Source organism: Bactrocera oleae, chromosome 2 (genome assembly GCF_042242935.1).
Source record: "Bactrocera oleae isolate idBacOlea1 chromosome 2, idBacOlea1, whole genome shotgun sequence".
Lineage (NCBI taxonomy): Eukaryota > Metazoa > Arthropoda > Insecta > Diptera > Tephritidae > Bactrocera > Bactrocera oleae.
Genome location: NC_091536.1, coordinates 84,370,818 through 84,494,905, shown reverse-complemented (window position 1 = coordinate 84,494,905; position 124,088 = coordinate 84,370,818). Strand labels below are relative to the sequence as shown.

Genomic DNA, 124,088 nt, shown 5'->3' with positions numbered 1-124,088 from the left:
AAAAAGGTTACTGAAATATCGAGCCATACTTGTTCATTTCTTCAAAATTAAATTTAATTTTAATAGAGTATTCCAAAATAACGCATAAATGCGATTGGAAAGGCAAATTTTAAAGTAGGGTTGCTAAATTAGTAGCACGGTCTACTCCATTCACACTTTTCGAATATATAAATCAGCTTCACTAGCATAATATGTATGATCAACATACATACATGACATAGAACAAGCAAAGAAAGGCTACTCGTTTTAGATTTCTTTGTGGATTTTGCCGCCTTGTTCTATGTTGACCGATATTTTCGGTAAAAAGTCAACTATAGGCATTGGGGTCCACATATTCAGTACCTACGGGCTTGAACAGTTTTGGTTCGATTTAGACAATTTTTGGTCACAAGATGGCATACTTTAAACTTATTATTCACGCAAAGTTTTACGCCGATATAATCAGTGTTGCTTGATTTGCATACTGGAAAGTGAAAAAATCGGACGGAATTTAAAATCATGTTATTTGAGAAATAGGCGTGGTTGTAATCCGATTTCACCCATTTTCGTACTATAAGACATACATAGAAATATGAGAAGAATATTATGTACCGAATTTGGTTGAAATCGGTAAGGCAGATCTTTATTAGGGGGCGGGACCACGCTTACTTAAAAAAAAAAATTTAACTGCACATGGCCTCCCTAATGTGATCCTGTATACCACATAAGAGTCTTGTATCTTGTTGTAGAGCTTAGTTATGGCAATTTATTTGTTTTTGAATAATGGCAATTTGTAGGCGTGGTAGTAGTCCGATTACGCCCATCTGCAATACGAACCATTTTACGGTACCAAGAAACATGTGTATCATAAAGATATCCAATTTTTACTCAAGTTACAGCTGGCACAGACGAACGGACGGACAGACAGTCACCCGGATTTTAACACGTCTCTTCATCCTAATCATTTATATATATAAATATAACCCTATATCTAACTCGATTAGTTTTAGGTGATACAAACAACCGTTAGGTGAACAAAACTATTATACTCTGTACCAACAAGTTGCGAGAGCATAAAAATGTTGCGAAACAATTCAACATTCAATATCCGACGAAATCGTGAATGGATTACAATCAAATTTGGTATTTTATTAAGTTATACTATATTTTACTTCGCGTCAGCTAAAATTTTATTAAAATCATCTTCAAATGATATACAAGGTGTAATTCAAAAGTTTCAGGACTTTTATTAAAAAACGAATATTATTTGTTTTTTTTTTTTTGAAAAATTTATTGGTCGCCTTCAAAATAGTCTCCTTCCGCCTGAATACAACGTTTTGCACGTTCAAGAAGGTTATCGAATGACTTTTTTAGGTCGTTTGTCGGTATAGCGTTGAGGATGGCGGTCGTCGCCTTTTGAATGGCATCAACGTCAGCATAGCGGTTTCCTTTCATGGCCAAATGTAGTTTTCCGAACAAATAAAAATCGCAGGGTGCCATATCAGGCGAATAGGGTGAATGGTTGATGATATGAATGCGATTTTTGGTCAAATTGAATGTTGAATTCTGAGGTCTTTTTCGTGTGGTTTCAAAATGTGCGAGACAAATCGAGCACAAACCTTTCTGAGGCCCAAATTTTCTGTCAAAATACGATAAATCGACGCCGCGGATATTGATAATTCCGATTTCGTATATTTAAGCGATGATTTAGGCTCTTTTTTAATGAATTCACGCACAATTTCCGTGTTTTTTTCGTTCACAACATCTTTTGGCCGGCCCGAACGTTCGTCGTCTTCCAAGTCCTCCCGTCTCTCTTGAAAACGTTTAAACCACTCGTGGATACGCCTACGGGATAGACAATCATCGCCATAAACTTGTTTCATCATTTGATGTGTTTCGGTAAACGTTTTACCAAGTTTAAAACAAAACTTAATGTTGGCTCTTTGTTCGATGCTCATTTTCTGACCAACACTACAAATGTAATGTCACATGTAGCGCGATATCTCAGCTGTTATACAAGTCAGCTGTTATATAAATTTTATACGACAACACTGAAGAATACACAATTTCAGACAGATGGCGCCACTAGAAGCCGCGTTGTTTAGAAAGTCCTGGAACTTTTGAACTGTACCTTATATATGGGATAAAAATTCAACTGAAGAAGATAAATTGAATATAATTATTTTTAACTTCCCGCTAAGAAAATTGAAAATTTTCTAAAAATCGGGAAGATATTGGTTTCACCCCATTTTGCAAAAATCGAGTTCTCAACAGATCTCGACGTTTTGAGGGTCGAGGAAGCTTCCCCGAACATTTCTACGATGATGTCCGTATGTCTGTATGTATGTGTGGATGTATGTGTGTGTGTGTGGATGTATGTGACCCTCTTATAACTTTTAAACGGCTCAACCGATTTGAATAAACTAAACGGCATTCCTAAGGGTTTCATTGCACTTGAATTTCATGTGAGTTTGGACCCAATCGGACCAGTAGATTTTGAGAAGTCTCAAAAATAAAAATTTTGAAAAATCGTTTTTTTTCGAATTTCTTCCAAACGACTTGACCGATCAACACCCAAAACTAATCAGTTCTAAACCTTGAAAAAACACATCGTTTGCCGCAAAACCGGGTCGAAATCGGTTGATTTACTTGCGAGATATCGAAAACGAAAAATTTCGAAGAGCCCAAAAGCAGTGAAAAAAGCGAAATTTGAAAGTTAGCGTATGAAATTAGAGGGAAGTTGCAGGGATGGCCCTTGAGGCCAACCGTTTTTTACATTTTTTTGTAGGTGATAAATTTAATATAATTTATCTTCTTCAGGTGAGTTGAGGTGAAAACGTCAACCAGAGGATCGAAATTCATTCATTTAAGGATATAAAATTTGGACCAAAGTCTAGACCTATTGCATTGATATTCACACACAATTTTTAAGAAAACTTGTTAATTTTATAAAAGTATCTCACATTTCGTTAGATGGAAAGTCGGAAGTTATTATACAGGCCATATTGATAACAGAGATAAGGATGGGCTGATTGTGTTAATTTTGACATTGCTGGCATATACTTAAGATCATATTTTCAAGCAATTTTATGAATATATAACTCACACATTGCACGACATATTCGGCAATTGTTAGAATAACGAAAATCGAAACTATTATTTGGGAGTTGGGATAATTCGTGGACTAAATTCACATATTTTCGGCATTAAACTATAGTATATCCAATATTATTCGTTCATTTAATTTTGCTCAGATATCGTACATATCACCGCTTATATATGGCATAACGCTAACAGGAGGTTAGGAGATACCACACGTACCCTCACCAACATATGAATATGGAGTAAAATCAAACGGATGTTTGAAAATTCTGTGATTAGTTAAATGAGGGCTAGGGCAAGTTTTCAACCGATTTTACTTTTTTTAGGCATAAAAATGCAGCATTATAAGAAACATATATCCTCTTAATTTTAATAAGATAACATAACTCACATATTGGCCGATATATGCAGTATGAAGTAAACCGAAATTCGAAAATATTTCGATAAGGCATAAGGGAAGTATTGACCCGATTCCATCCATTTTTGATATACAAGCGTACTATTGTATTATCAGTAAGAAACTCTCCCCAAATTGCAATAATATATCTCACAGATTTACCATTAGTTCTGATAAAAAATTAGCACCAGACACGGGGATCTCCATATTCGGTAACTGGGGCTTGATCATTTTGGTTGAAATTGTTACAGTAGTTCCGGAGATATTTGATTTCATCTAAGTGTGAGCGGTGCCACGCTTATTGCCCAATTTGATATCGGCTCTTATAAAACGCTTTTGTACTATACCGGATGTAAAATTTAATATCTTTGACGCATTTTGTTATTGATTTATCGCACTTTTAGTAGTTGTTAACAAAACCGTTATATGGAGAGTGGGCGGGGTATCATCCGATTTCATCCATTTTCAGATTGTCGAAGGAAGAGTCAAAAACATTTATTTGGTATAAATTTAGGTCATATAACTCAAAAAACTTAGGAGTTATATTATATATTGTACATTCAACTTATTAGGGGGCGGGGCCAAGGCCACTTTAAAAAAAATATTCAACCATAGATGCATCCCAATGCAATTCGCTGTACCAAATTTAAGGTTTATACCTTAATTGAGTGCTTAGTTATAGCATTTTATAGTTTTCGATTATTGGCATTTTGTAGGCGTGGCAGTAGTCCGATTACGCCGATCTACAAAACTATTATACTCTGTAGCCACATATCGCAAGATTATATAATATAAATAGTTGCCGGGTGGCTCCATAAAATAGTTTACTATACCTGATTTAAATTTTGTAAATTTTCCGTTATGAAAAAGGTAAAAACAATTAACTGCTAGAAAACCCAGTTAAACTCCGAATCTCAATTTACGCAACGTAAAAAATTACTTAACAATCTAGCATTCGTCTATATTGGTGTCTTGGTCATAACTAAATATGAATTCACCATTATTAGTCCAGCTTACTCTGACTGAACTCCCTAACAAAGAACTCGATTTTTATTTCTCTACCTTTTATATTTTCAATTTTTAGTTAGTAAAAGTCACTTTCAAACAAAATTTTAACCGCCTTCAAATAAATGATTGTAAAAATTACTCGTTCTCATTCGTATTCTTAGTCTTAACTCTTTCTAGCAAAGGGCAAAAGAGAACAAGTCACGAGATATAGGAGAGATAACTTCGTAATTTGTAAGAACTAAGAAAGTATAAAATAGTTAAATTTTAATACGCATTTATTTCTGAAGCTAAAAAACTATGAATTCCAATATTTTGGTAAACAAACACTTGTGAAATTATGACTAAGAGACAATGAGTACCACTGCTCTTTTATAAACAAATTGATTATCCTAAACTATTTTCCCAAAATATTGTCTCACTAGCAAGATTTTGAGAACTTAGTGGGTGTAAACTTGCATATACAAGTATATATAGTTTGACTGTAGTTTGAGCCGATCACCGCATTAAGTCAAGTTAAGTTGTCATGTCAAACACCCACAGATACCAACCACAAAAAATTTAATATATGACAAAGTAACAACCAGCTAATAGATTATGTACTTCTCAGTCATTTTGCACGTTTCATGTATATTTGTCGTAAGTTATTGTATACAATTTGGCTACAACTTGAATATTATTGCATTGTTCTGTTTAAGTTTTTTTATTTTGCTCAACGCAGTTAGCTTCTTCTATTCCCACAACCGAAACAGATTTTCAAACTCTCCAAAAAGTTCATCTTTCTCAATGGTGGCAACAATTCGAGGTTTTGCGAACCGCTATCGTCTGAGTCCAAATCAGATTCAATTGTCATCTCTTGTATGCTAAAAGTGTCGCTAAGTTCCGTTTTGCGCTGTCGCTGAGCATTTTTCAGTTTAGCAGGAAAGAATGAAATCTCCTCGGGTTCATCGCTATGAGGTTAAACAAATTTTTCAGTTTGGCTTTTTGCTTAAAAAACGATATTGTGTACAAACCTGCTATCGGACTTATAATCTACAAGTGGTTTCTGCTCCGAATCGCCTGGTATGGGCAATCGACTAATGGGTATGAGATTCGCTGATTGAGATTTTCGTATCTAAAAAACAGTTGAATGAAAAATCGATTTTAATTCATCACACAAAAATTTTTAATTCCACCATTATTATTGACGGCTTACACACCTGCTCTTGCTGCTGCTGATGCTGACTGAAGTTGCGTCTCGCCCGTTCCACCTTAAGCTCCAGCTTGCGCTGCAGGATGCGACAGGTGTTCGGTGCCGGTTGATTGCTTGTCGTTGTGGAATCATCTTCACTTTCGCCAGCCGTAAGCGCTGCTGACGTTACTGTTTTCGGTGCAATCGTTTTATTGGTTGTGGCTTCCGGCACACTGCTGCCACGGAAGACAACCTCCAAATCTGCCATATGGCTAACTGCGGGCACATCATAGTCTTCGGTCATTGTGTTTATTGGTGTTGTTGCTTTTTCCAATATTGGCTGTAATCAACAGCAATACAATGTAGTAATACAATGCAAATATTTCTACTGGATCGCAAGGTATACCGTTAAACTTACCACTGTAGAGTCTTCGTAGTTATTCGACTGCTTATCCTCACTGTCTATGCCGCTATCCTCCATGATAGGCATTTCTTACCGTGACCTCAGACGTATCGCTAAATTAGTTTTCTAAATTTGATATGCCTTTGTTTGATTGCAATTTTCTTCTACTTCTATGACTACATCGAGGTTAAATTTGACAAAATGCCAATGCAGTGGCACAGTGCGCATGCCGCAATGTTATCGCCAACAGCTGTACGGTTAATTGCAAAAAGCAGTTAGAGAGTGGGATTATTGATTTTTTCAAACTGCCAGCATTGCCATAACAAGAGTTTCATATAACATGATTTATTTTTATGCCTTTTTTATCAAAACGAAAAATGTAATATTTAAATTTTTTTATTTTTATTTACATTTTATTTCTGAATGTATTTCAATACATTTAAATTATAATAACTGTTATATTTTACTAAATATCACGAATGATTTATTATTATTTGATTTATGAACATGTTTTCGAGAAATGTGGTTTTGTATTCACCATTTAAACTTGTGCATACATTTTTTTAAATGCTTTCCGCAAATCATTCCTTTCTGATGTACAGAAAAGTAAAAAAAATTGAGAAAAGTAAAAAAAATTTTAATTTCATTCTCGGAAAGTATTTTCTAAGGATCAAAATCTCTCAAACAATTGAAGATATTATAACCTATAAAGCATAATATATATATATGCATATAGGTATATGTATATATGTACAACAGTACAAAAATTCGACTATGTGCATGCCCTGGCCCCCTTATGAAAAATATAATGTCTGAAAACTACTCGAGCAGTAGCAGCAGGGAAGAACATGAACATGACTTGAGATATTGAAACAAAATTAATTACACTGGGCTACAGTTTTTTTGTTGCCCTAGATATAAGATCGATTTACAAAATATGGGTGCTCACAATTCATGACACCAGAATCTTAAAGTTTGCCAGCACAATTTATTCATGATTTGATGCTTTATGGTTACATAGGAAACCTTCCACTTCGAACACGAAACCTTGCCAAACTTCACTTTCCGGAACACTCATAAATTTGATAAAATCTGTATCTCTCATGAATTGTCGTATGTGAGGACCAACAAATAGTCCACTTTTCAACTTTTCCATGCCAAACTTTGGAAAGTTTCCAAAAATTTAATTCAAAGAAGATCCTTCCACATCCAACGCTTAGGCAAATTGGTTTAAGATTACTAAACTGAATACGTATAAAATTCTTAAGTTCATTTTGGAAAAATAACTTTGGCGTTGTTGTTTCACCCACCCTTTCAATTCCACAGGTGGATCATAATGATTGACGCCCTGGACAATCAAAGCAGTGCTTACAAGATGGTCGTAATCAACGAAATATGAGTTAATCGAAATTTTCCCACAAATAGCCTTCCAGAGCGCGGAGACGGGGCCACCTGCCCGCTAAATACGGTACAAAATTGCATGTGTCACTGCGGTTGATAACACAAAATGAAACTAGAATTCATATTCAAACTAAAATTTCTCTCTTCCACTAAATCATATCTAGACTCATCATCAGATCTAAGTGTATTAAAATTAAACACAATTTTTTTATTCTCATTTACTTCATTAGTTTATTTACAAAATTTTATTAACTTCTAAAAAATCAATTCACAAATCTCTACAATAATAATAAATCGTAAGTAAGGCACTTTGCAATTACAAAAAAAAAAAAATAATCGTTTAAATTAACATTTATGGCAAATGGGTCGAACACACAGATAATATATGATTTCACCCATTTGTTCGTTTCTTTTTCTTCTCTGAGTATTAGTACATTTGTTTATGTGCGTGCGGTTGTGCATGTGAGCATGCTTGTGGCCTACGATTTTCATATAGACACACATTCACCGTTATATAGCAATGCAGGTGTGTATATTTAAAAATGATTGGCGTCACAGATGATCCTCGTTTGGCACAATAAATAGGAACAAATTAAAAACTAACTTTATACTTTATAATTACATACATACATATATGTATGTATATGTGAAAGCTATTTTTTTGTTATATGTAATTTTAATTTTTTATATGTATGCGTGTAGATATCCTGTATGTATGTAAGTGTGGAAAAAATCATTTAAGTTTAATATACTGATTGGAAAGTGTGGCAGCTGAGAACTTGCAGCTCGTCTTAGGCGAGTTGAGTTAGCTGTGTATAGAGTTACATAAGTGTGTGCGTGTGTTATGTGTTGAAAGATTGTTGCGTGTAATTTGTAGCATTAAGTTTATTTTTACATAGATCAGCAAATACTAATTATTTAAATTTATGCGTCAATTATACATTAATAGTACTGTTATTTTCATAATTTTAAAAATTTTTTTTTTTGGTTTTTGGAATTTTTTATTTTTGCTTTGAGCTTAAGCACTATATCAAAAACGGCAGCTTTCATAGCGCTACTCACAACGAGCGCGAAGTAAATCGCCTAAACAACCGAACGTGTCGTCTATATAGCATTCGGATGTGAGAACGTGTTTTGGCCAGCCAGCGTACATGATCGGCAACAGAACTTACCGTAGAACGGGTGAGAACAGTAAGAGCCGTTAACGATTAGTTTACAGTTAGCGTAAAATGGATTATCAACACAATCGGGATGGATCGGTATCGTAGCTAAAGAACAGAAAAAGAATAAATCAAGAAGTGTTCGTCTTGTGATGAATAGTAAAGCGTCTGATACTTACACTCAATGGTAACTCGTTCTTCGCTTGTGCTATGACTGGCGGAATTTCTGGCCGTACAACCGTACATGCCGGTATCTTCGGACGTGGCATTGTGTATCACCAAAGTGTGTGGCTCAGCTGTGAGTGTAGCGGAAATAAAGTCAATATTTAACGTGTGCTAATAGGTCTTGTGAAAATATTTCACTTACATGTAATTTGTATGCGCTCATTCGCCAACAGTGGTATCGAGTCCTTCGTCCAAGTTACACTCGGCACTGGAATGCCCTGTACCGCGCACTTCATAGCGATCGAGGCGCCTGGTGTGTATGTGTTTCTAGCATCCAGTGTTAGAACTGCTTGTGCCAGTACTATAGGAATCACATATAAATATTATTATAGAAAGTCTGCTTCAAAGCGATTTAAAAACAACATGCAACATAATCCCATACAATTAAACGGCATACAGTGGCAAATCTTCCTTATTCCACCCAAATATACAGGGTACGCACATGCTTTCATTGATACTTACCGAATGGTTGACGGCGCGGTGGTTCGACATAAACTGGTTGTGGCGGCTGTGGTGGACGTTGTGGTCGATATGGATATGAGGGTCGTCTTGTGACCGGCGCACGCGCTGGATCGATTATATATTGCAAATATGGCGCTTCAGCATTGGTGACGGCACGTGCCGGCCCAACTGCTTTAAGTACAACTTTCATTGAGGTTGGACGACCGAGGCCATTCCACACTTCGCATGTGTACGGTCCCAGATCGGTTAACTGTATGGAGCGGAACATCAACGAATAATCACGTATCAATTCGAAGCGATCACTTATCAGACCCAAACGTTTACGTTCACGCCACCAGCTTACGTGCGGCGCTGGATAACCACCGGCTGGACAACGCACCTGCGCCGGTCGATTTAAGCTTACAAGTTGGGTTACATTCTTTTCGCCATAGACATAGGCGGATATCTCTTGTGGCGCTACTCATTTTAAGTTAGCGTACATCAAGCAAATTTCAAATATTTTTGGTTTTTTGGCATTTGTTAGGCAAAGTAAGACAAGCATTAACATTGATCAACATGCGAAATATTAAAAGAAACATTACATGCATAATATTAGTACAACCGACACCATATTAAGCAAGCAAACTAAAGTCCATACCTGTTACTGCCAATTGCATTTCACGGCGCACTGGATCGCCCAGTCCGTTAGAAGCGACACAAACATACGATCCACTGTCCGTCTGCCGCACCTGTACAATAGTCAGATCTCCAGTAGCGGTCAACACATAACGCCCTTGGTTGGTGTCAATCTGAGCAAAGCAAAGAGATAGCAAATCGTAAAATTGGCATAAAATCTAATATGTATATTGCGATGATAAAGGGGATATAAAAACATGTAAGTTCTGAAAATCTCTTTTATTTCATTGAGAAAAGTCCCTGGATAGTCTAACCCCAAAAACTCGTCTCGGTAAATCAACAAATTCGCTGAGCTTCTCCTCTTGTTGTTGATGTGCATCTTAGAGTAGGGAAAAGGCGTAAAAATTTTTACGTCATCTCTCGAGATTCAGTCGTATTTGATATAACCGATAGAGAATGTCCTCTATTTGTTCGACTTAAGCTCGTGAGCTCTAGATCTAGTAGTGGGACTTTCTGTACTTATATAAAATAACCATCTATAAAACTTACCAACACATTACTGTGGGACCAGGTAACATTCGGTGGCGGACTGCCAGTAGCGAAGCAACGCAAAACAGCGATTCCACCAACAGCCGCTTGCACATCGACCTCCTGTGGTTTCTTGGGTTCCAAAACCACCGGCGACTCACCTGGATAGATGATAGGTGGAGCGGCTGTGACTGGCGGTCGTGGACGTAATGTAGGCTTCGTCGGACGAACACACACAAAACCACAGCCATTACTACAACACTTGTTGTCTTCGCGACAGTCGGCATCGGTGTAACATTCGCGATCACAGTTCTCTCCCTCCGGTTCGCTGAGACGTGGACACTCACCCGGCTTATTAGTCTCACGACAAACAGGTGCAAATTGTCTGGAAGCATCATTCGACACATCGACAGCGCATTGCTGACCTTCAGCACATTCATAATTCTCGCAAGGATTCTCGCAAATGCAACGCGTACAATCACTATTTTCAACTGGTACGCGACGACTGCCGAAGGGACAACGCTGTGCGCGACACTCGTTTTCATATGTATCACATTCGTTCGGTAGGACTTCAGATTCTTTAGGTACCGTTGCTGGACTTTCGGTTGCTACATAAAGAAAGTGTATAAATAATTAGTTTGACTAAAAAAGTATTGTGTGGCGAATAAAAATAAAAAGTAATAATATTCCTATTGTAATACAGGCAGTGAAAAACCCATTACCACGTGCAAATAAAGTAAATAAATGGCATGAGAGTGCATTCAAACTACAAAATACCATAAAACTAGATATGATAAGATAGGATAGCTTATACTAAACATTCCATAGAAAGACTTTTTACATAGGTATAAATAATAACAAGGTGCAAAAGTTCAAAAGTTCAAGTGAAGTGGGATAGAATATGTGGGTGGATCTTGTGTTTGGTGCGAAGAATATAATGAATCAGTGCAAAGTGCATGGGTGAGAATACAAGTGAATGGTGCAGAGTGGTTTCAAGCTGTCAAAACATTGGCGTCTTTGACATTTGGCATTCGCTTACTTGAACAGTAGTCATAGCAAGCTTCGTATGAACGGAAGTTATTTTGATTGCCAGCGCAACCTGAATAAATGAAGGGCATGCAGTTGCCACGCTCATCATCATAGAAGAAACGACGCTCTTGCGCAGTTGTATCATTGCATCTTCCAATTTGTGCTGGCAGCTTGCAAATATCTACTCAAAGTATTCAAACATGAAAACATAATGAGATAAGTAAAAGCCAAAATTTCGCATCAATGTACATCGTTGCAATCGTTGTTTACCTTTGGGAGCTAACGTCTTCGGCTCCTGACCTAAAATGCAAACCGATTCGCACTCTGACCGTTGAGTGAAACGATTGCCAGTACCCTCACAACCGCCAAAGCTGAAGGGTTCACAAGTACGCGTTGCCCTATTGTAATAGTATCGTGCCTCCCACTGATAGCATGGACCAGCATCAACTGGTTCATTGCAGACATCTAGCAGACGTCAAAATTTGCATGATTTGCGTGGTTTGCAAAAGGTTAGTAAATTATTTTAGTTTACTACTTACCCACTCCTTTAAATTCACCACACTGGCGATCACACTGCTCCTTAGACTCAAAACGATTGCCATTACCACCACAACCTGAGTACGTAAAGGCCGTACATGCCATAGAATCACTGTTGTAGAACCAAGCCACAGTGCCGTTTTCACAATCACCAGCCTCCACGGGTAAATCGCATACTGAGTACGACTCCTTAAACCAAAATAGAAAAGATGATAATAATAATATTAGAAATGCTTTTGCGATCGCATCTGCATAAAAAAATGTGATAATAACTTAAAAAAAACTTCCTAACTATTTTCTTTGAGACCCGGTCTTGTATTTTATCTTTAGCAATTACTTATAGCCGAAATCTTCAAATTAAACTAAACGAGAGAATAAGAATAAAGTAGTATTATAGGTAAGCGTATTATTTCTAAAAAACTATATTATATAAACCGGCTTCAGCTTCCTTAACATACTACTACAGTCTCAAAAATACAAAACATTTGGTTACTTACAGGCGCTGATGGCTTTGGTTGTTGCGGCTGCTCATTACCGCAAAACACTAGACAGTCACGCTCCGTAAAGAAGTTGTTCCTGTTGCCGCGGCAGCCGGTGAACTCGAATTCATAGCAACGCTTATCGCGCTCGTCATAATACCAGCGTATAAGACGCTCCGAGCATCTACCTGCCGTGGGTGGTAATGAACATGTGGGATGCTGATCGAAGCAACGATCCTGGCATTCCTCTTCGGTATTAAAGTTATTCTGATTGCCACCGCAACCACCATACAAGAACTCATCACACAGTCCATCCGCATAGTTGTAGTACCAACGCGTCTGATTGTTTTCTGCGCAACTACCATAATATGCCGGCAACGTACAAGTATTATCTTCGGTCGATTCGGGAGCTGGTGCTGGAGCTACTGCTGGCGATTCTTCATCTCCGCCAAAGCGTATGGCAATATTATTTACCGGACTCAAGCAACGATCGTTACAGGCTGCTTCGGTATCAAAACGATTCTCATTTCCACCACAACCACCATAAAGGAATTCCCTACAACGTCCCTCTACATTGTCATAAGTCCACTTAATCTCATTAGAGTCACAATATCCTTGATCGGCAATCATATCACAAATATTCGTGCTCGCAGCCGGTGCTGGCTCAATAGCAGGTGGCTGATCAGCACACAATTGATTACATTCTTCTAGCGTATTGAAGCGATTGGCATTGCCGCCACAGCTGCCATAATAGAAATTGCGGCATTGCTGTGTTTCTCTATCAAAGAACCATTGAGATATGTAAGCTCTACAATCGCCTGGATCCCTATCAAGCTGACAGTCTTCTCTCGATCTTGGCGCTGGTGCAGGCGCCGGTGCGGACTCTGGCTCTGGTTCAGGTGCGGGTGCCGGTTCTGGTTTCTTTTCGCAGCGTTGCAGACAAGCCTCTTCGGTGGGGAACTTGTTGTCATTTCCACCACAACCGCCAAAGTAAAACTGGCGACAGCGCTCCTCTTTAGTGTCGTAGTACCACATTGAAGTGTAAACGGTACACGCGCCAACCTCGGCAGGTATTTCGCAAACATCCTTGACTATTTAGTAAACAAATGAGCAGAATATTTCAAAACAAAATTAAAACGCTTAAGAAATATTCAATAACTACATGAGTTTGTTGACGAGAGTAAAAACACCTGTCTTCTTGACACAACAGCGAAAGCGACGGTTGACACAAAAATGTGTGCGTGTATGTGTTGAGGTGTATTGTGTTTGTGGCTATATTTTAAATAAATTTGAATAAATAGTCTTACCAACTTCTTTGGGACAGTGATCCTCGCAAGACTCCTGGCTTGGGAAATTATTTTTGTTGCCGCCACAACCTGTGTAGTAGAAGGGCATGCACCGCTTGTCCACATCCGAGTAATGCCAGCGCGCGTGTTGTTCACTGCAATCACCGGTTTGCTTAGGAAGCGAGCAATAGTCTAATTCAGCAAACGGGCGTGTGTGTGTGTGTTTGTGTGATTTTTAGATTGTATTGTATTGTTTTTTATGTGTGTGAATTGTAGACGTAGCAATTTTTTTAATTTGGTATGAGCAAGAGGAAAATTTAGCAAGCGACAAACGAACATGCAACATAGTAAATATAAGAAAACAAAAAGGCGAAAAAGTTTAGCATACCGTTACACCACAATTAACTTAGAATTAATAAAATTTTTAAGAAATAAATGTAATAAAATTCTCTAAAAAGTATGCAGTCCAACACCAAATAACACACAAAGGTGCAGTCAAGCCTTAAACATGCGCCTAAGCTAAAACATATTGCATAGCAGAGCTTAGCACTGCACTTCATAATATAATATTGTATTATATAATAACGAAAAGCATAAAGTGCAAAAATAACTTAAGTACGAGGTTCAAACCTTTGTGCACGCCCGGCTGACGGCAGTGGTAGCTGCACGCATGTTCAGTCGGGTAGTTGTTCTTATTGCCCTTGCAACCGCCATAGCTGAATGGACGGCACACATCGGTCTGATTATCGTAGAACCAACGTTCAAAGTTGCCCTCACAGGGTCCAGCCTCCATGGGTTGATCGCAAGGCGCTGTAAAGAAATAAGCATAAATGTATGTAAATCACATTGTTAACTCACTAAAACACAACACCATTCAACTTACGCGTCGTCTCATCAATGGCACAGAGTGCCTGACATTCGGCCAAGCTATCGAAGCGATTTGAAGTGCCGTAACAGCCACCGTAGTTAAATTCTTCACAGCGATTGCGTTCGGTGTCAAAGTACCATTTCTTATTGTAGCCAGTGCACGGTCCAGAACTCTTTGGCAAGAAGCAGGCTTCTTTGCCGACATATTCTTGACAGGTAGCCTTACAGTCCGACTCGGTTTCGAATCTGTTATCGTTGCCTTCACAACCACCATACCAGAAGCGTCCGCATGCACCATACGATGTGTCGAAGAAGTATTTAAAGCTAAAGTTTCCGCAAGGACCGGTTTCTTTTGGTAGTCCGCATGCCTTTTGTGGTGGTTCCTTAACTGATGCGCAACCTTCGAATTTGTCTCCCTCCGCCGCAGCAATGCCATCCGGACAACAACCATATTTACTCTCCAAGCAGGTACAACCTTGACCGTCTGGTCCCTTGGCTGGAGTCTTTTCATCGGGACAGCACTTGAACTCAGTTTGTGAACAGTGACAACCGTAGTGATGTGGTCCTTGTGCAATTGTGATACCATCGGGACAGCAGCCAAATTGTAGTGTGTGACATGGACAGCCCTCAAATTTAGGTCCATTAGCCAGTGTAATTTTATCTGGGCAACAACCGTATGTTGAATTTTCACAGCCACAGCCTTCTTTATTTGGTCCACGCGCCGCTGTTTTTTGGTCGTCACAACATCCATATGGAGTATATTTGCAATCGCAATCCTCAAAGTTAGGTCCGCGTGCTGCGTTAATATTATCCGGGCAACAACCGTAAACCGTATTCAAACAGCAGCCTTCACCAAGTGATCCATGAGCAGGTGTCTGGTTGTCGGGGCAGCAACCGTAAGGCTCACTTGTGCAAGGTGCACAGCCTGCATAATCAGGGCCAGTAGCAGAAGTGAGACCATCTGGACAACAGCCATATTCTGCCTCGCCACATTGTCTGGCAACTGGCGTTCGAGATTCACATCCCTCAAAGTCTTTTCCTTTAGCTTCAGTCGTACCATCGGGACAGCAGCCAAATTTACCAAAGGCACATGATTTAACCACTTTACTTTCAGTTGTGTTTTCAGGAATTTCTGTACTTTCAGGGGTTTCAGTGCTCTCTGGTGTTTCAGTGCTTTCTGGTGTTTCAGTGGTTTCTGGTGTTTCAGTGCTTTCGGTCGATATTGTGCTCTCTGGTGTATCGGTTGTTTCTCCTGATCCTTCAGTAACCAACTCGACTGTTGTTGTTGGTGGTGCCGTCGTAGTTTCAGGACATCCTTCAGCATCTTCTCCCTCTGCTGGTGTGAAATTGTCTGGACAACATCCAAATAGTGTTTCCGCACACTGTGATTGTGGACAGCCCTCGTTGTTCTCACCCTCAGCAGGAGAGACGCCATCTGAGCAGCAACCATATTTAGTCTCCGCGCAAGTTTTAACAATCACACAACCCTTATCGAATGGTCCTTTAGCAGGCGTCTTGTTATCAGGGCAGCATCCATAAGTTGCTTTTTTACAACCCTTCTTGGCTTTACATTTCTTCTGCTTGGGAGCCTTGGTTATAAGGGCTTCAAGCGTGTTAGGTGTGCTTTCTTCATCTTCTTCTGTTGTAGACCAAATGTCAACAGTAGAGCTCTCAAAGGTGGAATCAGTACCTCCACTTTCTGTTGTCTCAGTGCTTTCAGTAGGCCCACTTTCTGTGGTTTCTGTGCTTTCCGCACTAATAGTAGTACTAATGTCTGAGGTGGACTCCCCTGACACATCTTCAGTGGTTGATTCTGTTGATCCAATAGTTGTGCTCTCCTCTGTCGAACCTGATGCTGTTGATTCTGAAATATCTGTAGATCCTGAAACCTCAGTAGTTTCACTCTCTGTTGAGATACTGCTGTCAGATGTACTCTCTGATATACCAGAATCAGTAGTGGATAAGTCATCAGTGCTCGTGTCAGATATTTTTGTTGTATCAGTGGAATCTGATGAAGTGGTGGCGTCAGAGCTAATTGAAGTTTCAGAGGATTCAGTGGTGACTTCTGAAGTGGCTGCTGAGGTATCAGTTGAATATATATCACTAGTATCAGTGCTTTTTGAAGAATCGGTCGTTGAGTCCGTACTGAGGGGAGAACCTGTTGCCGATTCAGTAGACACTGAGGTCTCCGTTGAAACAGTGGATTGAGTAACTGTGGAATCGCTTGATACATCAACAGTAGTATCAGTGATAACAGAAGAGCTTTCGGCTGATTCTGTTGATAACGGCAATCCACTGGTATCAACTGAAACTGACGACTTAGTAGAATCCGTTGTTATAGTGGAAAATTTGGAAGTTGATTCAGTAGACTCTGTTGATTGCGTTGTGTAAGATCCTGTGGATATTGAGGATTCAGTGGAAAACTCGGTGGTTGATTCAGTTGAATCAGTGGACGAAGACACAGTTGATTCAGTTGTATCGGTAGATGTAGATTCAGTGGATTCTGTTGATTGTGTTGAATCAGTCGTCTCCGGAGAACTAACTGTCGACTCAGTAGAACCAGCCGTTTCGGTGGTTTCCGCTGACGCAGGAGAATCAGTTGACTCAGAAGATCCTACAGTAGTTGAAGCTGACGATTGGATAGAGCTAGTTTGCTCAGTGCCTTCCGAAACAGTTGATTGGGTTGACTCAGGTGATGCTGAGGATTCAGTAGACTCAGGTACATCTGTTGTTTCAGAACTATAAGTAGAACCACTTGATCCCAATATTTCAGTTGTCTCTGTAGATAGTGAAACATCTGTTGATACTGATTCAGAAGTTTGGGTAGTACCAGGTGCAATTGATGATTCAGTGGATACGGAAGATTCTGCTGCACTTGAGGTTTCGGAAGATGAAGTAGACGCAGTGGTTTCGACTGATGCTCCCACAGACGTATTCGTTGTCTCAGAAGATTCAGATGCACCTGTGCTCTCGGAAGATGAAGTAGACGCAGTTGTGCTGTCTGATGCTCCCTCAGTTGTATCCGTTGTCTCTGAGGATTTTGTAGAGGAGATTGATGACTCAGTGGAAATTGAGGACACGGTTTCAGATTCAGTGGAATCCGTAGATATGGGCGAGATAGAGGTGCCATCGGATTCAGTAGTATCTGAAATCCCAGCCGTGCTACTGAACTCATCTCCACTGCCTTCACTAACAAGAGAAGTATCCTCTGTAATATCTGTTTTCTCGCCGGAGCCTTCTACTGTAGTTAACGGAATGTCTGTTGAAGCAATATCGCTTGATTCTTTGGTATATGGTGAGTCACTAAACATTAGTTCATCGGTTAAAAGGGATAAGGGGGCAGCTGTTTCTTTATCAAACTCTATACCCTCTGCCAATTTGAGATCCTCTTTAGAAACTAAATCGTCCTCTTCATCTTCTTCACAATCATCTTCTTCGGTGTCTTCGGTAATAGGTGATGTAGTGCTATCAACTGGAATAAGTTCATCCTTCGTACATGCCTTGGTATTGCATTTTTCAGAAAGAGACTCAATTTTCGATTCATCACAGTTAAGCGATTTAGTACCATTAGACAAACATAAAACTTCGCGCGTACGTTCTCCACCACCACATGGCTTACTACATGGCTCCCAAGGTCCAGTAAACCATTGACCAGGACATTCTTTTTCCTCGCCTTCGCATTCTTGCTCCGATTCTGGTTTCGCAGAAGCATCACATTTAGACTCTTCAGCTGGTTTAATACTCGTACCATCGAATTCGCCACATATTACAATACGTGATTGCACACCCTTTCCACATGCCGCAGAACATTTACTCCATTCCGAGGTGAACCATTTTGGTGTACACTTAGACGATTTGCATGGACGTGAAAGTATTGGTACTTCAGGTGCACAGAATTCTTCTGGATATATCTTGCCAGATTTTGAAGCACATACGGCAGTACGTGTTTCGGTCTTTTGTCCACATTCATCACACTGGAATCAAATAGATGAGGATACATATGACTTGAATAGTTATGTTCCCGCAACAATCAGGTCTACAGCACGATAATTAGTCAACATTACCTAAGCACCGTACTAAATTGTTTACAAAAAAATCTTACCCCGCTCCATTCAGATAAAATCCAATCCACACCCTCGCAAGGGGTGAGTATACATTCTTTTTCGGTTGGGGGCTTCTCCTCTACGCAGTCTTCTTCAGGAAGTACACGCTTACGCCCATTCTCCTCAATATAACATATGACTTTCCTTTTTTGCTTGCCTTCTCCACATAATTTGTCGCACTAGAATTATTTTAGTACAAAAAAAAAATGTAGTAGAAGTAATTTCGTTTCTGCATAGACCGAATAACTTACTGGTGCCCAAGGTCCCAAGTGATACTTCGGGCAGTTTTTCACATCTCTATTGCACTCTTGCTGTGTAGCCGGCTTGTTGCCTACATTCTCCAAACATACAGAATCTTCCTCTGTGGTATGTGTTCTACAAACAAGAATAGTAATTGAAATTATCCACTTTACAATCTCTCTTTTTCTTATATAACAATTTACCCATTCGGCGAAATGCGCTCGCAGGTAACAGTTCTATTTTGTACGCCATCAGCTCCACAGCCTTTCGAACATTTGCCCCATTCACCCTCGAACCAACTTGGTGCACATAGTTGCTCATTACATGCTTGCTCTTCGGGTAGCTTGGCGTTGGCATCACACAAATTGGGATCAACTTCTTCGAGAGTCATGCGGTTGGTACAGGTTACGGTACGCGTTTGGGTACCACCCCCACATGGTGTGCTACACGGCTCAAATTCCGAATGTGTCCACGAGTACTCCACAGGTGTTGTTTTACTCAATGATTCTGGTATGCTATATTCATACGTTAGACTTAAATTCTTGTCCTGCACCAACATCATTATAGTGATGGACTCTGTTGTGGGCCCACTGCAAGTCAGTTGATCCGGTGCGGCAAAGCCAGTTGGTTTTCTTTGATAGATCCACCAACAGCCAGCATAGAACATAGGACGTGGAAAATCGATACGAAAATTACCGTTTAAATAATAGTGACCAGTTGAGTTGCGGCAGGCTAAGTAATTGCTCGAGGGCGCCGTCTCCTGTACACGTATATTTGTGGCACCACTTGGAATGAGTATGATATCATTATAACCTAAAAAAGAACGGTCGAAAAAAAAATATTAAACACACACAATTAATTAACGACTTATATGGTTACTAACCGACTGGATAGTTATTGGCAGTGAAGGTGTCCGAAATAGTGCGGCATGTGCTGCCATCTCCACCACATTTGCGGCACTTATCTTCCTTGGCATTGGAGCCGAGCATCATATCGCAACCGACCGGCTGGCACACACCATCCACACAAACATCAAGATCGCGATCATTGCAACGTGTGCCATCGATGACTTTCGCTTTCTGACGATAGTAGAAACGTTCGCCCACCGGCATACAATTCAACTCGCACGGATTGGGCGCATTTGTGTATGGCACCCAGTCATAAGTGACGCCATCGAAGGGTACTCGATTGAAACGCGCACACTGTTGCGATCTAAAGTCGGGCTCATCTTCGGCGCAATCTTGTGTATTACAAGAAAAGTACTTGCGATTGCCACCCTTGCAGATCGGTGCACCATTGCGCCTGTAATGACAAATGATGTGTCAAACATTATTTACTAGCGTGACATTTGTGAAGGCTTCAACTTACGCTATTCTCCGGCATTCGCGCGTCTGAAATGATACACCGCCTCCGCATGTGCGTGAACACTCTGATGGTGAACTCCATTCAGTCCATTCGGCGGCATCGTCACCCTCTCCGCCTGGCACTATATAACTGGCTGGTAGGTACATATTAGCGCCATATTGTCTTTTATGTCGTGTTCCATACTAAAGGAGACATATTAATGATTTTTTTTTGTCATATAATAATATTGAACATATATTGGTTTGGAGGTTCATGAAATGAATTAACTTACGAATCTGGAGTATGTGGATTGAACAGAGAAGAGTACGATGAATAATATCAAGGCCGTTGTTCTGTAACAAAGCAAAATAATAATGAATTGGAGGAAGTAACAATTTAATAAAGAAAATTGTAATATTGTTAATAATTAAATAGTACAGTCGATATTTTTTTCATTTTTATTCTTTTATATTTAATTTATTCAGTTATAATAAAAACATGATTCAATTATAGTATATTATATATACAATATGTATAAGATTGTGTCGATAGCCCAAAAACAACAATTTTTTAAAAGTAATCGAATCTATAATGTCAAAATCAGCCATTTTGCTTTGTATTGTTTTGACATAAATCATAAATGAAAAGTAGCCCTAATTTGTATCTGATTTTACAAACCTAACCCACATTACTATTATAATGGAATCGGAAGCCGAATATCGTTAAAAAAATTTTATTTTTCTTTTAGAATTTCTATATAAAATTTCTTCAAAAACTTTAGCCACATTTGAAAGCTTTTCTTCGATAAAAGCGAAAGCACAATCACTGGCTGGTTCTGCTAATACGACAGCCAATCACGCACAATTTTGGTTCCGTAGATTCCGTTTCGGTAATTTCGACGACAGAGATACACCATCTCTGGAAGACAACTCTCAGAATTATCGATAAAAAAAAGGAAATTGTCGATGCCGACCATCATGTAAGCACCAAGGAACTGAAAATTGCATAAAAAACATTTAAATACAGCTGGAAACAAAAAGAAATTCTATGTATGAGCTGCACACGAGTTAACGGAAAAATACTTTATGAAACGAATTTCCATCTGCGTATCGCTGCTAAATCGCAACAAAAGCGGTCCATTTCTGAAGCACATGGTTCCCGGTAATGAAAAGTGAGTCACTTACGACAGCGTTAAGTCGAAATGGTCAGGAAGGTTGTTCTATGTATTTGGTGGGATTGACATGAAATTACCTATTAAAAAATTTTCCTCTAACCGTCAAACATTTAATTAGGACATGTACTGTCAACAGTTGGACTCAGGAAGAAATCAATCGCCCAGAAGCTGCGAGCTTTGGACAATAGCAGAGGAATTGCGTTCCGTCAAAACAATGCCAGGATACACACATCCATAGTGACGCGCCAGAAGCTCCAGGAGCTTGGTTGGGAGGTTCTTATGCATCCACGTTATAGTCCGAACTTGACGCTAAGGGATTAATAATTCGAATCAAGAGAAGCTTATGAAAATTGACTGAAAATTCCCAGTCAGTTACCAACAGAGACGAGGGTTTGTATAAGAGTGGTATTATGAAATTATTTTCCAAATGGCATCAAGTTATTGAATAAAGCGGTGCATTTTGAGCTTAATTCGACCATTTTAATTAAACACAACTCTCACTTTAGTGCAACAATAGTGTATTTTTTTTTTTTTTTTTTTTTTTTTGCTAGACCTATTATTACTTCTGCATCAATAACTTCATTATTTTACTAGATGTAAGATGTGACATTTTTGTCAAAGCTTAGCACTGACAGGAGCTGCCCATTTATAGCTTACATTTGGTATCGAAACACATACGATAATGCAGAATGACGTTGTAAACAACCATCAGCTACGTCAGAACGGAAAAACCTCTGCTAGTCGTTCCATACCAGTCGAGGTTTTAAACAGTGTGATTTCCTCTCGTGTGCCTTCTCTAAAACACTCTGTGCCCTCTACTCTAAAAGGATAATGCTACTGGGGTCCGCAGATGACATTAATATCATAGGCCTTAGGAACAAATCCGTCAGTACAACCTTTGCCTACCTAGAAAAAAAGCGAAAGAGGTTGATCTTGTAGTGAACGAGAGCAAGTCAAAGTACGTGGAGGTCACACACCAAGGTTACTCGCGTCTTGGAAGCTACGTGACAGTTGGCAGCTTTAATTGGAAAAAAGTGAAGGACTTTGTTTATCTGGCAAACCAGCATATACCACCAACAATCGAAGTCTAGAGATTGAATGCAGAATAAGTCTTGCCAGCTGGTGCTACTTTAAGATTTGTACGCTATTTAGAAGCTGATCCTTCTCTCGACGAACAAAAATTGTGCTCTTTAAGTATTTTATCATTCCCGTCCTATTATATGACGCGGAAACATGGATTTCGAACCGAGACAAAAAAGCACTTGGAGTATTCGATAAAAATGTACTCCGCACGGCTTTTGGAGCATAGCGTAAGCTATGAGTACCAAAGAAGAAAGAACCAGAAATACCAACGGTAGTAGTGCTGAAGAAGAAGAAGAATATGTAACATATTTATTTACATTTTTAAACAAAACCAATATAATCGTAAATAAAATATTTTAAAGTAAAGAAGAAAGTGTTTGAGTTCACAAATATGACAGTCATGATTTAACCAAATCATATTGAAAAACAACATTAAAGTGTACCAAAAAGTAATGTTAAAATGAAATACTGTTTAGGCAAAGAGAGATCAATTTACTAAGCAAACAAAAATGGACATGGAAGTGAATTGTTTTTCATAATCGAGTCAATAGATTAATAGCATAAATATGTAAGTAAGAGTATATACGTTTCTATGTACTTTTACAGTCATGTGAAAAATATTGGGGCACATATATACAATTATGTCTAAGCAGTGTACCTCTTTTGAAACTTTCAAATGTTCATGTCATTAAAAGATGTGGCTATAAAAATTTTGAAACACTAAAAAATATTAATTCGACTTCTTTTATCATTTTTATTATAAGCAAACTTGCAAAATTACAAAATCTTAGGATATCTTAATATTCCTGCTTCCATAAAGCGAAATTCTAGCAAGTAGCCAGTTTTATTTTTTGAGTTACTTGATTCTTGATTCAAATAGTGTCACTATTAATTTTAACAACACTGTATATATACTGTAAGCATATGAATAAGTTTGTTGTAGCTTACAACATCGATCGCTGATAGTGACTTTTCAAAACTTTTATCTATACGGAAGTTTTTACAGCCACTAAAGCTTAGTAACTCCCACATGTGAATATTTATATGTGTATTTTACCGTTCGCCTGTATTTGTTTCTATCTGTGGCATCAGCGCTTAGCATAAGAAAACACAGCGGCTTACATCAACAGTAAACAAATGATTTAGTAAATTTATTTATGTATCTGCGCACTAGCAACAATTTCACGGTTTATTTTTTGAATGTACCGTAGATATGTACGCAATTATGAGATGCCAGTAACAGAAAAAAACTAAAAGAAATAAGCAAGCCAAAACCTAAGCTAACTAATTTAAGAGAAGACCCACATCTGTGCGTTTGTGTATAGAAGGGAGGCAGGGAAATTGTTTTGTATGTCAACAAGTTGCACTTTCATTGCATGCCACAACCGCGAATGCCGCAACAGCCACTGTCACTGACATTGCCACCAATCAACACCGGCAACGACAACGTGCGACAAGTGCACACCGAAGACTCGGGCATGCGGCATGTAGTTAATTAATTTTTATGGCTTCGCACGTTTCATAAACAGCACAAAAGACAAACAAATAAATCAAAATGAATTGCGAGGCAAAAAAATAAGAAATGCATAATATATATTTTTTTTGTGCGCTGGCAAAGATATAAACTGCCGTTGACCAGCCGCATATGAGCTTTGGTGGCGATCATACGTGTTAAGCTGGGGCTACCACATAGCTGCTGTATGTATGTAGATATGTTTATATATTTTATATCTAGATATGTGGTGTATCTCTCTTGGCTGTGAGTTCGCAAAGATCCCTTACTTACAGTTTGTTGCACATACACTCACGCATAAGCAAATATTTACTGCTAATTTCCTTATTTAAGCGCAACAATCTTAAATATCTACTAATAAACAGTTCTTCATAACTATTTTAGTAATTCTTCGAATTGTCTTGCTCCAACCCACATTATGTGATCCCTTATAATTTCTCTTTGATCTATGCGTCACCTATTTCTAATATGCTTTAAGCAAATAAAGCTTCGCAACAATCAAATATTAGCAATATAAACACATCTATGCATGTATGTGTGCATATAAAAGACTACAAGTATAATGCAAGAAAAAAAAAATTATTTGCAAAAATTTAGATCACTGCATAACTCAGGGCGCACTACTTCCTGTTTGCAATCCGATCAGCTATCGCAGACCGCCAACCGCTACAAACGCCATGTGCATGCATTTGAAATGCCAACGAACTTAGAAGACAATTTTTGTAAATTAAAATAACAAAAATTTGTTATGACACAGACAGTGTGACGCTTGGGCATGCACCTATGCAGACACACAAGCGCACAAATATGCCCGCACGCCAAACGACGCCTCAAGACATTGCAGTTGTAAGTAAGTATTTATGTGCTTATGCGTTTATGAGTGTATGCCACAAATGTACGGCTATACGCAACTTAGCTGATGCGCACGTCAAGTATGTAGTATACGATATTCAATACAAACAGCAAAGAATGGCAGCAATTTGCCAATGCGCATATTTTTATAAATTTTTTTTTTTTTTTAATTTTTTAATTTCACTTATTTTCCACTACTCCTTATATTTATTATTATCCTATTGCTGGTGCATATATTTTTATGTTGATATATGTGTAGTGGCTTTTGTTTTTCCCATTATCGTGTTTATTTTTTGCCTCTCTTGGTCTGTTGCCAATTTAATTTCGTCCACTGCATGTTCCACGCTACAAATCGTCAAAAATGTCGAATCAGTAGAATCTAAACCGAAATAATAAGTTACACTTCGTCGCCTCGACAAAGTCATACGCATGCCAACGGCAGCGGGCGGTCCACTGCAATTCCGGTTGCCAAGTGTGTGTAGAATCATATAAGATACCGCTGCGTGCTAGAATGTATGTCTTTTGAGGTTATGTCGCTGCAGTTCCTGCAGCTGTTTTGTTTTGTCGTTTTGTCATCTCGCCAGGACACTTGCAGTCCTTGCCTGGTGACTGCTTAACAGCCAAGTGTTTAGCATTTGACAAAAGCAATCTTATTTATTTTGCCACACTTGGAGTTTTGAGCAAGGGTGTAGAAACTTTTCTTCATATTTAAATATATTTTAACGCGGCTGTACTTTTCCATCCACCGACCCATTAGTAGCCGAGAGTACTTTGCTGTAAAAGTTTTATAAATCCTGCTCTAGTTGTACTGGGTTCAGTTCTTAAGAATTAGTCGACGAAATGGACACCAATTACGGGAAAAAATATGTTAAGGTGAGGAGAAGAGTTTAGATTAAAAGAAGCTAAATGACTATAGGTATATCCAAATCTCTTCTAAACGCAACCCTTTTAAAGTATCAAAGAGTCAGCCTATCAGTAATCAATAACTAAACGGATTTGATCATAAAAGCAATGACTCAAAATATTGCGGACCAAAAGCTTAAAGAAGTTATATAGTAGCTATAATAAATTAATGTATGACAATTTTTTATGGCAGTGGTGATATCTATGGTTCATTTTTTAAATATTGCTACAAATGCCAATTTTGGTGGGGCTGCTGAGCATTACAGCGACATGATCAATTAGTTTTTATGGCTGAAATTCAAATACTCATAAACTTAGGCACTAGTTCGCGTATATACAGACAGACATGGCTACATCAACTCAGCTCGTCACACTGCTCATTTATATACACACTTCATAGAGACACCGACGTTTCCTTCTGAGTGTAACAAACTTCATGGCAAACTTAATATACCCAGTTCAGGATCCAATGGACTTCAACAGATTGAAAAATTTATCGTAACTTTTATGAAGAAATTAAAAAGCGCATGTACGTAATTTATTGACTATTGTTAATCCGAAACTCAAGACCAGATAAAATACGTAACCGATGTATTAAGACCAGAAACTACAGAGGAATAACTAAATAAGAGAAAAAAGAATTCCATTAAAATAATATTTTCAATAAAATCATCATTCAATATAAATATGTACAAGTAACTCGTTCGCATAAAGCTGTTGTTTGGTTGAAAACTTTTTACACGATAAGTATAGTCGAAACTTCTCAGCAACTCTTCTACTCATCTGCTTTCATGCATGTATGTATGTATGTATGTATGTATGCATTATTATTTTTCAACGGCGAGTAACTTACGAGCACACTGTTTTGCCAAAATCAACGAAAAATTATTATCAGCAAACCACATTACCTTGTCGAACAACAACAGCAAACGGCCTGTGCAGCGCACGTCGTTCGGCGGCGCCATCCCAACTTCCCGACTTCCGCGCAACGTGATTTAGGTGTTTGCTTACAAGACAACAATCAATTTTTCGCAACATTTGCACCAGCTCGCATCTTTTATTGTTATTATCTCAACATTTACCCATTGTACTCACATATATTTTCTTAAGGAAATCCAACAATGTGCGTCGTTATTTTGTTGCCCTTCTACCCCCCTTTTCAATTTAGCAGACACAGTCGAGGCACATAAACTAATGTCCTTAGAGTTTTTTATTGGACGCTGAGTTGGCGCAAAAGCGGAGCGCCCGAGCACAATTGCTTCCATACTTACAAACATTATACGAAAGCTCGAATAATATTGAAGGCAAGTTAAACGCTTGTAGGGATGTATGTATATATATTCGTAAATAAAGTCGCGTTAAAAACACCAAAATCACCCGAGGAATATTAAATAGAAAAAAAATTAAAAGTAAAAGACAACGCATAAAAAATGTCCGTCTATATATTTATGAGCTTTCTACTGGCAGATCTACATGCATCCGTTATTACGTTACGCGCGGCAGTATGTATTAGCAAAAGCAGAAATTAAGCTAAAAGTTTTAAATGTCCCTGACATTACTGCTGTGAAAAGTTCGAAACCTGTAAATGGTTATCTTAGAAAACCTAATTACCGCTAAACAAGTAATAATCCGATATTTTTACAGTAGCATCTCTTTATAACATATTATCAGCTAAAGAGATGGTATTTCAGATAGACCAATTTATTTAAAGCAGCTACTACCCTTTCCTCTTTAAGGTAGGAGGTTGTACGGCCTCCATCGATAAATCACGGTATTATTCACGGATATTATCTTTAAGTACTTCCAAAAGCCAACGTGTTATATATTCAAATTATCAACTGCAAAAATCATCACAAAAACGAGTTTGAAATGATGAAATCAGTGATCTTGCCAATCAGTGCAAATTACTAAAACGGAAACTTCATTCAGCTTTGAATAGACGAAAACTGTCCTTAGAAGGTTTTCCATGACACTGATAATATAATAATTTATACACAAAATGCAAAAAAAAATTAACTGCAAATTGGTTGTTGTTGTTATAGCGATTACCTAAGCCCTAATTGGACGAAAGCGCAAAATCAACTGCCATCGAAGTCACTAATGTTAGATTCAGAAAACGGGCTCTTTCGACGACGTGTTAAGTGAGTAAGTTTGGCGGGATATGAAAAATGATTGTTACAGAGTGTCATGCGGGACTCTTTGCATGCAGGACATATGTTTAATTTGTCGGAGTCTATTCTCCCTAAGTAGGAGTTAAATCTACTACAATACCCAGAGCGAAGTTGAGCAAGGGTTACTCTGGTTTCACGCGGCAACTCGAGTTTTCGGTCTGCTATGGATGGGGTTTCGACTCCAAGGAACGGAAGAAGGCCATTCACTGGGAGGAAGTTGATGAAAAAGTTCATAGCTTCACTATGAATGGCATTCAGTACACCTTCAAACTTTGTCGTACTGTCCGAAATTATCTATGAATTCGATTAAGATTACGTCCCTGATAGATGAAAGTTAGAATGTTATCAAGTAACACAGTTTTTGCATAGTCCTATTCCCACTTCCTTAAAAGGACTGTGATTTGATATTTATTTTTGTGCTCGCCATTGAAGTTTCAAACTACATTGGCTATCATCCACATCTACTCCAGTTTCGTCCAGAACCAGCAACACATTGCTTAATTGTGTTTTAATTTACGCGACCATCTTTCTAAGTTGTTAACGGATGTTGGTATGATATACACCAAATTTATCAATGAATCTTTTGTCAAAAAAAGTAGCTTTTTCGCGATCTGGCGAAGAATCATTTGAGTCGAGGGTATCCCAAATGGAACTTTTAAGTACTAGTGACATGGTTGATGGTGCCGGTAGTTGGTGCCTCTGACGGTTGATAGTGCACTTAACCAACTATGATTCATACAGAAATTAAATAAAACAATAAATTACACAGACAATTTTTTGTTGCGCCTGTTTTGCCAGCACTTTTCGCAAAAACAAGAGCCAGCAAACACAGCTATATATATGCCCCAACTCAGGTGAACCCATTTGGCACCACTGGAGAGCAGCAACATAGCCTAGAGCAGCATTTAGCACATCTTAAGCGACAAACGGTCAACTGTTGCCGACACTACGAGTATTTATCAAATTTAATTTGCAATATGCTGCGAGCTGTGCGGGGGCAAGCGCTCAAGGCGAATGCCACAACAACGCTAACAGCAAAACCAGTGGCGGCGGCAGCAACAATAATATTATAACAATTTCAGTGTTTTTATTTCGAGTGAAGCAAGCAATCGCAATGCAAAGATCACCAACAACAAGCGACAGCAACAACTGCAACGGTAATACCGATAAGAATATGCATCGTTTGTTTGGAGTGTTATTACCACAGGCAACATGACCGCTGAAAAGTGGTATGCAACACAGTTCTTGTTATTTTTGTTGTTCTTTTTCTAGCCTTGTTTTGGTTTTTTTTGACACTGTTTCTTATATATATAATATCATGCCGCCGCGTAGCCAACACCTACTTAATTTTGTCAAGTGACACTTTATTGCCAACAATGGCAACAACAGTCAGCCAGCCAGTTCGCCAAACAAAAACCAGCACGCGAACCGTTCTTTAGAAGCCCCGACAACGAAAACAACAAAAAATAAATAATAAAAAAGCAACAACAACTGCAAGATTTGGTAGCGCACAGGTATAACAAAAGGACTATTGTTGTGACACAATGGCGCGTCGAAGTGTTCGCCTGTTGCATGCCACTCTGCTACGATGCTATACTACGCCTTGTAGCTGCGCAGTTTCGGGCAACATGTCTACACGGCGACTTTAATGGCAAAATTGCTGGTAAAAATGGTGTGATCCCTTGCCGCGGGCCTAACATCGCTGCAGCAGCGGCACTTTGATCGTAAAACCACCGCAAGTAGAGAGCTTGGCGAAAATATTGATGGCATACGCGTATATGTATCGGTATTTGCCCATATACGAAATATATATACAAATTTACTCACGTACGTACATATGTAATTATTTGAAGCGTAATAAATCAAAAATATTTAAAACAAAAAAATACTGCTTTTTTTTGTGATAAAATAACTGCTGTTTAAAGGATGTGAAATAATTTAAGCAATTAAGAGTTTCGTCATCCGAATTATTTCTAAGAAGTATCCATGCAGATAGGCACATATCAAAGAAAATCGAATTTACTTCCAGCATTTGGTTGTGTAAAGGGTATACTCGTACAGTCTACAAATACAACGACGCTCAAAAGAAAGTTTCTATGGTTTGTAGGACGTTTTTACATGAAAATAGTTTAGTATAAAAAAATATATGCAAAATAAAAATAGCGACTTTCATACTTTACCATTTATAAAACTATTAATCAGGAAAATTTAATTACCTCGCAACGACCGAAAGTCGGTGAAATCTTTTTCAATATTACTATGAAAGTTTGACAGTTCGTAGACGTAGAGTGCTTGTCACTACTATTTTCGTCATATAGGAAGCTATTATATATTGTATATATGATTAATTTTATTAATGTGCGCTAATTTACATTATTTATAATACTTCACCTGGTAATAAAGTTCTGTGATTTCATCTAGATAATTTTTTAAGAAAATCTAGACTTTCAAAATATATTCTATTAGATGCTTTGATTGACATTCTTCCAGTTCTGTTTGACTACTCCCTGAGTCTCTATTTTCAAACTACAGTAACCATCTTAAACTCAATATAATCCATGGAGCTTAACTTTTATGACATATGTGGTAATGATAGCATATGTTTCTATGCTTTGGTCAAAGGATCGTTGGTTTGACAATAATATCAGGTAGCTTGATTCACGTTTTCAGCCTCTTAGTTAAGCATTCAGAAAAACTTTTATGGATTTTCTTCATAGCAGTATAAATTCTTCGGTTTCTTATCTTGATTTTGATCGCTGAGTTTAAGTGGCAATTTATATGCTATTTTGGTGCGATCTCAATAATCTTGTGCAAAGATTGTAACGTTGCCTTGAAAAAATCCATTTCAAATTATAATATATTATAAGATATCATATCATATCATATTAAGTACTCAATTTGGTTCGATACCGGACAGACACGGCTAAGTCGACGCAACTCGTCACGCTGATCATTTATATACATTATAAGGTATCCGACGTTTCCTTCTGGGGGCGACAACTTTCATGGCAAACTTAATATACCCTTTTCAGGGTATAATTAAATTTTGTTACCAATGCTTATCTTCTGCACGTAAATCAAAGGTAATTGCGCCTATTTTTAAATCCTCACAATGTAAAAACTAAAATAGTTATATAAGGGAGTTTAACTCTTTACTTGCTAACGTAACTGAGAGAATAATTGTCCACTACTTCTTCGGTACCAAAATTGTAAATATAATATTTAATAATTTGCTAAACTGACCATAGTAAAACTATTTTTGAAAAAAGAATACAACAATGTATTTGACGAAAATTCTAACTTTGTTTGGAATTATAATCCCATCTTGATTGGAGCAACTTTCACAGCCTATAATCCAAATGTTTAGTGCATTTACCCAATTCTCGTTAAAATGGAGTATTCAGATAATTACGAAATTTTATGATCTCTGATTCACTTGTTTGGCTTCAACTACTTTCGCAGTAACAGAAAAATTTAGTTCCCACATACATATTTACATACGCGTCTAAGCACTTTTATGGGTAGGTGGTATTTACGAGCACACCCGACGCGATCTAAAATATTTCCAAGTTGCCGATTTGCTTTTTTTTGCAATCGCTTCCCGAGTAGTTGTAAAATGCCATAAAAATGAATTGACTAGTGTAAAGTTGGTGGCAACAATCGTCAATCACTAAAGCAATATGACGTCAAGCTAACTGCTGAATGGTTGTTATTCTTGTTGTTGTGGCTTTTACTTCTGTGGCAGCGACAGTGGTGGCGGCAAGTTAAACGTTTTTGAAAGCAGTTCAGAGGGCTAATAAGCAGAGCCATATGTACGAGTATATATGCAACAAAGGCAAACAAACAAATGCAATAAAATTCTTGAAATTACGCAGAAAACACAACAACATACAAACTATCGCGGTCACAAAGTCAAATAATACATATGTATGTTTGTAACTGCATTACATACTCACATACACATGATATTCCGTCTGAAGAACTGCTCGTATTACCAACGGCAGAGGACAGCGCGAAGATTGCAAAATTAAATGCAACAACAATGAACGCAATAAAATTAAAACTTTCGCAAGAAAACAAGAAAATCGCGCAGAACAAGATGCGATAATAAATTTTATTTTTACTGCACAAATATACGAGCATGTACATGTGTGGCATGAACGCGGCAAGAACTCCATATAATAACACACATGCAGATGTCTCTTCATCAACATAAGCCAACCGCTGGCGTACACTGTTTCAGGGAGCGCCTAGGCGCGTTCCTGAAATAGCAAAGGCATGGACGCGGCAAATAAATTGGCAAACACAGCGTTGCTGGGCGCGTTGCGAAAGTGAATGTGATTACACAGCACATATAATCTTATTTATATGTATGGGTGTGTATAGAGTTAGTAATTGCATATAAAGCAATAACAAAGATGTTTAGTGACTGCAGCGCGACGCGCAAACCCAATTTTGTGTCTGTTTTCGGATGCGATTCAATTGCGCGTATAAATAGGATAGCCTGGGATGTGTGCGCCACGCTGTAATGGAACACCATCAATGACAGCGACTGCGGGGCATAGGCGCACGGCAATGCAATGCCACAATCAAGCGAGCGCTCGCCTCAGCATAGAATGCTGTAGTTCAGAGGATGCAATGGGATGCATTGTTTTGCGGCGCACGGCAGATGGAGTATGTAGCAGGGGGTGGGGCGCAACTAGTTGGACGAGAGCACTAGTCAGGACGTTGGTTATAATTTATGAGTGGATGCACGCGTGGAGCCTATCAGCAACACAGGCAAACACATGCCGCATGACACATAAATCCTCAACGCTCATGCGCGCACACATACATATTGTACATACATATATGCTTGCATAAAGTAGTGTTTGTGCCGCGCCCGCACATTGACACATGCAAAACCATGCGTAAAAGAAGATTTCCTATACAACTTCGACACAATAAAGCAATGTGGCAGCACCAACTGCTGTATTGATAATGCAACAAATACGTTTGCTAGCACTCAATTTTTCCGCTATATGCGGCAGAGTGGATTCCTCGAAATCATAAAAACTCTGCACGTTTTATTGCTTTATTAGGGCACGCTAGTATGCTTGGGCGCGTATACATACATACGCATATGCGTAAATGTAAAGGAAATTGTGCGTGCAATTGCCACCCTGCATATGCCATACATTACAAGCTCCAGTGCTCTATGCAGCAGCAGCGTCTGTAAATATGAAACAAGTGGCATGGGAAAGGGCGCCTTGCATATGCATCTAATCTAGTATCTCTACAATGCGCCACTGTTGCTGGGGCGCATCTTTCGTTTGTTATAGTGACTAATGCGGTTGCATACAACGCGCGAGCGGTAATCGACTTGCGCGTCTTTATAGACGATATGCACTTTGCCACTCGCAGTTGATTAGTAAAGTAAATAAACAATACGAGCAACTCCAATCAACTGCTCCACTTTCTGTTCAATCAGGTGGCACTCGTATTTTGGACTTGTATCTTCGCCTCCACCAATCATTTTATTTCGATTGTTTGCTTATTTTGAGCTGGTTTGTATACTTACAAATGTATATTTGTGGCATATATGTTGTAAAGTGGTGTATTTTCTGCCCTTTTGTGAAGTGTTTGTAAATTTTAATTTTAGCTCATTTATCTGTTTCTAAAAGCATTGCTGTTGGAAATATATACGCGCCTAAATATGTTGCATGTTTTTACTATGTACTTAGGTATGTGTGCCACAGCTGCAACATGTCGATGCTTCACTTAACGTTAAGTGTGGCAAATGGACCCATTAATGCTCCAAAATAAGTACCGTCGACTAAATTTGTTTTAATTGCCGCCGGGAAGTAGGGTACTACCATTAAATAGAGCTTTGATGGCAGCGAAATTAGCGAGTGGAATATAAAGTGAGAGAGCAAGAAATCAGCGTATTGTATGTATGTACGAGTGCTTAAACGTTAGATCCATAAAATAGTTGCACCCGACATTCTTAAATTAAACCGACAAAATGAAGTTGCATCTATTTTTTTTCTTTTTTATAAATATTGAATGAAGGGAGGTATACAAATATATTCCTAAAACCCAATCGAGAAATGTTTTTCGAATTATTATTTAGAAATGATCGTGTAGATTTTGGCAGTCTAATGCTTGTAGAATTTTTTATTACTAACTAATTATGAAAAAACTGCAATATTCGACAAAACCGAAATCTTTTCTTATTTGTCAATCATATTTAGTAAAAAGTTAGTATTCCCAAATGTATTAGCGGAATAATTTTCGTTCTGGAAATTTTGACCACCGTCTTAGAGTATTTAAGACTTGCTATGATCGATTCGCCAAGAGGTTTAGGGTAATGTATTTTTTAAAATGTAACAATGGTTCATACAAACTGTCAGTCTGGCAGTGCAACCTAGCGCTAACAAGTGCTCAGATGCATATGCACGATTGTGTTGTGCTTTATATTTTTTTCTGATAAAAGAAACTCTTTTTTGAGACCAAATCATTTAAGTAACTCCTTAGATTTATTTTAAGTTTTTATGTTTTTTAAAAGCTGAATCGATTTAGTAAATTCCGTCTATCTGTATATACGCAAGCTAGTCCTCAGTCCTTTTTTAATCAAAAACGGCGGTAGGAAACGTCGATATCGGTTCACTATGTAACCATACAAACTGATCGATCAAAATCGAATCATCGTATGGAAAGTTTTTTATTTGACGAGATATCTTCAAAAAATTTGGCATGGGTTGTTGTTCAAGGCAACACCACAATCTCCAAACATATTATACAGTTCGGACCACTTTAGTTTATATGGCTGCCACACAAACTGACCAAACAAAATCTCATTAAAAATTGGACTTATAAAAATTATTACAAATGATTAGCGATAATTATGAGCACTTAGTATTTACATTAGAATTTGCGCTATAAAATAAGTCAGTTCTTACTCTAGTATTTAATGACACAAGTAAACAAAATTTTCCATGCAAACCAAAAACATTTATCTCAAGAAAAGCGTTTTGATGGGCTACTAAAAGTGTCTGCTCAGTAAGGTGTACAAACTACGATCAAAAGCAGCGCAAATTTATGGCTCATTCAATTAATTTAGGCATGGCTACCATATGGGTAGCATAAGCAGTCAACAGCAGATATGGAATGCATCTGCGCCAACAACTACTACAAAAAAGCACAGCTGCCAGAAAACTGTACAGTTTTGGCGCACTTCACTTTAAGGATTTATTTGTTTAAGTTAAATTATAATATTTAAGAAATAAATTTAACTTTGCATATGGCAACAGTCGGAAAATGGCAATAATTAAAAGGATTTGAAATAAAAATTTGAGATATTTGCGCACGTAATTGAGAAAGATAAATACGTACCAATCAACCGTTATATGTGTGTAATGCCAGGAAACTGTAGAGCATAATTAACGCTAAACCGGCGAAAGGATGCGCATACGAGACAGAGACGTTAAGTCCCTGCCACCAACGCTTTATCTTTGCATTAGCGCTTCTATTTGATTGTCACTGCAGGCTGGCCCACCAATACACCGCAATAGTAGCAAGATAGTGTAAAGGAGTAAATAGAGATGCACACATTCATACAAATACATACATACATATATATATATGTAATTAAAAGCTGCCACCTAGCCGAGCGAATTGAGCAGACAGCATTAATATAGACAAGTTAACCATAATGGTGATGGCACTAGCGCCTAATGGTGGTGCTGATGGCTGCAGCGTAGACCTTGGCTAACAAGTTGGCTTTGTTAGCTGCTAATGGCTGTTAGTGAGCGTCAACGGAAGTAAATGTTGGCATTGTTGAAAATATTAATTGCATTTACATAACGCTGCACACTTGTTAGGCGACAAATATATATACACATATTTAAACTAACATATACTTGCATGCAATTTACATATGTACATATATGCGCTTGTGCTAAACTAACTGTTGCATGCCTACTTCACGCCGCCTGCGTTGTCGCTTGATGAGCATGTGCCTAAGCAAACATCCTGTCAAAAGCGCAGTCACATTCGTAATTATCAATTTCAAAATTAATTAAACTAAATTGAAGAACTAAAATACACAGACAGCTTACAAGGCAAGCACACATACCTAAATACTTGGTGTGCATATGCATGTCAATGCATACAAAGTGAATAATCAGTAGACATGCAAATGTTTAACTAAAGGTGCACAAAGATATGCATTTGTGTGTGCGTGTGCGGCAGGTTCGTTGCAGTCATTTGTACGCCGTTGTAGTTTCATATAATAATTCCGTTATAACATAATGTGCAATTTGTTTATATAGTACATACATATAACATTTGGCAATTACATGCGACACTTTTCAAAAAGCTTTACTTAAATACGCCTCTTCATTAATTTGCAAGCACGTATTGCTAACGAATCTCTCCCAAATTGTGTGGAAGTATTTTACATTTGTTGGAATATAAAAAAATTAACACAATATCATGGTGCGCCTGAAAATATGCTTTAATAATTTTAAATAGAAATATGTGCTCTATTTAACACATATAGGTCGCTTACATATCTTTGCTTCGAAGGAGTTTTCTCCCTTTTGCTGTTTTCACACGCAACCGACACTAATGATATGGTAATATTTCAAAAGCAAAAATTAGCGCTATGTGGCAACCGCAATAATTACGGAAAAGCTGCTTCTATTTCCTATTAATTAAAAACAAAACAATTCTATTAATTTTAATTTTCTTTTAATTAGCAGCTAATGGTTGTTATCCAGTAAGTTTTTTCCCTTTTTCTGCTTTCAACCGCGACCGAAAGTAACAAGTGAGGCACTATTTTTGCGATGCGATACTTTTATTTCGTTTCATTTTATAAAAAATATATGTAAGAATTTTGAATTTAAAAAAAGTTAAAAAAACACTATAAGTTTTAATTTTGTTTTAATTGGCAATAGATACAAATACAAATTAATGATCAAAAGTATTTTACGGCCTATATGGTTACTTGTAACCCGTATAAGTAGTCCGTTGGCTAGCATTTTCTTTACTTTTTTATATTAAAATTTAAAAAATGCATTGCTTTTTTGTATTTAAATAATATTTCTTCGATTTTTTCGTTTTTTTTATTGTTTTTTTTTAAAAAAAGTTAATTTTCGCTATAATCAACTGCAGACATTTCGATAAACTTTTTAGCATGAATAAAACAAAGGTTTGATCTGAAGTCTATTTAATGCTGAACTAAATTTATGCAGAACTTTTTTAACTCTAACTTTACTTCCATTTGATTTTTCCTTTCAAAATTTAATTATCAAAAATATTAAAAATCTTTACGCGGGCCTTGTCTAATATTTTTTTTTAACCTCCTAAGAAAATATTTATTTTTAATTAAAATGCCGCTTTTCAAGGCAGCTGTGACAAATAAGAAGAAGCATAGCTTTTTCTTTGCTTATGCTTATATGGTATACCATAGCTTAAAGTTGCATGCAACTACATAACAATTTACGCTTGCAAGTTACAGGAAAAATAGTTGAACATACACCTACTCGCACAAACTTTCCACTTGCCTATACACTTAAATAAGTGACTGTAAACCCGGCGTTTAGGCCTACTGCCCCATATTTTCGAACTTGGTGCACACACATACATGTACATATGTATATGTACGCTATCGGGTTTTCCAATAGCGATGATATGATTTCTAAATGTCGTTTTAGCCATTTTTAATATGTCCTAATCTGTAATTATTTTTTTATTGTATTCAGTAAGGTTTACAATCTCATCAGGGAAAGATATACGCAAAAACAACGTTTACAAATTATTCATTTTTATTATTAAAATAATCGTTCTCTAATTGCAACTTTTCGTGAGCTTTTGCCATTTTATGGTCGTAATAATCGTCCACCTGTGCTCGCTGTTCGTCGAATTTTCTTTACATAATGTTCAAGTGCCAATAAGATAAAGAACCACTCTAAGTAATGAAAATATTGCTGCCGTTCAGGAAGTGTTGCAGAAGACCGCAATTTGTCGATTCCAAGACGTCCTCAAGAATTCGGAATGTCACAAACCACAAACTGGCGGATTTTCAGATAGGATTTGTTCCTGCAACCATATAAAATTATTCTCACTTAAGAACTGAAGTCATTCGAACACCGTAAACGTCGTGTATTTGCGGATTTTGCCTTAAGACAACTTGAAAACAATAACGATTTTTTAAGAAAGTCATCTTCTCCGATGGTGCTCACTTTTATCTGAGTGGTGCGGAAAGTAGACAAAACTGTCGATTCTGGAGCGAAGAAAATCTACAAATTATTCATGAGCAACTAATTCACCTAAAATGACAGTTTGGTGTGGTTTTTGGTCTGGTGCAATCATCGGTCCGTATTTCTTTCGAAATGAAGTTAATGACACCGCTTCTTTCAATGGGGAGTAGTATAAATCAATAATAACCAACTTTTTATTGCTGCAATTGGAAGAAGTTGATCTGATATCAACAAAACGGGGTTACGTGCCACACAGCACGTGCAACAACCGAATTATTGCGAGACAAGTTTGAAGATTCGATAATTTCAAGAAATTGTAACATTGAATGGCCTCCAAGAAGTTGTGATTTAACACCATTAGACTACTATTTGTGGCATTATTTGAAGTGATTGGTCTTTAGCAATAAATCGGACACTCTTCAAGCTTTAGAAGTCAACATTGAACGTGCTATTTATGACATACGACTTCATTTAGTGGAAAAAGTACTTGAAAACTCCTGCAAAAGAAGTCGTGGAGGCCATTTGAATGATGTTGTATCTAGAACTTAATTGTATCGATTGTACTTCACATTAAATAAAAAAAATATTTGAATTTCCTTAAAAATTAGTGTGTTTTTTTTAAACCATATCACTCCTATTGGAAACCCCTGTATATTCATAAAGATTAGCTACGCCAATTTGCTGTAATTTGCTGTTTTTGTGCTGGCTGATTTGTTACCCATGTTGCAAGGCCATGATGCTACCACACTATTAGCACCTCTAATATGTTGTTACCACAAAGCCAGCAAATACTACATACAACAACTAAATGCAACTAGCATGCATTTGGTGCTGAGTGCACCATTGTTTGGCCAACAAAGGGCCGTACAAGCGAAGGTACAACGCAATGTGCCACACCAAAATCTTCGTTGAGCGCTGAAAAGCGCAGAATTCTGCGAAAAATGCTTTGTGTACATAATTTTTTTTGTTTGTTTGTTGTTGTTATTGCTGGCTTTTTTTAATTCTATTACTGTTCGACTTGTTGTTGTTGCTAATGTTTTGCCACTTGAATTGCCACAGTAAACGCAGTGCTTTTGATACAACGCTGCTTCACCCAATTGTAGCCTTTGCAAATTTGTTTTCGTTTTTGCCTTTGCCGGCATTTCTTTTAGCCCGCATGTGTGTGCAAAATTCCAGCGTCTTTGAGATTTGTTTTATTCAAATTACTTTCTTTAAAATATTTTATGTTGAGATAAATGTTTTTCCTTTCCAAAGTTTATGTTTCAACAGTTTCATTGCTTATTTGCTCTTCATCTCATTTCGTTTTAACTATTTATTATTTTAATATGCTTGTGTGAAGATTTTTGAAAAATGTGCCTGTAAATATATTTCAAAAAAGTGCTTTTTCTGCTTTTGCTAAAAAAAATAAAAATAAAAATATATAGAAATGTGTAAACATTTTAGAAAATTCTTATGCTTTAATTTACGTAAAAAAATAGGTTGTATGATTGGATCTTAGCGATATGCTATTAAGATAATTTATGATATTATTTATGTATGGAAATTTTTATGAATAGCTTAATTTATAACAAATTTTGTAAATATATTTTCTAATTTAGATCAAATCATATGTACATATGTCAATATCTTGCTATATTTTTTAATAATTCAATAAACTTTCGCATGGGTCCACAAACTCAAGTTAAAGATTTAGTGCTTATAAACAACTGTCAAGTATTCTTATAAAGAATACAAAATATATAAAAACTCGAGTATGTGACAGCTTTTCGAGGCTGTTTTCAGCTATAGTTTGCTAAGGAATCTTTTCAATTTTGATAAAAATAAAAAACCAAAAACTTGGTTATTTTAATTTTTCACAAAAGTTGTTAGGTTATGTGCAAAAAGTGTCAATACAAAAGTTGTAGATATTTTTATTATCTAACACTTTGCCAATAAACTTTTTTCCATAGCACCTATAGTTTTTTCCGGAAATTGAAATAAACCGTTTTTAACACTTAAAACTAGGATCCTCTTCTTCTCGACCGCAAACCACCTGTAAATTATTTCTTCCTTTCATATCTATTATTTTATAACCCTTTTCCAATGGGTTCCATCCTACTATTACTTTTTTTATTTAAAATGTTATCGACCCTGGTTTATTGCCGGTGTTTAAAAAATGTATTTTTGATTCAAAATTTAATAAGAAATTAAAAGGTAAGACACCCTTCTCTCCAAGTTTTATAAAATAAGATTTTTTAGTATAGAGACTACTTTGGAATTTTAGCCTAAAATCCAACAATTTTTCGAAAATATTGTTGTAATTTTTAGAACATTTTTTATTAATCTATTGTTTAAGCGTAAGCAATATAATTTAGCACATAATTAATAGCTATCAATGTTGAAGAGATAAAAGTAGCAAACTACATAGATCATTAAACTAATTATAGGTATAACCGAAATTGTTGGATTTTTCGCCTGAAAATAACAGCAGTCAAGATTTTTTACGCAATTCGGTCACAAACAGAACTGGAAGTGCAAATGTGCTGAGTCAGCAGCATAAACTACATATGTCTAGTCTGCCAATAAACTATTTTAAAACAGACAAAAGTATTTGAGAAATTAAGAATATATACAAAGCTTCATACACACTTTGCTAAATCCTAAATTTATGGCCATTTTTTATGTTGCAAATTCCAAACTACTCGCTCGTACACACTCGCATAAAATCATATACTTTTTCCGTTATTTGCTAATAGCAAATATAGACATTTTTTATGTCCAACAGCAAATTGGTCTAAAAGAAGAAGCCTGCCCACCCACTGTTCCAGCAATCACACGCCAAATTTACGCACATACAGCAGGAAATTTTCAGAGTTATTTAATTATTTGTTGTGCTAAATTTGGCTACTAAGGTCATGCTTTCTTTTTATAAATAAGACTAACACATGTTTATATCTAACGATGTATAGTAAGTTTAGCGAGTTTTCGCAAAACTTTCCCCGGTGTTTTGTTGAAAGTAGAATGTTTATTCGCGAGTGAAAAATCACCTTAGTTTAGAGCTAGCAAAAAATACAACAAACAAAAAACTAAGTATAAATGCTATACTCGTAAAATACTAAATAAAATTGACTGTTCATTTGTTTATGCATTTTTTAAACGTTACTTTTTGAAAATTATTGCTTTCTTTGGTATTTCATTTGCGAATTTTTCTTCAGAGTTTCCTCTTTGTAGCACAGTCGGAAGAATTATTGAGAAAATTATAGGGATATGCCAATTACATTGTTGTATTCAATTTACGCATGCCACAACAAGCATAGCGACATGCTACCGAACTACTACCGTTAATAAGAAAGTAGGTTGGTCTCAGCTGTCATTTTGATTTATGACTTAATTTGCCAATAACAGTTAGTCGAAACCTCTTTTTTCTGCATGTTGCACCTGCACGTTGCAACACTACATCAATAGATCACTAACTATATTATTACTAACTGTTTTGTGCTAGTAACTGTAACAGATTCTAATTTATAGCTCGTCTGAAAGGTCAGTAAAACAAGGTTACTGGATTTCACAGATTATTTTCAAATTTACATTCTGTTTGCAGGCAAGCTAAATAGCATCAACCCTTGAGTAAGTCACCAAAAATTATTTAAATTTACTGGTAGTCTAAAACGACGTTCGGTGATGTTTCTAGAAATATAAGAGCTACCATACATATGGATATAATTTTACAATAAAGCCTTAGATTTGTAGACTCGCTTTATTAAATTATTTTTCTCCCATTTTTAGATATATTTGAAAGGTTAACATGATATATGTCCATAACAATTAAATTTACTTCAAAAATATATTTATACTCGTATTTATGGTTCGTTTTAGCTCATATTCAAAATTCGTATTTCCAAAAATAAGATATGTTATGTTCTTCCGCTAGGTGGCAGGTGGTTAAAATCAAATTGTAACAAAATTCATGTTTTTTATCCAATTTGGATCGTATCATTATTTATATTTGCAAGGATGGAGAAGTACTAAAAATATCACTTCCGAATGTAAAAGAAAATTATTGATTAAATATTCAATAATATTGGATACAAATATACACGGATTAAATGAATAACAAAGTCTTTAATTGAATAATACTGCCGAAGGATTTAGTCAACAATTTGGAAGGTAAATAAGGAGACCCGCAGACATTATTTAAAAGCATTATTTTTCAATTTAAATATAAGCCAGCCGCCAAAACAGGCTTTGCTGCAAAAGTGACAAATGTTCATATTTTCCGCGAAGAATGTCTTTAAAAACTAAATATTGGTTCGACAATAATATTGGTAGGCAGTATGACCCAACTGAGCTTATACAATATAATGCAATAAAGCTGGCTGTTATGATGTCGAATTCTGTTGATACAACATTTTTTCTTACATGAATATATTGAATTACATAACACATTCACGAAACAGATTCCTTTACATGGGTTAGGCTTGCAATCACTACCTCTACGAAACAATTAAAAATTAAAAAAATATTGCAAACCATTGTTTACCTAGAAACCATTAAAGCTTTCATATATACATGCATAAATGCATTGTGGTTTGTGCTTTCTGGCAGTTGGCCGTCCTCTTCATCATTCTTAAATTTAAAAACAAAAAACCAAAAAAGTGCAAAACATTGCAACCGTCGGTTAACCGGTTTCTTTTGCGAACTTTTTCTACAAGAATTTCGCGCTCACGTGCAACCCAAGCTACAGGTCGGCGCCAATGCCAATGACGCATGGCTTAGCAGTCTTCTTGACCGCATCAAATGCGCGCATCACCTTTTCAGGCAACCTTTAAGGTTAAAAACCTCTTCAGTTTTATTTTACGTTTTCTACAAGTATAATGGTTTTATATGATTTTTATTTTTTGTGCATTTCCATTATTTTTTGCTTGCCACTTTTTCATCACTTTGCAACGCTTAACTTTGATATGTTGTGCAACAGCAGGACAATGGTTTTGTTTGTAGTATATGCATCACTGAAGCCTATCTTGTCTCGCTGTTTGCGCTTCTTTGACTTTGCCCGCGGCGGGGATTTCGCTTTCGAAACTATAGCCTGACACTTTTGGGTTTTGTCCGCGTCCACACATGCAATTATCAAAATCGGTGCACGTCGCACTACTTATGTTGGATGGCGTGGATGAAGGTAGATTGTGTTATTGCTCTTTTTTTTTTAAGCGTTTGAAAAAAACTGTTAGCTTTAGAGAAACGTATTTATGTTTTTCAATGGTATTTTGAATTGCACATTTTAATTCATTGCATTATAATTAAGCGGGAATAAGAGAAATTCATTCCATTGTAAATGGCAAAACTCTAAGTACATTATGAGTTAAATAAGTATACCAAGATCATCATTACGTTTAAAGATTTTCTATTATAAATTAATTAAATCAAAGAAATTAAATTAATAGTAGGTTTATGTTGCACAACAATTCGTATTTATCGGCTTTGGTAATTGACTTACGTTTATCTCGCCGGAAACACATTAGCTTGGAAGAAATATCGACCAGATTTTTTGTTTTTTGAGCTCATTATCAGAGTTTCTTAAACACCCCAATGAGAACTCAAGAAAATTGCGCCTAAACACAAATTCTTAAATACGAGTTTTAGGTGAATAAGTTAGATGATATAAGATTTTGAGAAGAACGGATTACCATTTCCAGCACACATAGTTATGACACATTTCAATATAATGATATAAATCGGAACATGCTCAGCATAGTTTGAATTAATATTTGGTATAAACTCAGTGATTTGTAGACAGAAATTCACTCATACAATACGAAAGTAATGAAAACAAAGGTTTTTCGAACAGCTGATTCATATACCATCTGATCAAATTTGACTACGATTGGTCCATTTAAATGATGTGCGCAATTCAAATCGATAAAAAAAACCTTATTTTGGTACAATATTTTTTTATGAGTTTATGTGTGTTTGGCAGCTGTTTGTTTACGACGCGAAAAGTTTATCTGGTGATTTTTATTATAAAGAAAAAAAAACTAACAACAATTTTGTGTTCCCAATAGAATTTTTTGGGGAGTTTCACGAGCACAAGTCTTTGAGTGGCACAAAGCATTCAGCGAAGGTCGTGAAATCATAGAAAACTTGCCTCTTGCGAGTCGTCCATCCACCTTTGTCAATGATCGTCCTTTTAGCAGCAGAGAGAAAGCAAAGCAAAGTGTAATAAAAGACCTAAATGTTTTGCAAACACTTCAACAGGTTTCAAACGAGTTGCATGACAAGGTAACTGAGGAGTCTACATACATCAAACACGTAATTACTAGTGGTGAGATTTAGGTTCACTTCAAAAATGAGCCGAAACCAAAAAAACGAAAATTCCGTAGAGGTACTGAAGATCGTAGTACCTCTCCGCCGAGGCTTATAACAAGTGTTTGAAGATTTGGATCAAAGCAATACTAAAAATATTTATTAAAATAAGTGAAAATGTAGTTTTTTTTTGACAGTCCGGGTCGAATTTAACTTGAAAGTGCAGATTTATTTTGTGTGTGTAACAATTTTTCAAAATTTTCCAAAACAAAATATTTAATTGAACTAATTGCATACCTTTAATAAAATGTTCAATATCTCTAAATTGCTAGAAGTGTAATAATAGTAATATTTTCCATGTATTTTTTGTATACATCCGTCATCCCAACCGTAAAACCAAAGCGCTGGGCCAGGGTAGAAACGGTGTGAGAACTAATCAAAGCATAATAAATTCTAACATCACGTTATCGATTTAATTAAGCGAATAACATTTGTTTTATGTTTTGCCGATATGCGAAATTCATGTTGCATGCCGCAGACAAATTTACCATACTCGTTGTAAGCAGCATTCCTAAACCAATACACACACAAACATTAAATACTGAATAAGCTAGTGGTTACAAATTTTAACCGCATTTCGCATATATTTATGCATATGTTATATGTGTATGTGCTGAGTGGCGTGCATCACGTTAGTATTATACAAACGAGGGTGTGAGCGGAAGTGAATGCGGAAAGATGTATTTCATCAGCACATCACAGCGCTGGGCATGGGAATCGATTGTAAGCGTATGCTGTGCGTACTGTAAGGCTTCTAGATAATTTAAAGTGAAATCAGGTGGAATTCATAGCAACGACGTAATGGGAGCGCTAGAAACAGTCGCACTATGAAAGGTATAGCATATGAATGTAGTAGAAGTTGCCGCACGTCACTGGAAATCACAGAATAAATTTTAAACATCGTATATATTCAGTAGTATGTATATCTGTAAATGGAGAGCATGTGCCTAATAAATAATTTACAGCTCGCTTTTAGCGATTCCCTTAAAAGGTCCTCCCCACATGGCTATGCCTTGCTGCGCTTAAAGCAAATTGATCAATGAACCACGTTATGCCTCAAATGCTTTGCACAAAGTGTGACGACGCAACACACAAACATACATACAGTGTGTGAGTGAATAGCGATTGATGCTGCGGTGTGGCACCAAAATATCATAGCATCTCAGCGACAAGTCATCCGCACAGCAGCAGAAGTTAATTAACGAAGATTCCTGTTTGATATGGAACCAACAGTGAAATTATTCAAGCGGTGGCAGGCGATTACATACACATGCGCACAAACATAACTTACATACATCATACATCTTCATTTAATGGCTCATAAGCAAATTTGAGTAACCTTGTGGGAGTGCACGCACACACAAACGTAAATAAATAGCAAATGTGTGCGACACTGAGAAGGGCAACAAATGTACGGCGGCTAACCGTTTCTCACATTTATCGGTTCATTTGTGTGACGTCCTATTTGTCTGTTCCTGCTCTGTGTCCGTCTGTCTGTCTATCTTCCCTGATGCGGCAAAAATTCCGCTAAAACAAAACGAAAAATCTTAAGTTCAATGAACAGGCAACACTCAACTGAGAATCACTGAGCTGTGATCGAGTCTCAGCAACGGCATTGCCACACATGCGTCACATGCAGCATGCGTGAAGATGCGCCACAGCGCATACACTGTCGCTTGAAACTGTGAGCAAGGCGGTAGTGTCGTCTGGGAAGGCGAATATGGCAGTAACAATCGGTGGCAGCAAGTGGCAGCGACCGTGGTAATAGTCTGCCAGTCACAAGGCGTAACGTTTGAACTTGAAACATTGGCTCGATTGAAATTGATCCGCAGCTAAATGAACTCCACTCAACAATTTGCGACTTTGTAGCGAACGCTGCCGCTGCGGGACGACAACAAAGAGCGCGCTTGTCGACTTGTGAACTTCGTTGAACATATGTGTGTGTGTGCACGCGTTGACGCGGCTTAATTTGTTGCATCATTACCGATGTGACAAATGTTGACAGCGAAGATGAATGTTTGAAATTAGAATGTACCTAATGGATGCCACTGTATTAGCAACTGGCGCAAGATGCAGCAAAGCGAACTCTTTGATAGAAATTTTGCAGATACATATGTTTAATATGCTACATGCCACATGCATGTTCTTAATTTTAATTTACTCGCATATCGGCGAACGATAGGCAAGGAGGTGGAATTGAGTACGTAGTAGCGCTCAACCGATTGTGCGATGGATAAAATATTTATGCAGAAAACTGCGAATAATTAAAACTCATTAAATTCGGAAAGAGTGGACATTTTTCTCAGCATACTCAGTACCGAAGGGTTGGTGTTGTGTCTGTTTGTTGCATTTACTTTATTTTTTGTTATACTTTCTCAGTAACTAATCAAGCTTAAAGTATTTATTTGCAGAGTCATATGAGTATGATCGCGACAATAAGGATGAAGATTTTCAATTGTGAATATTAGATCATATGACAATGCACGGTAAGAAAAAATTTAGTGTTTAAGCACTTTGAACATTTTTGAAGGCCTCACAAGCTGACACGTTCAAATTTGAGGATTACAGCCTTTTGAGAAGTGAAAATTTTTTTAATCGGACCGTCTGAGTTTCTTATGAAAGCGAATTTCTCATACAACGTTAAATGTCACTGGACTACGACTGTGTCTATACTAGACTTTTACAAGTAATAATGATGAATAAAATATTTATTTATTTCAGTAGAAATATATTCCAATTTAACTGAATCCAGAGTGAAACACATTTTCCATAAATTGCGTAGGGATTTCAGTAGATATTAGAAATTGCTTAATCACCGAAATTCTTTATAATTATATTATTATTTTATAATTATTTCAATACAACTTTGACACGATACTGAGTAGTATCATTTACATCGTCTTTGTGTGGTTTACATAAACTCATAGACTTATTTTTCTCGTAAAAATTTTAATATTTTTCCAGTCCGAGAAATCGCACAAGCAATAATATAATTTTCGTTTTGATCTAAGAAAGAGATATTTTTTTTCAAAAACGTTTGCAGTAAAGTTTTACTTAGTATAACTCAAGCATAAATGTTGACCTCGTTCACCATTACGTCATCGATTAGGCGGTACATCCCCACGGTGTTGAAAAAATTCCCATAAAATACACAAGTGCCAACTTTTAGAATCATCCAAGGCATTAGCTCAACCACTGAATCATAAGCATTTCACATTTTAGTGGGATCTTAGCGGTCAAGTGGCATACACTCAATGATAAACAAATGATTTTAATAATGTAAACAAAGTGAGTGGGGGCAAGTTGCAGCTAAAATCGCACGTGTGCACACATATTAAGGGACTTAAAATAAATATCAAACATATGAAGCTATTGGCTTTTTGTGTTAGGTGTAAAACCAAAGAATTACAGAAATTAGTTTATAGAGCAAACAGTACAACGTTTTCCAAGTATTTGAGCATTTTTTTTACTAAAATGATTTTTATTACAATTTTTATTTTTTACTATTTTTTTTTGAAATTCGTTAACCTCATTGATATTCCTTGCATTATTCAATTAATTATTTTGGCGAGAAATTTTTGGCGCTCTCGATACAATGATACAATGGTTAATTGACTACGTATGAATGTTTATGAGATGAGAGGCATGCGCCATCACACCCAACTCCACATCACTATTACTAAGCGTACATACGCACACTTGCCCAAACAATTCCGCGCAATTGCTGAAAGCCAAGTGTTTGCTCACCATATAAGTAATGCCCTATCCATATTTGAAAACAAAGCACCAGCCAATAAACACAACAGTAAAGTTAAAAATACAAGTAAGTCAGTAAGCAGATAATCATAGTAAGTAAAGTTATGCAACAAAAACAAACACACGTAAAATTGCTAAAACCGATTTGCCTATGCAAACCACAAATACAGGGTGTGGCATTAGGATTACTTCCTTAACTATTTGGAATATTTAGAGAGTTTGATAAAGAAGGCATGAAATTTCCTCGAGAATCTATACGTTTTCGAAATATTGAGTACTTTACCTCGAGTTTCCTTAAAACATATTGAAAAAATCTGGCTCTCCAGAAGCTTGAAAACTAAATATTTTAACTATAAAAAAACAACGAAAAATATTTAATGTCACACCCTATACGCAAATACAAAGTTGGTGAATTGGTTGTGGCAGCGAAGTCGAGGCTTTATATCAAACATCAGACGTTAAAAACTAAATGAAAATGAGCCACTGTGCAGCCGACAAGAACACACCGATGACAATTAGACAAAAGCGTGAATGTTTTTTTGTTCACCCACGAAATTGTACGCATAATAAAAATGGACTTATCGCAGACAGTATGGAATGAGTATAAGCCTCACATACCATACATACTTAAGTGGATTAAAGTGCGCCAGAGCACGCCACTGCCATTTGCGAATTTGTCAACTTATTAATAGTTATCACTCAGCTGACTCATAAATTATGGGTACGCATAATAATTAAAATGATTTCATAGAGAAGTTCGCAACTTTTCGCAAACAAAAGAAGATGCAAAAAATTTAATTGTCTAGGGCATAATAAAGTTGAGAAGCGTTGGATTGTTCAGTTAAGCTTTGAATAATGGTTGGATTAGACAAAGGGGCGGTAACAAAGCTAAATTTCGAGAAGATAATTGGTTAGATAAAAAAGTTTACCATACAATCACTTCATTTTTATATATCAGTTTGTATGGCAGCTATATGTTGTGCTGTTCCAATATCGGTTTCGCCAAATAAGCAGCTCCTTTGGGGAGAAAAGGCCGTGTGCCAAATTTCAGATCGATATCTCAAAAACTGAAAGACTAGTACTCAGCTCGTCATGTTAATCATTTATATATATGTATAATATATATACTTTATAGGTTCTGCGACATTTCTTTCTTTGTGACAAACTTAATATACCACGCCCAGGTTAAAAAATATATACAAATATATACTTTCAATGAAGTCAATAATATAACTGTATGAACTTAGTGATTTGGCTGCTCTATAACTTAGTAACAATACCTTTCAGTGATTACATAGAACCTGATTACGGAACCAATTCCTAACCAACACTAGTAGAGGTCGATCTCGATATGTATTTTTGACATAATAAACCTTTTTATAATAAATCAATGGGATTTCGAAGTTCTGTTCAAAATTCTTAGGCTCCCTCATTTGTTTGATAACCTACAGACGCTCACCACAATTAAGTGGAGAAGCTCCACCACATTCAGATTTCTTTCTTTCTCATATAAATATACAGCATTTGGGGTACTAACCACAACATTACTATAATAATGAAAAAAAAATTTGTTTATACAATTTTTTTACTGTACATATTCTTTGCCTTAAACTTAGCAAAACCATAGAGAGGTTTAAAAATAATTATATACTATATATCAGAATATAAATAAGCCTCTAAATAGCCTGTTAAAGAATGAATGAAAGTAGTAAGACGAGAAATGGCAAGTAATTATAAAAAAAAACCGGCCGAGCAATAAAAGCACTCTAAAATTCAACAACACGAAGTTAATGACCGAGTTGAGCACTTATGAGCATATATCACCTCAACTAAATATACCAAATGAACTTTGACTAAATATAGCAACAAAAAGACATACGGAGTTAATGTGCCACACATGAATATTACAAAATTCGCAAAGTGTCTGGCAACGCAAATGGCCAAGAAGAAGAAATGGCTAAGCAAGCCAACACCCAAACGCAATTCGATTCAACAGTTGTTGCGGTTCTTGACGTAGAATAACTACCAACACTGCTGCAGACGTAATTCGCACGTGCATTTCATGCAAATGATGTAAACTATGACGAATGTGGCATGCATTCAAACGGCTGGCAACATGCGTACTAATATACATTTATAGATATAGGATCCAAAAGTCGGATGATCACTGTGTCAGACCGACACAAGCAACAGCAAAAATGAAAGAAAACGTATTTGGCTTGTGCGCGTGTCGCACACATTTTGCAACAGATATGTATGTACATAATCAGATTTACTCGTTGACATACATATCTACATATGTTGAGCACATTTATACACATCAAAACGCTTCCTTGTTCAAAACTGCGACAGCCGCCAACGACAACACACATTCAACATGTAAACAAATAACATTCTGACGGATTCGCCAGCTTTTGAGGAGGTCGGCGAAAAAGAAGCGAACTTGCTTGTATGTTGGTGTGTATGTACGATCAAATTCGCCAAATGTTCGCCTTCCAATGCCATTGAAGTCGTTTCACTTGTGGCGACGACGTTGCCGGCGGTAACTATGGTGGCGTTGATGATTTCAAGTGGCATAAACGCGGCCAAAAAGTCACAAACATCAGAGAAAAGCCCCACCAACACCAAGCACACACATGCATGAAGCACCAGCTAACGGCAACCAGCAGTGACTGGAGTCATGACGAATTTCCTGCTAATGCCGTAAATGTGGACGGTGTTCACGCATTTATTATGTCGCCTCATTGGCCAATGTCCGCTCGAGTCCATTGCCTCAAAGCATATGTACCGTACCCAAAAATATATACATATACAAATGTGCATTTATCGATATAGGTATATATACATATGTACAAGTATGTATATATTTTTAAGCATGCGTAGCCCATGTACCATAAGATACGCAGAAAATTAAAAACTTTATGACTTTTACCAAAATACTCTTTACGCATACATTCACGCATATTAACAGAAGCCCAACCGACGGTGGTGAATGCGGTGGTCATCCGAAAAGTACTGCTAATTAACTAGTTAAAATTGGAGTGGTGATTTTAAAACTTTCGTCGAACTGCGCTGTTTAATTAAAGTTCTAGTTCCAAGATAGAGGTTAAGAACGGAAATATGAGACAAAAGTGGCTACATTGAAACAAAGTTGGAACAAAAGAGTTCACAATTTATTTAAAAAAGTTCAAAGCTTTTTATATTAGAGAAAGCGGAAACACTAAAATTAAAAAAAAAAAAAATTGAGAATTGCCTTAAAACGCAGGGAAACTGGGGACAGGTGATCAGTAAAACTGTTTAATATGGTCCTCTATGGAAACTCTTTACCAGGCAATTAAAGCTTTTGGGATTTTAGCATTTACAAGTATATAGCTTAAGAGAATAATTGAAAAAATTGCTGAAGACTGCTAAAAAGCGGAAATAGTGAGATATTCATACTACTACAAGACAATTGATCGCAATATGACCATTCTGCGACCAGTTGTCGAGCAGTTCATTTTTTTTCAATGAACTATTTATGCGAATTAAATCAGTTGCCCATATAGTTTGAGGAAGTACTTATACTGATAACGTTTGGACTTACCTTAGACCAAACTTGAGCGAGCATACATTACTGCAAGGTTACTTAATATACTCGTGTCCTGCATTAAAATATACTATGAGAGTCTGTTGCAAATATCTGTCTTTTTTAGAGGCGTTGAACCAAAGAATTCATCTTTAGTAATAATTTGGAAATTTGCTACAAAGAAGGATAACAATTAGAGATATATTTGTATATAAAGTGTACGGAAAAACCCTTTTACTGAGAAAAATGCAAACGTAGATGGCTGAGCGCAACCACATACAGCAGAAATCTAGAGCTGAAAACAATATAACTGGAAAAATGGCTTCAACATGCGAAGCTTACATTTAAAAGAAGTAATTAGTACGAGAAATAATTAGTAAAAAATGGCTTTTGCTTCTGGAAATGTCAAAATCCACGCCAATACCAGCTGTGGGGCAATGTATCAGAAAATTATTTGTTTGTAAGTTTACACCAAACTATCATATAGTAATTAGTAGGCAGTATATTAATTATAGTCAACTTAATTAAAATATTAAAATATGAACTATATACTTGGCTATGTCGGAATTGTTAACCTCACTTTCGACTTTTCGAAAACCAGTGAAACAAAACTTAGCGAACAGATGCGCGATCAACAAGTGTAATATGACAGAGAAATAAAGAAACAACAATAGCTTTTTTCACTGTGATTGACTTTCTAAATGAGGCACATCAGCATTTGCGCTAAGATTGATTAGCAGCAGCAGGGCTTCGGAATGACCACACGCATGCATGTTTGCACACATTTTGCGCCAAGGCACTGCCAGCGCATTGCAATCTAGTATTTATCACACAGTTTATTAGCTGCGAATTTGTGGCACTTGTCGGATTGACGTTGGAATGAGGCACGCCCATGGAAGTAGCGTTTGGAGGCCGCTCGTCACTCGTGTTATGTTTCAATTCAAATGCTTCTGCCTAACTTGGAACTTTTGCCACAGCAACTGCTCAACTTGCTCAACTGCACACACACATGTACTATATAAGTTAGCTAAATGGGGCTATACCTCAGCTGTAAAGGAAATTCAGCGCGAAATGAGTGACGCACCTAAGCGTATGAGAGATTAAATAACCACAAGTGGAGCAAAATTTCCACAGTTTTTCTTTGTTCTTGCCGTTTTTGTCAAGAAATACATCAAAGCGTTTTCATTTGCTTTGTTTCCACACAGACTAAAAGCAGGATGTGGCATGCGCGCAGGATTGTGCATATCTGTTTTCTGAGTAAATTTTGTCACACGTGTGCATGTATGTATTTGTTCGATATATATTTGCAATTATTAACAGATATATACAACATACATATATCTAAGCACGAAATTCAACTACATAAAAAACGCTTCTTTTAATCTTTACCAATTTGGTTGCAGCGCGGCGCCACCTTCTACATACGAGTATGGCTGTGATTAAGCTGTGCGTTTTTCCCGTTAATATAAATATTTACTTTAATAGCTCAACTACTAGCATAGATGTTGATTGCTTGACTTTGCTGCGGTGGCCGCGCACACCGCGCACGCACCCATTTGAAACCACCTTTAGCTATTCACACATTTGTTTTTTCAGCAAGATCGAGTGCAACAACAACAATCACATCAATGGCAAAAACGCAAATAATTTTATTATTCGATCTTCACCGAACTATTTAAGTTTATTACGTTATTTCCAAATATTGTATCTAAGTGTGTTGAAGTACTAACACACATGCTAGTCCAAGACACACACCTTCCAGCATGTGTGTATGGGTGTGGATGTGTTAGAACAATTGGAAAATTTACTAAGGTGGTCTACTACAAAAATTAGCTTTTAACTACCACACTTCTGTTTTATAAACTAACAAGTAAGGAAGGGCTAAGTTCGGATGTAACCGAACATTTTATACTCTCGCAAAGTCAAATGGTATACTCGTTTGAGATTTCTTTGTGGATTGACTGATATTTTCGGTAGAAGGTCAACTATAGGCAATGGGGCCCATATATTTAGTACTTAGGGGTTTGAACAGTTTTGGTTCGATTTAGACAATTTTTGGCCGCAAGGTGGCATACATTAATTGCATTATTCACGCAAAGTTTTACCCCGATATAATCATTGTTACCTGATTTGCATAGTGGAAAGTGAAAGAATCAGATGGAATTGAAAATGGTGTTACATGGGAAGTAAGCGTGGTTGTAGTCCGATTTCGCCCATTTTCGCACTATGACATAGAAACATGAAAAGAACGTTACGCACCGAATTTGAAATCGGTTGAGCAGATCTCAAGATATGGGTTTTCACCTAAAAGTGGGCTGTGCCACGCCCACTGACTAATTTTGAACGCGGTTTCTATAAAGCCAATTTATACCATCGCAGAGATAAAATTTAATGTCTCTGGCGTGTTTAGTGCTTGATTTATCGCGCTTTTAGTAGTTTTTAACAGTACCGTTATATGGGGAGTGGGCGGAGTTGCCATCCGATTTCAACTATTTTCACACCGTCAATAGAAGTGCTAAAAACATTTGCTTCTAGTGAATTTTGTTATTATAGCATTAACGGTTTAGGAGATATGCACATTAAACCTATTAGAGGCGGGACCACGCCCACTTTTTAAAAGAAGTTTTAACTGCAGATGCCCCTCCCTAATTTGATCCTGTGTACCAAATAACAGTCTTGTATCTTATTGCGGAGCTTAGTTATGGCAAGTTATTTGTTTTTGATTAATGGCGTTTTGTGGGCGTGGCAGTGGTCCGATTACGCCCATCTGCAATACCAACCGTCTCACGGTACCAAGAAACATGTCTACCAAGTTTCATAAATATATCTCAATTTTTACTCAAGTTAGAGCTTGCACGGACGGACGGACGGACAGACAGTCACCCGGATTTCAACTCGTCTCTTCATCCTGATCATTTATATATATATAACCCTATATCTAACTCGATTAGTTTTAGGTGATACAAACAACCGTTAGGTAAACAAAACTATTATACTCTGTAGCAACAGGTTGCGAGAGTATAAAAAGGAGGAGTATTTGAAAGTAATTATTTTACAAAAACAAAATTAAACCCATATTTAAACTGATAATATATGTATAAGTATAGATTGCATATAGCCCTAGCCCTAATTAATTTCGAGTTAATTTCTTTGAGAATACTTGCTCAATAAAGGTTCTTTTTCAATAATTATCAAAGCAAGTAAATTAAGAGAAGTAGGATTTCTAAAGATCTAAAGTCAAACCTGAAGCTTACAGTGCAACGATTTGCTGAAGAAAAGAAGCGAGATTTTTAATAAACGAAGGTAAGCCCGGAAGGTAATTTCATTTTGATTTATTGAATTTTTAACTGAAAGGCTACCTAAAATGTTACCCAATTTATATACGACATAGTGTTGGATTTCGACTAAGCTTAACAACAGTTTTCATGCCTAAATTATATTGCTCCCTCTTTCTCTCTCTCATGTAGTTCTCAAAGGCTAAAAGCACTTACGAAAATATCTACAAGTTAGTTTTCAAGCAAACTTAAAACACATCGTTGAATTTTCTTTCGAAAATCTTTTGAAAGACAGCAAAGTAAGGCCAAATTTTGAAGAAAATTGTTTTGTTAAAGATAGATTAGTCACAATTAGATTCAATGAAATTGGATCTCAGTCATCTCAAAGCAGCAAAAAAAGTCTACTATCACAAATAATTCAAAAAATTAAAAAAGCTAAAAATAGATATTAAAACGAGTTTTTGTTAATTAATATATTAAAGTGCAGAAAATAAAATTTTTTTTTTCACCAATAGAAACAGATTTGAACAAGACCTTGTTAGTATTGGAAAATGTGGAAAGCCTTGCAAAAATTAAAACAAAAAAAACGATCACCCTAATACACATATTTACATATGTATGTATATTTATATGCACACTCACATTACATTGTAAGTAATTACATAAGTACTTAACACAAACACTTAGTCAGCGTGTGGTGTTTGCCCCACAGCGTGCAACCAGCTATAGATGCGTCCGCTCCACTTGTGGCTTTACACATGTGGCAAAGTGTCTACCAATTTAATTCTAAACAAATCAATTTTCCAGGCGAGCACAATGCACTTGATCGACTTTCGTTTTCCTAACCAAACATAGAACTTTGTACGTATGTATGTGTGTGTGTGTGCATGCATTTTCAGGTGCACTCTCAACAATATTTACAAGTTCACTTAACGTAGCACCCACTTAATATAATTTTATTATATTTGTGTGGCTGTAATGGCTGGCCGTGAGCGCTGCGTGAACTCTTCGCAAATTTAGCGTATCAAAATATCTTTCAATAATCATTTGTTGCTGAACAATTTGACGTCGAAAAAACGAAAACAATCGCATGCGTGAATACTATTAGCTCATCGTGCGACAAGAGAAATGTGCAACTGTTGCCAGTTCTGGTTTTTGTTTTGCATTAACGGCATTGCATTTCCCAAATTGGCGCCACGTGTGTTTGTAGTTTGATATGAGAAACCGCTAAATATTTAGTTTCATCACAAAATATTATTGGTTTATCATTGAAGCACGTACAACCGTAATGAAAAACAGAGGAAAGTTCAAAACTTATGGAATTTGAGATTTTAATTAGCACTCGTAATAAATGGAGGGCTTCTTCTGTAGACCGTTGTTGCTAAGCAAACTCTTTCTTCATTTCTAAAAAATATACATAAGTATATGGTTTACGTTATTTTGGGGAATTTTTAGATTATACGTCAGTTTTGTATCCTCCAATTATAGAATAAAGTAATCAATGTAAAGAAAATGATGAACTGATATGATGTTTATCAAGGGTAAAAATAATAAGCAATAGGAATGAAATGGGATTTTTCAATTTAAGAAAACAGCTAAGATGGCATTTGGGGGTTTTAAAGGAAGCAATCTAAAAATTAGACAACAAACGTGGCACCGACCACCTTTAGGTGAAATCCTATATATCAGAACGACTCAACAATTTCAACAAAACTTTATATATCTAAATGCAAAAATTAGTGAAATCGAACTATAACCACGCCTACTTCCTACATATCACAATTTTCTGTATATTTCACTTTACTATATATATTGTAAATCAAGCCCTAAAGAAAATATCGAAAAAAAAACTTTCCAGAAATAACTCGTTTGAGGTATGTGACCTCACAATTAAAAATGGTTCAAAACGGACTATAGCGTTTAAAGCCAGACATAACAACTATGTGAGTCTCTGTGCCGATGACTGTCTTTTTAACGGTCAATCTGTGAATTATCGTAACGAAAGTCAGAGAATATCTTTTACTGTTAATAATATATGCTTATCCAAAAATTATTAACATCGGTTCAATAGTACCCGTAAAGATCCATATGTAATTATATATTATAATTATGAGAAAATCGAAAAACTGAATACGAAATTGCCAAACTAAAACTGATTATTTACATTTAACTATATGATATTACTATACTACAATACTTAATTATCAACCTGATATAAATATATGTTTACATTGTTACTTAATGAAGTTATTGAACCTTGGCCTTGTTCTGTTGTAAACGAGCGGCAAAAAAATACTCGCACCAAAAAAAAAACACCCTTATAACGAATGAATTAGTTCTTGAAAACAATTTGTTTTTTGTAGATTCTAACAACTAAAGCCAACCTCTCTCACTAAAAACTAAAGAAATTAGTAGATTACCTTGAGAGAAGTAAAATATTCCCCCACTCTATTCGAAATTACTTTCAAGCGTTTCAATTATTGTAGTATTTCCATACATTGCAATTTAAAACGATTATTTAGATGCTGTCGGGCTTATGAGTTACAGAAAGAAGTTCGAGAAAATAAAGATGGAATCATTTGTATATTATGTATATATTGACTGTGAAATTTTTCATAATTCCTGTCGATAGACTCCTTTTAGGTAAAAAAAAAAATTAGAAATCATCTGACGTTAAATGAATCTAAAAATTTCGGAATCTTATAAGTATAAGAAAATCAAAAATCATCTGTCGTTAAATGAACTTAAAAAGTTTGGAAGTGTTGTCGAAGCATCCTAAAATGATATATAAAACTTAGACTAAAATGTATCAAACTAATTTTTAATGTTCCAAAAAACCACAACCTAAAAAAGGGAGTAACTAAAAAATTGTAATTGGTATCCAATTTCATTTCTGTGGAAACACTGGTGTTTAGTTTAAATCACGAACAAGATGTTTATAAAATGTATGAATATTAATCAAAATAATTTTTGTTGAAAATTTTTTTTAAATGCAACAAATGTTATTTCATTAATTTTTTAACTAATATTATTATTTTTTTATATCAATAGAGTTGCCTCAACTAAGTATACTATTTGCATTTCTAGCTTGTATCATCAATAATTTTAAAGCTTTTTCATTTTCATTCTTTTTTTTTCAAATAAATCAATGAAATATACTTAACATTCATGAAGCAGCAAGACCGAGCACAAATATTTACAAAATTGTCGCTTTAAAAGCACCAAATAGACAAACAAATATTTATCGGAGATTTCAAGCAAGTAAAGTGGCCGCAAATTGAAATGTGGCGAGTTAGTGAAAGTGTATTTGAAGTTGAAATAATGAATTGAGTAATGTAGATGACGAATTCAAATCTAAATGCTCTGTGCTTTATCACATTTATGCGACTGTTGTTGCCTGCATCGATAATGGATAAGCTCAGCACTTCATGTGCTTTAGAAGCGTGCAATCCAAACTGTGCCACAAGGATAACAAACGCAAATGACACTGCTATACCGTTGGCCAAGCATTGAAAATAGAGAAAGCGTAAAGAATACAATAGTAATTGGAGCTAGTAGCGGAAATGGCAGAAATTGATGTAATTCAAATATTTTAATAGCTCAATGTCAGCCATAGTTCATACACACGACTACGCAAATACGAGCTTAAGCGCTGACAGAGTTCGAAATTTCGAAATGTTGCAAATGCATGCAAATATATTTGCTCAGCTATGGTTGTGTGTGTGTGTGTGTGTTTAAGAACGCTTTAACACACATACTTGCTATTCAGCAGGCACACAGTTACACATACATACACATCAGGGCGTATATGATCTATAGCCATCAACGCAATCCCCCAAACAGCCCATCAGCTGTTGCTACACTTGCATGTATATCTTCAAGTGCGTTCACAAACATTTCGAAATTAAATTAAAATCCTTTATTGACATATTAATTTGCACAGTACACAAAGAGATTCAATCAATTGCACAACAGGCGCATTTGAGGCAGACATACATACATACAAACTTCTGTAGATATTGTCTGTACATATATCAGCACAAATCATTTTAATCACCAACTAAATAAAATTGATTTTTCATGATTGCTCGTAACAGCATCCTGCCATCAGGAGCGCCAGGCAAAAAATTTAAAATTATTTTTTTTTAAGTTTTTTACATATTTATAATTTATTTTTTTTTGTCATTTTATTTTTTGCAATTTTTTTTTATTCTTACCGCAACCGCCTCGACAAATCCATTTTGTTGACTCTTATTTAAATTGCTGGGATTCCAAAAAGTTTTTCCACCCTTGTCTTTACCGTTATTTTTAGAGTGAAAAGAAATTTATATTTAAGTTTTTTTTTTCTAATTATTGCACATGTGTAAATGTTTTTGGCTTAACACATAACTTAATTTATGTTTTTGTTTTGTTTTCATACAATTTGTGTTTTTATTCTCCAACAGATTAATCCAATATTTATCTACACTGCTCTACAAGGATATCGTTATAGCTGAGCACCACATACATATATTCTTGTACGTAACAGTAAATTAGCTTATACATATATTTATACATATATACAATATATATATATATATATATATATGTATTGGTATTTATGCACAAACAATTTCACAACACAATCCAATCCCAAATGTCCTGCTTGGCGCAAGGACACTGCTTACAACGATTCGCGAACGCGAGCGAAAAAGGAAAGCACACCCGTTGGACAGGAACGCCAACACGCAACTGATCACAATGACGGAGCATACGATCGCAGTTAGTGGGTAGACGGTGTAGCGGCGCGCACGATCAATGGCACAACGTAAGGCAAACCAACAACAACGACAACAGCAGAAACATGCCACAATCTCCGCTGAAAGCAACAATGAATTGACTTCCAGCGCAAAGTGAACGCCAACAGAATGATCTGCAGTCAGAATCCAGCAACGACGATCTACATGCACACACACATACACATCTATGTGTAGAACGCAACATTTGGAGCAAACGACGAAGCACACACGCACACATACTTGCGCGCATACATTTGAATATAGCGCATTTATTATGTGTGAGATTGCGCTTCCGCTTTGTATGTTATTCTAGTGCCGAACACAATCGGCTGTCCGGCATATGCCTCGTCCACCCAAACACCCACTGGTGCGGAGTGCTGCGCGATCGCGTAACTACACACACACACACATACAAACAAACATACAAACATACATACACACATAAGTTAGCACCGTTCTACATGCGCTAAGCGCGATTCAAACGCTTCTGAGCAGGCAGTGGGGCGTCAGCGTTGAGCGGATATTGATAAGACACAGCTCACACAGTTCGGAAATACATATAAGAAGCAAATGTGTTGTGTTATTTGTGATTGTTTTTGCTTTTCAAAGCTGATATCCGTTTTTCAAGTCGCCTTGCTGCCAGTTTTTATGCACATATGTATATGTGTTTGTCCCTTTTTGAAATTTTAGCAATTCTCGATTAATTGCTTATAAGCAGAAAAAAGTTCAATTTTTTTTTTTTTTTTACAAATTTTATCGCTACGCTCCTTTTTTACAAAGCCTTGCATTTACTAAAGTCACATTACATAAGCAACATGCAATATGCATACATATTATACGTTTATACAAAATGACTAACATAACTAACGCCGCCTGCATTTGCTCCAGTTTTAGTTTACTTGCGCCGATCCATATAGTACATTAAGTTATTTTTAAAAATATAAGTGACTATGTCAATTGAATGCAGATACTCTCACTTGTTTGAGAACATTTCGCGCGCCTGCAAATTCTGCTTGCAACTTTTACTGCTGTTACGAAAATATCACAAAATCCAACTTATACCAGCGCATACACACACAGCCACACGCAGTGTTGCGGGCAAAAATCAATATTGCTCAAGTAAACACAAACTCTAGCGGCTTACTGAAAGAGCCACATGCGCCTGCCGCACATTCGTGACGCAGCGCGCACGGTATTGTTAACGACCGACCGGCCGGTTTGTCAAACACGCAGATGGAGCAACAGCTTTTAAACGGCTAGCTTACGCCGCATGAAACATGGGTTACGTACATACACACATATAGAGACATATTCATATTTCCCTTCAGCACAGATAGTTGTTGTATAGTGATGAGCTATGCCGGTGAACGGCGATCGCACTTGTTGTTTGATTGTTTATTATGGGAGAGATACTCATTTCTCTAAAGTACACACACGTGCGCTCTCCGCTTTCGCTCTCATGATAGTGATCAACACTGTTGGCGATAAGTTTTCACTGTTTATATGAAAAGGCGGGAATTCACTTGCAAGCGATTAAGTGATGTGATCAGATGCGACTTGATCTGATCTGATGATGTGATATTTTATGCACAGAAGTCGATTAAAAGTATTGAAAAAACCGCACACAAATTAAAAAAAAAAAAACAAGAAAAAACGTTTCCGTCGGCTGCATAAAAGCTATAATATCCTTCCCAAGTGTTTTATGCTAGATATTGTCGGTTCCGACAAATGAGCAGCTTATTAGGGAATAAAAATGTTGTGTACAAAATTTCATATCGATATCTAAAAAACTGAGGGACTAGTTCGCGTATATACCAACAAACGGACGGGCAGACAGATACATGGCTGAATCAACTCAGTTCATCATGCTGATCATTTATGTATATATGCTATAGGTTCTCCGACATTTCCTTCTGTTGAAGGTATAAAAATTGATAATATTTATTTTACCTAGTCGTGTGCATATTGCCTTTAGTTATGTAACAACCCACATATAAATTGCGTCGAATATGACGACCTATGCTGAAAGCACTGTAATTCTTTAGGTTAAAAACCGGTAAGTATCAAGGCCATTCATCAATTGGTTGAAAAATAGGAATTCTATGCCGTTACAGCTTTGTGAGCTAAAGTAGCGTTCATTCACCGAAGCGCTGGTGCCGCCCAGAAGCATTACAAGCTCGAGAATATCGTGGAGATACAAATCTAAGCGAATGCGTTTCTTGATGCACGAAACCCGTGAGAATCTTTGTGAACCCAAATCTTAAGCGACAGCGGATTTCAACAACGAAGAACGACAGCTGAGATACTCAATGAGAAACTATTTCAATAGTTTCAATGGATGTGTGCTTGTTCCACATTTTTATCATCCTTGGTATCACACGACCTTGTTCTCGTCTGTAAGAAGATAAACTTTTTTAAGTTTGTAAACCATAAAGACTAAGATCCTTTAAATAATTAACGCATCAATTCGGGTTAAATGTCGGAATCTTAAGAATTTTTGAGTTCCTTTAGTTGACGCACTACTTCTAAAAACATTCAGATATCTTTTCGGGCGTGTCAACGTAGTTCGAAAGTTAGACGTGCATGAAATTGTTTGTATTTTGTGTCTACAATTACTTTTGTCAGAACAAATTTCACTTTGGGACTTCCCTTTTTCAAAATAATATTCCATTCATTCGAAAGAAACATGTGAACAAGGATTTTCTTCCGACAAGAAAACAAAAAAGGGATGCATTTTTATTGACTCTTACTGACAACAGTTCAAAGGCATATTTCCGCCGAGCAAAAACTGAATGGAACTTTCAAAAACATAAAATGACACAGGAAAAGTGCGAGAATGTAGAGGCTGCTAAAAATATTTACTCGCAACAGACCCTAACAAACATCAGCCACACTTACGATCACGCGAGCGTGTTCCCCCGTTATAGAATCACAAATACGACGCTGTGGCGCTGACAAACACGTTGCAGCCACTAATTATGCACACATGTGTGATCTGTCGACGACACACATTCGGAGTCTTTCCTTGGAAAAAAGGGCCAACGCCTCGGCAATTAATGTTAAAAATAATGGAATATCCAAAAAGCAACAACAATAACATCACGCCAAATTAAAATAACTGCATTATTGTGCTGAGGGCTGGAGGCATTCTTCATGGAAGAAATAAATGAATTAATGTGTCAAGTCACAACAACAATTTTTTAAAGTATTTCAAGGATTGAAATGTAAAATTCACTGAAGCGCTGACATACTGAAGGATTTCATTTAACAGAAAGGAGGCTCAGACTGATTTTCGGTGAACATGTGTTGCCCACAACCGCGACTGTTCAAACGATTAAAGGTCGACTTGCTGAAACAATCTGACTTTATGCACACATATGTATATGTATATTAGTATATAGTGAGATTTGGCGGCTGCGCATTGTCCACAAGTGTGTGTTTGCAATTAAGCTATTTATCATTATGACGTTTAGACTATATACTATCTGGTTCAAGAAATCTGTGTACAAACTATATACAAGTATGTACATATATTTGAAATTTTAGTTACAATGTGTTGGTAACACGTTATTTAATTCGACAAATGTGGGGCAATACAAATTTCAAACAATCTCTGATCTCTGATATCTTTGATTTGATGATTTTGCTGTAATACATATACCTATTATATACTTAGGATCAACAAAGTTTAACTAGCGACGACTGTTATTAGAAGAAGCTCTTTTGATATTGTTCGCCAACAGAATTATTCTGCAGTGTGCTCATTAGTATCTTTAAACGTTGAACGGTTGCCTATTAAGACGTTATTAAACACGCCCAACGGACTATATTTATTAGGACCGCACCCCTGGAATATCTTCTGAAAATCTTTATTTTTTAGACCTTTTCTCCATCTAATATTAAGATGTTCTTTACAGACCCCTCACTCATTTAGAGAGATGGTTTAAGCGTGTTCACTTCAAAAACCAGATTCATAACCACAAAACTCACATTCACAATAAAAATGTACTTTGTAATGGGCCAATTAAGGTGACTTTTGGCGAACTCCAAACGTTGACATGTCTGGTGGCTAACAGTGGAACTTTTCGTGGATGGCACGCTTTGAGATTTTGTTCTTTAAGACGTCGCCGAATAGTAACGCCACTAATATTCAAGCTTAAGTCATTTTTTATCTTGCTGGACGATGCAAAAGGCTGCGCCCTGCTATATCGCACAATAGATCGGACCTCATGAGGCGTGGTTTTACGTTGGATACCATGATTTTCGGGCATTTCTTTAAAGTTTAAAGCATTATGAATCATTTCAGCAGAACATCCACATATATCTTGGATGTTCTTATATGTTTTTCCCAGGTTTCTTAGTTGCACTATAATATTTCTTTTTTCAGGAGTACAATGTTTGCCCCTGCCCACTAAGTTAAAAAATAGAAATTTATTTCTGTGTTTTCTAATGTTAATAATAGTCACTAACGCAACCCCACTTACTTTTTATCAATTAAACGTCTTAACAAAAATTTTTTGGCTTATCAAGATACGCACTGCTATTTTAATGAACAGCCAAAGACTGGTGCTTCTAGCAAAAAGACTTGTTCATTTGCTTAAATCTCGCAAATCTAACGGGATTTTTTCGTTTCTTCCTTATACACATTCCATTCTACAACAACAATGCGTAGACGTTGGAATAATTGTAACGGAACTTGAAAAAAAATAACATTACTTGATTGCATTTCTCGCACTGCTATTTTTGTGAACACAGCTGTATATATATATATATATATATATATATATTGCATATATTTTTTTTATTGCATATATTTTTTTTTTCGAACGTCATATTAAAAATATTTCCTTTAATGCAAATATGCAAAAATGTAATTCTTCATCATATTTAAAATTACATAAATAACTATGTACTTGCATATATGTACATACGTACAAACCAAACATGTGCATGAAAAGTGAATTCCGCTTCCTATCCAAACTGCTCAGTGCGTTCATTGTGTTAAATTAATGTGCTTTTAATTGACTCACAAACAAATGCAAACAAATCCTTATGGCTCCGCATCAAATTTCCAATTCATTCATAAAATTTGCGTACTTTACATTCTCGCTTGTGGATACATATTTAAATTTAAATGACTGAACAAATAATGTTTAAGTTTATTTAATATCATTTGAAGTTTATTTAATATGCCCTCTATGATATTAGGTGTGTAGTGTTGTAAAACGGTCAATTATTCAACTTATCGGCGTTACACTATCAGTAAGCAGATTGTGTGAAGACGATATGGTGACAAGGGCGAATATCTTAGATAAAAGATCTGACGAAATTTTTTTAAACCATGGGCACATATTACTCATAAGAATAGAAGATCACATATACAATTATCAAAAACTTATTGTCCAAATTTTTTCTAAGATATCTCACATACCAACCAATTATTAAATATAGTATAAAATCAACCAGAACAACGAAAATTATTGAATTGCGTACATGTGAGCTTTGGGAAGGTTTGGACAGGTTTCGGTAACTCTTTCATACTGGCCAATATATGAACATATGCAACATAAAATCAGAAAAATGTGTGAGCCGATTTCATTTATTTCAGTACCAAATGTGATTATGATGATTGACTTACTTACCACATTTTATTAATATATTGCAGATTACTGAACGTAGTCGAAACGTTAGGTTTATACATAGAAGAATAATTATACTCACTTAATTGCCACTAAAATGGCTCACCTATGTGACTCATAGACGTTATACAGATATTGGCAAGGATGTTTGATGACTGAGCTATCTCCTATAAATGAAAATCTGATTTCGTTGAAAATATTATTTTATTGGAAATGGATTTGTATCAATTAATGAATTCGTCTCCTCATCCAGATCATATTAGTACATGTCTATACCGATTAATTTTAGATGTTACAATGAACTGTTATATAACGGAAACTAATATAATTCTTACAGCTTATTGCGAGAACATAAACATTTATTGCCGTGAATTTTGTTGGTTTTCAAGCCGGTTAAGGAGCACACCTAGTGCAGCAGCCTGAAAAAGAAGAGAATTTGAGAATTTAAAAAATAATAATAACTACTTTATCAAATTGTTTCAAAATTTTAAAAGCATATTTCTAGATATTTTAAGAATACACAGTAAAATTTTTTAAGAAAATAATTTAATATTTTGCGAGTTACATACGATCTCCGACGGCGCTTAAAGCAAGGTCCTGCACTACTACAGTGATTATGGCATTCTCCATGGAATAAAAACATTCTCCACTAGAAAATTTTGAGTGTAAAAAAGGCGTTTAAAGATAAACTAATTAAGCTGAGTGAACTGAGCGGTTACACTTAAGAAGACTGTAACTTAAAACTATTTCAGATACTGATTTAAAATTTAATCTGTTATTTTTAAAGGTATAACCTATCGAATTATGAAAAAATCGTTTTTTTTTTAATTTCACAGTAGGGGAGCTCCTTAAAATAAATTTCGAATCGAATTGATTTATATTTATGATAGTTGACATACAAATGTATTTCGAAATAATTTCGACATTATAAGCTATATAAAAATAATTTATTTAGATAAAAAGATTATATAAACTAAAGTAATTCCGGTTAACATCATTTTCATTTTCTCAACGGAAATAATTGCAAAACTCTCATATTAAAAACCCGATAGAATAAAGGTTATCTTTTACCATTAGATTTCATTTGCTACTAGCTTTGATTTGTCTCGCTTGAAAGAAAAGCTTTATTTCTATCAGAAAACGCGTTTTCAAGTAATCAAGAGCGAAAGGTCCTGCATGCTTCGTCGACTCCATGGTATGTGCAAGTGCATATAGAGCAAAAATAGATAAGAAACGCACTTTCATTAAATATTTACTGCTTGTTTCTAGTTGTTGCAATGTCACTGGGGCAGATCCATCGGCTTTCCATGAGGTTCGGCAAATAACAGCTGCCTATGTACCACATATTGTATATGTAGATATGTACGAGAGCTAACATTTGTGTGTATGTGTTTGCAGCAAATGCGATAAGCTTTCTGCTTGCAAACATATTTACAAACATACACATACATACACATACATACACATACAAACATATTATGAAAGTATTAATTCATATGAATATGGCCACATATTTGCAATAATGCTACGATATCAGGTTCTATGGCGCAATGATCTACTCGCTCTCTGTCACCAAAATCAGACTGTCATTTGTGAATGACGGGGGCAAAGCAGATACATACATACATATGTATACATAAGAACTGAGCATATATTTAATTAAAGATTCATTTGTTTTATTAATTTCCGGAAATATTTTGTTACAATCGAAAACGTGTAGACGCTGCTGATGGAACCATACGTAAACATCATATAACTCTACGATCTTGTACATGCACAATATATGTACATACATATGTATGTATGTAACTTCGTTAAATTTGAAAACTTAGAATTTTATAAACAAAGCTCATAAGGAGCTTCAGTATACATATCTACATAACGGAGTTTAGTATTTCCTGCGACGATAACTTATCACAAAACATTCTAAAAATATATTTCTAAAATCATACTTTAAGTTCAATGAGCAGCATATACAAAGGAATAAGCAGAATGACTTTTACGAATGTTTAAAATGTTTTTGTTATTTTTGCTTTTTATTAAAATAATTATATTTTAAATTTTTTATTATGTTTTACAATACTTCAAGTATTTATCTTATACAAACATGATTTATTTAATTTAATTGTTATTTTTTCTTATTTTTAATAAATTTTAAATTCAATATTTACTTTGCATCACAATAAAACTGTGAAAAGCGCAAGTTGTTATCGAACATGAAAATAGTGTCGCGAATTCCACAGCTGCCTTGAAGCTAGTTCCAACTATTTAACCTCCGCCCAGAGGCACCATTTTTGTAGCGGAAGCTCCTTATCGCATAAAAGCTATAATTCAGCAAATGCGCAAAATCATAGAACGAAATATTAATAGCACAAGTAGGTTGTGGCCGAGGCTCCACCGGGCCTACTCAACCTTTTACCGCATACATATGTTCGTATGTATGTATAACACGGGTTACGCACCATTTCCGGTTTTCAAAATATTATCAAAGCTCGTTTTTACTTTTTTTCCACCATGAAATAGGTCGCACGCACTTTGATAACTGAGAATATATATTGAATGACTTTCACTTTTCTGAAATATTATTGACAATTTGGTTTCCTTCAATAATTCCAAAAGCTCATTGATATTTTTCAATCACCACTCATTTCTGAAAATATTAAAGGATGTGTCCTCTTTCAAATAGTATAGTCGCATTATTAGTAAAATATTTTTAACGTATAGCAGTTTCTGAGCCGCTGTAATTGCATTTTCGAATCAAAAGTACTACTCTTTTACGCAGCCTATAAAGAATAAATAGAAATGATCAGCGTGTCGTGCTGAGTCGACTTCGTCATGTCCATTCGTCTCTATATATGTATACGAACTAGTCCCTCAATTTTTGAGTATCCATCTGAACTTTAGCACCCGTCCTTTTCTTACTAAGAAGCAGCTCATTCGTTGAAACGGAATCAAGTTCTTGTTTGGAAAACTTTTTCATTTGATTAGATATCTTCACGAAATTTTACGTAGATTATCGCCTAATGCAATGAAGCAATCTTCGAAGAGATCGTTCAGAACGGATGACTATAGCATATAGCTGCCATACAACTGTATAGTTCTCTATACAATACGGTTTTTGGTCTGATCAAAAATCAAATTTTGGCAGGCCAAAACGACCAAACTATTTGACTTTCGGAAGAACGGTCTGTCTGTTAAAAAAAAATACAAATTTCTACAAAATCTATGTAAAGAAACTATTTTTTACATATGTACACATGTGGGTATATACAACTTGCGTACGTTTCCAGCTTATCTTGCTTCTACATTCTTATTGGATATGTGCGTATCGCTGTACAAACGCTTTTCGCACTTTTTGTATTATTCGCCCGAAACCAGCACTTCATAAAGTTCTTGCGGCACAGAAATGACACGATTACTAATGTACTTATACATACTTAGGCACAAATATACAAATTAGTATTTGATACAATGAATGGCGCCTTATCAATCGCCAGTTCCGTTCTCCTCAAAATGCTCCCATTTCATGGGCCCCATTCTTATCCTATGCTCATTAATAACTAACAGCTAACAATAAATGAGCTAGTAATGGTGTTGAGGTTTTACATTCAGACACTGTGTGACATTGAGCATTGTTAAGCGCGCGCTTTTGCGGCATTTAATTTCAAGTTTTATGAATGGTTTGAAAAATAACAACAGGAAGTGTGAATTTCTATGTTTCTATGCGGCTTTGGCGCCGATAACAAAGTATGCCGTATATTCAACTAATATTTTGTTATACAATTTGTAATTCGTTTGTCATTTTATAGGTAATTTTTTACAATTTTTTTATTTTTAGAATGATGTCTTTTAATTATTGACATTCTTAACAAAATAGGAAGTTAAGAAATCTTATAAAAAAAAAATTCACTTTAAAAATATTGTTAACATGGCAGAGTTGATGGGCATGGATTGCATAGAAATATTCTTATGCGAGAAATGCAGTTTCCATTTATCCATCGCGAACTATTTCAAACGCTTTTCTGCTAAACATCTGAATTCCATTAGACCAAATCATATTAAAATCCAGGGTCCCAATCTGTTTGTTGTTCTTCCATGCGCGTTGTGTAGCATACAATGGTATCGCCTGCTTGCGGCACCACTTTGGCATCTTTGAAGCGTAAACCACACTCTACGTCCTTTTTTATGGAATCCACTTCGTTTTTCAAATGGCGCATAGACTCCAATTGACCTAAAAAAAATTGCAGTTTTGAATAATTTCTTTTATAAAAAAGAAGTTGAAAGCACCTTCATATAAAACCTCGTCATCACGCACTAAACGAAATTTGTGTGCCTTCTTCAGTACACCTTTAACACAACGGCAGCCTGCAACAGGCACTTCTTTGCGGCCATCGTTAATGAAGAATTGCTGCAGCACATTCGCCTCGCCCACAATCTCTTCCACTTCCATTGCTGGCAGTTTACTGCTGATTTCTTTTTTAAGATCATCGATAAGCCGATAAATGACATCGTAACAACGTATTGTCACGTCTTTTGGCGCATTCGTTGGTGCAGGCACTGAAAATCCATAGACGATTGCATTAAATGCTTTTGCCAATTCAATATCGCCCTCCGAGACATTTCCCACACCATAGTGTACAACATCGAGTCTACAACGTTCATTGCTGGTGTAGGTATCGAAGACGTCGAGTAGAGCCTCTACAGAACCGTGCACATCACCCTTGATGATAATACTAACGCGTGGCGCATCATCATGTTCGATATTTTCTTTTTCGCGCGGTCCGTAACGCATACGAAATTTGCCGGCCAATCGACGCGCATCACGCTCAGCGCGATATTTGGCCAAATGTTCCTCCTCTTTTTTGCGAATTTCATCAACAGCCTCTTCGGCTTTGTGCTGTTTGGCTTCATGCTCACGCCAACGCAACACGGAATGCGCCTTTTTCTGTAACATAAATTGGAAAGTTAGAAAAATTTTGCATGATTAGTAGTACATGAACATACCTCGGTTTCCACCTCAAGTATAACATCACCAGCTAGTGGCAGTTCGCGCCAACCCAATATCTCGACTGGTGTACCGGGTGCTGCTTGCGTCATTGGTTTGCCATTATGATCGAAGAGACCTCGCACTTTGGCATGAGCTAAGCCACTCACGAGCACGGCGCCTTTTCGTAAAGTGCCGCGTGTAACAATCGCAGTGGAGAGCTTTCTTAAAAGAAAGTTGTCACAACAAGTAAACAGTAGGTGGTTAAAGGAACTCACCCTCTATGTGGATCTGTCTTAGATTCGACCACCACGCCTTCAATTAGTCCAGCAGGATCTGCTTTGAGACCCATAATGGTCGCCTGCGTACTCACAGCCTCCGTTAAAAGTTCTAAATTAGTGCCTTTCAATGCTGAAATTGGTATGGCTTGTATATCACCACCTTGATCCTCTAGCACCAAACCCATTTGCATCAAATCACGTTTGGTTTTTTCCTAGGAGCAAAAATTTTAGTAATACTTTTTCATTTTAACAATAACTCAAAATATTTACAATATCTGCTTCGGGTTTGTCGATTTTATTAATGGCCACAATAATAGGTACTGTTAATAAATGCAGAAATAACAAAAAAAAATTATTTTCCATTATATCCTTTAAAAGCCAAAACAATGCTCACCATTCTCATTCAGCGCCAGCTGGATGACTTCACGTGTCTGCGCCATAACGCCATCCTCGGCAGCCACCACTAGCACAATTATGTCAGTGACATGCGCTCCACGCGCACGCATTGCACTAAATGCCGCATGACCAGGTGTGTCGAGGAACGTCACCTGCTCACCATTACTAAGTTTCACTGTGAAAGCGCCAATATGTTGTGTTATGCCACCGGCTTCACCAGCAGCCACGGCTGCACCACGTAAGGAATCTAAGAGTGTTGTTTTACCGTGATCCACATGTCCCATAACAGTTACTACTGGTGGACGTGGTTTCAATAGTTCTGCTGAAGCTGGTGGGCGTGGTGACACATCATGGTGTTTACCCAAATCACCCGAGTCTTCCACATCTACATCTGGGGCAGAAACGATACGTGTCTTCACGCCACATTTATTAACTATTTCTTGTATGATTTTCAGATCGTCTAGACGTGCATGTGGTTCTATATTGTCAGCGCCCTTCACATATAACATCACCTCCTGCACGTTCTCTAAAAATGATAAAATAAAAACTTCAATAAAATATATGGAAATCATATGCGAACTAATATCTGCAATTACCTAACGGACGTTTTAAACAATCTGCTAGTTCTTGCACGGAAATGTGGCGCCAAATATCCACTACACCTTCTAACTTTGCGCCACTTTTCTTCTTTTTCGGCGAATACTCTATGATGCGATCAGATTTCTGAAATCACAATCAAATTAGTAATAAAACAAATATCAAATATAAATTTACCCACCTTCTCCTCTCCGGTTTTTCGTCGTTTGCAGAGCACATGACAGGTGTAAACATTCCTTCGTGTTACATTTTGAACGACTGTTTTGGTTATGGTTGTGGCTGTTAAGTTAATTGGAAGTTGTCGCCCAACAACTAGCCTGAAATGCCTCGTGCTGCAGTAGTGGCTGCGCGCTACTGTGCTGTAATGTGAAGATATCAAATCATTTCGAAGTCAACAATATACATTTAAAAAAAATTATCTTCATTCACACAAATTTTTTTAATTTTTAAGCCTATAATCTCATGCACAAAATACAATTTCTTACCGCACAAACGAACGAAAAAACATTTTACGTAAAGGCTACAAGTTGTCAATATCCCGGTCTATATTTTTTTTTTTTTGTTTATCAAATTAATCAGCTGTTCGGGATGTTGCCATGTTGTTATAAAAATTTAAGCTGTCTTCAATACCAGAGAGCGTATATCATATATATATATATATCATATATATGTTATAAAAATTTAAGCTGTTTTCAATACCAGAGAACGTATATCCAGAGAACGTATATCAGAAATATATATATATCATATATATATACGTTCTCTGGTCTTATGACATCCCTCCAATTTCATTAGTTTTCTATTTTTGTTTTCATACCAGACAGGTTTTTCAAGAGCGATCTGGATATAATCTACAATTCTTGACTTAATTATTTTACTTAACACGTATATGAAAAATTAAATAAATAATCTGAATATTAATAAATGAGTGCGTCTCTGCTCTTTATACCAAATTATTATGTCGTTGACTCTGCTAATCAATCCTGGGCGACATCTACAGTTAATAAATGGCTTTATTATAATATAGTATAAATCAGACGCGCCATCTGTGTGTCGATTACAGCTATTGCCCTTGTAGGTATCATAAAAGTAAAACTAAAGAGGTTTGGATAATTGCTAAGCGTTTGTATGGTTAATTTAGTGCAGAACTGAAAAATATCAATAAAAAATGAACTGAGAAGTGCCGCAATATTCTCTGCGCGAAAATTCACCTTCAAGAAGTGAGAGTTGACAAGTAAGTAAATATTGATTATACAAGTTGTTTTTTATTACAAATTGTTAAAAGTGCTAAATTTGTAATTTGTGTTGTTGGTTCAGTTTGTGTGTAAATTTATAATGTCACTTTTACACCTGTGTACATATATGTGTATGTATGTAAATGTGTCGGCGATATTCACGATTCAAGAAGATTCAAAGTGCTGCGTTCTTCTACTATGTGCCATAGCCTTGTTGTTTGAAAAACCTTATATTTTCTCGGTTCCACTACGCGTTTGCGCAACACAAAAAACAACAACAAATAGTCTGCGCTGGTCTGGCACTATTGGTGTTATTTACTGCTGCTTAATGCCAATTTAAAGCCAGTTATATGCTTAAATGATTGTTCCTTGATAAACAGCAGTCAAATGGCGACTAACGCACACGTCAGCCAGCTAGTCAACTTATCGGCCTGTCCGTCGACTTGTCAGGATGCATGCTGCCAGCTTGTCAGCAAGTTCGACAAGCGTCAGCGTGTCTGTTTGAATTATGATGGAGCGCGCAAATATTCCAGATGCAAATATTTGCAGGAAAACTAACTGTAAATACAGGCATACATACAAACCTATGTATAACAGCAATAGTTGAAGCACACACTTGCAACAGCTTATGCTGGCAGAATCTGCCAACTTATAGACGCATATGAATGCATAGCTATATTTCCATACATATGTACATATGTCAAAAACGCATATTGCAGCAGGTTCAGTTCCAGTTAGTCTGCCCATGACTACATAGACGAGGAAGCGTAAAGCCTTGTAACTGACGTTGAAACATCACATCACTTGTCCATATCGTATATGTACATACATGTATATATATTTGTATGTAGGAATGCAAGTTGTCTTATAGCGGAATCCGGTTGCATATCATGTGCGAGCTGCGCAGCCTGTATGTATGTATATGTATGAGCTAGCTTGGCCAAAATGTCAGTTGCACGCTCGATAATATGTTCTTCTGCTCTACAACGGTATGCACTATGCCCAAAGTGGGCGCTGAATGACTTTTATGTCAACGGAAGCTGAAAACACACAACGACACATACAAAGAGTTGTTTAACTTACATATGTATGTAAGTGTGCAAGTGCTCAGTAGAAATTTGTACCCCACAGCAAATCGGACTAGCAGCAGTGCAAGAAAGGCGATGTGTCTGTTGAGTAAGCAGGACTCCTTTATTTATTCACACCTAGTGTAACAGAATAAAAAAGGACGATTTTTTGAATTTAAAACCAAAAAAAAAAAAAAATTTTAAATACTACTATATATATTATTTTACATTGTAAGGGTATATTTCTTCATTTTTTAAGAATACAAAACAAAATTTTTTAAGAAAAAAATTAAATATTATATATTTCGTTTTACACGCGATTTCCGACGGCGCTAAGACAATGGTGCTTTACTAAATATTACAGTAATACCGACCTTCGTGAATGAAAACTAACAAAAAAAATGCTCCACTAAAAGATATTGAATGTTGAAATGAAAAAACAAATAACAAAAAAAATGTCTGAAAAAAAAATTCAAAAAATGGTTGTGTTTTAAAAAAAAAAAGAAATTGAATTTGGTCCAGTTTTTTTGACGTTTTTGATCTGCCAAGTGGTATTAGCTAAGTTGTATGGACAACTATAGATATAACATGCAGAAAAAATTCATAGTGATGAGATTATTTGTGTACGAATAGAGACAGTCAAGCAAATTTGAAAAATATAATTTTGCGAACAACGCTTTTAAAGTTTAACTAATTGAGCTGTTTGAACTGAGCGGCTACACTTTAAAAGGCTGTAACTCAAAAACTTTTTAAATGTCGTTTTATTTTAATATGTTATTTTTAAAGGTATTGAAACATCGGAATATAAAAAAAAATCGTTTTTTCTTAAGCTTGACATTAGGTGAGCCTCTCAATATTTTTAATAAAAGATACGCTTTATATATCTATATATATACATATATATATATGTCAACGCTTATACCGTAAAAAATCTGTAAAATAAATGATAATGTTTTTTTTTTTTTTTTTTTGAAACCAGTCACTTAACCAATAGATTTCATAACAGTTGCTCCAGTTTTAACTGTTGAGTGTTATATTTGTGTAAATAATAAATTTATATATATGTATATGTGTGTTATCATATACCATATACATATATGCCTATTACGGAAGTTTATCATATAATATATATGGTATCATCCGCTTGCCACGCTCAATATCCCGGAAATATGTTACACATAGTTTGTAGAAGTCAATTTAGACAGCGTTGTGCCTAAACTAGAAAAGGCGTAATGCAAATTTTGTAAAACAGAAAAAAGACAAAATTATTATAAACAATATATTTTCGTATAGAGAGCTTTTGAAATTAAAAAGCTGAAGCAGTACCATTATAACTTTTTCCACATAATTTTAGAGCCCAAAAAATTTGTGCTAACTTGTGCCTAGTATCTTCACTCAATCAAACTTATAACTAGTGATAATAAATTAGTTTTAAATATTTTTAAGGTTTATAAGCAATCAGAGTTGCGAATTTTAAATCAAAATCTTTTGGATTCAAAAGTTAAAATTCAATTAATTAAAAAAAATACATAATTCGAAAATAATATTTTTTTATTTGTAATCATAAATTTGGGACTAACAGTTTTTTGTACTTCTCAATTCTCAATTCGGTATTTGAAATTAAATAACTTTAATTTTTTAATACGATATTTGGCATTAAAAATTTATTTTTAATTTTGTAATCCGGTACTGGTAGTTGAAAGTAATTTAAAACTTTCGAAACAAAAAAATAAAATAAAAATGTAATTTAAATGTCAAAACAATTATTTTTAATGCATTATTTCCAACCCTGCTAACAATTCGCTAACAATTTTAACTGAATTATATATTTTTTGCCAGGAGCACCCTGTATTATGTAAACCAAATATCCGCCATAGCGTAATTTATAGCTTAGTTGCGAATTCCTTTAACACACCAATCCTTTTAAGATGGCGCATGATATGCGACACCCACACAAAGTCTCCTCGCCACCTCAGCGGCTTTATTAGATGCCCGAAGAGTGTTTCACTGCACCGCCGTTCCCTTACGCACAACCGACTCGGTTGCAGGCGCAGCAACTTGAGCATTCTTTGCAGTTATTTGCATTTGATGCAGCTTCTCCGACACACGTAACTTTGGCGCTGCACTTGAGGCGACGAGCGGCAAGTCGGCAAGCAAACTCAAACAGCGCACGAATTCGCGGAAGTGCACCGAAACTTTACAATTTATCTAGGAAAATGTAATTAGGATACATTGGCTGCTTGAAAGCAACACTTCACCGCTCTTAGCAGCACCATCACCCTTTCGGTCAACTAAGGCTTGCGACTGGTAGATGCTGATTTGCCCATGGTGGATGGAGCGGCGTGCGTTGTGGCGCGGCAATTGCGATTTAATTTAATTCAATTTTCAATCTCAACAAATGCGGCGCCGACAACATTAATTTCAAATACGGCAGCGCACTTGCCGGGCAGAGGCTTACACGCGGAATGAATCATATAGCTGGGTGGACGATAAGGCAGATGTGCAATTGCAAATGCAGAAACCCACAAATACGCACATACACATATGTGCATATGTAAATGAAACGACTTTAGCTGCAAAGGTAGCATGAATTTGCGTCTGCGGTTGCCGTTTTTGCCCTTCCATATAGGTGTGTTTGTTTGTATGTACACCCGAAAATGCACTTACAATGGCGAAAGCCGAATTTAAAGAGACATTTGTGTGCGCATGCATATGCCCAACTACATACATATATATATGTGTGTGTGTGAAATAATGAATGAACAAGATGCGGGCCAAGTCTGACTGGCTTCTGCCTGGCGCTGTCTACTCTCGTGCGTATGGCAGCAATAAAAGCAGTAAATCGCCACGGTAGTCAGCATGCAACCGTAGCAGCAGTGCGCGCGTCGTCGTCCCTGCAAGTCAGAGCGAGTGAGAGCAGATGCGAGCATGAAATCAGTAAAACACATGCACATAGACACACACACTGCTACAGGCGCGACATACGCGTAGTGAAGTGGGCTGAGAGGCACATGAGGAGCAGAGATAGCAAGCAGCAGGCAGCTGGCAACGGATAGTAAGCGGTGACGACAGCACAACGAGGCGGAGCAAAGTAAATAAACATGGCCGAAAATGTTTGTAGCTCATAATCAACAGACAGAGATGCCGCGTATACACAAGCGCACAAATACGCGTACTTCGGAGTGAGAGCCGTGAAGTGTGTGTGTTTGGTTTGTGCGATAGTTTGATAGCATCCGTAAGCGTTGCGTTTGTGGCAGCCTGAGTCACATTTCATTTGCGTTTTGCCACCATGATTTCATTGGCATTGCATCTGTACGCACTTTGTCTACACATCTGCCACTTCCCACTTTTTCGCTCGGCGCGCATTTGGCACCTGAAGGCAATGCATTTTTTTTTAAATGAAGTAAATAACTTGTAATTGAGACACAATTAAAAAATACCTAAAAGTTGTTAAGGTTGTTTGAGCGAAGCCCTTACCAGTGAGAAAACTACTATAAGAACAAAGCCATATTTTTTTTTGCAATTTATTGTTGCATTCTAGTTTTTATTTCTACTCAGTTGTTGGTAGTTTACTATTATGTAGCAAAATTGAATTGCATATTTATGTGGTCTTCTTAAAGCTTCACCTTTTAAATAAATTTAGGCTTTTTATTGCATTTACTTTTTTCTGAACAATATTGAAAACATTTAGTTATTTTAATATTTTAATTATGGTTCAAATATGGATATCAACTTTCATTAATATGTAATATATAATTTTATGATATAAAATAGGCTAAAAACTTTTAAGAAATTGAAAAAGCAGCGTCTTTTGAGATTTGAGATTTAGAGGTGTCTGTTCCAAACTTTCTATCTGACATATCAATTACATGGGAACAAATGCATTATTTTCTTTTTGACTACACATTAGAGCTATGTAAAACTGAACTAAAAAAATATTATTTTAGCAGGAATTTGAAGGTACTACAAAAACAAAAAAAATTTATATTAAAAAAATCAGAATTACATACATTTGGAACATTAAGTTTGAATATTTTCAAAATAGTTCATTGTATGCAAAAATGTATCAGAGCTTTTTTAGAGCTTTCGATTTCTTGCCAGAATAATGTTTTAGTTCAGTTTTACAATGCGCAATTTTCAAGCTACAAATATAAGAAAAAAAATTTGTTTCTCATGTAATTTATATGGAAACTGGAAAGTTAGGAACAGGCACCTCTAAATATTAATATTAAGAGCGTAATTTTAAAAAGTTGAAAAAAGTATTGTAAAAGCAAGTATTTTACTTTGTTATGTGATGCTGAGGAATAAGTCATTGATTTGTTTTAAAAACGAAAAAAAAACTTTCGGTACACCGATGCGATAATTTACTTCACAAATAAAATAGTTTTCAATATAAGAACTTTATTTTGATCGTCCACAAGATATTCATGAACAACCATTACATTCACCTTAATTAACAGTTTGGTGTGGTTTTTGGTCTGGTGGAATCACTGTTTCTTTCAATGGAGAGCAGTATAGATCGATTATAACCAACTTTTTATGACCGCAATTGGAAGAAGTTGATCTTGACAACATCTGGTTCCAACAAGATGGGGCTAAGTGACACACAGCACGTGCAACAACCGTATTATTGCGAGACAAGTTTGAAGATTCGATAATTTCAAGAAATTGTGACATTGAATGGCCTCCAGCAAGTTGTGATTAAACACCATTAGACTACTTCTTGTGGGGTTATTTGAACTCATTGATCTTTAGCAATAAATCAGACTCTCTTCAAGCTTTAGAAGTCAATATATTTGAATTTCGTTAATAATTAGTGTGTGCTTTTTTTCAAAAAGTAATATCACTCTTATTGGACAACCCTGTATAAACGTACGGTTCAGCAAGCTTTAGCCGTAATATTCAAAGTTAAACATTTTTTGAGTGCCATAAACTGTCATATTTTTAAGTTCCGGATATACGGTTCGTTGTGACAATTTTTATTTATTATATTTTCAACTACCATATATGTTTAATTGATTTTTTTTTTTAATATTTGCTTTATTTGGCGCTTTTTCTAAGTCGTATGCTTTTTCTCTCGGAAAATTATTACAAGTGAAATTAAAAAAAAATATATGTACATATGTTTATTTTGGAAGCCAATTGAGTTTCCGATCTTTTATTTAAATATATGAGAATACTATACACAATTACAGCGCCATTTAGTCATATAAGATTTAAAAAAATTATTTCAGAAATTAATTTTCGAGCTTTGAGCAAATTGGTAGTGATAGTATTGTAGTGTGATTAAATGATCAATAGGAAAGATATTGTGTTCGACTTTATCGTCAGGACATGAATTAGGATCACATATAATACTATGATAAATGTGATATGAGCTTTGAAAACAAAACAAAAAAAAAACCCATGTGTGTTCTGACAAGTTTATGTTATACCATCAGTACAAAAATAATAAGCATTTAACCACTTCTAATTAGCTTTATGTCACAGATTCCCATTCTAGATGATTATCGTAGGATTTAGTAAAATTTCTCGAACAAAAATTGTTAAAATGTAAATAATGTGTTCTCATGACTCATACATATTTGCCATCTTGGTTGGTACAATTATTTCCCATCCGATGAGGACCCGAGGATTTCGTACGCCCAAAAATTTAATCTATGAAATATCTATATTTAATAAACAGTATCGAAAAGATGGCAGAAATTGATGTATTAGAATTACTAAGGACTTTCTGGTGAAATGATTCACATAAGTCCGCTAATACATATATACAATAAATGTACATCAGTATGGGTAAAAAACGAAAGTTGATAGAATCCTCTAAGAAACGCTCTCCCAGTATGCACTCTTAATTCTAACGGGAAGATTCTTCGCTTAACGGTTTTCTATTTTCTTCTCATTATCACATGGAAAAATGCATATCTCGCTTTCAACTGCTTAAAATGATATCTCGTTCCATAGATTTTTTAGTAAATTTACTCTTCTATAAAACGTATCTTTAGGTTTTTTTGTAAACCTTTTCGTTTAGAATATATTAATGGTTGAAGTTTTAAGCAATTTTGTGTGTTTTCTTTTGAAATTTATAACTCAATGAAAAAACATCATTTCAAATTGCAAAGTTCATAGACTGTGAGAAATTTACTGTTCTACAAAAATTAAAATTTAATTTTTTTTGTTTTGTTTTAATTTGATAGGCATTGATATCTGACGTTGGATGTCTCGTAAACGCTTAACTTAATCAAAAAATTATACAAATAATTTTTGTAGACCAGAAAACTTCCTACAAGTCTATGAACTTTGCAATTTAAAATGATGTTTTTTCATTGAGTTATTTAAAAGCATGATACTTTCGAGATTAGTTAGATTATTTTAGTCTGTTTGTAATATTGTATTTATGGTAAATAAAAATGTAATTCTTAGGCAAACTTCAACACAGTTAACTTCATTTAAACGCGTTTATTTCTAAAAGCAGAAAGCAGTGATGGGGGAAATAAAAGACATGGAGAAGTCTATATCTAAGTTTTTTATTATTACACACATGCATATACCATACACACTTGTACAATACAAACCTACATATGGCTGTAAGCGAGAACATACGACGGCACTTCAGCATTATGTACCTTTCAGTGTGCTGCAGCATTTTTAATTGGTAGAAAGTTTTTCAATTATTAATTTACAAAGACACACAACAAGCGAGCATACAAAAAACACACAGACGCTTTACGCTCTTCGTAATGTGAAAGCTTTCGCTCACATGTATGCTCGTACGTACAGTTATAGATACATTTGTGTATGTGTGTATGCAACGAGGAGTCGACATCTTTTTTAACTGCACTTAGGACATAAATTGTCAGATCCGCAAGTGACTTAGTTGCATTGGACCGGGGTTGGCGCTTTCTCCTGCATATATGTACATATGTATGTACACTGAGTGAAATGTAGGAATTGATGGCTGAAGTGCGTTGTACTCATTAGGAAAACTTAGTCGGACTGTGTAGCGCGCCTGTTGAAAGTAATTCACGTATGCATGCATACAACTGGCACTTAAGTGCTTGCGACACGCTAGCTTGATGATTGCACTGTCTGATTGCCGTTAGTGTGCGCAAGTAGTTTGCTAGTTAGCGTCCATCACTAGTGTTTTGTGTTGTTAGTAGTCTAAGCTTTGCGCCATAGCTCAAAGTTGGTAGTCGCTGTCATAGATTTTGTTGGCAATACTCGTACTAGCGTCAATACTTTAATTTGCACTAATGTACTTACCTATGTTGCATACCGGCTCCTTGAGTTTACGCTTACATAGTCTTTTAACGGACAAACTTGAAACTATTAAAAAATTAGCGAATGCTTTTATATAAATAAAATAATTAGTATATTGTAATGGTGCATTATATACGATATGCGGAAATAAACTATAAATCTCAGACCACCACAGTCTCCGTTTTGATCCATTCGGCAAAAAAATTTGAATTTTTTAAGCAATTTTGTTTTACTCTACAAAATTTAGTAAACTATAAAAATGCAGTTTGTATTATATGATATGAAGAATTCTGAGAAGGAAAGGCAAACCAAGCAAACTGTTTTGAATTATGTCAAATCTGTTGACATCTTTAGTAATAAACTAAGTTCCAAATTTTGAACGCATGTTCCAGCATTGACCTGACTATCTCCATCTCGCGTTTAAAATTTTTCGAAATCAGACCATAACTTTTCAAGCCCCCCAATATCAAGTATGTGGATCTCAGTGCCTATGGGCGACCTTTAACCAAACACATAGTTCAATCTATAAGAATTATTGTTGAAATTTAGAGGGAATATTTTTCCGATAATAATGTGCCCTTGTGTCAAAAATGGAAAAAATACTTCCCCTTGTTCCCACATTCTTAATACAAGTATATGTATTTTCCAACTTCTGTCCATCTTCAACCATATATATCGAACATGTGAGATATCTTAATGAAGAGCATCTTGGTGATAATATGTCTTGATGAAATCGGATCAAAACTACATAGCCCCATATTACTCGCGTTACCAGGTTAGCACACCTTCATCAGCCTAATACAATTGCTTCCGATTTGTTTTCTGTTATTAACTTGCAACTCTTTTATTGTTTTCTGATTTTCTCATCTTTGCATGAACAATTGAGAAGGCAGAAGTCTAAATGCTACATACAATTTCTTGCGTAATAAGTCTGTTTCCGTAAAGCGGAATTAGTTGAAGGTTTTAAAAAATTTTGATCATTAATTTCCTTAAATTGGAAAATTGTGCGAATCGCTAACCAATTGGATCTTTAAGATCATTTTCAACAAGGCGGGATCGACTTATTATTAAAATAATATACAAATGTTTATGTTAGTTAATATATAAGTTTAAAAATATGTTTTTGGCTAAAAAAAAAAAGTAACCAATATTAAAAAAAAGAAAAAAACTTAACTTCGGTTGCACCAAAGCTTTCAAAACCTTCAGAAATACAAAATATTTCTTAGAAGAACTTGATTCCGATCGTTCAGCTTGTATGGCAGCTATGTGCTATAGTGGTTTGACATCAGCGGTTCCGACAAATGAGTATCCTCTTAGAGAGAAAAGAACGTGTGCAATATTTTAGATCTGTGCAAGCATGTTTTCGAGAACACTAGAGTAATGCGCAAAGCTAATGCAATCAGTCCAGACTTCTGCTACCACAATGTACCCGATTACTATACGAATTTTCATCATACTTTAAACCGTTTATGTTTGTCAATATGTGTGTGATATTTGAATGATATTGGGTGGCAATATTTTTTATACACAATGAGGTTTAGCGCAGGATATGAATGAAATTGGTCTAAGCTTTAGATCAAAACCTCATATTCCTAATTAAATGCATTCTGATCCTTTGGTTGATGTTTTCCACATACATATACCTAATTTATTGAATTCCGGGTATTTTTTAAGCTCCAAAAATATTTTGAAAGATTTAGAGAATTCATCGACGTATTGACTCAAAAGTATGACCACAATTTATTGTATAGTGTTTCCAGTTAAGAACGCAAATATTGGCTACTAACAGTAGATTTTTTTTAAATTTTTCAATGAACATCTGTACTTGTGAGCAGGATTGCAAATAATGCATCAAAAAAATAATTGAATTAACATTTGAATTAAAATTTTTTTTATTTCGGAATCCCAAATACGCGATTAAAAAAAATGTTATCCCGCATACCGGATTGACAAATAAAAAAAAAGTTTTAATCTCAAGCTTACAATTAGGAATTAGAACAATTTTTTCGCGTTCATTCAAATCAAACAAAAAAAATATTTAAGATTTTTAATTTTTAATCTGAAGTATCTGGAATTAAAAAATTAAAATTTTAATCCCAACATCGGAATGAAAAATTAATTTTTTTTTCAAAAGTTTCAAATAAAAAAATATAAGAAATACAATTTTTATCCAAACGTTTTAAATTAAAAAATTCTTAACCCTACTGGTGAGGAGTCTTATTTAGCATTGGTGCAAAATGGCAAACTTCAATTGTCACTGGACATACAGAAATCTAATTGCCGTTTGTTGAATCTACGCTATGTTTGCAAATGAATAGCAAAAACTAAAAATAAAATAAAATAAAAAATCAGCGGCAGCAATGATTTACTATTTTATGATGAACGAAGCTCGGCTCTTTGATGTTCCGGCAATTGCAGATACATACACTTGAAAAATCATAACCTGCAAGTGGTCGGCAATAAAGAAGAAAAACACTACATAGCGCTGCAACAACAACAGCAACTGCCAGTACCTGCCATGACAATCCGCAACTGCTCAGTGCAAGCTAACATCCTAATTCAATGAAACTCAATGCAATTGAAGCTGTGTCCCATTTTGATGCACACGTGAAGAAGTGTCCCTGCCACCTACCGCATTGCGCCGCACACCTATGCGCATATGATATACATACATACATAAGTATAAGTGCTTGATAGTCTGGTCGGCCGATTGCCGACTTTTGTTGCCAACACTTGTGCACTACAAAACGCAGGTAATCATTGCCGTTGTCTTGAGAGTTCGGCAATGAAAACAAAATATTGACATAAGCGGCGAACATGCAAAGCGGCTGCGACGACGACTGCGGCAGACAGCGCGGACGGCTTGGAAAATCACAGTATCGGCGGCGATGGCGGTGTAGGAAACATCAGCTATTCAAATGTCCATGTGGTTATGGACACGTTCGTGTGCAGCTGTTCGGCCAACACGTATGTGTCTGTGTGCGTGCGACTTGGAGTCGTGAACATTACTTTGGTAGTTGTTAGTGAAATGGCATGGCTTGGCTTGAAGCGGCTGGAGCGGCAGGTAATGTTTCAGTTGGAATCACTATTTACACACATTAGAGTGTCCGTGCTGGTATTGGCAGCGACAGCGTCATCGGTATAGCCAACATCCGTCGTTTAGTAGTTGTTTGCATATTGTAATTGTTGTTTTTACTTTAAGTCATGCCAGTGGTAAAATTCACCTGTGAAAATTTTAAATTGGAAAATGTGCCCGGCCACTTAAATAAAAAGCAAGAACACACACACATACATATGTATTAGTGTAAATACAGATGCGAGCATGCACTTGTAGCTACATATACGTATGTATTTATAAACCATGTGTTTATAAGTCTAATAATGTACAATACCGGCCATTGCTTTTTGAACATTTTGTTTTCTTTCTTCTTGCCAAGGTGCATATATTGCCTTAAGTATCCACAAAAAATATAGGAGAGTGGATAGGAGAGGAGAGGAGAGAGGAGACTCGTTGTCATAGTCGTCGGCTACATGCAACGTGCCAAATTCTTTGGCGGCAAAGGAAAGTGATTTGAAGATGACGAGCTTGAGACCACACAAGACGTTTATGTTTCTTCGTGTTACTTGAAAAACACAACGAATATCAATTAGAAAGGAAGTGTTGTTTTTGTTATAACTTATTCATTATCATTGTTTAAACTATTGTTAAATATGTACTAATGTTTAATATTTAGCTTCTTAATTTGACAATCGTACTGGCTCGAGAGTAAATTTTATATTGAATTAAACGGGAATTGTACTAAAGCTCTGGAATTAATAAAGACTGAAAAAAAAAAGATTCTGGAAACTGGTCAAACCTATGGAAAACACTATTCAATTCGCTAATGAAAACGATAAAACTTGCGTAAAACTGGATTTCATTATCGAACGGAAGGTAGCTGGTTATGATTTCGATTTAATTAATCAGATTAATCGTTGTGAATTGGAAGTATGCCTTGCATATTAAAAAACCTTTCCCAATATTTTTCAATAAATTTTGTAAACTGCTTTTGTAGGCAGTATAACGTGTTCAATTCATCACCCTAAGAAACCTTGATATTACCTAGATCGCCTTTTGTGAATTTGAGTGTATAGTTGGATAAAAAATGGCGGCTACTGCACTATGAGTACCATTCTGGACCTTTGGTGCTTAGGAAATGCAGTTTCGAAAAAAACGCGTTTAATATTTTCTGCTTGAAACTGACTGAACTGAACATTTCGGCACTGCAGTGGACAGTGATAAGGAAATATTTCCTTTTTCTCTGTTCTACGAATTGAATAATGTTTGAAGACTCAAAAAGGATTTCGATTTTTTGAAAATCTCACATTGATCTAACTTCTTAAATGTGCTTAAGAAATCTTTACTGAATTTTGGAAACACTTTTCCTTTGAGTTATTAAACTATCCATTCAAGCCGAATATTTTTATCTCCATCGTGATTCGCTAATTATATATGTATGTATATGCACGTACTTTCCTATAGGGTCTCAACAAATAAATGATAATCAGATTTATTTATCGCTAGAAATTTAATTTCTCCCAACGAATAATCGCTTTTCTGCGCTTCTGCTGCGACTTTTATTTGTATCTTCGTACGTCTGGATACATGCGTCGTTGTCCAAACTTTATCTTACCGTTTGCTTATATTGGTGGACTACCAATTTTTGTGCTAACACTGCCTAAATAGCTAAGCTCATCGACTTCTTCCAATGGCGCGTTGACGATTTATAGGACTGGCATCTCGATTGTGTTGACGCACATGATTTTTGCTCCTGTTTGTACAGCGTAATCGATGGTGTGGTTAGGTTAGGTCATAAGGTTAATCCCAAAAAATCGATGGAGCTCCTTTGGACAGATCTTTGTCCTTTGTGTTACCCATAAACTCCTAAAAGTGGATCACCAGATCCTCATAGATCGCCGAAGTGTTTTAAATTGGTTAATATCAATCCCAGCTACTTCACTAGGTTCGCCAAAGGTGTTTCTATATCAGTCTGGCATAAACCGGGTAGTAGAAAAGGAAGTGAGAAGATAATTCCACCTCGTCTTCCTGCATAAAGTTTTGGCAAAGAGCAACCCATAAAATATTTAACCACATTGCGTGGGAGCGTATTGGGGAGTGTCCAGTTAGAACACTCATAATTGAGATTGACTTTGCCATGAACCAGTTGTTCGGAGAACCTCTTACGGTTCACTGATGATTACATATTATGGATAATATGAGATATTATTTTGTTCTCCATACTTATAAGTGTTATTCCTCTCCAGTTTTATATACGGAAAGATAACCCTTATTCGGAAGAATAATAATAACGCCTTCTTTCAGCCCTCTTTTTAGCTTTTCTGAAGCACATATATCTTTAAATAAGGAAAGTCGTCTGAGTATCAGTTTTAAAAAGTCCCGGTTTGATGTTGTTCGGTCCGAGAGCTTTGTTGTTTTTTAATGATCTGATGTGGCAGCCATAATCTTAGCCTCATTCGAGAATGAGACGTTAATTACCTCAACGAAAATCATTATTCATGCTGATAAAAAAAATCTAAGTTCATTATTAGTCATATAGAAAGCATTTAATTAATAACTATGCAGAAATTTCACGTGATATGGAATGCATGACTTCAAAAACTTCCAACTGATATTTTTAAAAATAACTGTATGGCAATTGTGCTTAAAAGCGTAGATATTGATATCAATAACACCTCGTGCTTGTTTACTTCTATAAATTTAGCTGCGTTTGCATCTGCGCTTCGCCTAATTCTATGCAAATTGGCCTCACTATGCTTTTATTCATAACGCTAGTGCTAATAATTAGAATGACAATAGTTGTGCGAGACTTGAGGCTACCCAGCGCTCACCGCCCAACGCTTATTCGCCAGCTTGCGTATTCTTAATTAAAGTGCTTTGCTGGCACATTTTCGCTATTATGAAAAATTATTATTATTTTCATTATGTGTACACACACTTCAGTAAAGCAACAATAATGACGAAAACAAAAAACAAAAAGTGAAAATAAACAGAAAGGCCGGCAGGTCCTTCGAATTGGCGGCCACGCTCACAACAACCCTCTACTTAAAATGGAACTCAAGAGGCAGCGCTCGCTTTTGTCAATTGGCGCAGCAGTTTTATGCCATAAAATATTGCACGGCTTGAGTATTTAGTGTATGTGCATGTGCAGCACTTTATTTTGTGCCTTTAATTTTCGTATTTCCGCGTATTCCCCCGCACTCGCTTTCTCGTGCGCTTGCTAGTTTATGGGTTTATTTCGTTTTTTGATTGACTGACGCTTTTATACTCGTCATCGGCGCGCACAAACAATTTATCTCAATGGCCCTTGAGCGACAAACGTTTGCACAAACAGTCGCGTCCAGCTGAAGCGTTTGCGTTTAAAGGTGCTTTGTAAGCGTTACACACCCTCGGTTGGCGGTGGCTTAGTGGGTTGGTAGGCTGTGGCAGGCAGCACCACCGTCACTGCTACTATTATTATTAGTTGTAGCATCGATGAAATTGCTGTAACTATGCTGTGTAATATGTGTCGCTTGCGGTTTGGCAGTGCAACCACAATATTTTGCTATTTTGTATTTATAAACATTCGCTTATTGTTAGTTTCCGCCGTTTGAGCTGCAGCCTCTTTAATACTCGATGTCAAGCATCGTCGCTACTGGCACTTGATCGAGTACCAGACGACCATAGGAGCTTATTGTGCCCTTTGTGTTCGCTGAATATACATGTTTCGTTTTTGGTCAGTAGGCACAGCTTTGCTTTCGTTCCTTTATCTTTCTTTATTTGCAGATTGTTACAATTGATGCGGATAATTGTATTTGACACCTTCGATTATTTGGCTGTGCAAGTAGTGAGTAGTTGTGTTATTGACAGTTTGTCATTTTGCCACAGTGATAAAGGTTTATTTGCTTTAAAACTTATATTTAATATATGTTTATTACCGTTACATTTGGTCAAAAATATAGGTTCATCTAGCTTACGAATATGAATGTAGATTCGCGTTAATTACAGCATTAGTTTCACGTATATTTTTGTTAAAAATATCATTAGAAAAGAGTTTACAAAAATCGGCTCTATAAATTTAATTCTAACTTATTAAAATAATTACATTTTTGTTTTTTAAAAATCATTATTTTTACATAGTTTTTATTAAAAATATATATTATGTGATTATATTTATGTAGGCAATATAAGGTAATGACATTTAAAGGAGGGAATTCTGATCTTTGAGACTTATGTATGTATATGTTTTTGCGAATTAAGAGAAATATTTACTTTTTTTTATATTTTTCTTGACATAAATTGCACAAACCACTGAATGAGCTAAAACAAGATTTTTCTTGTTAACTTCGGTTGCAGTGAAATTATAAAAATTTACAAATACAAAAGATTTCCTAAAGAACTTGATTTTGATCGGTCATTTTATACGACAGCTGTATGCTATAATGGCCCGATCTGAATAATATCTTCGAATGTTATACTCTTATTTTAGACAAGAGCTCATGCCAAATTTCGTGAAGATATCTCGCCAAATAAAAGGCTTTGCATACAAGGAATTGATTTTGAACTTTGAGATTATATGGCTGCTATATGCTATAGTGGTCCTACAAGTATATCGTCGGTTCTGCTAATTGAGCAGTTTTTTAGAGAGAAAAATTTAGTTATATATTAACTCACAACAGAATAGAAGTAGCCTTACCTTATGTGTTAATATTTCCTGTATAAACAAAATGAGGCTCGAGAGCTCTAACCAGATTTCGTTTTCGAGTTTATTATTCCCCTATTTATCTTAGACACTGATGGCTAATCTATAGTTGTTATACTCAATTGAATAAACATAGATCCGAAAAAAGTGTAGTGAACTTTGGCTCTGCTATTATTATTATTTTTCAATGATAGCTAATTATTTTTATCTAATGGCCTCGTAATGAAATACTATTTATTGTATTATATTTTTGTCATTGATACTATAATATATCTCTTTTAAGGTAACCTAGTATCAAAACATTGCATACCATCCCTTCAAATTTGAGGCGGACTGACAAAAAAAAAATAAATTTTCTCGTATTTGATTATAAATCTTTATTATCACTTTCAAAATATTGTAGCCTCCTGAGCCAATAAAGCATATCAACGCTTAATCCAACTTTCCATTTACTTGTTATAAGCCTCGCCTGGGATGGCCTTTAGTTAGTTTTTTCGGTTGCGGCTCAGTTTTGGACAGTTCATAAATCCACTTCACACGAACTTAAAAAGGGTTATACCGATCTAAATTTAAATGAGTAAAAATACTGCTAATACTTCAGAAGTCCAATTTCTTCTCCAATTTGTTTGCTCATTATGTATTGAGTGATCTTTTTATGGTTGAAATACATTGTCATGATTACCATAAAGTTCTCAACGCGCACGGCTACATAGATACATATGTTTGCCACCAATAACCTGCAAGCAGCATCATTCTCTCTAACAAAACTATAAAGCAATTAAATGCAAGCAATCCACTAGCTTATACGCGCTCAGATGTACAAAATGGTTTGAGTGTTTGGCATTTGTGATAAACTCAAATAATTAGAATTATGAATTTAATATTTTCGAGCAAAAGTGCCAACTTCGATCGAAATTAACGCTCAACTACCATATATTGTATATCGGTATTAAATAAGTTCTATAATTAGCTCTGATTAATACTAATTTAAATACCTACATATATCATATTATGCTAAAAAATTATTTTATTTGTGCGTATGGGCATCGATCAAGATCAAAAAATTTATTTGTAAAATCATTTCACACAAAGAAAAGAAAATAAAAAAAAAAGAATCGTAAAAGAAGTAAGTGTGAAATCATTCCATTCCTTGCCGTGATTCGCCTGTAAATGTGACGGAGTGATGCCGAAGTTTGATTTTAATTTGTTTTCCTTTTGCATTAAGTGTGATTGTTTGAGCACAGCGAGTGTACACAACAACGTCACAGCCATCAAAAGGCAGTCCTACCCACACACCTACACAAACGAGATGGCGATTATATTTGCATGCACATCAGTCCAGCCGAAGAGCGCGCTGAATAGAGGCTGTCCCGACCGGTAGATGCCGTACAAGCCAATATTCTTCCGTGGCAGTTGCGCTTCTACCGAATGCCTCGACATTAATACATACACATGCATATACTAGACTGCCTTATGCACACTCGTATATGTATGTATGTATGTGTGTATGAATGAAAGCTTGCCACTTTATACATATGAGCATGTGCATGTATGTGTGTGTGTGTATTGCGCATGCATGGGTGGTATGTAAAGCTAGCCTGATTTTGTGTGCTCTTTACAGTTTAATCAAATAATTGCACATGTGCTAACTGTAAACATATTTGTTCGATCCACTTCACAATTCCGGCTAGGATAGCACCGAGCCACAACACAACGCGCGCAACTGTAGTGTGGCAGTGTGGCGGAATGTTTGGAACGCAACAACAATAAGGAGGAGGAGAAGTGCGAAAAATGTTGTATATTTGCAGGCGATCATGACGTGGGCAGCCCATAAAAATCAGCAAGAGAAGCGGTCGCTAACGGTAGTAAGCGCACACGACTTATTACACCCACCTCATGGAGCGCTCAGTATAGTTGTATGCAAATTGTACGTTGCTGAAGCGTTTGCATACTCGTCTCGAAATCTGAAAATCTGGCAGGCAAAGTCAACTAAGAGAAAAGCAATGCAAAGCGAAGTAAAACGACTTTTCCGCTAACGTCAACGTCAACGTCAATTGGCATGCCAAAAACGGCGGCGAAAATCGAAAGGCGAGGAAGCAGAGTGTGACCCATACAACAATCCGCTGTTGTTGTTGGCGCAAATAATGCAACAAAAGCAAAAACTCCCTTGAAGACTCCCTTTAACGTCCTTATGTATGTATGTATGTACATAATTATGTATGGTATATGTATGTGCGCTTTAGTTGGTGCTCCGCTGTCGGCAGTCGTCGGTTGATGGTTGCTGGTTGACAGCAGTCAGTCAGCAGGAATATTTGCAAATGCAAACGAAACAGGAGAAAGTTCAAATAGACAAACACAAATGAGCGAATAAACAGTGCTGGAGCACGACACAGCTCCGCTTTGGCTCTGTAATGCATGACACGCTTTGCCTTGCGTGCCCGCCATTCCACATGCTGCACCGTTCCTTTCAGGCGAAGAGCCAGCGTACGGCGATGTGCCAACACAAAGTTAGGCGAGTAAACAACACGCCAACATTTATGGGTGCGGGGTGTTGAGATCCCGCCCATGCAAAGGGGTAATGTGCAGCGGAAGTGCTAGATGAAATTAAAAGAAAGCACACTAAAAGTCAAAAGGCAGTTAAATGGATTGCTAATATAGACAAGTGCTAAATTTTAAAAAATGTGAATTAAAACTCATTGAATCGTTTGACAAAAACAATTATTATGTGTTATTGCGTAAATATTCAATATATATTTGATATTTTCGAAATATTCTTGAATTTAATTTTCGAGGTTGGCTCCTGTTCAGTAAATTCGATCGATTGCGATGAAATTGTGTTACAAGCAAAAATATATAATAAAAATTATAACACAGTGAAATATTAGAAAACTTGGTATGAAACGGTAAAGATTTAAAAGAGCGAACGGTTTAAAACCTTTTGACAAGAGTTGTAAGCTGTCTAAAAATATAATTTTTCATAAAAATTACATAAGAATTATTACAATATGGGTATTAAACTAAAGAGATGTAAGAAAGGTAACAGGTAAACATTGGAAAACTCTTTAAAGCTGCTCACAAGATTTTAAAACAGGTTAATCTGAATTGAGTAAGGTATATTTTGGAGAAGAGCTTTCACTTCTTAACATAATGGATATGAAGCTAATTAATTATCTTAATTAAATAGTACAATAGTACCATATTTTACGTGTAGTGACAAAAAAAAAAGTTTACGTATTTTAATACAAATCTTTATTTTCGCCTTTAAAATAGTCTCTTGAGCCAGTGCAACTCAATGCCGACGTTTAATTCAATTTTCCATACACATGTTAAGAGTCTCGGCTGGGTTTAATTTTAATTGTTTCAATGGACTCATGACGCGTTTTTAAGTTTGGTGAACAGATAAAAGCCACAGGCGAATACAATGGCTGAGCGATTAACCTTGCATTATCGTGATGAAAAATCTAAAAATTTTCTTCCAACAAATCCGGTCGTTTACCACAAATTGTTTCACATAGACACCTCAAAATGACTAAATAGTATTCATTATTCATCGCTTGCCCTAAGCAATGAATTCATGGTGCACCAATCTAAGAAAACGAGAGGATCACCTTGGTTTTTGACCGACTTTGACGTGGTTTATTCGGTTTCGACTGATTTTTGTACACCAGTGTGTCGCTAGATTGTTTGACAGTTTCGAAGTCACATTCATATGTATAATTAAGCGTTTGATGAATGTAGGGCCATCAGTTATGTTGTCAAGCACTTCTTATGCAACATCTACCCGAAATCGTTTTGCAAAAGATTCCGCTATTTTTGTACAAGTCTAGCATTGACATGCTTCGTAATCAAAACTAAAACCAAAATACAATAGAGATGTTGAAATTCTCTGATCTGAACTGATCAAGCAATATTTGTTTTTTTTAACTTTTTCGATTTTATAGGGATTAACAGAGGTGATTGGACGACACGCATGAGGCAAGTTTTCGATGACTTCACGACCTTCACTGAATGCTGTGTGCCACTGAAATACTTGTGTTCGTGATAAAGAAGATTCTCCGAAATACTTCTGCAACATTTTCAACGATTTCGTAGCAGTAATGCCATTGCAAACACAAAATTCCAAGCCAATTTGTTGTTCAATTTTGGGTGCGCAGCTTACATGAACCAGTCCGAGTCAAATTTGATTTAGATTATATTTAAAAAGTGATGTACATATGTATATATTGGAATCGAAAGTTTTAAATTATAAATATTCAATTAAAATTTATTCCATATTTTGATTACCTTCCTATGAGGCATTTTTCAAACATTTCTCACAATGCTACTATAATTTTTTAGGCAAATTTCCAAAACAGCCAATTTGCTACTTTTCATTTACACAGAAGAATTAAATAAAATGCTAGGTAAATATGTTATAATAATTTTATAATTATAAACAATACAAACTTCGACAAACACACCTCAAAATTTAACTAATTCACGCACACATACCCCACTCATCAATATGTATGCACGTATACGCATGTCTACACATATGCATATATCATGCAAGTGAGTGTGTTTGCAATTATGAATGCATGTAGAAATGTTTGGAGCACTCCTTACTGTCTTTGCATACCCTGACAAAGCCACCCGGTCGAGAGCGATTGCAATGCAGAACATCAACAACCGAACAGCCAACAGGAAGGAATGATTTCTTGTGCCAATATTTTTCCAGAGCACACAATTTCGATTTGTCGAGTAGGTACCCGACAAGTGCTGTGCGCCGCACATTCCGGGCCGAGTGTGGCCAGCAACCGTTCGAAAGCTGTCTACACAGTTATATACTATACGTATATACATATATAGGTGTATGAGTGCTTGCTTGCTCGCTTTCACTACTGCGCACTAATGCTGTCTTCACTCGCTGCATATGTGTATGTGTGTGTTGTGCATATATTTCGGGGCAATGCATTAGCTATGTGCATAAAGTTCGCTTCAGCTTTTTTATGCTCAACTTTCGTTCAGCGTCCTTGATAGCAGCTACTATAAATGTATGTATGTACATTTAGCAGATATAGACAAACTTTCTAATAAATTTGTGTGCATGACTGCTTACAATCAAACGGACAAACGTTCATACATTGTATATACATACATACATATATGCAAAAATTCGTGTATATGTGTGCATGAGCGTGATTTTGCCTTCGTTGCACGCTCGACTATGCTTACATTAACAACAATTGCCAAAGCAGTTGTGAGCGCACATCAGCGATACTAATGAATACAACGGTACCATCCCTACTTCCTCCACACTTTGGCTGCCATTGCACTCGTCTACTTGACGTAGGGAGCGAGATTTCGTAGTCGTAGTCGCGAATGTTAGCTCCACACGCCCGTTTGACTTTCTGATGCTTTGTGGGCGCTTTTGCGAATGTACGCTGCTTCTTTTTTGGGAGAGTAGAGTGAAAACTAGTAACTAAATTGGCAGCTTACTAGGAAAAAGTGAGCTGTATAAGGCAACATTTTTATGATAGTTTGACATTTTCGAGTTTTATTTAAAAAGTCCTTATCTAAACTAAATTGATATCGAGGGATGTAGTCAGAACGTATATATACATATATAAATTTTAGCTGACTTTATTCATTTTTATACCTATATTCTACCATTTTTCATTTCATCAAGGAATTTTAAAATAATTTTCCGAAAATTTGAATTTATATTATTTATATTTATTTATTAAATATACCTATTACTTCTTTAAAAAAAATCACAAAAGTACGTGTTTCTTCGGACTAACAAGTGGATATAATCTCCTAAGTTTCCGCGCTTTTCAAAATTATTCGAAGTCTATGCAGTTAGTCTGATCATACATGACCTCTCTCTCTCTTCCACAAAAGATAAGATAAGTATCGTTTACTAGTATCCTACAAAAATACTCTACTCTTCATGCACACGAAATTCCTACAAGGACACTGCCTACTGTAACGTTCAACGATTTGCCTCAATCGCTTTAATGGGCTTTTCTCGTGCAACGTTTTCGTTTATCACTGTCGTCATCATTTTGCACCATTCACTTGCAAATCAAGTGAAATGTTTGCAAATAGAATTTGTCTGCGCCTGCTCGAGTGCCGCTATTTGTCTATTTGTCTAACTGTCTGTCCTTCCTACACTTTTTACGAGCATATTTGTGCATGATCAGTACAAAATGTGAACATAACAGCACAAATATGTGCATAGCCACACACACGCACACACACACACGGAAACACATCGCATTGCATACATCAAGGCGTATAAAATTATAAGCTCACATAAGAACACAAACACACTCAACGGGGCCATGCTAAGTGAGACGGCGGCAAGTTGCCATTGGAACTGCAATTGCAAATGGAACTCGTAAGTGTTTGCCTGTGCATATGTGTGCAGATTTGTTTATATAAAATGGTATATACACACACACTCACACATATATATATAAATAAATATGTACGGTTTGTCATTCGTATGGGATGGTGCGCGCAAATTTAGAGTGTATTTCTGTTTCGACATGAACATTAATTAGCAAAGTGTGGAAAAAATCATTCACTCAATTGGATCACTTTCAACATTCTAGAGGCTCTGTGCGCTGTGTTCGAAGCTCTCGATGTTCCAATCTCAAATGCAAACCAATTAAATATATTTCCTTTTATTTTTCACTCTTGCCACGAGTTTGTATGGTTACAAATGAGTAGAATTTTTGTTGTCGTTCACATCGATTGACAGTGGGTTCAAGAGTTTGCCGTGTAGTTGAAGTTGTATGACACTTGCCGCCAATAGTTTTGGCCAATTTGATATGTGACAAAGGTTGTGTATTGAAAACTTTTCAATTTTATGCTTTGTTTGCATTATTTTTTAGTTTTGTACACACTTTTTGAGCACTTTCCAAGAAGAGATGACTCACAGTGTTGCCAGCACTCTTTTAATTATTGATGACCTCAAATATTTTGACTGTAGTGTAGCGGTAAATTATGCTTACCTTTTGCGCAATTCAACTCAATCAAGCGTCGTTCGTCGTTTAACGCTCGAGTGCGAGTCATTCATGAAAACCACAAAGTGTCGCCGCACAAATATTACTCGCACTTAAAATTCAGCAAAGCACTCAGACGACGTAAGTGACGTGACGGCAACAAATTGTATAGTGTTTTCTTCCCCAACACCACCAATTAGGTAATCTCATTTAAATGTCGCTATTTAAGTGGCAAAGGAAGCGACAATTGTCATTCAATGATGAAAAATTTACGGTAATTGTTCGTTCAAAGAGTTATACGCGTTGTCAGTTGCATGAATGGCATTCGGCGGCTACTGGGCTTTTGTGACAAATGGAAATACCGTTGATATTTACGGCATAGCGGATGCTGTGCCACGTGAGCATTTTACTAAAACAAATTCTGTCTATGAATGGGTTTACTTATGCATGCAAATGTTTATGGTACGTGGCTTATTTTAGAATCGGCAGAGTGTCTATGCAGACAAGCCTTCTCATAGGTGATTCTTTGGATGTCAAGTTATATACCATATGTATTTATAGTTAATGACTATATCTGTAGCGCAGATATTTATTATAACACATTTTTATTTTTTACAAACTCGTGAGACCAAGATAATATTCTGCATTAAAATTTAATTAAAAAGTTTTTGTTAAACTCATTGAAAATTTCTATCTATTAATAAACAGAATCCGAAATTCCTCAAACATATACAAGTACAAGTAAAGTTGTATGTATACCTATCTAGAATCGGGTAATAAAAAACTGCTGATTGTGCGATAAATCTCCACTAAATAATACCAGAAATCAAGCATTCGATGCGAGCTGTTTTAACAGACCTTTCTCTTCTTCGGGTTTGAGTGAATTTTTGAGCGTTTTATTTATTTATGTCAATCAGCATCAGACAAACATAGTTAACTTAATTGGGTACGAATATAATACCTACTTAGTTTAAGCCATTATTGGCGTAATGAGTGAAATGCCTCGTTCAGTCCATTTATACCACATATGATGGTTTTCGCCCTGCTGTTTTGGTTTTTGCACACAAAAATGAGCGTGAATTTCGTTTATCCATACGATAAATTACTGTTATACCTAGAATCGAAGTTATATGTTGACAATTTCTCCACACCGACTACTGGTTTAATACGCAACATTCTGAGCTGAGTAAATTTAGCCATGCCCTTCTGTTTTTTGGTCTATATCTACGAGAACTAGTCCCTTAGTTTTTGAGATATCGATACATTTTTGCACATGAGATTGTCTCATTCATTTTATTATAGCAGCGCAGTTTCTAACCGGCGGAGAATGATTTTGTAGAATTTTTCATTGTCTTGAAAATTTACGCTTTTATATTTCCATAAGTCTGACCAGAAATATGTAAAAACCTTTTTATAAAGGTTAACTTTGTATGTTCTTGACAAACTTCCCTTTTCCGCGAAAGCGCTCATCCATTCAATTAAATAAATGATCATTTTTGATTTTTCAATAAATACGTTTTCAAACAAGAAATTCACCTAAAAGTAACTACTAGCCGAGAGTATGTGGAGACATATTGAATTCACTCATTTACTGATTCACAGTTGTGAATACACTGCAAACTATGCAAACTATAAACCCATTTAGACCGAGAATGCATGTCTTGTCCGCTTTTTAATTTGCTGTTATTTGTCATATTCAATTGTTGGCCGGATGTGCCATTCAATAAATACCTAAACAATATTTTGCTCATTTGTTGTGCATTTTCCAACATTTCGTTAGTAAAAGTACATATATATGTGTGTATGGGTGTATGTATGAATAGTGAATGTGGTACTTTGCCGCCCATTAGGGAATCGTGCCGTTTACATGGCTTTTGTGTTGGCAATTCTTTTTGACTCTTCTCTTTTTTCATTCTTATATTTACGTGTTTTCATCGGACTTACAACAGAACTGGCAATAGACGTGATCCACTGTCCGACACTCCTGAATGGGTTTTGCCAGGTTAGATCCCTCTTCATTGTGCGAGCAGACGATATTTTCTTATCTCTTCACTTGCAAGTGGGACACAGTTGCTTACACTCACATATATTCATCGATGTACGTATATGTATGTAATTACGTATGCGTGTGGGTGACTTAACTTATACTTAGAATAATGTCAAAAATACAGGAAAAAATTGTTGACACAATATGCGGAAGTTATAGGCGTTTTGCTGTACCGGTGTGTTTGTGCAAACATTTGTCGTGTGTTTCGACCTTTTATAGCCGGCCAAAGACGCAATAAAAATGTGTGTATTTTTTATATTTGTAACGGCAGCAAACACCTTTGTTATTGCACAGAAAACAGAGTGGCACGTCATACACGATCTTTGCTGCAACTGTTCGTATGATGTGTGTGTGTGTGGTTGGCCCGAAAGGCATTGAGACCTGCCAGCCTGAGCTAACAAACGTCTGCTGGTTGTGGTTCTGAACTTTTCCAATGACAATAAAAGTCATTGCCTAATGCTCATTGTCATGCCATCAATGCTGGCGATGCTGCAGTTACTGCCACTGCTGCTGTTGCTGTTGTGGGTGTTGTTGCAATGTCTGTGCGTCAGCTTTTGCCATGTACGTAAGCTATTTCAGCTTTGTTCTGGCACAAAGCAATAGAAATAAAGTAAACAAACCCAAAAATAGGTGTACATACATACATGCAAGTATAATGTGGGTGCTTCAACATCGGAAAATGTGATAATGAACCTAAAATTAATGGATGTACTGAAGCAGACGAAGAGAGAAGCAGGTGTAAAATAATATTATGATCAGTTTAGTACGTCGCGGGCATACACTGATGTACGTTTAATCAGCAACTGTGCAAATACATATAAATGTGACAAAATGGAAAATTTACTTAAGCAACAATGCCAATAACACAACTGATCACTTCAGAACGATCATTTTTGAATTTGGCTTACCGTGCAGACAGCATTTCGACATTTCAAATTAAAAATTTTGTCGCTCGAATTGAAAAATACGTAGTTCTTGTTTAATTATTTATTTATATTGTTTTGTGTTCTACTCCATTGCTGTCATTGGCGTCAGTGTTGTGATCTGTTGCCTTAAAACCTTGCATATATGTATTTAGCTGAAGTACAATATGTTAATATTCTTATAAGAAACCTTCAACAAGTGTTTCACCAATAACTGTAACGCTTTCATACACCCAGAACAGGGTGTATAAAATATATATATATAAATGATCAGCGTGACAAGCTGATTCGAGTTAGCCATGTCGTCTGTCGGTCTATTTGTATATACGCGAATTAGTCTCTCCGCTTTTGAGATATCGATCTGGAATTTCGCAAATATTATATTCTCGCCAAGAAACTGCTCATACAAACTGACCGAAAAAAATCAAGTCTTTGTATGGAAAACTTTTTTATTTGACAAGATATCTTCAGCAAATTTTGCAATCAGTTATTGTCCATGGCAGCGCTAGCCCAACAAGTTATTCAGATCGCATTACTATAGCATTAGGTGTCAAACAAACTAACCGATCAAAACCAAGATAAAAATCTTCTTATAACCTTGTATGCCATAAGAAATGGAGCTGTAAAGGGTATTGTAGCTTCGGAGCAGCCAAAATTAACGTTTTTCTTGTTATTTACTCATTTCGTTTTTATAAAAAATAAAAATAATAAAAATGTTTTGCTGTCTAAATAAATATGGTAGCGGAAATGTGTTTGGGACTGGGAAAATTATTTTATAAAAAATGTAACTGAAACAAATTGTATTTGTCATTGTTCAGCCATGTTTACATTGAGCTGTTGAAAACATATTTTCTTAAAGATGCAAATATACATTAATACATACATGCATGGTTACATATTATTTATATATATACATTAATCAAACAAATAATTCACTTCAGTGGCCAACACAATGAAATATTGTATGATAAATTAACTAAACAATAATTTGTGACTGTACGTTATTAGAGGCAATTAATAAAATGTTGATGGCACCTATTTAATGAAGACAAAGTAAACTTCATTCCGTTTGAGTGGAGGGCAACACCGCAGGGAATGTCCACATGTACAAATATATATGTATATTTATATATCATACTCTTCTAAGACATATTCAATTTTTTTGATCTTGTATTATAACATACTTAAGTATAGCAGAGAAACTTGTACACCTTACCACCCAGAACAAAAAATTTTAATGGAGGGGGCCACGCTTTAGATACAAAAAAAATAAACGACTAATTACTTACTTGATTAATATATGTATGTCTGGTTCATATATTGCCAACTACAATGACCAATTTACAAGTTGTTTTTTACTTATAACTTGAAATAAATTTTGATTTAGGACTTAAGGCGTCCAATACCAAGAACCATTGAGCTTTTTTAGAGCTTTTGTTTGTATATTTATTATTTATTCAAATTTGTATTAATTAGACTATACGGAAAGTCGACTTTTTTCTGAGTATTGAATAAAAAAGTTTTGTGCGTGACTTTAAATGGTATATACCATTGAAATAAGAGGAAAGCCTAGTTTGACGGCCCTAAAAATTTATTTCGAGTTACATGCTAGCTCCGACGACGCTAAAAAATAGTATTTTACTACTATAGTGACCTTCTTCGTAAATGAAACCAAAAAAAAGCAAATTTCGTCTAGAAAATATTGTCCGCAAAACTATATTCGGTCAAAAAAAAATCAAAAACTGACAAAAGGGCGGCCTTTTAAAAAAAAGTAGAATTTTTGATGCCCCAGCCGTCATATTTAGTAGACATGGCTCCGTGTGACTTTCTCTTATTTCCAAAAATAAAGAGAACTTTAAAGGGCCGTCGTTTTACAAGCATGTGATAGCTGAAAGTCGCTAAAAGAGATAAATTCTATTGAAAAGAACGAGTTTAAAAAATGCTTCGACGATTGGAAGAAGCGCTGGCATAAGTGCTTTACAACATCAATATAGACGAAAGATAAATTTTTTTTTCAAAAAACGAAAATTTCTATTATTTTTTGAACATACCTCGTATACAGAACAGCAGAAAAAATTGGGTACTTAGTGACTCAATCAAATTTGACAAATGTAGTTTTGAAAAAACGGCTTTTAAATATAAACTGATAGAGCTTATTGAACTGAGTAGCTACACTATAGAAGCCGGTAACTCAAAAAAAATTTGTGATATCGATTCAAAATTTTAGTATATGAATCTGTATTACGATGAAAATATAAAAACAAATAGATTTTTTTATTTCAAACAATGTGTGCCTCTTAAGAGTGATAATTTCAATATGGTCAATTTCGGAATTCACAGTCAAATATTTCAATATTTATTATTATTGGAGAGTAGTTAGTAAAATATACAAAAATCTTAACAACTTTATAGATATATTAAATAATAATTGCACAAAGTAAATTTCTGATTTGAATTTTCTATTTCTGCGATAATTAAAATATTATATATTTAAGTGAGATCATTATTCCTTTTTGTTAATTTTTATACCCTGAACAGGGTATATTAAGTTTGTCACGAAGTTTGTAACACCTTGAAGGAAACGTCGGACTCCCAATAAAATATATACATAAACGATCAGCATGATGATCCGAGTTGATTAAGCCATGTCCGTCTGTCTGTATATATACAAACTAGTCCATCAGTTTTTAAGCTATCGATCTGAAATTTTACAGCTGTCCTTTTCTCACTAATAAGCTGCTCATTTGTCTGAACGGAATCGGATTAAGTACTTGTATGGGAAACTTTTTTATTTGATGTAATATCTTCACGAAATTTGGCATGACTTACTTTTTAAGCCAACTATGTAATCTCCGAAGAAATCGATCGATTAGATTGAATCACTATAGCATATAGCTGTCATACAAATTGAACGATCGGAATTAAGTTCTTGTAAGGAGCCTTTGTATTTGTGAAGGGTATTATAGCTTTTACCTTGTTAATTAATTTTTTAATTAATTATACTTGTATAAGACGCATGTAGTATAAATAAAAGAAAGCACTGTCCTTTGACCCTCACAAAAGTCTTTTATTCTGTCCAGGCAACAGAACACCTCCATTGTAATGGACTCCAGATCATGCATTTGCACACAATTTATTGATGTTCACTCAAATTCGCCAGAAAATGTCATTGTTAATATTTACACACAATTAAACTGTCTCACCCACCCCTCGGCCCCAGAAATACCATACCCAAATATAGTGTAAACTATTTAATAAATCTTTTTACAACATAATGACAATTATATGAGCTGAGCGACGATTGTGTGCCGAGTTGGCGTGAAATCACTAAACGCGCCAATTACACCGGCCGCCCGCTGTGTCAACGAGCGAACCAGAAAACCAGCAACCAGTGACTTTGTGTGCAGCACAGCAGCACCGTTGATATTTTTGTATTGTTGCACAATTAATTTATATAGCCTTTGGTGGCAGCGGCACAGCAGGCCACTAAATGTTGGCAATTTAAGAGAGCGCATGTAATTCGATTTGTAAAAGAGGTTTGTTCATTTCGCAGCGCACAGCAGGACGTCCACCTATTTCACAGCAACATTTACTATCATCATGGCGAACAATAACTCTTCGACAGGAATAGCACGTCATCGATCGTGGACCAAGGGAGGGGTGTTGAAAATACGGAAGCAGAAAAAAAAGTGCAAGGAATTTGTTTCCAAGCAGTAATGAATGAAAGACAATGTTGACTGCGGCGTTTGCCATGCAATTCACAACCGTACAACCGTGTAACAAGGCGCATGCGCACAGCCGCTTTACTGCTTTTGTAATACCGTTTAATGTAATGCTGTCATTAGTGTCCCATTTGACATTTGTACGACTATTGTATGCGCAAATTTGTTTTGGTTTTGTAATCATAAAAATGCCTGGCTCACTTCCTTGTCTTGTCTATTTCTTTTACTTTTATTCTTATCCTTGTATGTTGTTTTGTAGATTTCGAATACTTTTTATATGTGTACGAAGGCGTTTGTCAGCAGCTTACAATAGCTGCTTGTGACATACATATGTACATACAATATATGTATGTTTGTGCATGCATAAAGGAACAGCAGTGGCAGAAGTTGTTAAATAAAGGCGGCTGCGTAAATATTTGTAAATTGTTGAGGTGCATCAAAGCATCAATGCATTTTTCATATTGATTGTTTGTATTTCTATTGAAATAAGAATAATATTTATTGAATTTGCTAGTGTTTTTAACTGCTGTGTTAGTGATGATTCTGCGAGTGTGAAGCGGGATTTGTTTTGATTTCTCTCAATTTGATTGTTTTTCTACTTACATTATAAATAAATTTGATTTTGGAAAAAATATACATATATACTTATAGTTAGATATGCTTCTATCACAATGTGCCTCCTATAGGCCTAGGTTCAAAAATTAGTATAAAATATACACATGTATTAAAAGTAGACACGTAAAGGAATATATTAATTTTAGGTGAATATTTTTTAGGTAACTAGTGACATAGGCAACTTGTGGAGACATCTGTCGTTAGGTGTCGTTAGATTGGCATTATTTTCAAATATGTTCTTTAAAAAAACAGCCTCATTTTAGAGACTTCCAAACAAGGAAATATAGATTTTTAATCGAAAATCATTCGGAGCGGTAACATTTTTGGTAGAATTATATCCCGTTTTGTCTGACATTCTTTTTATATTTCTCTATTGCGACTCGAGTTAGTACCGGTAGCTATTAGAATGAGGTATTAATTATTGAAAGTACAAAAAAAAAAACGGATAAGATTCGAATATGAAAGATATAGTCTGCATTCATATTCATTTTTTTATAGTAGAGGGAAGCATCGAAAGGAGAGAAAAGGACATTTAAGTCTCCACTACCGTACGGACTGACTGACTCCTAATCTATTGTAAGTATCTCAGTTTTGTCAGAATTAAAGCTGACGCTTCGCTGACAGCTTTCCATTTATCAGAGGACTGACACATATGTGCTGTCAAGGTTTCCACCGTTAGACTACCGAGTGTAGATTTAACTTTTCCCTAAAATTAAAAAAACGGGGGCACTGAAAAAAGACGTGTTCAGAGACTTCTATGCACTCTGTACACGTCGGACAAAACGGACTAACGTCATGATGAAATTGGAATAGATACTTTCTAAAGCACCCATGCCCACTCAGTATTTGGGTTAGGTGAAAATTTAGGTCTCCGTGTCGTCTGTCTATCCACGAATGAATGTCCGAAATTAGTCTGTGGGTCCATCGTCCTTCAGATGAGGTTTGCCACCGTTGCTGCCACATTGTTAAGCTCTTAGTTCTCTCCTCTTTTTTTACTCCTGAAGACGGCACTGAGAGCGGGTATATCGTTCGGAAAGCACTTATTATTCGGATTGCAGAAAGCCTATGCACATCGTTTATTTGTCTATCAAATGATTTTATGTCTAGCGCTTGTATCCATATTGGTCCTGCATATAATATCACCGAACTCATTGCTTTTGCTATTAAAAACCGCCGGCTGGAGCGCACGCAGCCTCTATTGGCCATCATTCTCGATAGAGCATTATAGATTTTATTCGCTTTACCGGAAGTATGCGCCAGGTGTTCTTTAAATTTTAATTTGGAGTCAAGTATTACTCCCAGATACTTCATCTGCGGCTGTAAAGTAATCTCGCATTCCCCTATGGCGAGTGACAGCCTTTCTTCCACCTTCCTTGTGCTTATGAGCAAAACTTCCGTTTTCTGCTCGGCCAGCTCTAAGCTCATGGTAGCAAACCATTGGCGCAGACCATTTATGCAATCGTTGCATTTGAGCCTGAGATCATCTAAATGTTTACCCACTGCTACCACTATGAGATCATCCGCATACGCTATTGTGTTCATGTTTTTTGGTTGATGTATTCTTAGTACCCCGTCGTACATCAAGATCCATAGTAGGGGGCCTAAGACCGAACCTTGCGGTACACCACCCGAGATAGTGTAGCTCTGAGTGCCCTCGTCGGTCTCGAATAGCAAAATGCGATCATATATCATTTGTATGTATGTGTGTAAATATATATGTGGTTGCAGATAAAAACAAAAGTTATTGTTTTATAGTCAAAAGGGCTTTAGGGAAATTTACTGTTAAGTTTTTGTTAAAAAAATTATACCTACAAGTCCGCCATTTTGTTAAGGTAAAAATCGTATTTACTTGACTAGCAAGTCTTATGTAAATTAAGATCTCGTTTTTTATTTTTTTACATATTTTAAAAATATGTTACACTCTAAAATATATTTTTAACAAAACTCCCAAAAAAATTGATCAAAGTTAGGCCTTTTCCAGGGTTCTAGACTGGCCTAACCCTTTAATATAAACTTTTATGATAATGCCTACCATATATCTACCTGAAAGTCAATTATACAACAAAATGTTTTATTTTATAATAAATTTACATTAAGCTTCTGGCCGAATTGATCATTTTGTTCGCATAATATATCTACCTATGTGTGTGTGTTTGTATTAGTTGGTTATTCTTGCATAAACATTACACTGTTTGCATTGAATTTAATGTTGACTTTAAATGTGGCGCAAACCTGCGCTTACCACACCCACATAATAACCTGTTTCTGTAGATATGTAAGCATGTTTGTATATGTATGTGTAACTCAGAGTGTATATGTGTTCCACAAAGTAGTATGTGTTGCTACATATTGTTAACAACAACGTAAACAGCAGTAATAGCAACAACAAGTGCGGGTTTGCAATTGGCAATGAAGCGGAACATTAGTAATTCCAGCGGCGACAACAACTGCAACACCAAGCTGCAAACATACACCAACAACAGCTGTAGCAGCAGCGTTAGCGACAGTTGGCTATAAATAAATTATTAAAAATTTATTTCATGGATTTTATTGGCATAACAGTGTACTTGTACAATATTTATGTAATTAAATTTTAAAATTATCACAAATACGCGGCACCAAGGCAAACATAAACACAAACATCAGCAGCCACAGCCGCAGCCGGTGCTGAAGCCGCAGCAGCGTTGGCGACCAGTGCAAATGTGCACAAACAAAGTTGTACAAACATGCCCATACATACATACATATACGCATTGCTAGGTGTGTTTATGAATATTTATATGTGGGCAAAACACACACAAAAATACACGTGTATGTATGTATGTCATGTGCAACCGCATCCGCAAGCCGTGCTTCACCACACCGCTGGCCTTGTCGCTTAACGCATTTTGAAGCGTTGCGGTTGGCTCATTCGCGGATTGGCTTGGCTGGCTCGTCATTTGGCCGACCGCGTGGCCGATCAGCCGTAATGGCCATTAAGTTGCCTCAATGCAATCGCACAATAAAATTAATAAATAAAATGCAACTGCTGCTCAATTGGATTGCGCTGAGTGAGTAATGCGACTTTGATTTGCGCTTTTAACACGCTTTATGACAAACTTTCGGCCTTTGCTTAACAATTGCTTAAACGGAACATGAAAATAAAAAAAAAACACAATAATGCATTCGTTTATTTAACCATTTGCTTATGTATGTGTAAATATGTAAATTATCAGCTTACACGGTATAAAAATAAGTTTTAGTTAGCAAGTTTTGTATGTTATGTGGTATCTCACAATTAGTCACTTGTGAATCTTTAAAAACCGATTTGTTTTACATATATATCGAATGTACATACATATTTATGTATATTTAAAAATGTTCTCCGAAAATCTTTAGTTGTTATGGCAAATAGTTCCGGCGATATAAGCTTATTTGTGAAAGCTGCTAACTTCTTGTAATTGGTTCCCAAATCTTTAAACGCATTTGTTTCGAAACGCTGTTTTCGAAATCGATGAGGAAAATTTCTTCCACACATCTGCAACGATCGAATTGAATTTCTAATCGACCTTTTTGATATATTTGTCAGGTAATGATCGAAAGAATAAGACTTTTGATAAAAATTTCGATTTTTATCTACATTTATTCTATATTATTCTAAATTTTTTCATAAAACACGTTTTTTGAGAACTCAAAATTTTTACCAATTATACAAATATTTTTTTTTAAATTTATTTTTGAATTTTAGTCAATATAAAAGAAAAATTTTTCTCATCGCCAAACACCTTTTTTCAGAGCTCCTCCTGGTGAGTGGCTACGGCTTCAAGGGAATACAAAATTTTTCAAAAATACATCGTCATTTATTAACGTACATTAAATTCTGTAAAAGCACTTCGTTTTATTTATTTATTAAATAAAATGCTTTTTCCAAAACAAAAACAAAAAAAAGAACATCACGAAAAAAATTCTGATTTGCAAGCGGTTATATGTCCCTTATCGCACAGAAATTTAGTAATTTCACAGTCGAACCTATAAATTAATTTAAACGATTTTAAATTTCCGACATGGTTTTCCATTTCTTTATAATATTTTGCGATTTATGTCACAAATTTGAAAATTGTTGCCAAATTTTAAACAGTTCTTCTAAGAAATGTAAATTCAGACAAGTTATCTGCATTTTCGGGTATATTGGCTTCCAACGTAAGTATAAGCCAGTAACCTTTCACAATAGGGTTATAATGTTATATATGTTTGGCAATAGAGTCTGCTTTCAATATGTTTTTTTCTCAAAAAAATTGTGCATATTCTTTTTTTATTCAATTCTTTAACTTTCCTAATTTCCAAGAAAAGCTTACAGTTGCAAAACTTATTAAATATTAGCTCCCAAACTCAAACAATAAATATTTATTATTTGTTAGTGTTAGGTATGAAGTCCGGCTTCGATTTTGTTATTGTTGCAAAGTTGAGAAAAGCTTTTTCCTAGAAAGAGATGTGATGCACGCTTGGAATTACTCAAAGCATTGCTTCAATGTAAAGTTATATAGCGAGAAGCATGTGACTGCTGAGTTGAGAAATTAAAGTAGAGTAGAAAGTTGAAATTGTTGCGATTGTTCTTTTAAATGTGGACTCGGCCATAATTAAGTAGCGAAAAAGACAAAAACTTCAATTATTTTCCTACGAATGAAGAATCATTTTCTTTTTTAATTGAACTGTCCAATGAAACGAAATTGGGAAAAATTGGCTACCTACGCTTGGAAACCCATATGAAGTAACGGAAATTAGAATACAGTTAGTTGTTTAATGGGCAATATGTTGCTTAAAATATAGTTTGGTAGAAGTTTTGTGCTTCCAATAAAATTACTACTGCTGAGTGAAGACTGAAGACGCAAACGAGACGATACTTAACGGATGATTTTTTTCTTTTAACATAGCTCAAATTTACGTTGCAGGAAACGCGACCAGTGTCGATTTGAAGTATTAAGTGAAATGTGCTGAACAAACTAAAGGTCATTTGGCCGAAGTCTGAAATGTGTACACCGGAAATTCTTTCTAATTACACTTAAGATCAACCCGAATCGGACTGGTCCATTTAAACTGTGCGCGCAAACCGAATCGAAGCTAAAGCAACAATGCCTGTAAATCGTCTTGTTGGCATTATCAGTATCTGTTATGGATGGACTTAACCATTTTGGTTAACATTTCGGGTATAAAGCGTGTCAATGCTTGACAAGTACTAAAAGTCCTAAATGCGCCGTCACATTCTAGCATGGTTGTGACTGACTGATAGGCCAAACACGAAACGAGAGCCATCGCTTAGCCACCGTATTCGCCCTGTTAGGCTCCCTGTGACTTTTTTACATTTTTGAAACAGAAAGTCCGGTTCGAGCAACGCGCCATTGACCTAATATACCGCACGCAGTTTATTGGACAATTCCGAGTCAAATTAGATTTTTTAACTAAAAAGTAGACAAAATTTTTATGGTCACTCGGAAATATCAAATGGAAAAAAATGAGTTAAATTGAAGATGAAAAAAGTTCTATATTTATTATTGCATATGTATATAGTTGTACAAGTTCACGCATGCCCCGATTTTTTCGACTGCATGCATTAAATGAAAAAGTGTTGCCACACACAGCTGCTACCGCTGCTGCTGTCGCTGCCACCAATGTTATTGCTGCAAATACATCAAGCTAATGAATTTAATAATTCAACAAGATACGCATTAATTGCATTTTTGTGTTTTTAACTACACTTTTTTTACAGTTTGAATTTTTATTATTATTGTTGTTGCTGTCATAGCTTATTAAATTAATTTAATTATTATTGCCGTTTAAGTTTTTTTTTTTGTAATTTAATTTATTTGCTGTAGACGAACAAGCCAAAAGCGACAACGAAAATCAGTTGAAAATCGCTGGAAATCAATGCACCTGCTTTAACGGTACAACAAAAAATGGCCACGATGGCGTTGCAGTATTTTGCTGAAGCCAAGCATTAAATTAAAGTGAAGTGTTTGCGATAGTACAGAAAATGGTGGCGCCCTAACGGCACACACACACACACACACTTTGAAAGTATTTGCGTGTGCATACAATATACGAGTATGCCTTAGAACGAGACATGCATTCGGGGCATACTACTTGAGCCGACCGCCTTATTGTGTTGCAATGTCCTGCACACAGTCGAGCAACCTCTAAGGAGGCCATAAGTAAACACAGCTTGCCAGTGGCAGACGCATATTGTAGCAGCAGTGCCATCCCCTTCAGCAGCCAGCAGCAGTAGCTGAGACGTACGAGTAGCAAGTAGGCGCACAACAACATACGAGCGTACGCTGTGTAAGTGGCATGCAACAATGCACAGCAGCAACATCATTTCCGTTGCCGCGGCCAAGTCAAGATGCTGGAACAGCTATTATATGGGAAATGAAAGCAAGAAATCGGGGAAAGTAAAAGGAGATTGTTTCAAAGTAAAGAAAGCAGGAAAAGTCTTCGTAGTCGAAAGATTGTGGAAAAAGTAAAGGCAGCTAAGCAAACAAAACTCATTTTAGGGCTGCTGAGACAGCTGAGGCGCTTGTTGCCCTTCCGTAGTGAGTAACTTACGTGCGTTACGGCGCAAGGCGTTGCAGTGCAAGCATGATGACGGTGTGCATGGGTGTGCATCTTCATTTCAAGCATGCCATCTTCTAGGGTTTGGGTACACGGCGGCTGTGTTTGCGCTTTGGCTTTGAGCAGGGCGTGTTGATTATTGCAGTGCCGTCTTGCAGCGCAATGCAGTAGTTGCATAATGACCAGCACAACATATGCACAATATGCACTTATCTACATATACATACGTGAGAGCTTTGTATATGTATGTATGGCAGCATTTTTGAGTTGGTATGCGTTTTAAGATTCAAAAACTCCAAAGCGTTGAATTTAAATGATAACACGCAAAGATGTATTTTAAAGAAACTTATAGAAAATAATTGAACCAATTAGTAAAAATAAGAAAAACTACCAAGCTCGGTTGCACCGCAGCTATAATACCTTTCACGAATACAAACGATTCATTACAAGTACTTGAATCCGTCGTACAGCTTGTATGGCAGCTATATGCTATAGTGTTGCGAACTGAACAATTTCTTCGGAGGTTGCTTTATTGCCTTATGTAATAATCCATACCAAATTTCGTGAAGATACCTCGTCAAATAAAAGAGCTTTTCATACAAGCACTTGATTCCGATCGTTCAGTTTGTATGCCAGCTACATGCTATAGTGGTCCGATATCTGCGGTACGGGTAAATAAGTAGCTTCTTGAGGAGTGAAGAACGTGTGCAAAATTTCAGTTCGATATCTCAAAAACTTCGCGTATATACAAAGAGACGGACATGGTAAGATCGACTCAACGCATCATGCTGATTGCTTTATATGCATATTTTATAGGGTCTCCGACGTTTCATTCTGGATATTACAAACTTCGTGGCAAACTTAATGCACCCTGTTTTGGGTATAATAATGTATTAAGGAAACTTTGAGTTTAAATCTCAATGATAATTATATGAATTCCATTTTACATATATTTTGTTTGATGAGCATTTTAGTATACGTAAAAATTTATACAATTTTTTGATGTAATCCTCTCATTTAATAATTTATAATATTTCATATAATTTGCTAAAACTCTCTTCGATAATTTACGATTTGTTTGTAGACAACAGCTGAGACAGATCACCAGAAATTATGCGAAATAAAACTAGAACTAGAGCATGAGTCTCACTTATTCTTCAACAGTATTTCTGATATGGGAATATTTTTCGGTAAAATTTAGTAGAAAAGGATAGTTTCGAACTCGTGCAAGTTCTAAGCGATCATTATCGATCTAAAGAGATTTCTAGATATGTTAAGTTCTGTTAACACTTTTAAATTTTCACGTACGTTTATCTTACGATCACAATATTATATGATCATATTCTTTTATCAAGCTCTGTGACTGAATTTTAAACAGGTCTCTTAGATATACAGGATACATGTAGCTTTATGTATACGCTTGCAACATGTCAACAACGAAAACACCAACAATACTTAATACGTGTTTATAATGTATATAAGCAATATCAAAGCGCAATACTTCCTCAGATTTAAGTAGAATTGCAATCGAGATCACATATCCTGCGGCTACAATAAACCTGCCAGTTGTGTGGCAACAACAAAAATAACTGAAATTGCAATATGTCTTAAAAAGTGCCACTAAAACCGCCCATGCAACCGGCTAAACAGGATTTATTCAACGTAAAAACAAAGTTATATTGAAAAGTGAGCGCAAAAACAAAAACAAAAACAAGTATTACACAAAGCATAAAACCCCAAGCAGCCTACACACCTAAGCTCAGCGGCCAACCAGCGAAGCGGGCACTCAACAGCATCTTTTATTGTTGCCTATATTGCCGCTGGCGATGCAACCCTGCTGCAGTCACTTTCCATACTTCTTTGCTGGTGAGGCAGAGTCAAGCCAAATCCTTAAGAATTTCTAGTAGCCATAACGCAATTTAAAACGGCCACTATGAAAACAGCAGCAATACAATCATGTAAACATACCCAAGAGTAAATATGTCTGCATTGTGTATGTATGTACGAGTCTCTTTTGCAATGACAGTTAAACTGACAGTAAGAACGACAAGTGCGCGCAAATAGCTCGCGGCTGGCAGCACCAAGTAGCGGCGGTAGCATTTCATTTCGCTAACAACCTTTTGCGCTGCAGAACCATTTGGCTGCTCTCTGCCAGGCCTTGTGGGCTTCACTTCAAATGCGACTACTTAAATTAGGGTTAGAAAAAATTTAAATCCGAAATATCAGAAGTCAGCGTATGAAGCGAGAAAATGCACCAGCTGTGATACAAGCAAATAAACCGTATCATAATATTCCGCTACATTGCATACACCCATGCATGCTTGCATGTGTGTGAATGGAAACTGAATACTGTTGAGGGGAATCTTAACGAGAGCCGCTGGCAAAGATCCTTTTAAAAATTAAAGCAATACTGTTTATAATGCTGAGATTAAAAAAACTATGATTTCTGAATATATGCAATTTGAGGGAGGAGTGAGTACATTGACATTTGGCAAATAAAGATAAATGCAACGCGTGAGATTAGCTGACGATTTATTCGATTAATATAGGTACGTTGGCATAAAAGCTGTAGTTACTTATTGTAAAGAAGCCTTCCAAAATTCTAGGCTGTTTCGAAGTGCCGCTGGGTTCTCGGAGATGCTATTTGTAGAGCAGGAAACTATCTAATGAAATGGAGTGAGTTCAACGAAGTTTTCTGGACTTGTCTTCTTCTTCTTTTTCTTTATTATTAAACTATTTTATTATTTGCAAACTCCATTGTCACGCTCAATATTTCGCCGCACGATTTTTTAAAATCTGCAGAGTGTAAGCATTACTCTCTCTCCGAGAGCAACACCTTGTATTCTTTCATTTAAAAAGTGTCGTTTGAAATTGACTTCGTTATTATGGTCGTCACTAGCGCTGAATTGAGGCGTTAATCAATGTAATTGAGTCGAGAGAGCTTCAGTTTTGACTTGCCTTCCCAATCTCAATCAGCTAGATTGATTCTGGAGCTGCTGTGAGCGCTGCCATTTGTCCGAAGGTAAGATTGGGTAACAAGTAAATGCAACTTCAGCAAACTTGTGTCTTAATGGAGAATTTTTCTACTAAACTTTTTGTGGTATCTAGGTGTTTTAAAAGCTGTTTACAAAATCTCATTGAGGCAGTGTTATAAGATATATATTTTTAAATAATATAAATATGCTTATGAACTTGATGTACGATTTTGAGTTGGGTAGTTAGTTTCAATGTTCTGCGAATCACCAGAACACCTTACAGTCAAAGCCTGAGTTGATGTAAGCATTATTATTCCTTTATGAACCATACTTAAGAGTTTTAGATATTACAATAGACCGGCGTATTCAGTTGTCGAAGTGAGAGCGAGGCTTTTATCATCGGAGCAACCTTTAACCTAACCTAATTCAGTTCAATAACTTCTGCCTTTCTTGAAATTCTCTCGACTCGACCCAATATAAATCTCATTTGTTTATAGTTATCTCATTACTGGTGAGATATTTTTTATACCCTGAACAGGGTATATTCTGCTTGTAATATTCAGAAGGCACCATTGGAGACACTTTAAAATATATAGATAAATGATGAGCGTAACGAGTTGAGTCAATTTGGCCATGTCCATCTGTCTGTCTGTATATACGCGAAGGGACTAGCTCAGTTTTTGAAATATCAATCTGAAATTTTGCACACATGCTTTTCTCTAAAAAGAGTTGCTCATTTGTCAGAGCCGACTGAACAATAAAAACAAGAAAAAACGTCAACATCGGTTCCAACGAAGCTGTTATACGCTTAACAAATACAAAATATTCCTTATATAAACTTGATTCCGATCATGGTGTTACAAACATTGCGATAACCTTAAGGGAGTATTCTACTGTAGATTTTCAAAAAACAAAGTTTAACTATTTAAGAATATGTCTACGAGAGGATATTTGATAATTTAAATTATTTTCGGAGAGAAAGACATTTTACTGACGCGGCCTCCAAACTGGTTCTGCTGACTCTAATTGAACAAAAATTTTTACATATCGCTAGTTCATACAATTGCGACATCATTGCAGATTGATAATGTTTTTTTCTTTCATTTCAGATGACTAGGAGGGATAAAATTATGGGTATGCTCATGTCTCAATTTGTTGAGACCCCCCACTTCATCAGCTGCCAGTTTTTTAATTTTTAACTTTTTTTTTAATGTTATTCTGCACTCTTGTAACATTAATAAATAACTGATAAAAAAATCGATGGTAAAAATATTGATTGCGTTTTTTACGACACTTTAAAAATTACCTAAAATGTATGTCTCTAAAATAGAATACCCCCTTAATATACGCTGTTCTAGGTATAATGAAGTTTTTCTATCGAGACCTTGTTTATTCGACTAAATATCTTCACCAAATTTGACAATGCTACGAACTCCGAACAAATTTTTCAAATCGGAGCACTATAAGATATACAATCAGGCTAAAGATCTTTGTATACCATTTAATGCTATAAGAAATGTACTTGCGAACTGTATATTAAAATGATACTGAGAGTAAGCTTTCATTCAGTCCACTAAAATATGCCTTAATTTTACACATTTCAATAGCAAAAACTCTAAATTATAGTTTCTTATGAGCACTGCTAAGTTAGTACCTACATACACATAAGTCATTGATAGTTTCTACTCAAACTCGCTTCATTTATTTGCATTGTTTTCTAAACCCCTATTCAATTGTTTCACCTATCCCGTTTCACCTATAAGTTCGCGGATCCAATGGCTTTTGCATTTCACGCGTTCACATTATACGGCGGAGAAGCGCGTAATTAAGAGGCCGCGACTTTCATTTGTGGTTTCGTTTGGACCTTTTGTGTTTCCTTTTAGATTTTTTACCTTTGAAGCGCAGCTTTTTGTTGCATTGCTTTGCATGGCTACAAATTAAGTTTATCCAGCTACAGTTCGTTGCAGTTTTTTGGGGCATTTGATTCGCGCGTTTATTCGCATTGCGTTGATTGCAATTTCTCGCCGTTTGTTGTTTACACGCAATGCCTTTTTCACTTCATTGTTGCGCGTTGCCTTTGCTTATTGTTGCCGTGAAGCTTTGCTATGCACGCGCATTTATGGTATATGTGTGGGTGTATGTGCGTGTGTGTAAACACTGTTGCGTGTGTGCGTGAGTACATGAAAATAAAACAAAAGCAGCATTCGTTGAGCTAAATTGAATTTGAAATAGCAGCTTGTTGGCGCCATGTTGTCAATTAAGAGTGCCAATAGAAACCGTCAGAGTCAGAGTTGCAATGCCGTGTGGTGGTGTGGTGTTAGTGCCGTAAAAAAATATTTATTTGTGAGATGTAAAATCATATGGTTTTATTACAGTTTTGTATGTATGTAGATATGTAGATATGCTGAAAAGGAAATTATAAAAGAAGAAGATTGATATTTCTTTTAATTTCCTTTGAAATTCCAAATATTTTTTTCAAACTAAAAATTGCTGAAATTTAACAAACAAATAAATAAACATATTGTCCCATATACGAGTATGTATGTAAATTGTACATACATATGTCATGTGTCACAATTGACTCGTCCTTGAATTCGCAATAAAGTTAATGAAATTTCCGAGCAAACTTTGTCACATTTGAATGTTGACACCGAAATTACTATAAAATTGTATATGTATATCTGTACCATATGTATGTATATGTACATACATATGTGGGCAGAATGAATTTATCTGGCCAGGTATGTACGCCACCTCTTCTCTGTGCGCAATCACTTTATGCGCACATATTTGCTTACCGTATGTATCAGCATGTCCGTCTTTATAGCATTGCACAAGCAAGCGTACATATATATATGTATATGTGTGCATTTGAACACTGCGTGTGCCATTTGACTGTATGCAATAAATATTTGCTTAACTTTCCCAAACTCTCTGAGATAGAGTTAATAAAAAAGAGCATTACAAAGCTCAGTATTTCTTTAGTAGCTCATTCTTCTTGTTGCATGTCTATGGCACTGCGCTTTAATTGCCATCGTATTTTTATAGCCTGAACAAGGTATACTAAAACTGCCACGAGGTTTTTAAAACCCAGAAGGAAACATCGGAGATCTATAAATTGTATTTATTAATTATCAGCGTGACGAGATTCAGATACATATGTGCGTCTGTCTGTCTGCATCTATGCTCTGGAATTTTGCACACATCCTTCCGTTACTAAGACGCTGCTATCGTACCACTATAGGGTATAGCTGCATAGCTGCGGTACAAACTGATCGATTAAAATCAAGTCCTTGTTTGGAAAACTTTTTTGTTGCAACAGATATCTGCACTAAATTGGTTACAAGTTATTTTCCAACACAACGTCAAAAGCTTCGAACATATTGCTTAGATCGGACGCTTATAGCGTATAGTAACATGCAAGCTGACCGATTCAAATCAAGCCCTGGCATGGAAAGCTTTTTTATTTGACAAAATATCTTCACGAAATTTGGCCGAGCAACGCAACAGTCTACGATTACATTATATAGATCGAGTCACCATAGCATATAGCTGCCGTACAAATTTGACGATCAAAATCAAGCTAAAGATCGTTGTATACCCTTTTATGCCATAAGAAATTCACCTTTGAAGGTTATTATAGTTTCGATGCAGCCGAAGTTAATTTATTTTTTGCAATCTAATTTCGGCTCAACTGAATTTATTTGAGTGTTTTTCTTCTGATTTCCAAAATTTTGTTATAAAAGATTCTTGCACTTCGGGCGTGTTTTCCACGAAAGACTGATTTTTTCTACTGCTTCATTGATGCAAGTCTTTAAATCATTTTTTAAATTTACTTGTTGCTGCTTGATATTAGCAATGGGTCTGCTTTGCTATGACAAGTTGACTTTAGCTTTTTGCGGTTACTTGTACTGGCAGACAGTTTCAAGTTGCAAACAAATAGTGTTAAGAAATATTTATTTTGCTTACATTAGAATATTTTTTTAAAATGCAAGAAAAGCAAAATGTTCATTTTTATCATTTGTTTAACATTCGTTCAATCAACTCTAAAGCTTAATGCTCAAATGTGGCAAGGCTATAAATTATTCTTAACAAATTGATAAAAGGAAACTTCTTACTTCATTTGATTTAAGGCATAAAGTGCCTTTAAAAAGAGTACGACCTAAAACCTTAAATGTTATGGCTTTAGCCAGCTCTTTTTTATCTTTTGTAAGAAACGTGTATATTCTTAGTTTTTTTTTATTTTTTTTATAAAGAATGGTATTAAACTTATTTAAAATTAAGTTGTTGCACAAAAATTTGTAAGAAAATATTTGTATTTGTATGTATGTGTGCGCTATGTTTATAAAATTAATATTTAGCACGTTGTAATCGCCATTGTGACAATGCCTTTGGTGCAATTGCACTAGAATCAACAACGGCAAATAGCTTCAGTCAACTGGAATGGCAACATGGCGTTGGGCGGATGAGCGCACCCAGGTGTGAAAATGTTGTTGCCCGCCACACGCCGCTCACCGCGCAGCCAGTGCGTGTTTCGCCAACACTTGGCGGACAACGAATGCAAATGATACATTGGGCGGGAAGTGGCGCGTCGTGTTTACCTATTTAGTTGTTTATTTGTTTGTGTATACATATGCAATTATGTACTTGCATAAATACATATGCGCCTATATACATATGTATATGTGTATGTATGTATGTAACATATGTGTATGTATAAGTGCATATGGAAGAGCGCATATTTGTTGCTGCTGTTGCTGTTGTCGTCATGTTGTTGTATTTGTTGTTATTGTGTATATGCATAGTTTAATATTTTATAATTAAAAAGCTAACACCAACTAACACCGCGCTAGTGTGTGCGCGCAAACAATAAATAAACAAAATCCTTTTCAAATATTGACCATTCGCATATAGTGAAAGCCAAAGTGTTGACTCCGAAATAAAAGCAAAAAATTAATAAAATTTAGCATATTAAAAAAGTCAACCAAAAAATTTGCCAAACATCATCAACCGAGTCGCGAAAATATTTAAAATAAATATACATATATTAAAATTAACAAAAAAAAAACAAAAATAGAAAAAAAAATAAAACAAATTTAATTTGGGTTAGTTGCCGAAAACCGCTCCTAAATTTGACTTAGTTAAACCATACGGGAATTGCATTGAGTAAATATTTTCACTAGCTTACTTTTATGTTAGCACACACGTGGCATTTTGCTGCAAGCTATGTATGTATGTATATTGCGTAAACTTTTGCTGTGGCATTAACGAATTATGTCTGCTGGTTGCTCCATCTGTTCATAATTCATGAATATACCTATTGTGGATGCGCTATAATTAATGCAATACACATTAAGGGTATTCCCTTAAGCGTGTAAATATTTGCTAAAATTTAGTTATTTGATAACTCGATAATTTTGTTTGTTTCGTATGCCTTACATTTCCCGTTACGAAATCTTCAATTTATATATTAAACTAAAAGTAATAATAGAATTTAATAATAATAATAATATAGTTTTATAATTAATAATTAATAGTGACACCTTATGTAGGTATTTTATTTATTTAAGCCCGAACCAACCAAAACTGAATTTCTCATTCTGAATTGCTTCTCTTCAAAGTTTTGTTAGCTTGCTTGCGTTCTCATATTGTTTCTTTATTCTATGGAATTCTATGCTAAGCTAACAAAGTTCGTTTGAAGATTTAGTTATTCGTCATTTTTCTCCCACAAATTGTTTTACAAACAAAGTCAAAACACTTTGAGCTTTTAAACCCTAATAGGCCAGGGTCGAAATTTTTTAAGTCAAAAAAAAAATATATACATTTATATAGAGGAATTATTTCAACTACCTATATTTCATTCCAACTGTAAAATCTGTTTTGTGGAGTCATCTTTATATTTCTCTCATCAATTTTAATATAGTAATGTATATATTCTTTACACCATCAGAAAGTAGGGATTACAACGAACATAAAGCCTACCAAATTAAAAAAAAAAACTGAAATATTGACATGAGAATTTTCGTTTGAAAATGAGGGTGCTGTTTGGATATTAAGTTACAATATTCGATACGAAATTCGTGGATCTTTTTATTACCTACAACATTGTTGTACAACTTTTTTCCATAGAATTCGCAGTTTTGCTGGAAATCAAAATAAACCGTTTTTAAACTTAAAAATTCAACCAGCCCCTTTGTCGCCATTTTTTTCAACTCAGATCGACTGTAAATTATTTTTCCTTTCATTTTTGTTATTTAATCTTCATTTCCATTGGGCTACTGTTCCTATGAATATTTATTTCTAGTAGCAGTAGTGTTGGAGGATCTCTTATGGGATGGCTCATTACATATTAAATTAGAGTATGTTAGAGACCAGTGACAGTTTACAAAATTGTATTTGATGTGAACTTACGAAATTATATTCATTTGCAGAAAAGGTTAATTCAACTTAAAAACAAAATTATGTTTTGAATTGAAATTGTTTCCGGTATCAACTAGTTAATATCAAGTAAAGCAACTTACAAGGACCGTAGCATAAAGTGCGAAATCTTTTCTAAATCCTACAACTTCTTTGAGCTACTTTGCTTAGCGGCGGACTCGCATCCTTTGAAACACCAACATGTCGTATACTATCAAACACACGAGCTTATGATATGTGTAAGCAATGTAAGATTTCCTCACAGCCGTCTGCTAACAATAACAAAAACATACATACATGCGTCTACGTGTGTGTGTGCTGTCCATGGATTGAGGATTTTACTGGCAAATTGCTATGAGCAAATCCATCATAAATTTAAGCTCTTCTCGATGACAATCATACATCATCCGTTGGCAAACAAATTCTAAATCTCTTATAATATCCTTTTGTCCACCATGCTTCTGTGATATTCAACATTTTATTTTATTCTTTATTTTTATATTTGAGGAAAAAGGCTCGCTTCGTACTTTAGCATACCCATACACACATAGTTCTAAGTGCATATAAGTATTTATGTAATAAAATATACAGGAAAATACTTTAATGTGACTTGAGTATGAATGTAAGTGGAAAATGTAATATACTTAGTATATATGTATGTACATACGCAAGCGCAATCTTTTGATAAAAGTTTGCATGAAATTCGCAAAGGTTTTTGTCCATCAACAAGCTTTTATTATATTCATGCAAATACACATGTATATAGGTGAATTCGTGTTTTTTTCAGACGCCTGCATCAGTGTTGCCAAGCTGCACGATTTTTGTACAATTTGTGGGATTTTTAGTCCGCAAGCTCGCTTAAAAAATTAATAAAAAAAAAAAAACAATGAAAGATGTTGGTGTGTTGATCTTGGAGTTAAGCTGTTCCTTAAATCCGTATAGACGATTGTAGATATTCGGTAAAAACTAAAATATTTAAATTTCCAGATCTAAATTAAGTTTGATGCGAATTTATTAATTTTTTCCTTAAGACTTGTTGAATAATGTAATTAAAACTGAAAAATTGTGTAATAAACATATCTTTATACTTTCTTGTATGTGGTTAAATCGGTATTTACTGTTAGAATACCAACTTTCGAACCATTGACCTCTTAAAAATATGTAACTTGATAATCAACCCATTTGTGACCCATTCGATCAGTTGTATAAAACATTTCTATACCCTGGAGAAGGTATAACGGATTAAATTTGCTACGAAGTTTGTCATACCCAGAAGCAAACCTCGGCGATCCTATAAAGTATATATACATATATATTAGATCAGCGTAACGAGCTGAGTCGATTTAGTCATGTCCGTCTGTCTACCCATCTCTCTGTCTGTACATGCGCGAACTAATCCCTCAGTTTTTGAGATATCACTCTGAAATTTTGCATGCAACTTCTATTTTTTATTTGAATAAAATAGTTGAGCTGAAAAACTTAAAATCCTTTTCAAGATTTTGAGGTGTGTTTGGGTAATGGTAAATAATCTTTTTTGTTGTGTGTGGCAACACTGAGTTGCTTATGTACGTATATTTTTTATACTCTCGCAACATATTGCACAGTGTATAATCAAGATAGGTAGAGAGTTAAATATATATAAATGATCAGCGCAACGAGACGAGTTGATTTCCGGGTGACTGTCTGTCTGTCCCTCTGTCTGTCCATGCAAGCAATAACTTGAGTAAAAAATTGCGATATCTTGATGAAACTTGGTACACGTGTTCTCTGGGATCCAAGGGAGGTTGGTATTGCAGATTAGCGTAACCGGACCCATTGCCACGCCCAGAAAAAGTGGGCGTGGCCCGCCCTCTAAATGGTTAAATGTATATACCTCCCAAACTACTAAAGCTATATCAACCAACCTCGCTGAGTAGAAGCCTTTTTAGCATTTCTTTATACACTGTGAAAATGGAGAAAATCAAAGTACGATAACTCATTGAATAAAAAACCACAAACATTAAATTTCACAGCCATAAGGATTTCACAGGCCTTATGAGATCCGATGTACAAATTTGACAATGGGCGTGGCACCCAGCCATTAAATATGTGGTCACCAGTGCATGTGGTATGGCTGATCTTTTATCGAATATATCGGTTAGTCCATGAGTTCTAGTATTGAAATTCGGGGAAAATATTTTTGTGCCAATGTGTCAAAAAATGGGTAACATCGGGTCAATACTTAGTTCAAATACCTAATATAAACATTTTCGAAATTCCGACTGACTTTATACCGCATCTATCGGCCAATATGTTAGAAATATTAATGAAATTCCAAAAGAACCTCTTTCTAACAATAGTATATCTTCTTGCCTTTGATTACAAGTAATGGATGTAATATTTCCTACTTTTAACTGAAATATATACGAAAATCCAATGTATCACCTAGCGAGAGTATAAAATATTTGGTTAGACCCGAACTTCAACCTTTTTATACCCTGAATAGAGTATATTTAGTTTGCCACGAAGTTTGTAACACCAAGAAGGAAACGTCGGAGATCGTATAAAATATATACATAAATGATCAGGTTGATTTAGCCATGTCCGTCTGTCCGTCTGTTTATATGCAAACAAATCCCTCAGTTTTTAAGCTATCGATCTGAAATTTTGCACCAGTCCTTTTCCCACTAAGAAGCTGCTGATTTGTCGGAACGACGGTCCGATATCGGACCACTAAAGCATATAGCTGCGGTACAAACTGAACAATCGAAAGCAAGTCTTTGTATGGGAAACCTTTTTATTTGATGTAATATCTTTACGAAATTTGGCATGAGTTATTTTCTAAGGCAACAATGTAATCTCGGAAGAAATTGTACAGATCGGATCAATATAGCATATAGCTGCCATATTAACTGAACGATCTTAGTAAAGTGCCTGCATGGAAAACTTTTTTATCTGACGAGGCATCTTCACGAAATTAGATCGGAATCAAGTTATTAGAAGGAGCCTTTATATCTGTGAAGGGTATTATAGCTTCGGTGCAACCGAAGTTAACGTTTTTTCTTGTTCTTACTTGTTTTCTCTTAATTTTGCTCTATGTAGTTTATATGTGTGTTTTATTATTTGATAAAAACTTAGTATTTTAAATTCAATTTAAATTTTTCATATAATTGTAAATTAAATTTCTTGGAAATCATTTCAAATTATTAGCAATTTTTCTTACATTACATAGATTTCTAAGATATATTCAATTTGCAGTATTTGAATTTTCTCTATAGGGCTTATGAATAATTAACTACTAAATATTCGGCACGGAGTACAATGAATTAACATTATTCAAAAACGCAGGTCACATTTTTTTGAAAATATTTACCTAAATATTTATATGTGAAAAAGCAACAACAACCATATTAACTACTTCATTTCAATTCAAGCGGGTTTTTGGTAACCAAATTAAAGTATTATGGATTAGCTTTCTTTTCTAGCTCTATTTTATTGTAACAGTTTATTGAATTTAAGTGAGGATTTTGTTCGATTCGCAACGCTCCAGATTTTGTCGTGTCGAAGTCAGCTAATATAGTTTAACCATCATTTTACCCATATTTTGTTTTATAAAATATTATTTTCTTTCAATATTAAAAAATAAGTAATCGGTCAGATTTTAGGATCTGCATAAACAAAAAATTTCAAACCCCCAAACATCACGTTCACGTTAATTGAATTTATAAAATAAAGGCAACTTATTTCAAAATAGAAAATATATAGGGAAATTCACGTAACACGCTTACCAACACACTTGCATGTATGCGTGTGCGTCGGCAGATAACCACATCGTGCATTAGCAACGTTTTAACTCGAAAGAAATTTTGATTGATCTGAAGTGTACACAACGCAGTTGGCTTCTTCTTTTTCGCCACTTCTCAACTACAATACTTGTATACACCATTCACTTACCAGTAGTATTCCGTCTTTTGCTTTTTGTTTTTGTAACTACCCTTCTACGGTTGTTTTTTAATAAAAATCGTATTGCTTTCTGTGCGTCTCTTTCGGCTGCGGCGCGCACACACCTCAAAGCGTTTGCATATTTTTCACTTTTTTTGCTCACATTTCTCCGAACGTGGGGATATTTTCATATTTATAAGATAATTGAAAGCGGGTATTGCCAAATTAAGGTTGTTGTTGTGTAAACAACCAGCAGCGATGTTTGTATACCTTTGTAGGTGTGTATACATACTTGCAAGAAATATATGTTTGACATACAAACATATATACATACATGTGTAAATATGTATATATTATATATAATTCTGCTGGACAGAAAAGCACTAAAGTGGCGGACGGACCAGTCGCCTTTAACTGCATCCGCTCGTTCGTCTATCCACCCTCTGGCTCAGAAACAAACCGAGTGTGCTTGAATCGTATACACACGCATACACACACAAAAGTGCTTTCAAAAAATTCGCTCACCCAGTAGGAATACCAGCAATAAAATGATACTAGTAAATTTTTAGCTTACTTGCTTACTTGTAGCAGCAACACCACGCTTACAATCTCGTCGGATCCGTTTTTTATTCTGTTTTATACATGTGCGTATATAAAAGTAATGTAATAAGGCAGTAATGATTGTGGAGGACCTCCGATATTAGAGCATC

General features: G+C 35.8%; 3 protein-coding genes and 1 long non-coding RNA gene across 8 annotated transcripts; 1 reads left to right on the top strand and 3 right to left on the bottom strand.

The window, feature by feature from the left end:
* Nucleotides 1-5,078: 5,078 nt before the first annotated feature.
* Nucleotides 5,079-6,295, bottom strand: LOC106625460 (uncharacterized). Its single transcript, XM_014245282.3, has 4 exons — nucleotides 6,073-6,295; nucleotides 5,683-5,994; nucleotides 5,497-5,597; nucleotides 5,079-5,433 (listed from the first exon to the last, which is right to left on the bottom strand). Exons 1-4 carry the CDS (start codon nucleotides 6,142-6,144, stop codon nucleotides 5,205-5,207), a joined length of 714 nt encoding a protein of 237 aa, XP_014100757.1. The 5' UTR covers nucleotides 6,145-6,295; the 3' UTR covers nucleotides 5,079-5,204.
* A 1,366-nt stretch (nucleotides 6,296-7,661) lies between these two features.
* Nucleotides 7,662-59,947, bottom strand: Ppn (proteoglycan-like sulfated glycoprotein papilin). Of its 5 annotated transcripts, XM_036361388.2 has the most exons (21): nucleotides 59,819-59,947; nucleotides 59,426-59,680; nucleotides 20,626-20,686; nucleotides 20,358-20,536; nucleotides 19,873-20,291; nucleotides 19,193-19,802; nucleotides 19,001-19,124; nucleotides 18,749-18,928; nucleotides 14,663-18,620; nucleotides 14,410-14,589; nucleotides 13,801-13,971; nucleotides 12,512-13,584; nucleotides 12,017-12,203; nucleotides 11,748-11,942; nucleotides 11,488-11,658; nucleotides 10,470-11,056; nucleotides 9,943-10,093; nucleotides 9,306-9,761; nucleotides 8,986-9,144; nucleotides 8,798-8,914; nucleotides 7,662-8,726 (listed from the first exon to the last, which is right to left on the bottom strand). In XM_036361388.2, exons 2-21 carry the CDS (start codon nucleotides 59,446-59,448, stop codon nucleotides 8,563-8,565), a joined length of 9,165 nt encoding a protein of 3,054 aa, XP_036217281.2. In that variant the 5' UTR covers nucleotides 59,449-59,680; nucleotides 59,819-59,947; the 3' UTR covers nucleotides 7,662-8,562. The 5 variants fall into 5 exon arrangements, with proteins under 5 accessions (XP_036217281.2, XP_036217283.2, XP_069961988.1 ...); XM_036361390.2 differs by lacking the exon at nucleotides 9,306-9,761 and having other exon boundaries at nucleotides 59,426-59,947; XM_070105887.1 differs by lacking the exon at nucleotides 13,801-13,971 and having other exon boundaries at nucleotides 59,426-59,947.
* Nucleotides 59,948-69,328: 9,381 nt separating this feature from the next.
* Nucleotides 69,329-72,458, bottom strand: mIF2 (mitochondrial translation initiation factor 2). The gene is made up of 9 exons (XM_014241804.3): nucleotides 72,369-72,458; nucleotides 72,065-72,242; nucleotides 71,883-72,009; nucleotides 71,285-71,812; nucleotides 71,161-71,210; nucleotides 70,888-71,102; nucleotides 70,630-70,834; nucleotides 69,913-70,570; nucleotides 69,329-69,856 (listed from the first exon to the last, which is right to left on the bottom strand). Exons 1-9 carry the CDS (start codon nucleotides 72,389-72,391, stop codon nucleotides 69,684-69,686), a joined length of 2,157 nt encoding a protein of 718 aa, XP_014097279.3. The 5' UTR covers nucleotides 72,392-72,458; the 3' UTR covers nucleotides 69,329-69,683.
* Nucleotides 72,459-83,825: 11,367 nt separating this feature from the next.
* Nucleotides 83,826-85,377, top strand: LOC118680654 (uncharacterized). Its single transcript, XR_011394836.1, has 3 exons — nucleotides 83,826-84,584; nucleotides 84,648-84,789; nucleotides 84,883-85,377. It is a non-coding gene; the product is annotated as an uncharacterized lncRNA (long non-coding RNA).
* Nucleotides 85,378-124,088: the final 38,711 nt, after the last annotated feature.

What these genes read in the sequence shown, in the direction of transcription:
- Ppn (XM_036361388.2), bottom strand. Translation starts at nt 59,448, where the DNA reads ATGGATTTGTCGAGGCGGTTGCG. An exon ending in AATCCACATACTCCAGATTC is followed by an intron (nt 20,537 to 20,625) that starts GTAAGTTAATTC and finishes TGTCTCCTTTAG; the next exon opens with TATGGAACACGACATAAAAG. An exon ending in ACCGCGCCGTCAACCATTCG is followed by an intron (nt 9,145 to 9,305) that starts GTAAGTATCAAT and finishes TGATTCCTATAG; the next exon opens with TACTGGCACAAGCAGTTCTA.
- mIF2 (XM_014241804.3), bottom strand. Translation starts at nt 72,391, where the DNA reads ATGTTTTTTCGTTCGTTTGTGCG. An exon ending in GAAAAACCGGAGAGGAGAAG is followed by an intron (nt 72,010 to 72,064) that starts GTGGGTAAATTT and finishes TTGTGATTTCAG; the next exon opens with AAATCTGATCGCATCATAGA. An exon ending in AAGACAGATCCACATAGAGG is followed by an intron (nt 70,835 to 70,887) that starts GTGAGTTCCTTT and finishes CTTTCTTTTAAG; the next exon opens with AAAGCTCTCCACTGCGATTG.
- LOC106625460 (XM_014245282.3), bottom strand. Translation starts at nt 6,144, where the DNA reads ATGCCTATCATGGAGGATAGCGGCATAGACAGTGAGGATAAGCAGTCG. An exon ending in ATCAGCAGCAGCAAGAGCAG is followed by an intron (nt 5,598 to 5,682) that starts GTGTGTAAGCCG and finishes ACTGTTTTTTAG; the next exon opens with ATACGAAAATCTCAATCAGC. An exon ending in GATTATAAGTCCGATAGCAG is followed by an intron (nt 5,434 to 5,496) that starts GTTTGTACACAA and finishes TTAACCTCATAG; the next exon opens with CGATGAACCCGAGGAGATTT.